Source organism: Saccopteryx bilineata, chromosome 6 (assembly GCF_036850765.1).
Source record: "Saccopteryx bilineata isolate mSacBil1 chromosome 6, mSacBil1_pri_phased_curated, whole genome shotgun sequence".
In the NCBI taxonomy this organism is placed as follows: domain Eukaryota; kingdom Metazoa; phylum Chordata; class Mammalia; order Chiroptera; family Emballonuridae; genus Saccopteryx; species Saccopteryx bilineata.
Window position 1 is genome coordinate 120,521,494 of NC_089495.1, and position 144,179 is coordinate 120,665,672.

At 45.4% G+C, this 144,179-nt stretch overlaps 2 protein-coding genes, 4 non-coding genes and 2 pseudogenes across 6 annotated transcripts; 3 read left to right on the top strand and 5 right to left on the bottom strand.

The window, feature by feature from the left end:
- Positions 1-616: 616 nt before the first annotated feature.
- On the bottom strand, positions 617-51,049 carry LOC136308987 (centriole and centriolar satellite protein OFD1-like). The gene is given in 23 exon segments (XM_066236959.1): positions 617-866; positions 1,149-1,216; positions 1,776-1,925; positions 3,217-3,383; positions 8,800-8,889; positions 10,356-10,456; positions 12,745-12,871; positions 13,398-13,946; positions 16,856-16,967; positions 17,511-17,641; positions 18,645-18,834; positions 19,798-19,889; positions 22,879-22,952; positions 24,883-25,002; positions 27,122-27,228; positions 30,663-30,836; positions 31,344-31,395; positions 31,397-31,478; positions 32,841-32,948; positions 36,279-36,309; positions 36,397-36,465; positions 45,788-45,988; positions 50,668-51,049. Coding segments are annotated over 23 exon segments (2,931 nt in total). The 5' UTR covers positions 50,761-51,049; the 3' UTR covers positions 617-823.
- LOC136309814 (small nucleolar RNA SNORA8) lies at positions 38,296-38,436 on the bottom strand. The gene has a single exon (XR_010726452.1). It is a non-coding gene; the product is annotated as a small nucleolar RNA SNORA8 (small nucleolar RNA).
- Positions 51,050-66,351: 15,302 nt separating the features above from the next.
- On the top strand, positions 66,352-68,447 carry LOC136308652 (cytochrome c oxidase subunit 7C, mitochondrial-like). The gene is made up of 2 exons (XM_066236225.1): positions 66,352-66,381; positions 68,280-68,447. Exons 1-2 carry the CDS (start codon positions 66,352-66,354, stop codon positions 68,445-68,447), a joined length of 198 nt encoding a protein of 65 aa, XP_066092322.1.
- A 26,456-nt stretch (positions 68,448-94,903) lies between these two features.
- LOC136308469 (uncharacterized protein C2orf72-like) lies at positions 94,904-105,997 on the bottom strand (annotated as a pseudogene).
- Positions 103,241-103,347, top strand: LOC136309722 (U6 spliceosomal RNA). The gene has a single exon (XR_010726374.1). It is a non-coding gene; the product is annotated as a U6 spliceosomal RNA (small nuclear RNA).
- An 8,124-nt stretch (positions 105,998-114,121) lies between the features above and the next one.
- LOC136308428 (uncharacterized protein C2orf72-like) lies at positions 114,122-121,301 on the bottom strand (annotated as a pseudogene).
- On the top strand, positions 118,545-118,651 carry LOC136309724 (U6 spliceosomal RNA). The gene has a single exon (XR_010726375.1). It is a non-coding gene; the product is annotated as a U6 spliceosomal RNA (small nuclear RNA).
- A 10,881-nt stretch (positions 121,302-132,182) lies between the features above and the next one.
- LOC136309638 (U1 spliceosomal RNA) lies at positions 132,183-132,342 on the bottom strand. Its single transcript, XR_010726331.1, has one exon. It is a non-coding gene; the product is annotated as a U1 spliceosomal RNA (small nuclear RNA).
- Between the last annotated feature and the right edge of the window lie 11,837 nt (positions 132,343-144,179).

Consider the following 144,179-nt stretch of genomic DNA (forward strand, 5'->3'; position numbering starts at 1 on the left):
TTTCTACAGACCCAGTACACAGGTCACTGGAGAAAGAATACAAGAAAAACAGCTACATTACAAAGCCTTCAACACTAGAAAAAAAGTAAAACACTTCAGTTTCTCTTCTCCCCTTACCCCCTAAAACACCACCATACAGGCTACATCTACCTGTGGTCCCACATCAGCTTCTAGAATAATTGTCGGGAGGGCACAAATGACACTGGCCAGGACAGTCTTGGGGTAATTAGGAAGGGGAGGGGGGAGTCCTCAGAAGAAACTGATCATGGGCAGGATCTCGGGACTCTGTTCTTCCGCACTTCTCCGATGTGCTTGTCCTCGTCTCACAAGCGCTCCAGTGTGGCAGCCCTTTGTGTCTCTCGGCTCTCCCTGTTGGCTTCCACTTTGTGGGTCAGTTTCTCTTCCGCCATTTCACTGCAGTTGTCCTCTACTGCTTTCTGAAGCACCTCTTTCTTGTGCTTTTCTTTCTCAGCGAGCTGCTTCAAGACCTCTCAGCTTCATGGGACTTGCATCTTTCTTCTGAAGCTTCTAACTTCTCTGAATGTCCTCCAGGGAAACCTCTTTCTTCTTCGGAGGGCAAAGGGGGAAATCTGGGACAAATTCTTTTGAGCGAGGACTGAAAATCAGCTCAAAAGTCTGGCCTGAGGCACACTTCTCCAGGTCTCTCACCTGGATATCAGAAGCCAGGCCGAACACCAGACAAGAGCCTGGCAGTACATTCTACGCAGTTCGGAAGGAAAGCCTTGCTCCACCCAAGCAGCTGGTCACACTTCACAGGCCTTCCATTGTGTTATACGAGGAAGAAGCAGGGCAGCACACGTGCTTACCAAGCGTCATCTGGTTCTTCACGAGAAAAGCCACTGAAACTAAATTAGGGAAAGACAAACATTTAAAAATTTTGTTAAATTCTTTTCCAGTTTATTTGGGGACCTTTATAACGTTCTCATTCCTTCCCTGTGGGGTGTCTGCCCTCACTTAACAGTTTTTATCAGTAGCAACACCACAACTTAACAATGCAACAGATCTGTTTTGGAGTCAGTAATTTTGATTAATTCAATAATGTCTTACTCCAACTTCTGAAAGTTTCCCTTGGCCAACAAACCCAGCAATATAATAGTGTGCATAAAAACACAATGTATCGTTTATACCTTTCGTCCTCGTCACTAGATGGCAGTGTGTCCACTTCTGAATCTTCTCTGACAAGGTTTGTTGAGCTCTGGTACAGAATTACCTCTGTACCAGAGCTGGTAATTCTGGTACAGAATTCTGGGAAAAGAATTATTTTCAAATCAGATATGTATTAATTTTATTAAGCACTTTGCTTTCTCTAAGAACCTTTGAAATATACATATCATTTGAGTCCAAGAGAAGAGGTGCTATTTAAACATGAAATGTAGCAAGCCAATCAACTACTAGCACGTGTTCTCAATACCCACAGTATTTCAGACTTCTATAATGTATTAGTGTCTTAGCACCAATGCACTCATTGTCACAATTTTCATTATATTTCATTCCTGTTCTGAAAATAATGAGACATCTCAACCTTTATAAACTTCAACAAATAAAAATCTGTTCAATTTTTTACCCAAGAAAATGTGAAAAAAAAAATTGTCAAGGGTGTAATGTATTTCAAATTCGAGGCTCCACTTGAAGTCTGGATTTCCTCTGCATTAACCTTTCTGTCTCCAGTGGAGAAGGCAGACTCGCGTCCCAAGGCGCTGTAACAAACCACAGAAGCCCCCGTGGCCCCAGACCGCCATCCACAGCGTCCGCACCTGATCTGTCTTCTGCTCTCGGCCCTCCTGGATGATTTTCATGTACTTCTCCAAAGGACTTTCACCACAAACAGATTCATCTTTTATTTCTTGAACACTCATTTCTAATTTCTTCTCCAGTTTAATCTTCAATGACTCTTCACTCATCTGCTGTGAAACACATGGTCACCAAACAGGAAACAGACAAATACAGTTTAAAAGCGCACAGTAATATAACTTTAATCCTTTAAGTGAAATCTGCATGCCAGAAAATTATTTCCTTTTCTTTTTCACTGAAGTCATGCTACCATCAAAGGGGGACATATACGTGTCATCTCAATGTGTAAAGGGATTAATTTGTGTCCTGTGCATTACACAAAATCAACCAGGAGCCGAAGGAACATTCATATGGAAGACTAATTTATGTAAGATTCAGCAGGCACGTGCAGTGGCCAGCGTCATCCATTTGTCTGGGACAGAATCAGGACATAGACGGCCAAAGAGAATCAGGCAGGTGGGGGCAATGAAGCCTGAGGAAGCCACCATGCACTGGCAGTCACCTCCCGGGGCTCTTCTGGTCCCAGCTGGCTGACGTGTGAACCCTATTTACTAAGGGGGGCCTATAGCGAAGCACAGTCCACCTCCTTAACGGGTGTGTTTTCAGGACCCGGTGGAAATGCGCGTACAGGCTTGCAGAAGCTCACCTCTGCCGAGTCCTGGGGGGGGTGTGCGCAGCCCCTCGCAGCGTGCTTAAGCAAAGGAGAGGCTCAGGAAGCCTACGGCAGGCATTTAAGTTACCTGCTGCTCGGATACTAGGACACTCAAGGGACTCACCTCCCTGAGAGTACGGTACTTACTGAGGGTGGACCATGCAGAGGTTAGCATAAGAAATTCAGTTACACCTACAATGATTACCCTCTCTTGATCCCGCTCTGACTCTGAGACACACTAGAGACTCACCTCCCTGAGAGTAAGGTACTTACTGAGGGTGGACCATGCAGAGCCTAGCATTGGGAATTCACTACATCTACAATGATTACCCTCTCTTTTTTTTTTTCGTATTTTTATGAAGCTGGAAACGGGGAGACAGTCAGACAGACTCCCGCCTGCGCTCGACCGGGATCCACCCGGTATGCCCACCAGGGGGCGACGCTCTGCCCACCAGGAGGCGATGCTCTGCCCACCAGGGGGCGATGCTCTGCCCAACCGGGGCGTCGCTCTGTTTCTACCAGAGCCACTCCAGCGCCTGAGGCAGAGGTCATGGAGCCATCCTCAGCGCCCGGGCCAACTTTGCTCCAATGGAGCCCTGTCTGCAGAGGGGAAGAAAGCGACAGGGAGGAAGGAGAGGGGGAAGGGTGGCACACACGCTTCTCCTGTGTGTCTTGGCCGGGAATCGAACCCAGGACTTCTGCACGCCAGGCCGACGCTCTAACACTGAGCCTACCGTCGAGGGCCTGATTACCCTCTCTTGATCCCACTTTTCTAGTTCTCTCTGTTCCCTTTTTAGAGGTTCTTGTTCACTCTGCCTTCTTTCTTCTCTCCGTTTTTCTATTTCTGGCAGCCTCCACATTTTTTCTTCTTCACTCTTGTCATCGTCAGTCTCTTCTCTGATTCGCTTATGATCTACACCTGAAGAGGCAGAAAATAAAGAGCAGCTTCCAGCATCAGTTTTTCAAACACAGGCAGTGCTGGTTCCCAGGGGCCCTGAGGGGATGCAGAGAGATGCTCGTGCTTAGCCGGCTGTGGCCTGCTGGTCCATGTTCACGGTCCCCCAGCCGCCAGCACCCCTCATAGCATGCAACCCCTTTACTCCACTGAGATGCACACAGGTCACCCTCCCCATGGACACCTTCAATGGTCCTCCCCTCCGCAGCACACTTTCTCCTCTTCTTCACCGCCTGCTCCCTCCTTCATCCTTCCCAAGCCCTGCATTTCTACCTCTACAGTTGGTTGGTTATAACCCCTCCACGACCTTAGGGTTCTGACCAAACCGTCAGTCCCTATTTACTGCCGCAGCCCTTTTAGAACTCTTCTGGTGACCCCCACAAAGGCGCCTGAGCCTCTGCTGCCCAGAATGGTATAAAACCAGCCCATACGCCAACGGCCCCCAGCCAGCTCGCCATCATTCCTCACTTCCTCCAGGCTGGTCCCTTCCTGGGCTCAGCTACAGCCTCTGTCCTGATTACGCCCACGTCTTTTCCTGGAGTCCTGATCTCTCTCCTAGCCTCACCGCATGTTTCTGATGGGTTTCCTGCCAGCGACACATGGAAGCCCTAGAACACCAGCTTCATACCTGAAGTTATCACTCCTGTGCCTTTACTTGTGCTCTTTCTACACTACGGTCACTAGGCCACCTGGGCGTACAGGTGCTAACGCCGCCTCCTGCTGCAATCTGACTCCGTATCAGCGTTTACCTGGAAGGCTGAAATAACCTAGTCCATGTTGTCCCTGACAGCACGGTCCCTGCATTCCAGCAACCGAGCCTCACCACAGCGCTCCCCTCCTCCTCTCCGAGACCTGCATCGGGGGCTGCTGCCTCTGCTCTGCACAGTCCACACCCACGGCACTCTAGAAGCTGACATCTGCCTTCTTCTTTCTGGAGTATCTTACTTACCTGGAGTATCACTTCCTTTTGCATCTGGACTACCGGTGGACGCCCTGCTGCCTGAGCACAGCTGGACTAGCGGCAGGCTGCCTGCTCCCTGAACACAGCTGGACTAGAGGCAGACGCCCTGCTCCCTGAGCACACCTGGACTAGAGGCAGATGCCCTGCTCCCTGAGCACACCTGGACTAGAGGCAGATGCCCTGCTCCCTGAGCACAGCTGGACTAGCGGCAGGCTGCCTGCTCCCTGAACACAGCTGGACTAGAGGCAGACACCCTGCTCCCTGAGCACAGCTGGACTAGCGGCAGACACCCTGCTCCCTGAGCACAGCTGGACTAGAGACAGACACCCTGCTCCCTGAGCACAGCTGGACTAGCGGCAGACACCCTGCTCCCTAATCACACCTGGACTAGAGGCAGACACCCTGCTCCCTGAGCACAGCTGGACTAGAGGCAGACACCCTGCTCCCTGAGCACAGCTGGACTAGAGGCAGACACCCTGCTCCCTGAGCACAGCTGGACTAGAGGCAGACACCCTGCTCCCTGAGCACAGCTGGACTAGAGGCAGACACCCTGCTCCCTGAGCACAGCTGGACTAGAGGCAGACGCCCTGTTCCCTGAGCACAGCTGGACTAGAGGCAGATGCCCTGCTCCCTGAGCACACCTGGACTAGAGTAGAGGCAGATGCCCTGCTCCCTGAGCACAGCTGGACTAGAGGCAGACACCCTGCTCCCTGAGCACAGCTGGACTAGAGGCAGACACCCTGCTCCCTGAGCACAGCTGGACTAGAGGCAGACACCCTGCTCCCTGAGCACAGCTGGACTAGAGGCAGACACCCTGCTCCCTGAGCACAGCTGGACTAGAGGCAGACGCCCTGTTCCCTGAGCACAGCTGGACTAGAGGCAGATGCCCTGCTCCCTGAGCACACCTGGACTAGAGTAGAGGCAGATGCCCTGCTCCCTGAGCACACCTGGACTAGAGTAGAGGCAGATGCCCTGCTCCCTGATCACACCTGGACTAGAGGCAGACGCCCTGCTCCCTGAGCACAGCTGGACTAGAGGCAGACACCCTGCTCCCTGAGCACAGCTGGACTAGAGGCAGACGCCCTGTTCCCTGATCACAGCTGGACTAGAGGCAGACGCCCTGCTCCCTGAGCACAGCTGGACTAGAGGCAGACTGCCTGCTCCCTGATCACAGCTGGACTAGAGGCAGACACCCTGCTCCCTTATCACACCTGGACTAGCGGCAGGCTTCCTGCTCCCTGAGCACAGCTGGACTAGCGGCAGACACCCTGCTCCCTGATCACAGCTGGACTAGCGGTGGACGCCCTGCTGCCTGAACACAGCTGGACTAGAGGCAGACAACCTGCTGCCCAAGCACAGCTGAACTAGCAGCAGATGACCTGCTCCCTGAGCACAGCTGGACTAGCGGCAGATGACCTGCTCCCTGAGCACAGCTGGACTAGAGGCAGATGCCCTGCTCCCTGAACACAGCTGGACTAGTGGCAGGCTCCCTGCTCCCTGATCACAGCTGGACTAGCGGCAGACTGCCTGCTCCCTGAGTACAGCTGGACTAGAGGCAGGCAGCCTGCTCCCTGAGCACAGCTGGACTAGTGGCAGACGCCCTGCTCCCTGAGCACAGCTGGACTAGAGGCAGATGCCCTGCTGCTCGAGCACAGCTGGACTTCCCCTGCTTGGGCCTCTACTTTCACTCTCTCACTGGCCGGACACACCCCCTTCTCCCACCTCTCCCACAAAACCCTACTTCACACACCTCGTCTTGACCATGCCTTTGATGGCATCCTTTTCTCTTGTTTGATTTAATGCAGCGGTTCCCAACCTGTAGGTCGTGACCCCGGCGGGGGTCGAACGACCAAAACACAGGGGTCACCTAAAGCAATGAGAATACATTCCGAATCATAACTGTAGCAAAATTACAGTTATGAAGTAGCCACCAAAATTGTTTTTTGGTTTGGCGTCACCGCAACATGAGGAACTGTATTGCGGGGTCACAGCATTAGAAAGGTTGAGAACCACTGATTTAATGTCATGTTTTGTACAGTAACATGCTGTGCAGGCTCGTAGCCGAGGAGCAATGGGCTACCACACGGCCTGGGTGTGCAGCAGGCTGCACCGTCTAGGTTTATGTAAGTGCCTCTATGACGGTCACACTTTGACGAGTCGCCGAAGCACACACTTCTCTGAATGCATCCCTGCTGTCAGGCGGCACATGCCTGCACTTCGTAGCTGCACAGCGACATACAGAAGCCTCTTGGATGTAAGAGCAAAGAAAAGCAGTGTTTCTCCTGGGCACCTCAAATACCAAGTTTCGGCCTCTCCCATCTCCCTTTGTTCCCAGACAAGGAGGGGAAATGACGACTATAAGAGAGTATTTCAATGATCAAAGTGTGACCACTTACTTAATAAATTTAAAAGCCATTATAATTCCCATTACATCTCAGTGGTAGAAGACCTGTCTAAGTCTGTTTCCCTTATTCTGTTACATTATTTTTATTCCCTATTCACCCAGGTCTGTGCCACACAGCTGCCAGCACACCACTTCTGGGTGGCCAGCAGCCCTACTCGGTACCTATCCCATCAGAGACCCTCGATGACTGCTGCTGACTCTCGGAATTGCCCACAGAAGCCCCGTGAAGCCAGGACTTGGGCTGGCTCCCTGCTGTATGCCCGGCTCCCAGCACAGCGCCAGCACAGCAAAGGTTCCTCAGCACGTCTCACGGAACGAGTGCTGTCCACGAGGATTTACTCTAAATCAGCAACTACAACCCGTTCAAAGTCTCCTGCTTCTTTCAGTAATTCCTCATATTCCTGAGCATGCTGACTTAAACCAAGAAACTACTTACAAGAGGCTTTGCCTACGCGGGATTTGGGGGATGACAGAGCTGCCCAAACACTGGGAAAACAACAGCTTGACTTGAGCAATTTCTAGTTCGAGGCTTAAACTCTGTTTCAAGGAGCGAAGGACCTGGTGGGAACGAGGCTCTTGTCTCCCCTACAGCTTTCCTCCCGGCCCAGCCCCACTGGTGAGGACAGTGGGTAATATGGAGCAGAGACGAGGAAAGAGGAAGTGGGTCAGACCAGTCTGATGGCCAGTTTCCCTCCAGTCTCACCAGCTTTGCAATAATGGAAACGCAAAGCTGTTTCTGTCCTCATTTCTAAGAAAGACGTAATGAAGCAAAGGGACAGAAACAGATACCGCCCTGCCCAGTGGCTCAGTGGGCGGGAGCATCGTCCGGCACACCAAGGGTTCAAGTTTCATCTTGTGGCAGGGCACATTCAAGAACCAACCAACGGGCCCTGGCCGGTTGGCTCAGCGGTAGAGCATCGGCCTGGCGTGCAGAAGTCCCGGGTTCGATTCCCAGCCAGGGCACACAGGAGAAGCGCCCATCTGCTTCTCCACCCCTCCCCCTCTCCTTCCTCTCTGTCTCTCTCTTCCCCTCCCGCAGCTGAGGTTCCATTGGAGCAAAGATGGCCCGGGCGCTGGGGATGGCTCCTTGGCCTCTGCCCCAGGTGCTAGAGTGGCTCTGGTCGCAATAGAGCGACACCCCGGAGGGGCAGAGCGTCGCCCCCTGGTGGGTGTGCCGGGTGGATCCCGGTCGGGCGCATGCGGGAGTCTGTCTCTCCCGGTTTCTAGCTTCAGAAAAATACAAAAAAAATAATAATAATAAAAATAAATAAAAATAAAGAACCAACCAACAAGTGCATAAATAAGTGCAATAACAAATCAATGTTTCTCTCTCTTCCTCTATAAAAAAAGCAATAAAAATTTTAAAAAATATATAAACTACAATCACATTGTAGATGTACAGTGTATACGGGTACTTACCATTGTTTGAATTTTACACTATGACTTCCCAAGATAGAACTGTTTTTGCAGAAGTTCTTTTTTTCTTTTTTTTTATTTATTCATTTTAGAAAGGAGAGGGAGAGACAGAGAGAGAGAGAGAGAGAGAGAGAGAGAGGAGAGATAGAGAGAGAGAGAAGGGGGGGAGGAGCTGGAAGCATCAACTCCCATATGTGCCTTGACTAGGCAAGCCCAGGGTTTTGAACCGGCGACCTCAGCATTTCCAGGTCGACGCTTTATCCACTGCACCACCACAGGTCAGGCTTTGCAGAAGTTCTTAAGCAAAAAAGTAACTGCTCTGTTAGACTGTGGACAAGTAAAGAAAAAAATATTAAAAGTCACTGGCCCAAGAAGACTAAATGAGAAGACTTTCTTCACAGTTTTCTCCTCGGCACTGTCTTTACATATTCAAGTCGGGAGTTACTTCAGAAATGTCATTAGCACTGGTAATACCCCAATCCTGATGCTCGAATCATTTACGCTTACAGAAGGTCCTCCAACACACATGAAATAATGTAATACAGGGCGGAGCCATGATCAGTGTGCACTCATGCCACCTGTTAGTTAAGGAAACTTACTTGGGGAGGGAGCAGCAGCACCCAGGCGAGGCGAGTTGCCAGCAGGATGGAGGCCATCCACATAGAACTGCTTTGGCATGTCCCCTGAATCTACATGAGGTACAGACAAGTGTCCCATGAGTCCTGAACAGCAGCAGCAAGAGAATGCGGTGCAGCGTGGGGGTAACTCATCACAGAGCACAGAAGTGCCAGCCTGAGCAACCAGGCCAGGCCTTGCCTTATGAACTCATTCTAAGGCATTTTCAGCAGAACCAGTTGCCAATGTTCTCACTTCTCAAAGTGTTCATCAATTTTGAAGAATTAGATTTGTTTCCAAATCAGATTCATGACGCAACAGGAAAGTGACAGAAGAATTCACCTGGCTTGCTGATAATCACTTGAACTCCATTTAAATAGCAATGAGTTAACAAAGTTGTTCAAGTCAGTTGCAAAGAATTTAAAAATTTTACTAAGCCCTGACATTTAACTGTTACAAATATACTTTGCAACTTGGCAATGAAGCCGAAAGGCAGAACGACACGTTATACACAAGTATAAAGACTTCCCATGCTGGAAGGAACCTGAGCGGACTGCTTTACATCCCCTTTCACACTTAAGCAGCCGGCGCCCAGGGAACAGTCTAAGGCAGACTGGTGGCCAGAGCCGGCCACCAGTCTGACAGTGAAGCTAACATATCCACCTTCAAGCTTTCACTGAGAATGGGCTTTCTAAACCCAAGGCTCTCGACAGAATCTGCACAATTTTCTTTTTTTTTTTTTTTTTTTTTTTTTTTTTCTGAAGCTGGAAACAGGGAGAGACAGTCAGACAGACTCCCGCATGCACCATGCACCCGACCGGGATCCACCCGGCACACCCACCAGGGGCGATGCTCTGCCCACCAGGGGGCGATGCTTTGCCCCTCCGGGGCGTCACTCTGCCGCGACCAGAGCCACTCTAGCGCCTGGGGCAAAGGCCAAGGAGCCATCCCCAGCACCCGGGCCATCTTTGCTCCAATGGAGCCTTGGCTGCGGGAGGGGAAGAGAGAGACAGAGAGGAAAGCGCGGCGGAGGGGTGGAGAAGCAAATGGGCGCTTCTCCTGTGTGCCCTGGCCAGGAATCGAACCCGGGTCCTCCGCACGCTAGGCCGACGCTCTACCGCTGAGCCAACCAGCCAGGGCCCAGAATCTGCACAATTTAAAGAAAATAACTTAGCATCTTAGCATCTTCATATTCCATAAAAATAGGGGGAAAAGTTTAAAAATCTTATTTTAAATAAAACATATTTTAAATCTTAGGCCATCCCAAACTTGGTAAATTAACGGTTCACTTGTGGGTTTAACTCCAACTTAGAAATTATTGGTTATCCTAAAATTTTTTTAAAATGGAACTCAAATGTACCCCTGAAAATCTTTGTGATATAAAAACAAGGCAATATATCTATATTTATGGTTTTATCACAAAATATAAATGTCCTAATTTGTAATTGATTTTTATAACAATCGATATTTCTCATCAAAGCGAAGTTTTCTACATTTTCAACTTATAAAAACCAGTACAGGTACTTACATTTGAACTTACATCCAAAAGATGATCCAAACTCCTCATTATTCTTAAAAGATAGCTTATGTGGACTTGGAACTTCATTTCTGTCCTGAAGTTCAGTTTCTCTCTGATAAAGACTGGGTGGGAAGAATAAAGTTCATGAGTGTAAAGCTGTAATAACACAAAAACCAAGAGCACACAACGATGAAAAGCATCTTGTGACTTGAGAAAAACCCTTTAGAAAATGAACTGTGCTCACTGAGAATAAGGGCCACAGAGCACTGGGCACTCTCTGTGCACCGGGCAGCATTCTAAGCAATTAAGCCATTAGCTCAGTGCCTCCTCAGAACCACCGTACACTGTGAGGCAGGGTGCTACCACTGTTAACACAGAATAATATTACACTCTCAGTGCTGTTTATTTTACCAAGAACCATAAACATTTTTGAAAAACGCAAATTCTGGACACAGTGAGTACAAGTCAGAAATAATGCATGCAATACTACAAGCCCATGTGGATCAAGGTGCCCTAACTCACCGTGTGCTGTCCCATCTCTCCTCTTGGCTTTATCACAAGAGTGAGCAACATAAAAATATACATGGACACTGCATTGCATGCACTAGGACCGTGGTAGGCACATGTGGCAGCTTCCACTCTGTACAGCAAGACTGAATGCAAACAGAAGTCCAACGTAGAGCCCAGAGCTAAGAATTCATCGTCTCCTACCTTAAGGATCAGGCACAGGAAGGAATACCACCTGTGACTTGAATCCCAGCCTGGGAGGCCCACCGCCAAGCTTCTAAGTCCATCTACTCCACCCTGCTGCAGCAGTCAGACCCTGCAACCCACTACCGCTTCGGAATCTCTTTCAATAGACCAATTCGAGTTTTGTTTGCTGAAATATTTTTATTTTATTTATTTGTTTGTTTATTTTTGACAGAGAGAGTCAGAGAGAGAGAGAGGGACAGATAGGGACAGACAGGAAGGGAGAGAGATGAGCAGCATCAATTCTTTGTTGCGGCACCTTATTCACTGATTGCTTTCTTTTTTTTTTTTCTGAAGCTGGAAACGGGGAGAGACAGTCAGACAGACTCCCGCATGCACCTGACCGGGATCCACCCGGCGCGCCCACCAGGGGTGATGCTCTGCCCACCAGGGGGCGATGCTCTGCCCCTCCGGGATGTCGCTCTGCCGCGACCAGAGCCACTCTAGCGCCTGGGGCAGAGGCCAAGGAGCCATCCCCAGCGCTCAGGCCATCTTTGCTCCAATGGAGCCTTGGCTGCGGGAGGGGAAGAGAGAGACAGAGAGGAGGGAGGGGGGTGGGGGGTGGAGAAGCAAATGGGCGCTTCTCCTATGTGCCCTGGCCGGGAATCAAACCTGGGTCCCCCGCACGCCAGGCCGACGCTCTACCACTGAGCCAACCAGCCAGGGCTGATTGCTTTCTTATATGTGCCTTGACCGCAGGGCTCCAGCAGAGCGAGTGACCCCTGCTCAAGCCAGCGACCTATGGGCTCAAGCCAGCGACCATGGGGTCATGTCTATGACCCTGCACACAAGCTGGTGAGCCTGCGCTCAAGCCAGCGACCTTGGCATTTTGAAGCTGGTTCCTCTGCATCCCGGTCTGATGCTCTATCCACTGTGCCAATGCTTGGTCAGGCTGCCAAAACATTATTAAAATACCTTTCTAAAGATGTGTGAAACTCTGGCCGGTTAGCTCAGTGGTAGAGCGTCGGCCTGGCGTGCGGGGGACCTGGGTTCGATTCCCGGCCAGGGCACATAGGAGAAGCGCCCATCTGCTTCTCCACCCCCTCCTCCTTCCTCTCTGTCCCTCTCTTCCCCTCCTGCAGCCAAGGCTCCATTGGAGCAAAGATGGCCCGGGCGCTGGGGATGGCTCCTTGGCCTCTGCCCCAGGCACTAGAGTGGCTCTGGTCGCGGCAGAACGACGCCCCGGATGGGCAGGGCAGAGCATCGCCCCTGGTGGGCGTGCCGGGTGGATCCCAGTCAGGCGCATGCGGGAGTCTGTCTGACTGTCTCTCCCCGTTTCCAGCTTCAGAAAAATACAAACAAAAAAAAGAAGTGTGAAACTATTTCAAGTTTAAAAATAAACTCAATTTCCTTTCACAGATTTTGAATACTGCTTATCTTTATTCACTGTGTCTCTTCATGGCACTATGACGATGCTTATTGATACCATAGTGCGTATTCTATACATCAGGTTTAGTAAACAAGGAAAAATCGCTTATGTGCTAAAGGGAATTTTTTCCCCAGGTAATTCTCAAAGATCACACGGCACCTTACAATCTGACTGAAAATTCTATGCAGCCTTGTGGTCTTGAGTATCACCTTAAAAAACTAAACACATCAAGGCTAAGACCTTATGCAGTGAACCAGACTTGACTGAGGCCAACCAGAACACAGGACTTACCCAGCCTTCTGCTCCAGAGGGCTGCGGAGCGAAGGGTTGGAAAGGCCCTGTCTAGACACAGCAGGTGAAGGCTGGAGCATCCTCTCAGGGCCAGGACTGGGGGCAGCAACGTGGGATCGGCCCAGACCTAAGGGGAAGAAGAAATCAGGGCAAGAATAGTACACATTACATGGAGAAAAAAAGTAACGAGGTTTCTAAGGAATTCTATTATTAATAGTTTGAAAAGAAATTCTATTATCCTTGCAAACAGCTGAGTAGGATGTATCAATGACACACAGCATTAACAATTCAAGCACCTAAATGAAACTGCAGTGATTACAATAAAATGTGTAAAACTAATCAGCAGGAAAGGAAAAGCCACCGACTGCCACCCTCTGAGCACCTCTGCATGCCAAGAGAGTGCTGGAACTTGCCACTCTGTCCACTGCCTCCCCCACCAGCCCTGGGCCATAGGGGAGACAGAGCCGCTGCTGGTAAGCAGGCCACCACAGGTGCAGGGAGGACACACTGCTCAGGCTAGAGACTTCCCGGGCTGAGCTGAGCACGTGCTCTCCGCCGCTTCCTTCCGTCCAGGGCTCGCTTTCATTCAGCTAAGGGTCCACCGAGACCACCCAAGTCCAGAGCATCCCGCAATCCTTTGTGCTGAAGCTTACCTTCCGGATGCATCGCAGCATCAAGGCTCCGTGTAGCTTTCTCAAGGGGCGTGGAGATTAGGCGCCTGCCCAGGCCTCTGTGCAGCTGGCAGGCCGCGCTGCCCGCCCATGTGCTCCTCTCCAGAGGCCGCCTGGGCGCAGCTCTTGCCTCTGCAGATATAAATCTTTCCGAGGAGCCTGAAGAGATGCTCTTGCGGGTCCCCTGCCCGTGCGGGGGCGGGGGGCTGCTGGATGGTAGTGGGCTTCTGGCAGAGGGGCACTGACTAACTCTTTGACAGTAGTCCTGAAAAACTTTCTCTAAGGTTTCGGCCTCCTGCTCGAGCACCTTCATTTTCGCCTTGGTGTTGGCTACAAACTCAAGTTCGGAGTCGGGGGAGCTACTATCTGTGCTGGTGTTTGGGTAACTAGTGATCTTTGGTGTAACTGCGTGAGCCATCAGCTTTTCCTGTTTGAGAGGATTTCCTGTTATTTCACTGCTGGCAGACAAGAATTCACTGGCAGAAAGACGGAGAGGCTGCTTCAGATTGCAGGACACTTCATTCTCAAGAGCTGTGGGTTACAGAGATAATGTCACACATGAGCAGAGAGTAAAATTCAAATATGCTTGAGAGTTTTTTTGAAAAATGAAAGATTATAATACGAACAAACATGCACATTAAACAATTTCTGAAGTCGTGGTAATGCTAGCAATTACTAGCATTTACTGAGAGTTTTTATATACCAGCTGCAGCTTCATAGGCCTTTTTTTTTTAAGTGAGAGGAAGAAAGGCAGAGAGACAGACTCCCACATGAGTCCCAACAGGGATCCACCTGGCAAGCACCCTACTGGGCGTTGCTCTACCCATCTGGGGCTGCTGCTCCGTTGCTCAGCAACTGAGCTATTTTAGTACCTGAGGCGAGGCCAAGGCGAGGCCATGGAGTCATCCACAGCACCCGAGGCCAACTTTGCTTAAACCATTTGAGCCATAGCTGGAGGAGGGGAAGTGAGAGAGAGAGACAGGAGGAAGGAAGGGGTGGAGAAGCAGATGGGAGCTTCTCCTGTGTGCCCTGACTGGGAATCAAACCCAGGACTTCCACACGCTGGGCCAACCGGCCAGGGCTAGCCTTCTTTTTTAATATATGATATTATTTCACAATCCATAATACACATTCTTATAATCCAAAAAGCTCTTGAGAACTGAAAATTTATTCATAATTTATTTGCTCACATAGCCTAACTGTACCTAAACCCATTTGTTTGATAAATTTTACCCAAACTGATGCAAACTCATTCATAATCTTTATTTATTCTACCCAGCATGGATATTCATACATTTGACTGCAAACATGTTTCATTTGAGGATGCTTCCCCTTCCCTAGAAATCCCAGAGCTGAGACAAAATCACTGTAGGGTCCAAGTTTCAGATAAGGGAATGAGGATCTGCAGTCACAACGCTGTGGGCTAAGAACTCACTCCTCTCTTCTTACAGACAGGAGGCTGAGGCCGGGTCACACAGGTAGCAAGGTGTACAGACACTGGGACTTCCGAGCACAAAGCCAGTATATGTGGCCACTACTTTCCCGCAGTGCCTCCAGGACAATGCGTGTGTTTGAAAGGACTCCATCCTCAAACTGTTTTTCATGATTCGAGATCACTAATTTCAGCTGTGGACAGTTTGGCAAACGGAATTGTTGAGAGAAAATAAGGAATAGGAAAGCACAGAAATGAGCAAAGAAATATGATGAAAATAAGAGACTGGCATCAAAGGAATCACAGCAGGAGAGATACCCCTGGTCTCTCCCCTTAAAGCTACAGCAACTTGGAAAGCTGTACTTCCACAAAGAGTCCCAGCTGAATGCACAAACACACCCGAGACCTGTGCATTGAGAGACCTGAAGGTGGGCAAGTGGGAGCAAACTGGGGAAGCAGGGACAGAAATGCTCAGCTGAGCCACAGTCACAGCCCTCCAACTGGGAACGCACAGCAGGACTCGGCCCGAAGAGGGAACATTCGGGCTGTGGCTGACACGACCTTCAGCTGCGAGGAGCAAAGAAGTCTGTGGGCATTCCTGCAGCAGTGGTCAGGACGAGCTGCAGCTGAGTCCTAAGACCTCACCAAGGACACAGCACAGAGGTGTGACCTAGCTGTCTGGCTGTCGGCATTCAAGACAGAGAAAGCCATGGAGACTAGCTGCCCCCTAACCTCCCAAAGCTCACCTCCCTTTGCCCGGGAGGCAAGGCTGTGGAGCACATTGTCTGCAAACCTGAGAATGGGTGCTATAGAATCACTTTTTCCCTGAGCAAAGGGCCCATTCTGTAAATGGTCCCAGGATCACGGCACAGCGGGGAATCTGTGGAGGTCTGAGGTCTCCATTACTGGGAGGGCAAAGAAACTTAAGATGGCAGCCAGGTTGCCAGGTTGCCCTAGCCCACCCTCCCCCACGCATTGCAGATATACTGATGGCAGCATCTGGCTGCAGCAGAAAGCGCTGGGGTTTCATGGATTTGGAGCCCCAAGCCCAGCCCATTCTCTTGTGGGGTGGTCCCCTGGGACTAGGGCAAGAGGATCACAGGGGAGGTAACCACTACCCTTGGAGATCTGAAAAGCTAGAAAAGGGAAAGAGCTAAAACATCTTGTGAGTCAGTGCCACCTACTAGAACAGAAAGATTTCTTTGTGTCAAACATACTAAGAGAAGCGCCACTCATACAGATTCCTAGGCCCGTGATGGCGAACCTTTTTATAAAAACCGCCCAATTTTGCAGTGCTGGTCAACCTGGTCCCTCCCGCCCACTAGTGGGCGTTTCATGCTTCATGAGTTAGTGGAGCAACCAAACGGCGCTGTGATTGGCCCACCGTGAAAGCTGGAACCATTCTGAGCATCTGATGTCGCAGGCACTCAACTCAGGCCCATCTCATTCCATATTCTTCACCAGGGCGTGGTAGGTCTCGTGCCCCATTATCAACGAGGACACTGAGGTCCGAGGAAGTTCAGTGTGCCCAAGGTCCATCAACTAACATCCAATTCAGGGTGCAAAAGCAAATATATATATAATCTATCTGATTCATGATGATATGACACAAGCCCCCGGCTTGCCCCATATGTTTACTCATCTCTCAAGGCATAGGTAAAAGCACTGGAGAGCCAGACTGATCTTACTACTGGGGTGACAAATATAAAAAAGTTCTTAGGCCCATGATGAATTTAGGGACTGGTGTCACCACTACACCGCTCCTATTTCGGGTGAGGTTCTCCCAAGCCATGGGGCACCTGCAGAAGCAAGTTACATTAGCTGATGACCCAGCTGGCTGGTATTCCTGAAATGAATAGGAAGTTTTATTTCTAAGATGACATATTTCTATGGCTTTCCCCCTACGAGGAGAATTACTAAAAACTCAATGAGAAACGATCATGGCATTTCCACATACTTCAGAAGTTTTACACACACGTACACATTTATAGGTTAAAATGCCACTAACCTGTCTGAGTTTCTTTCAGTTGCAATTTTAAATCAGCCACCTGAGTAGTTAACCTCTTTACAGAGGCATCATAATCTAGGATCTGGGCCTTCAGCTTTGCAGACGGCTCAATCTGAAAAGAGTCAGAGAGGGAAAAGAGGTCAGTGTGAAAGAAATCCCCGTTCACTTCCAAAGGCCCAATTCTCTCTCATCAGCCTTCTTCTCTTTCTTCTGTTTTGCCATTTCTGAGCAGCTTCGTGCTTGCAATCCACAGGTCCCTAGAAAACAACAGAACACACAAGTTTCCCACCTCCCTTTTCACTCATCTCAAAACACAGCAACTGAGGGCATGAGGCAGACACCAGAAAGAGGGCGCCACTATTTCTTTCTCAGTCACAGGGAGACTCAAGACAGAGACTACAAGCGGGCACTGCGACACCAAACACCATTCTGTGTTTACGCACACTTGCTTTCCTCTGCAATTCATTATTAGAGTGACTGTAAAGCCGCATAATCCCTCAAGAAGTTTCTCAGATGACCACTGCCCCTTAGCATGTCCGGGGAGTAACTTCTGATGTTAAAAATCAGTCTGATTGACGCCAGTGTGACATATGCCAAGTTTCACGTGGACAGAGTGGACTGGCCGAACACCAGGCCAAGGGAAGAGAGTACTCACCTCACTTTGCGGCTGTTTGTTCAGAGTTTCCTTGTGGGTTTTGAACTCCTTGTGCCATAAATCAAATGTAGTTACTGCTTTCTTTAATTCTTTCTGAAAATCTGCCATCTCAGGAGATGGCTCAGCTATACCTGAGAAGGTAAAAAGGCCTGGTGATTATCAACCGTTAAGTTTTCTCATTTCACTTAGCAAAAGCAGCTCAAGAGATTTTAAATTCTTTTCTTTGTTTACACGTAATTAATATTATTTTAATTCTATTAAATGAACTTAAGAGCAATCTTGACTCACAAATTTCAGAATAAAAGAATTTAATGCACGCAAATACAAACTTTGCTACTCTTCCTGGTCCTCCTCCAAGTCAAACAATTCTTTCAGACCCTTGAATTAATTTGAAAGGCCAACCCCTTCCTCTCCATGCACAGAGGTATAGAAGGGGCCCTCCACCAAAATCTGATGACGACTGCCCTGAGGTCAAATTCGATTTATCATCTGTCAGCAGCACTCGGGGTCCAGGCAGACAGCAGATGGAGTTCTGCCACTGCAGTCCCTGGAGGACCCTCCAATAAAGGGCGACTCCATAGGGCAGCCACAAGGGGCGGTGTGGTTCCCTGGGCCAGGGATGGGGCCGTGCAGTTATCACTCCCTGGGCCTAGATGGACAGGGAGGTAAGAACTTCTGGAACTGCAGAGAATGAGCCGGCACAGCTGCTGGGGAGCACAGCGCCTGGGAGAGACCATCCCGCAATCACTGAAATGTCGCCTGGCTGAGAGGAGAGGCCAGCCCAGAGCCACCGTACACTGCGTGGGGAGGGTGGGCGACAGGGTAACAACGACCTCCCCCTCACTCTCCTCCTCCTGCCCTTCCACCAGTGCACGGCTGTCCCCACCGGCCAAACGCGAGCAGCAGAGGGCGAGGGAAGACCAGTACCATCCAGAGAGGCAGATTTGTAGTTTAAAAATATTTCTTAATGACACTACTAATTATGCAATAGAAAGCAACAATGAAGTAACTTCAAAGTGAGATTCTTATTTTATAATTTTCCCAAATGAAGATTCCCTTGGAGGTACAGAGCACAGTGTCGTATTACTAGGCTACAGAGTTACAAAAACATGCAAACCAGGAAAAAGCACATACGGTTTAAGAGACGCAAGTTTTCATTTCTACTCTCTTCCAGTTGTTGTTTAAGTAACTTATTTTGTGCCTGCAGCTCTACGTTCTCTTCCTTTAGAAGTGAGTAGTCACTCGTCTCTTTCATCTTTTCCTTCAGCAGGTGGTTTTGCTTTGTTACTGCCGCAGACTGGGCTTTGACAGACTCGAGCTCAAGCTGGAATTAGAGAGAAACCTTGTGCTTGGACAGCAACCTGACAGTACATCTCACAGAAAGGCTGGCAGGCCGCTTTGAGCTGGGAGTCACAGTTTAACTGAGGTCGCCGGACAGAAGTCTGGCTCTCTGTAAAAATAAGACCCTGACTACAACAAAGGAAGTCATCTTAGCCCTACAGTTGGGGCAGCTGCTGTTCATCCAACTTCACATTTAGGTAGAACCCCGTCCTACAGAGCAATGTTCCGATTAAGATTACCACCCCCTTTTCCAGATGCAGCGAAGGTCCCAATAGCAGTTACAGACTGTAGCAATGTTTTTAAATATATGTGAGAGCTTTCCGTTTCTTAGTATATTTCATGTTTGCATAGAAAAGCCTACAATTTTATCTAATAAATGTCATTACAGCTGTAAAAATAAACTTTATATACAGAATATATTTAAGTACCTAAGATTATATGACTAAACAGAAATGAAGTTAACAGTGGCACATGAATGAGATGCATTTCGCATCTCGTTTTGTTTTTCTCAGCAGCATCCCGATGTAATGAAAGGAATTGGACCTATTGCTGATGGGAAAGAGAGGAGGCCGAGGCAGAAACTAAGATGCACTGGCCCCTGCTACGGACCAGGCACGTGAATCAGCTCACTGACGTCCCCTAACATCATGGAATGTTGGCAACGCCCAGTGTTGAAGGATCTCGCCTGAGGCACACAGGCAGTAAGGAGAGAGACTGGAGTCAAGCAGGACCCCAAGCCCCAAAGGATGTCCGCTCCATGCTTCCCTGGGAGACTAAGATAGAAATGAACAACTACTGAGTCAACTTAAGTTGGACCATCACCTTCTTAGTCATATAATAGTCGAAACACACCGAAAAGATAACTTAAGGTAAATTATGTATGACTGAACCTAAAATTCATATTGCTTAACATCAATTTAAAAAAAATAACAGGCTTCACAATTACCTCAAGTTCTTTCACACAATTTGCAGAGTGTTTGAGTTCCTCCATTTTTGAATTAAGAGATGTGAGCTCCTCTTGCAAAAGTCTAGTTTTTTCTGAAAGAGAGAGCCAACCAATTAAACATATTTTCCTACTGAATACAAAACTCATTTAAGAATCCATGGCCAATATTTAAGACCTAATGAGCATTGTTTCATAATCTAAACTAGGAGATGTCAGAGTTAAATATGACAGTTTAAAAACCAGTGGGGCAAAGAAGGAATAAGTCCCGTTACCCAACAAGTGCTGGGAAGTTACTTCTAAGAGTCACCTCTGTGCTGAACTTCCCTGTGCTACACACACCAGCCACACTCACAGCATGTGTTCAGACCCCTCATGCCGACAGATCAGAACTTCCTCAGAGACAAAGACTTGTCTTAGGATATTATAGTCACTGTTTTGTCATTTTCACTTCAGCTAATACAAGTCTATGTAGCTATATCCTCAAAAAATAATTTCTACCTGACCTGTGCTGGCACAGTGGACAAAGTGACGACCTGGAATACTGAGGTCACCAGTCTGAAACCCTGGGATTGCCCAGTCAAGGCACCTATGAGAAGCAACTGCAAGTTGATGTTTCCTCCTCCTCCTCGCCCGTTCTCTAAAATCAATAAATCAAATTCTAAAATATAGTAATTTGATGACAACATGATGGTACCAATTCGAAAAGAAATCTTAGTCATCACAGGAAAGTCACAAAGGAGCAGCCACACACTGGGTGACCTTACAGGTCAACATCAAGTAACCAGCCCTAGTTTACTCCAAGAATTCCCTTGAAATTTCCACCTAAAGTTCAACTTCTTGTCACAATAAAGTTCCTAGAACTATACTGAAATGTAATCTACCTGGAGACTGAAAAATTATCCAGTCCTGGGTTAACATACACAACAGTTTAGGGGGTTATATGTCAAGTGAAAATATCTTGAAGCATAAAAATATATTAGCCCTGACCAGGTAGCTCACTTGGTTAGAGTGTTGTCCCAATATGTCACGATTACAGATTCAGTCCCCAGTCAGGCAACACACAAGAATCAAACACTGGATGCACAAGTAAGTGGGACAACAAACTGATATTTCTCTTTCCCACCCCAGCCCTCCGTCCGCCCCTCTCCCTTCCACTCATTCTAAAATCAATCTAGGCCCTGGCCGGTTGGCTCAGCGGTAGAGTGTCGGCCCAGTGTGTGGAAGTCCTGGGTTTATTTCCCGGTCAGGGCACACAGGAGAAGCGCCCATCTGCTTCTCCACCTCTCCCCCTCTCTTTCCTGTCTCTATCTCTCTCTTCCTCTCCTGCAGCCAAGGCTCCACTGGAGCAAAGTTGGCCCAGGCGCTGAGACCAGCTCCATGGCCTCCACCTCAGGTGCTAGAATGGCTCTGGGTGCAACGAAGCAACACCCCAGATGGGCAGAGCATCGCCCCCTGGTGGGCATGCTGGGTGGATCCCAGGTGGGCACATGCGGGAGTGAGTCTGGCTGCTTCCCCACTTCTAACTTCGGGAAAGTACAAAATATAAATAAATAAACAAACAAATAAAAATCCATCTAAAATTATTTTAATACAGATACACATAAAAAGTAAAAGAGCCTGGCCAGGTGGTGGCGCAGTGAATAAAGCGTCGGACTGGGATGCAGAGGATCCAGGTTCAAGACCCCGAGGTCGCCAGCTTGAGCGCAGGCTCATCTGGTTTGAGCAAAGCTCACTAGCTTGGACCCAAGGTCTCTGGCTCAGCAAGGGATTACTCGGTCTGCTGTAACCCAACTACTGGTCAAGGCATGTATGAGAAAGCAATCAATGAACAACTAAGGTGTCTCAACGAAAAACTGATGATTGATGCTTCATCTCTCTCCATCCCTGACTCTGTCCCTATCTATCCCTCTCTCTGTCTCTGTTAAAAAAAAAAAAAAAGTAAAAGAAATAAGAAATTGTAACAGGAGAAAGGGAAGTTAAAATAAAGTTTTCCATAATAAAAAAAATGAACTCTCATGGTTAAAACCACACTGAGATATCACCTCACACCTGTCAGATGGGCTACCATCAATAAGTCAACAAACAGCAAGTGTTGGCGAGGCTGTGGGGAAAGGGAACCCTCACACACTGTTGGTGGGACTATAAATTAGTGCATCCACTACAGAAAACAGTATGGAGGTGCCTCAAAATATTAAAACTAGAGCTGCCATATGATCCAGCAAGTCTACTTCTCAGGGTATCTCTGAAAAACACTACTTCAAAAAGATATACGTGTGTACCGCTGTGTTCACTGCAGCATTACAGTAACAGCCAAGATATGGAAGCAGCCAGTTTCTCGTCACAAGAAACTTCCTAGAACTATTAACAGATAAGTGGGTAAAGAAGACGTGGTGCATATATACACAACAGAATATTATTTATAACAATATAAAGGAATGACATCTTGCCATTGGCGACAACATGGATGGACCTAAAGGGTGTTATGGTAAGTGAAATAAATCAGAGAAAGATAACTACTATATAATTAACTTATACAATGTAACTTATATGTGGAATCTAAATAAGAAAAACCAAATAAATTTTAAAAAAATCAAAAACAGACCCACAGATACAGATAAGCTGATGGTTGCCAAAGGGGAGGGAGGGGGGTAGATGGGGAAAAAAATACTGAATATACTACTTACTCTCAGTTTAATATATATTTCTTTTCTTATTAAAAAAAAAACCCCAAACATGTAAAGTTGGATAAAATCCTGCCAGTAAGTCACTGACCTTTGTTAATATACAAAAGGTTAAAATACATGAAGGTTTGCCAAAGCACAGTGAAAGGCAATGATTATTTTTTATATCTTGTAAAATTAAAAGGTGTAATTTTATAGTAGCAATGAAGTATAAGCTTTTATATGTACTGCTCACAAAAGTTCGGGGATATTTCAAAATGAATATGAAGCGATAAACTATCCCCTAATTTTTGTGAGCAGTGTATATATAACACACACAACAAACATATAACATAACCAATGTAGCAAGCTAATAACCTATATCAGAAATGAAAAGTACAGCCCCCTCCCCAAGAATCACCTTTATTCTTCCTTTCATCTTCAACCAGTCTGTTCATTCTGGCGATATAGTCATTCTTTAGCTCAAGTTGATACCTGAAAATCAGAATGGCTAAAAGTGAGATTTTTCTCCCTTTCCTGGAGAGATCATAGTCTATCAGTGTGTGAGCTTATCTATGGCACTGAACATGGCCATGCATAATGTCAAGGTCTCTCAGTATACAGCCAGAGATTCAAATTCTGAGTATATAAAGTCCAGTAACAGCCTGATGCGATCCCGTAAACCAGGTCCCCAAAACTCATGTTATTGTGAGGTTACTGAGAACAATAATTGCACATTGGTCTGGACTGACGCAAAAAAGTAAGTTAAATTTACACCGTATGCAACTGACTCTAAATACCAAAAGTAAGAAGTCAGTCGCTTCCAGCCCTGGCCAGTAAGCTCAGTTGGTTAGAGTGCTGTTCCAATACGCCAAGGTTTCAGGTTCAATCCGCGGTCAGGGCACATACAGGAATAAACCACTGAATGCATAAAGAAGTGGAACAACACATTGATGCACATCTCTCTCTCCCTCCCTTCCTATCCCTCTAAAATTAATTTTTAAAAATACATAATTTTAGAAGCATTTGAGGTCTTGCACCCTGGTTTATATATGTTATCAGTTTGGCTCAAATAAACTCTTATACATTTGTTTTGTAAAAAGAAGTCAGTCACTTCCAACCCACCTCCTTGTCTCCCCTCCACTCCTACCAGAAGAACTCTGCCTTGGGTGCTGAGCACAGTATTGAGAGCCAACTGCCAACACTTTTATACCTGTGCTAGCAATACCAAAAGACACATTTTCAAGCAGTTTTACTTATCTCGACCAACCGTGACTAGCAGACTTTTTGGTTCAGAGAAAGTAGAAAGGAAGAGAAGCACTCCTGTGGTGTGGTGAGTACCTTCCGACAACAACACTTGCCAAAGTCTTAGAGGAGACCCAACGCAGACAAATAATACCAAAACAGTTCACAATCTCCATGGCGGTGTCAAGTTAACAAACACGTATTCCGTTTTTCCTAAGAGTTTAACAACTACAGATACTTTAGTGTTTGCTACTATATTTGAGAAGCTGACCTCAAATATGTAGAGAGATCACCCATCATTTAAAAATTGACACATGGAAAGGTACTCTATTTTTTATTAAAATTCTTTTAAAGAATAACCTTAAGAAACCTCTGCAAGTGCTATGCAATGGAATTATCAATAACAAATTATGGGCAAGGCAGCAGAAAGAGGTCAATGATTATGAAATACTAGAGCAGCTCACATGAGTCATCTCTTCACCAGGAATTCATTTACTCACGAATACTAACTGAACATTTATTATGTGCCAGGCATTACACTGAGCATTAGAGGAAAAGGTTACCAAATGGGCTTAATGTCTCTGCGCTAAGATAGTAGTCACAATAACTCAGACTATAGGAAAGCCACAGTAACCACAGTTATCCTTATTTTCTTTTCTCAGTATCACTTTTTTTGCTTCATATACTTAATTTCAGTTTGTTTCTTTCGATCCTGTCTTTGCAGAATCTTGAAGGACTACAAGGCATATGCTCACTGACAAATACTAAACCACTAGATAGAATAACTTATAAAGTGTCATATACCCCCATCCTAGTGGCAGTACAAGTGGGGTAGAGGAAAACAGACATAAAAGTGATCATAATTCAAACTTCACAGCTCATCAGCAGTGCAAGTCACAAGGTGCCCTAAAAACTACAGCAAATCGCAGGCCCTTGATACATGTTAGAGAAGATATGAGTGAGAGCAAGCAGAGAATATTATTGTCTGTATGTATTGTTTTCAAACTATCTGAACTCAAATACTCATGGGAAAGCCTTGATTTGACCGTCAATGAAAACAGGTATTTTCTTAAACATTAACTTTTTCACCATAAAATGTTCGTCTTATTTACTTCATTACTGTTGCCATGTTTCCATCAACTTAATTCAAACATATTATTTTTTTAAAAATGCCAATTACTTCAGAATTTCACTCTTGAGCCTCGGGTCATAGGCCTCCTCCATATTCTTTATATTCAGCTCCCGTCTCCTAAGTGCATCCGTCATGCTTTTATTTTTTTCTTCTTGTAGCTTCTGGGCCCTGAAATTAGCAAAAATATAAAGAGCAAATAAAAAACTATAATACCTGAAATAAAGATAATAGGGGAAAAAATAACATGTGATTTTAGCTCCACAGACTAAAACTGTTCTGTGACTGTCACCACTGGGAAGTAAACAGAAAGAGCCAGAAGTCTTCCATCTATTCTATGAACTGACCGAGTTACGATGGTTCTCACACAGCAGATGGAACTATATACAGTGGCACCAGGCTGGAGGGAGTGTGAAAGCGTCAAGACCAAAATGCTGCCCTGGCCGGTTGGCTCAGCGGTAGAGTGTCGGCCTAGCGTGCGGAGGACCCGGGTTCGATTCCCGGCCAGGGCACATAGGAGAAGCGCCCATTTGCTTCTCCACCCCTCCGCCACGCTTTCCTCTCTGTCTCTCTCTTCCCCTCCCGCAGCCAAGGCTCCATTGGAGCAAAGATGGCCCGGGCGCTGGGGTTGGCTCTGTGGCCTCTGCCTCAGGCGCTAGAGTGGCTCTGGTCGCAACATGGCGACCCCCAGGATGGGCAGAGCATCGCCCCCTGGTAGGCAGAGCGTCGCCCCTGGTGGGCGTGCCAGGTGGATCCCGGTCGGGCGCATGCGGGAGTCTGTCTGACTGTCTCTCCCTGTTTCCAGCTTCAGAAAAAAAGAAGAAAAAAAAAAGACCAAAATGCGTTTTCACAGGAGACGGTTCACACTTAAAAATGGTCACAGGTGAGAAGTGGCCATAATCAAGGCAGAGGAGAAAGAATGATGTTAGGTCACAAAGCTACAAACCAAACTTAAGTTACTTTAGTGCTCGTTTCTTCTATAAGACTGTTTCTGTGAGAGTTAATTGATTAGCCCATAGGTATTAAAGGTAGAAGATTGGTTTTGGCATTTAATAATCTAGAGATTGAATATGGAAAAGAGTGCTGAAAGAGACAGCAAATGACACATGATCAATCACAACTTCCAAATACTGAAGAATGGAATGGTCTTCATAGTGAGACCTTAAATGAAGCACAAATCAATTCCAGAGCCAGGTAATCAGGTTCACGGGTACTTAGATCAAGCCCTGAGAAGTGCCAGGGAACTCTGACTATGCCAAGCAAAGGATAAAAGCGCAGTGTGTTAGCTCCCTCTGCTGACTAATCTGTAAAGCAAAGGAGCAGTGAAACAGTGGTTTTCAACTGCCGGTCCGCCAGAAATTTCCTGCCGGTCCACAAGAGTTAACCACCCTGATGCTGAATGAAGACTACAGAGGCTATAATCACTGGGTCTATAAGCTTCTTACAATATTAGGGTGGTTAACTGTTTTTGCAGATTGGCGGTTGAAAAACCTGCAGTATACTACATGTATTACCCTATATGCTTAGCAGGGAGGAACAGTTAGGGGAAGTGGAGGTAAAGTGATAATATAATCATAAGCTATCTCCACCCAAACTTCGTTAGTTTACCATTTCAGTACTGCCAAAAAGAGAGTAAGGTTGGCAGAGAGGGAAAATCAAATGATTCAAGCCTATACAAATGAGAGAATGACATTAGTGAAGATGAAGACAAATCCTTTAATGAAATACAAGTATCTGTGAGTGTCAGTAGCAGAATCTAATAGGAAAGAAAGCTTATTCCATAAATTCAAGAGTGATGAGCTTGCTATTTATCTCAGGTACGATTTGAAGAATGAAATATCTGTGATCACACAGAAAAAGTACACACATCTATCACAGGACAGTTTCACCCAGCACAAGTCAAGTGAGAGCCGTCGAATTTCCTCTGATAGGAGACAGGTAAACGTCTCTGAAATTCAGTACCATGGGCACATGCAACCATTAGATCTGAATGACTGAACATAAATGTGCAATAGGATTCTTTAAAGAATTATTAGACTCTTCAAATTATTTGTCGGGTTTCATTGTAGTCTGATGATGGTATCACATTCTGCTTTTCATCCTAACATCTAATATTTCAAAAGCGAGATGCTAGTCTTTGTTTCTCTTAAGTTGTGCCTTTTAAAGCCAGGTGATAGCACCTTTATAACCAAGAACTCTACTTGGCAATTAGCATTAGAACACTTAGACATGTTTAGCTCTTTTTAATCTCATAGATTCTGAATATCCAAAATGAGAACATATTACTTACAATTCAAAAGCTTCAGTTCTTTGCTTCAGCTCCACTTCTCTGCCTCTTAGCAAATCTATATCTTTTAACAGAAGCTGCCTTTGAGCGTAAATTTCCTTTGTTTCCATCTGTACAGGAAAGCATTCATTTTAGGCAAGCAAGCTAAAAAAACAGATGTGAACTAAAAGAGTGCTTCCTAAATTCCAAAAAAAACAATCGATGTACGGACATTTAGAGTAACCATTTTACTTTCAAGAGGTTCCACTTCAAGGTATGCTTTCTGCCTGTATGGGCTGCACAAAAATTGCCTCTTTCCCCAATGACTGTTAAGTTACATTACCCTGTAGTCCTAACAGGGTAAGTTCTGATAAGTTCTACAGTGAAAACACAAAACAACAACAAAATGTACATTCAGCAATAAAACTTAAACAAAACCAAATCCCCAAGGTTCAGTTGTCTGAAAGTTTCAATCCAAGGGTCATTACGACTCAGCATTAGCAAGCTCCTATGAAGCCCTGAATAAACAGGCCATGCTTCCATTTGTGTGTGCACTGTGAGATTTACCGATTATGTCAAAAAATACACTGGGAGCTGGATACAAAGACGGAGAGATGCTGTCCCATCTTTTAAAAACTTCGCTTTAAGCCCTGGCCAGTTGGCTCAGCGGTAGAGCGTCGGCCTAGCGTGTGGAGGACCCGGGTTCGATTCCCGGCCCGGGCACACAGCAGAAGCGCCCATTTGCTTCTCCACCCCTCCACCGCACCTTCCTCTCTGTCTCTCTCTTCCCCTCCCGCAGCCAAGGCTCCATTGGAGCAAAGATGGCCCGGGCGCTGGGGTTGGCTCTGTGGCCTCTGCCTCAGGCGCTAGAGTGGCTCTGGTCGCAACATGGCGACGCCCAGGATGGGCAGAGCATCGCCCCCTGGTGGGCAGAGCGTCGCCCCTGGTGGGCAGAGCGTCACCCCTGGTGGGCGTGCCGGTGGATCCCGGTCGGGCGCATGCGGGAGTCTGTCTGACTATCTCTCCCTGTTTCCAGCTTCAGAAAAAATGCAAAAAACAAACAAAAAAAACACTTCACTTTACTAGAGGAGAGAAACAATCCTGCCACAACGTGATGATTTCAAAACCAGAATTCACGGTCCACGGCAAGAATGACGCCTAAATGAGGCCATCAGTGGGAGGCAGGGAAGGCATCAGTAGGAGGTGACACTCAAGCTGGAGTTCAAAGGACAGGGCAGTTTTCTTCGGGAGAGAAGGGGAAGGACATTCCAGGTGATGGAGAGAAGGCATGGTACTTTATGAGGACAACAGCCTTCTCCAGAACCTTCTAAGAATCCATTAACTAAATGGGGACTCAGGGCTGTTTACTAAGTGGTTGATTTGATCCAGTCAGTCACCCATTGTGAAGATGAAAGTGATGGTCTGAATACAATCCAATCATCTCAAAGACCTGCGCTTCCATCTTCCTCCTCCTCCTCCTCCTCCTCTTCATCATCATCGCTAAAATGATTATCATCATCATCATAGCTAAAATGATCGTCACCATCATCATCGCTAAAATGATCATCACCATCATAGTTAAAATGATCATCATCATCATCATCATAGCTAAAATCAGGGGTCCCCAAACTTTTTACACAGAGGGCCAGTTCACTGTCCCTCAGACTGCTGGAAGGCCGGACTATAAAAAAAACTATGAACAAATCCCTTTGCACACTGCACATATCTTATTTTAAAGTAAAAAAACAAAACAGGAACAAATACAATATTTAAAATAAAGAACAGGTAAATTTAAATCAACAAACTGATCAGTATTTCAATGGGAACTATGGCCCTGCTTTTGGCTAATGAGATGGTCAATGTCCAGTTCCGTATTTGTCACTGCTAACCGTAACAAGTGATATGACACGCTTCCGGAGCCGTGACACGTGCATCCCACGTCACCAGAAGTAGTACTGTACATGAGCAACGCCATATACAGTACTCCAGGAGCACAGGATGCATCCAGTGCTCCTCTCACTGATCACCAATGAAAGAGGTGCCTCTTCCGGAAGTGCAGTGGGGGCCGGATAAATGGCATCAGGGAGCCACATGTGGCCCGTGGGCCATAGTTTGGGGACCCCTGGCTAAAATGATGATGATCATCATCATAGCTAAAATGATTATCATCCTCACAGCTAAGATCATCATCATAGCTAAAATGATGACATCATCATCATAGCTAAAATCATCATCATAGCTAAAATGATCATCATCATCATAGCTAAGATAATCATCATCATCATAGCTAAGATAATCATCATCACATCATCATCATCATCATAGCTAAAATGATCATCATCATCATAGCTAAAATGATCATCATCATAATACCTAAGATCATCATCATCATCATCATCATAGCTAAGATGAGCCCAATTCCCAGAAATGCTCTATAAAATCACAGAAGGGGTGCAATTACCATTAATAACCAGGTCTCACTGAGAAGCCCCAAGCAAGGGTTGATGCCAGGAGGAAGGCTCTGACTTCTGCCGTCTCCTGGTACCGTTGTTCTGGCTATACACAGGAAACTATGCCCCAAACCCAGTCTGGTCTGACACACCCTTGGGACAGGAACCTGTTTTTCCGAAAGGAGTGGATCCAATCCCTCCTGCCAACACGCACTTCCCGCCACTCCTCACCCTCTCCAGCTCCTGTCCAGTCACTTTCCCAGGTGACAAGCTCCAGTGGACACCTGGATGGTACTTGCAGTGCTGGACTCCTCTACTCCAGGGACCTTCACCTTTGCTCTAATGGACACACACTGTTTTTGGTGTCCAAATTCATCTGACACCTCAGCCTACAACTCTATCCTCTCGGTCTCCCCTTATTCTTCCACCCGCCAGTCTCCCCAGACCTACTCTGTGTCTGCGAGACTGCCCCGGAGCGCACCCTCCTCCCTAGATGAGTAGCCACCCACCCTGTCCTCCGGGTCCCCTCACCATCATGCCGAACCTGAGTCTTCAACTAAACAGGCTGCCTTTCTCAACTCACATCAATTCAGCTAGCTCTGTAAGGCTACATTCTCCAAATACCCCTACCTTCGGACCTCGCTGACCTTCCAAGCCCTCCCGAGAGCTACAACAGAACAGTCACCCACAGAACTTGGTTTGGTCTACTTCACCTCCAAGCTGCTCGTCACAGCAGGGCCCCCAAAACAGTTCAGCTGCCCTGTCTGCTTCTGAGCTGCTCTTCCCTGCCCCCGGGCAGCAACTTCCTAGCCCTGGTCCTCTCCTCAAGCGTGCTGCCTAACCTCACATTGGCCACTCACTCAGAGCGACTTCCACTCCTGACGCAGCCATTCCTACCCATTTCCCCTTCTGGCAAACCTGAGGAAGGAAATCTGCTAGGTTTTTCGAGGCTGAGTCTTGCTCGTGTGCTCTTGCCAACAGTTCCTTACTCCTCTAGGACCTGGCACCATCAACTGTTCCAGCAACAAAGTGGCCCTGCCTCACTTCGGCACTGTGAGCCAATCTCCTAACAGCAGCAGGAAAGAGCCACCCAGTCAGTGACTTTAAAATATTACCTCCCGGTGCCTTTGAATTCTCTCAAGGGACATCTTTTCCCGAGAAAGGAGGGCTTCAGATTTTGCTTGACAAGTTCTTTCCACGTCGTTCCGGAACTGTGCTAATTCCTTCTCAGACTTTCTCTTCTCTTCCATTTTAATTTTTTCTATTTCACTCTCTTTAAAATGCTTCAACTGCCAAGTGATCACAAATAATTGTAAATGCCAATAACGATACTAAAAAATAGTAACAAGTTCTCCATTGTTTAGGTTTAACATTCGTGTTTAACATTTAGTTTAACTATTCTAAATAGTTAAATTCATCTTTAGTTTTGTCTCATTCACTGTACCTGCAGGATTCATTCAAAAGGCAAAAAGAAATGTCATCAAGTGGAAAGGAAAACAACACGCACATAAAGGCAGTATCACGTTCATTAATAGATTCTAGATATTTTCCTATATACCTAAGATTAAGAATGAAAGACATGCAAAATGTCATTTTTGTTAACAGTATCATTTAAATGTATTTTTAATTCATTTTAGAGAGTAGAGAGAGAGAGAGAGAGAGAAGGGGGAGGAGCAGGAGGCATCAACTCCCATATGTGCCTTGACCAGGCAAGCCCAGGGTTTCAAAGCAGCAACCTCAGTGTTCCAGGTCGACGCTTTATCCACTGGCGGACCAGAGGTCAGGCCTAAACTTACCTTTTCATGCATTTCTGCCTGAAGCTGCTGTTTTATTTCTCTCTTATATTCTTAGCTTCATTTCTAAAGATGCTAACTTTGGATGAGGAGGATAAGCACCTGCAAACTGATCATCAATGACCTGCAGCTTCTTGGCTATTAAAAAGGAAACAAAATAAAGAGGGAATGAGGATAGAGGAATGTTGTCAGTGAACAAGAGGCCAGAGGCCTGTTCAAAAGCAAAGAGCATATTTACAATAGAAGAGTGTGCACAAATGTCTGCAGTTTACTGTAAAGTAATTTTTAAAAATTAAGATAAATGGACAGATAAGTGATAGAGGATATCTAGGTGTATAAGTGTTCACTGTAAAACTTTCAATTGTTTTGAATGTTTGAGAATTTTCATCATAAAATGTCAGGGAAAGAGAAATCAAAGTTTAAATCAGAAAACACCGGCATCTCTTTCCAGTCTTGAACCGCCAAAGCAGAGAGTTCTTTTATTGGTCTTTAGTGAAAGTTGAGTCATGTGTTCAAAACACTGACCTTCAAATAAATTAAAGACCTTGAGTTTCAAGTCTTCCATTTGACAAAGGACACGGCTGCCCAGAGTGTAAGCGACTCCCAGAGGGCTAAGCAACTACATAAAGGCATAACTGGGACTAAAGGCAGGGCTGCTGACTGTCTCATTCCAGTGCCCTCTGCAGCGACCCGCGGCCCTCGAGCCGAACGTGCGCAGGAACCAACCACATAGCTGAGTGCACACCCAGACCGGGAGTAGCAGCCCAGTCGTGTAAACACCAATGCCACTGAAGAGTATGTACAGGAGAAAACGGCTGACAGAAGTTGAGTAAGGTAACTGAACTTTTACTGTCTTACAAGTTAAAGGCACTGTGCTCCTTAAGAGTAAGGAAAGGCCAGAAATGGATTCATCACAGCCCGTGAGCCGGCTGTTTCCCTTCTCTCCGGAGCACACAAACAACCACAGGGCAGAGTGGCACTGCAGAAAGGCCGCACGGAGGCACAGGCTCTGGGTCAGCCCACAGAACCTGGATGCAGAACCAGGGCCTCCCGGACTGGGGGTTCCCAAGGGGTTTCCTTCCTCGGGCTACCTCTACCTTCTCTACTATAAAATGAAGCCACGGGCCACTGATGTCTCTAGAATATTCTCTAGCATGCAAATAGTATAGGATCTCCCCACGCTAGTAGCTATGAAATAAAGTAAAATCAGATACAGGAAGAGCCTCCCGGTGAAAGGTTCAACCCAACCAACAAGAATGTGGGCCTTTGCATCCCCACGGATTTTAGACAGTGTCGCCCTGGTGGTCGTGGAGGGAGGGGCAGCACTGGAGAGCAGGGCTGGTTCCTTCCAGCAGTGACAGCAGAGGAAACGGGCATGCTGTCTGCGGCTGACATCCCTCCCGGACTAGGGACACACGTGTAACACGGTAAAGCAGGTCATCTCCTCCACTCAGAAGGCAAGCAGCAAGACTTAAATTTATGAAAGACGCCTACAATTACCAAGAGAGTCTTTGCTAGGAAACGTCAGACTTGTCTGGGTGTCCACGTCACAAGTTTCTTTATCACGATGATATTCTGCTACTTCTCTTAGAAACTCCAGGAGAAAACCTAAAAAACACAATGTATACAGTTTTGTCTCACAACTTTCTTTCATTCAAACATTGCTCACTGTTTATAAAGTTTGGTTTTATAACATTATCCTTTCTTACACTACGTATCTTTTAAGAATAATTTCTGAGGGAAATCCTTTCTAAGCATGACACAAAAATCTAGAAGTGGTAAATAGAAATATTTAACAACATAAAATTAAGAACTTGTATATGGTATAAAATAAAGTCAAAAGACAAATGATACACGGGAAAAGAAATCTGCTACAAAATGGACACAGTATTAATTTTCATATCAAAGAACTCTTACAAATCAGTAAGAAAATAAAAAAGTGCATAAAAAGAGTTTATAAGAAAAATTTAATGTTCAATAACAAACAATAATAAATAGACGCAAATACATACTACAACAGAGAAATCCGATTTTCCTAATACGATTGCAAAGATGAAAACTCTGATCATACTTTAAGTGTCGACAAGGGAGTGGGAAAATCAGCAGGCTCCGTCAGCAGGAGAAAAATTGATCAGTTACGTGCATTCAAAATACCCCGGTGGAGCACAGACATGGAAGATAAGACTGAAGTCCCTGTCCCGGAACAGACAGCAGTTTGGTGCAAAATATCTCCCGACATGCTTTCTGACCGTCTCAGTCTCTTCATTGGAAGCCACCAATTTTTAAAATCTCTGCATTTTCACAGTGGCTATTTTACTGCTAGCAAAGAGTTCTATCCAAACTTTGCCATTAGGATGTCTGACATGTCTGCTCCTCCTAGTTTTTCTGAGTTTCAGAAGTTTTACTAGGATGCTAGGTGAAGCCGGGAGAAGCTGTTAGCCAGCTAGCTGTCTTTCTGAACCAGAAATATTTAAAAAGAGAGTATGTAAAAGCAAAAAGCTATTTTTAAAGATAACTATAAATACCGATAATAAGTGGACTATTTCTTATTATCCCTTTAAAGCCTTAATTTCTTTCTGAAACAATAGTTAAGCTACAGACACCTGCTATATACCTTAGACTTCTGCTGTTCAATATGATAACTGCTATTCACATGTAGGCGTTTGAATTTAAATTATAATTTCAGTTCTTCAGTCACACCAGCCATCTTTCAAATGCTCAACAGCGACATGTGGCTAGTGGCTACCATATCAGACAGCAGAGACACAGTCATTCCCAGCATCACAGACAAGTACACCGGATGGCACTGGCTTAGAATAAGTCTCTATCTAGCATCACTTACCGTACTGAAGTCCCACAGGCATGCCCTGCTTGGCAGGCAATCTAGATGTCCCGTGATCCTCTTTCCTTATCTCTGCTAACATTACTCCCAAGAGACCAGGCAACTAAGTCACACACTAATGGTTGGCAGGGAGTAGATACTCCAACGTTTGTTGAATGGTAAGTTCTGAATAAATGTCCTGGCGGGGGCAGTAGCAATGACAACGGACAAGATCCAGGCATGCACAATGTTCAAGTAGTACTACATAATGTTGCAGACTGTTGTAAAAGACTTCAAGAATAATTATGCCTCACAGGCAATTTCCCAGCTTATGCGCACACTACAAAGTCCATTGTCAGCCTAGCCCATGCTTTCCCTGTCACAGCAGTAGTGGAGGAACAAAACTCAGTTTCGTCCTTTCTATAGAGGGAAAACCCAGCTCTTCCCTGCTAGGTCTCTCTTCCCTGCAAGTCTCCTTTCCTTTTACAGAGAACACGACATATAGCACAGCACTCTGTCACGTCCGGTCACCAAATGTGTGGGGCTTTTCCACACACCAAACGACTCTGTGTGACCCCTCTGGGTACCTACAATTTAACTCAATTCCGATATGGTCTGTACGGAGGTAGAATCAGATGCCACCGGTGATGGGCTCAGACCCACGCAGGCAAAAGTGAACTTAGCTCTACCACTTTATTTAAGAATATGCTGAAGGAGTCAGGTGAACATCCAGATAGAAACGACACGTACGGTGAAATGGTGTACGGAAGGGCACGGAGCCCCTACGCCCCGGTGAAATGGTGTACGGAAGGGCACGGAGCCCCTACGCCCCGGTGAAATGGTGTACGGAAGGGCACGGAGCCTCTACGCCCCGGTGAAATGGTGTACGGAAGGGCACGGAGCCTCTACGCCCCGGTGAAATGGTGTACGGAAGGGCACGGAGCCTCTACGCCCCGGTGAAATGGTGTACGGAAGGGCACGGAGCCTCTACGCCCCGGTGAAATGGTATACAGAAGGGCACGGAGCCCCTACGCCCCGGTGAAATGGTGTACGGAAGGGCACGGAGCCCCTACGCCCCGGGGAAATGGTGTACAGAAGGGCACGGAGCCTCTACGCCCCAGTGAAATGCTGTATGGAAGGGCACACAGCCTCTACGCCCGGTGAAATGGTGTATGGAAAGGCACACAGCCTCTACGCCCCGGTGAAATGGTGTATGGAAGGGCATGGAGCCTCTACACTCCAGCTGGACACACTGCTTGCCCAGCACTGCCAGCTGTCCAACTCAGGGGCTCTGCAAACCCCAGCTTTGGGGATTTTATAGAGACTTCATCACTTAGGTCTAATCAATCATGGACTCCACTGTTAGTCCTTCTCCCTTCTCAAGGGAATGCGGATGTGGAGTGAAAAGTCCAAGTTTCTAATCCTGGCTTGGTCTTTCCAGTGACCAGCCCTCACCCAGGAGACATCCAGGACCATCTGGGAGCCCACCCAGATTGCTCCATTAGAACAGAAGACACTCCTATCACCGAGGAAGTCACAAGGGTTTTAGGAACTCAGTGCCAGAAACTGGAGGCAAAGACTGATACTGTCTCATAGCAGCTATGAAGTCTACAAAGGCGATTATCAAGGCCAAAATTAATTTGTCAGGCCAATATAAATACTTCAGACTAAAGACCTATAACATATCACTGAACAGATATTTAATTCTTTAAGCAAGTATCAATACAATACTCTGGAAACCAGTATCTAGGATCTAAAGATACTTAGCCTAAGTTAGTTGTTTTTTGTGTGTGATTTCAACCTTGTAGAAACTTTCAATCCATTTGTGGGGCTACTAATACTGTCTGCAAATTTCTTGAGTATATAAAGCCCTTAAAAATTGACGTTTGAAGGAAATGATCTACAGTTGTAAAAACAACAGATGAATTGTTCTGTTTATTTAAAAGGCCAGGTATTGTCAGTAAAAAAAAAGTAAATCGTAATTCAAACTAGATTCCCTGTTCTTCTCCCTAAAAATTAGTTTCATACTTTTATAGGAAAAATACACACCGCTTGCCCAGCACTGCCAGCGGTGTGTAAAAATGTTACCATATCTCTACAAAGATAGAGACTCCTACCTGTTTGGTTTTCTTTATCAAATCCTGAAATCTGTTAAAAGAAAATATTTTATTTTTATTTGACTATTCAGGTATAATTAACAAACCAAAGCAGGTTATAAAAACTCAGTAATCCTACCAGTGACTTGTAGAGACTGGAGTCAGGTTTGACTTTAATGTGTTGTAATAGATCCTGCATCATAAATACCTTAAGGAAAAAAAAGATTAATTAAGTAGACATTACATCAGTGTTTAAAGGAGGAATTAGGATGTTTCTAAATATAAGACTAAGAATTATCTTCACATTAAATAAAAATAAAATTATAACTGTGCTAATAAAAAATTGAAGCTCTTCCTTATACTATTAAATAAATTAAAATAAATATATTGAGGTCAAATACATAAAATATTTTTCTTGATCATGTAATTAACCTCCAAATACTTCACAATGAAGATGATATGCCTAACAGAAATGACAGAAATGGTTTAATGCCTTAGGGATGACCAGCACTCCAATATCAAATGAACCAATGAAAACATGAGTCAATTCCAGAGTCTTTCTATTGCAATTAATTATTTTAAAGGACTATTGCTTCAAAATGTAAATAAAGTAAATTCTTACTGTCTTTACAAATATGAATGATTAAAGTATATGGAAAATAGCTATTCTCTTTTTTTCTTTATTTCTTTATTTATTTATTAATTTTACTAGGGTGACATCAATAAATCAGGGTACATATGTTCAAAGAAAACATGTCCAGGTTATCTTGTCAATCAATTATGTTGCATACCCATCACCCAAAGTCAGATTGTCCTCCGTCACCTTCTATCTAGTTTTCTTTGTGCCCCTCCCCCTCTCCCTTTTCCGCCCCCCCCCCCCGCCCCGTAACCACCACACTCTTATCAATGTCTCTTAAGTCTCGTTTTTATGTCCCATCTATGTATGGAATCATGCAGTTCTTGGTTTTTTCTAATTTACTTATTTCACTTCGTATAATGTTATCAAGATTCCACCATTTTCTTGTAAATGATCCGATGTCATCATTTCTTATGGCTGAGTAGTATTCCATAGAGTATATGTGCCACATCTTCTTTATCCAGTCTTCTATTGAAGGGCTTTTTGGTTGTTTCCATGTTTTGGACACTGTGAACAATGCTGCAATGAACATGGGGCTGCATGTGTCTATATGTATCAATGTTTCTGAGTTTTGGGGGTATATACCCAGTAGAGGGATTGCTGGGTCATAAGGTAGTTCTATTTTCAGTTTCTTGAGGAACCACCATACTTTCTTCCATAATGGTTGTACTACTTTACATTCCCACCAACAGTGAATGAAGGTTCCTTTTTCTCCACAGCCTCTCCAACATTTGCTATTACCTGTCTTGTTAATAATAGCTAATCTAACAGGTGTGAGGTGGTATCTCATTGCAGTTTTGATTTGCATTTCTCTAATAACTAATGAAGATGAGCATCTTTTCATATATCTGTTGGCCATTTGAATTTCTTCCTGAGAGAAGTGTCTGTTCATGTCCTCTTCCCATTTTTTTATTGGATTGTTTGTTTGTTGATGAGTTTTATGAGTTCTTTGTATATTTTGGATATTAGGCCCTTATCTGAGCTGTTGTTTGAAAATATCATTTTCCATTTAGTTGGCTGTCTGTTTATTTTGTTGTCAGTTTCTCTTGCTGAGCAAAAACTTCTTAGTCTGATGTAGTCCCATTCATTTATTTTTGCCTTCACTTCCCTTGCCTTTGGAGTCAAATTCATAAAATACTCTTTAAAATCAAGGTCCATGAGTTTTGAACCTATGTCTTCTTCTATGTATTTTATTGTTTCAGGCCTTGTATTTAGGTCTTTGATCCATTATGAATTAATTTTAGTATAAGCGGACAAACTGTAGTCAAGTTTCATTCTTTTGCATGTGGCTTTCCAGTTTTCCCAGCACCATTTGTTGAAGAGGCTTTCTTTTCTCCATTGTGCGTTGTTGCCCCTTTATCAAAAATTATTTGACCATATATATGTGGTGTGTTTTTTTAATACTGTATCAATAGAAATACCAGGTTTAGCATGCACCAAGAAAACCAACGATGCCAGATACTGAATTTCTATTGCACTGTGCTTTGAACACCCAGCAGGAATATATATGTGGTTTTATTTCTGGATTTTCTATTCTGTTCCATTGATCTGAATGTCTATTTTTCTGCTAATACCATGCTGTTTTGATTGCCGTGGCTCTATAATATAGTTTGAAGTCAGGTATTGTAATGCCCCCAGCTTCATTCTTTTTCTTTAGGATTGCTTTGGCTATTCTGGGTTTTTTATAGTTCCATATAAATCTGATAATTTTTTGTTCCATTTCTTTAAAAAATGTCATTGGAATTTTGATGGGAATTACATTAAATTTGTATATTGCTTTGGGTAATATGGCCATCTTGATTGTATTTATTCTTCCTATACAAGAACAAAGAATATTCTTCCATCTCATTGTATCTTTTTTTATTTCCCTTAACAATGCTTTGTAGTTTTCATTATATAAGTCCTTTACATTCTTTGTTATGTTTATTCCTAGGTATATTATTTTTTTTGTTGCAATCGTGAAGGGGATTATTCTTTTGAGTTCGTTCTCAAATGTTTCATTGTTGGCATATAGAAAGGCTATTGACTTCTTTTTTTTTTTTTTTTTTAAAGACTTTATTCAATTTTCAGAGAGGAGAGAGAGGGAACGAAGGAGAGAGAGAGAGAAGGGGGAGGAGCAGGAAGCATCAACTCCCATATGTGCCTTGACCAGGTAAGCCTGGGGTTTCAAACCGGCGACCTCAGTGTTCCAAATCTATGCTTTATCCCACTGTGCCACCACAGGTCAGACGGCTATTGACTTCTGTATGTTAATTTTGTATCCTGCGACCTTACTATATTGGCTTATTGTTTCTAGTAGTCTTTTTGTAGATTCTTTGGGGTTTTCGATGTATAGGATCATATCATCTGCAAAAAGTGATACCTTTACTTCTTTTCCGATATGGATGCCTTTTATTTCTTTGTCTTGCCTGAGTGCTCTGGCTAGAACCTCTAGCACCACATTAAATAAGAGTGGAGAGAGTGGACAACCCTGTCTTGTTCCTGTTTTAAGGGGGAAAGCCTTCAGTTTTGTGCCATTTAATATGATGTTAGCTGATGGTTTATCATATATGGCCTTTATCATATTGAGATATTTTTCTTCTATACCCATTTTGTTGAGAGTCTTAAACATAAAATTGTGTTGTATTTTATCGAATGCCTTTTCGGCATCTATTGATAAGATCACGTGTTTTTTGTTCTTTGTTTTGTTGATATGGTGTATTATGTTAATCATTTTATGTATGTTGAATCATCCTTGAGATTCTGGAATGAATCCCACTTGATCATGATGTATTATTTTTTTAATATGTTGTTGTATTCGATTTGCTAGTTTTTGTTTAGCATTTTAGCATCTGTATTCATTAGAGATATTGGTCTGTAGTTTTCTTTTTTTGTGCTGTCCTAGTCCGGTTTCGGTATGAGGGTTATGTTGGCCTCATAAAATCTGTTTGGAAGTATTGCTTCTTCTTCAATTTTTTGGAAGACTTTGAGTAGAACAGGAACCAAGTCTTCTTTGAATGTTTGATAGAATTTGCTAGTATAACCATCTGGGCCTGGACTTTTATTTTTGGGGAGGTTTTTAATAGTTTTTTCTATTTCTTGCCTACTAATTGGTCTGTTTAGGCTTCCTGCTTCTTCTTGATTCAGTATAGGAAGGTTGTATTGTTCTAGGAATTTATCCATTTCTTCTAGGTTGTTGAATTTAGTGGCATAAAGTTTTTCATAGTATTCTACAATAATTCTTTGTATATCTATGATGTCCATGGTGATTTCTCCTCTTTCATTTTGGATTTTGTTTATATGAGTTCTTTCTCTTTTTTCCTTGGTAAGTCTTGCCAGGGGTTTGTCAATTTTGTTGATCTTTTCAAAGAACCAGCTCCTTGTTCTATTAATATGTTCTACAGTTTTTCTGTTCTTTATTTCATTTATTTCTGCTCTGATTTTTATTATCTCCTTTCTTCGGCTAGTTTTGGGTTGTCTTTGTTCTTCTTTTTCCAGTTCCTTAAGGTGGGAAGTTAAGTGGTTCACTTGGGCTCTCTCTTGTTTGTTCATATAGGCCTGAAGTGATATGAACTTCCCTCTTATCACTGCTTTTGCTGCACCCCATAGATTCTGATATGTCGTATTGTCATTTTCATTTGTCTGTATATATCTTTTGATCTCTGCACTTATTTCTTCTTTGACCCATTCATTTTTTAAAAGTATGTTGTTAGTTTCCACATTTTTGTGGGGGGTTTTTTCCTCTTTTTTGCAGTTGAATTCTAGTTTCAAGGATTTATGATCAAAAAATATGCTTGGTACAACTTTTCTGAATTTGCTGATGTTGTTTTTGTGGCCCAGCATATGGTCAATTCTTGAGAATGATCCATGTACACTTGAGAAAAATGTATACTCTGTCACTTTGGGATGCAATGTCCTGTAGATGTCTATCATATCCAGGTGATCTAGTGTTTTGTTTAAGGCCAATATATCTTTATTGATTCTCTGTTGGATGACCGATTTAGGGCTGTTGGCGGTGTATTGAGGTCTCCAAGTAAGATTGTATTTCTGTCAGTTTTTGTTTTAAGGTAAGTAGCTTTCTTATATATTTTGGTGCTCCTTGGTTTGGTGCATATATATTAAGAATTGTTATGTCTTCTTGATTCAGCGTCCCCTTAATCACTATGAAATGACCATTTTTGTCTTTGAGTACTTTTGCTGTCTTATAGTCAGCATAATCAGATATGAGTATTGCTATGCCTGCTTTTTTTTGGATGTTATTTGCTTGGAGTATTGTTTTCTGGCCTTTCACTTTGAATTTGTTTTTATCGTTGTTGCTTAGATGAGTTTCTTGTAGGCAGCATACAGTTGAATTTTCTTTTTTAATCCATTCTGCTACTCTGTGCCTTTTTATTGGTGAGTTTAATCCATTTACATTTAGTGTAATTATTGACACTTGTGAGTTCCCTATTGCCATTTTATACATTGCTTTCTGTTTTGTGTCTTGTTTGATTCTTCTCTTTCTTTTTTCTATCTTTTGTTTTTGTTTGGTTGTATTCCATACATCTTTCCTCTTTTGCTACCTTTTTTAAATCATGTGCTTCTGTGGTGGTTTTTTCAATGGTAGTTACCATTAAGTAATGAAAAGGGTTCCTACCCTGTTCATTGTAATGCACTATCTTGTGAGTACTTTTGCACTCCATCGTCCTTTGCTACTGTTAATCTCCGCCCTCCCCCTCCCCCCTTTTTTTGTTGTCACAGTTTAAATTTGGTATTACTGTGTTCTTGGTGCAGCTTTTACTTGACGTTTTGTTTTGTTTTGTTCTTTGTATCTGGTTGGAAAACCCCCTTTAGTAATTCCTGGAGTGGGGGTTTTCTGATGATAAATTCCCTCATCTTTTCTGTATCTGTGAATGTTTTTATTTCTCCTTCATATTTGAAGGATAGCTTTGATGGGTATAGTACTCATGGCTGAAAGTTCCTCTCTTTCAGGACTTTAAAGATTGTGGTCCACTCTCTTCTAGCTTGTAGAGTTTCTGTTGAGAAATCTGATGATAATCCAATGGGCCTTTCTTTATATGTTGTATTCTTTTCCCTGGCTGCCTTGAGAACTTTTTCTTTGTTGTTGGTTTGTGCCAATTTCATTATGATGTCCCTTGGAGTAGGTTTGTTGGGGTTAAGAAAACTTGGAGTTATGTTTGCTTCTTGAATTTGAGGTTTTAGTTCTTCCCACAGGCTTGGGAAGTTCTCATCTAGTATTTGTTTGAATATGTTCTCCATTCTATTTTCTCTCTCTTCTCCCTCTGATATACCTATTATTCTTATGTTATTCTTTTTGATGGAGTCAGACAATTCCTGTAGGGCTTTTTCATTTTTTTAAATTTTTGAGTCTCTCTCTTCTTCTCTCTGTTGTGCCTCGAGTTGCTTGTCTTCTATTTCACTAATCCTACCTTCTATCTAGCCTGTTCTATTAGCTAAGCTTGTTACCTCGTTTTTCAGCTTGTGAATTGGGTTTTTCATCTGTTTAATTTGTTTTTATAGTTTCAATTTCCTTGGTAATATACTCTTTGTGTTCACTGAGTTGTTTTCTGAGCTCCCTAAATTGCATTTCTGTGTTTTCTTGTATATCTCTGAGTATTTTTAGGATTTCTATTTTAAATTCTCTGTCATTTAGCTCCAAGGTTTCCAACACATTAAATTTTTTCTCCATAGATTTTTCCTCATCTATCTGTGATACCTCTCTGTCTTTTGTATCCATGATATTCGATTTCCCTTTCTTTAATGGCATCTGAGGGTAGTTTTGTTGATAGTATTAATGAGAATTAATGAAGAAAAGTTAAAAAAAATAAAAATAAAAAAATTTATTATCCCTCCCCTTTTTTTCCTCTCCCCTCCTCTCCCCTCCTTCTTGAGAAAATCTTGTGGTGAACTGTGAATTATATTGTGCTAAATAAAACAAAAACTACTTGTAATGGAGGGCCTGAGTTGGGGAGAAGTGATAAAGGGGCAAAAAAGGGGGTATGGACCCACAAAATGCAAAAAAGGAAAAAATTTGGGTCAAGAATAAAATGATTTGCTTTTAGGTGATGGTTGACTAAGAGATATGATGAGAGGAATAAGAGGGAAACAGAAAAAAGGGGAAAAAATTAAAAAATTACTATTGTATTTAGTGGAGCAAGAACTAGATAAAATGGAGAGCCAGGGTTGGGAGCACTGCTAGTGAGTTAAAAAAGCGAAGTAAAAAACCCCAAAGCGCCACAAATAAAAATTTGAGTCCCAGATAAAATAATTTTTTCGTGATTTGAGGATTGAATGAGAAGAAAAGTAAAGGAGAAAAGAAGAAACTAATATAGAGGAAGAAAAAAAAAGAAAGAGGAAAACACAAAAAGAAGAAAAAAGAATTAAAAGGAGAGAGAGAGAGAGAGAGAGAGAGTGTTAAGGGTTTTGGAGTACAACCCTAATAGAGAGAAAGGAAGAAGAAAGAAAAGATAATGGGAGATGTAATACTTATGGGTAGTGTATTTCAAGGAAAGGAGAGAGTAAAACCAGCAGAGAATTAAACAACCAAATTGAAAGAGGAAGAAAATAATCAAGACAAGAAGATAAGAGAAACAAACGAACAAATATAATAAAATGGGATAGGTTATAAAGTCTGTGGATTATTCTTGATTTTGAGAGGTAAATTTCTTGCTTTTTCTTTTCTCTCCCTCTTCCTGGTCGGTGACTCCGTACCCCGGGTACTGCCCCTGTGGTACGCTTAGGTAGAGGTTTGCAGTTGATAAGTCTCTATGGCGATGTCATATATTGGGCTTCAGTCTCGTTGGCAGTTGAGGCTCATTAGCATTTGCAGGCTCCGACAATGAGAGTCCGTTTTCCCGGAGCCTCTCTCCTAGTCTTTCCTTCCTCAATTAGTAGCCTAATGATCCAGCTATGGGGTTGCTGCTGCCTCTGCCTTCGCGTTTAGTGTGGAACTTCTGGAGACTCCAAGGATAGATTTTTCTGTCTCTGGTTGAAGATATTGTTGAATTTTTGGGGAGATTTATCGGTATCACTCCTTACGGCGCCATTTTTCTGATGTCACTCCCTGAGTAGCTATTCTTAACATACATTTCCAGTACAGTACATATCATTTACTATATCTATCGTGAGAACAATGAGATGATTTATTTTCTTTTGGTTTTCCTTTAAAGAAAATATTCTGCATGGTTATTTTTTTTTTCAGTGAGAAAAAGGAAGGCAGAGAGACAGACTCCCACGTGTGCCCCCACAAAATCCACCCGGCAAACCCTCTAGGGGTAATGCTCTGCCCATCTGGGGCAGCTGCTCCATTTCTCAGCAACAGAGGCTTTTTTTTTTTTTTTTTTTTTTTTTTTTTTAGCGCCTGAGGCAGAGGCCGTGGAGCCATCCTCAGTGTCCGGGGCCAACTTGCTCCAATGGAGCCATGGCTGCCGGAGGTAAAGAGGGGGATAGAGATAGAGATAAGAGATAGAGATAGATAGACAGAGAGAGAGAAAGAAATAAAGAAGTGGGGAAGGTAGAGAAGAAGACAGTCACTTCTGCATGCCCTGACCCGGAATCCAACCTAGGACATCCATATGCCAGGCCCACACTCTACACTGAGCAACTGGCCAGGGCCATGCATGGCATTTTTTAGTAGTAAAAACTTTGAAGTGTGTGAACTAGATTAATTACTGCTCTAATAATAATATAATTGACTGTTACGCATGCAATAAGCAAAATTATGAAATATAATTAGAACCTGAGAGACTGATGGACCAAAAAAGAATTCCTCTAATGTTAATATGTAGTTTGGTCATTAATGAATAAATACAGTATATTTAGGTTTTACATTTTTTAAGTATTAACACTGTTCATGTTTTCTTAAAACTTCTGAATATGAAACTTTAGACAATTCTGGATAAGACAGAGTAAAAACACGGATAACACAAGGAGTGCACCCTAACGTTGATTTCAGATGAAACTGATGCCACCGTGAAGGCTCATTAATTGTGAAAATGTTGACAAGGGGGTCTGCACACGTGTTGAGGCAGGGAGCATGCAGGAACTCTCCCTTTCTGCTCAGTTTCGCTGTGAACCTAAACTGCTCCAAAAACTTAAGTCTATTTTTAGAAATACGGAGAAAGTTTGCTGTATCTGCCTTTAAAATAATGTGTGACTAATATGTTCAATGGCAATGGTGGAGGAATACAGTTCAAATAACTAGAAAAGTGATAAAACATGTTTTAATATTTAAGTAGACCAGAGATTTTTAAAAAAATAATGTATACCTCACAAAGAAGAGCAGTATCTACAGCAGGGGTCTCAAACTCGCGGCCCACCCACCAATTTTGTGCGGCCGCAAACTGGCCCGCAGATTAATCCACGAAGTTTGATTAGTCTGCGGGCCGCACAAAATTGGTGGGCGGGCCGCACAGCCGCGAGTTTGAGACCCCTGATCTACAGACAGAGCCTGTGGCATTGTTAAAAGACCACATTTTAGAGATCTAGAAATCCTGTGGCCTCTAGCAATCACCCCTGTCTCTCCAGACTCTGATTTCTCACCTGGGCCACACACACACCTGCAGAGTGACTAGCCCAGGGCTGAGCTCACAACAGAAATTCAACATAAATGGCAGTTCTGTATCTTAGTCGACTACAGGGATCATAACATCAACTCGAGATCTGAAACACTGCACGATTCTACACATCCCAATTTAACAAAAGACTAATAATCGAGATGCCAAGGAATTGATAAAATATCAAAATGAGTACTGCTTTGCTTCATTAAATAACAATTCCATGATGTAGCTTTAAAGATGACTGAGAAACGGACCAGGCCCGCCAAGTAGCACTCAGCTATTATGAAGAACTTTACAGTCATCTGAGGAGAAAGGCTGTTAGTAGAAAACTCAGAATAAGGAAGGAAAAACTTTACCTTGTCCTCTGCTAAGCCACTTTCGGAAAAGAACACCGAGAGTGAGTACTCATAGCCACATCTCTGTAAGTGGTCTGCCACAAGACAGTTAGAAGCCCCTATCAAGAGGGCATTGCCTTGCACTGCCATGGACTGGGGCTGCACTTTTCCGCTCAGGGCAGAGTGTATCAGTTCTTGAATGAGCTGCTTCCTCAGCTGTGCCTAGGTCACAAACAAAAACAGAAAAGAAACAGGAGGGAGCAAACCTTCAGCGGGTTGTTGCACTGCAGAGACACAGATGGCCACATGAATTAGAACTCTCCACTTTATTTCCCGCTTCTAGCTCCATGGTCAGAAGTCAGGAACTTCCTTGCCGCATACTCTGTCTCACCCTGTGAGACAAGCAGCCCATGGGTTCTGGGAAAAGAAGCCCGCTTTCAACAGCTTCCAAGTGACCAGCTAGGATAGCCAGAACACATGCAATCTCTAATTTGTCTTCTCTATGAGTCTGTTTCAGCAGCTCTTGATCAGGATATCAATAGAAATTAAAATTCTGCAGCTTCACCACCTCTGTGGATTGTTGGAGGATATGAAACAATACTGGGTGAAACCAGGTTATTGGGCATAGTTGTGAATATAAAATTGGGTTCCCTGAAAGGAAATAACAGTAAACCCAGAATGACAGTAAACGAGACTAACTAGAAGAGAAATCAGTAAACCCAAAGAAGAACCTTCCATTATATATTATATATAATATATATACATATTATATATATTATATATATACACTATTTACATCTAAAGACACTGTGAAATACAGTAATTTTCTCACATTTTATAAGTAAGAAAATTTAGGTTCAAGGTGGGCAATTTTTTAAAGCTAATAACTAGTATTTTAAGAAAATCTCCAGCCTGATCAGGCAGCGGCACAGTGGATGGAGCATTGGCCTTTGATGCTGAGGACTTAGGTTCAAAACCCCAAGGTTGCTGGCTTGAGCGTAGGATCATAGACATGACCCCATGGTCACTGGCTTGAGCCCATGGTCGCTGGCTCGATCAAGGGGTCACTGGCTCGCCTGTAGGACCCCAGTGAAGGCACATATGAGAAAGTAATCAGTGAAAAACTAAAGTGCCGCAACGAAGAATTGATGCTTCTCATCTGTCTCCTTTCCTATCTGCCTGTCCCTATCTGTCCCTCTCCCTGTCTTCAAAAAAAAAAAAAAAAAAGAATAAGAATGCCTGACCAGGCAGTGGCACAGTGGATACAGCGTCAGACTGGGATGCGGAGGACCCATGTTTGAGACCCCAAGGTCACCAGCTTGAGCGTGGGCTCATCTGGTTTGAACAAAGCTTACCAGCTTGGACCCAAGGTCGCTGGCTCGAGCAAGGGGTTACTCGGTCTGCTGTAGCCCCCCCCCCCCCCCCGTCAAGGCACATAAGAGAAAGCAATCAATGAACAACTAAGGTGTCGCAACGAAAAACAAATGATTGATGCTTCTCAACTCTCTCTGTTCCTGTCTGTCCCTATCTATCCCTCTCTCTGACTCTGTCTCTGTAAAAAAATAAAAATAAAATAAAAAATAAATAGATAAATAAATTTCTAAATTCATTGAACTACTGGGTATTTTTTCTAATCTATTTTGCAATTTTGCATATAATCTGAAAATATATAATTGGGCTGAGCTTAAGAGTACGTTGCCATATCCATGGGGTTCAACACTGAATAATATAGAATAGATTCATATTAACAGAATACAAGCAAGAAACAAAGGGAGTTACTAGACCTCTGTCTTCCAGCCTTCAGCTAGAGCGAAGAACAGTGTGTAACTACCAGTATAGAACAGGACTTATACATTAACAATCTTATAATACGAAAGACATTGACACTGAGAAGAATATGCATGCTCTGCCTCATCTAATCCAGTTCAGTAACAGAAATAATAAAATGAGAGAACTACAGCATTCTCCACCAATAAAATTTAGAGGTAGTTTAATGCTTTGAGTAGTGAGTTTTTTTCATGCTCGCTGGATGGTCAGGAGGCACAAGGACGTACATGAATGTTTGTACTACTCAAAGGGTTAATTAGATTTGTAACATGCTAAAGAAGTAATTTATTTAGATCCACCTTAATCGATAAAAGTGATTCCAGGTGTCATACAGACAAGTACTGAAATAGGATAGAATTTAATTGAATGCTCTAAGTAGGTTGAAAGGAAAATAAGAGTAGAAAAAAATGAAATGACATTAAAAACTCCCATCTTGACAAATACAAAAAGCATGCCATCTTAAAGCAGCCAATGTAAAGAGGGAAACCCACTCAGAATTAACTTTCCAATGACAAAAATACATACAATTAATGTGGGGGAGGAGAAGTGGGAGAAGGGACTTGGGATCCTCAGCACATCTCCCCCAGAAATGGACAGACTGAGTAGACTCCAATATGAAAAAGATTTGATAAATGTTCCAACTTTGTACTTAACCATAAATAAAAATTCTTATCAAACATCCAAATAGAATTAGGCAACTAAAAATTCAATCAATTTTAAAAATTAGAACTCACCCAGACCACAGCCCTTGAACTGAAAGTAAAAACTAACTGAGAAAATAAAAACTAGCTCAGAGAGTGAAATTCTGCCCTGCCATTGACAAAGCTGGATTTCAGCAACACCACCAGCTGCAAACAGGACAGTTTCTCCCAAGGATACACTGCAGCTGTGGTGAACAAGGGTAACAAAATCCCCATACCGGAGCCCAACAGGGATAGTGCAAACAGGGTAAGTCAATATCAACTGTGACTACAGACAGCATGTGAAACGCGATCAGAACTAACCCAGAAAAACAGAAAAATAAAAAGAAAACCCGCCATGCTCAGGAATGCAAGGACCATTGCACATTGGAAAGCTTACTAATGCATTATACACTACAATTAATTCCAGGTGGAATCAAGTGTTAACTACAAAATCTGAAGCCTTTTAAAAAACTTAAAAGTGAATATTCATGCTCTTAGTAGAGAAAAATGTACTGAGACTAACTAGCCAAAAAAAATCAATAGATTTAACGATATAAAAATACAACACCGCCTGACCAGGTGGTGGCGCAGTGGATAGAGCGTCGGACTGGGATGCAGAAGGACCCAGGTTCGAGACCCCGAGGTCACCAGCTTGAGCGCAGACTCATCTGGTTTGAGCAAACAGCTCACCAGCTTGGACTCAAGGTTGCTGGCTCCAGTTGCTGGCTCCAGCAGGGGGTTACTCGGTCTGCTGAAGGCCCACGGTCAAGGCACATGTGAGAAAGCAATCAATGAACAACTAAGAAGTCGCAACGCACAACGAGAAACTGATGATTGATGCTTCTCATCTCTCTCCGTTCCTGTCTGTCTGTCCCTGTCTATCTCTGCCTCTGAAAAAATAAATAAATAAAAAGATTTCCTTCTTTAAAAAAATACAACACCAATATTTTTTAGAGCCAAATTAAAATTGAACACTGAGATAAAGTATTGCCATAAAAATGGAAAAAGGATTGTTTCTATTCAGTTTTTATATATTAATAAGAAAACATTAACAGCCCCCCCAAAATAAGCAAGAGACATGAACTACCAATTCTTGCAAAACATGTAAATGGCCAGAAAATACGTGCAACCTCATTAATAATCAAAGGAATAAATACTAAAATAAGAGATTTTCGATCTTAGATTGGTTTTTACAACATCGTGACAGTACTATTGGAGTGAGACAAGCATTGTCAAACTGCCGGTGGAATAGATACTATTACAATCTTTCTAGAACCAGAGGTGAAGAGCCTTTAAAAGAAATGCTCATGCCCTTTGATCCCATTGTCCAGGATAAAGTCATTCAGGCACATGAAACCACTTAATCTATTCTAGGGAAAAATGAGAAATGTAACTGAAGGAGGTCAAAACCTGAATATAACCTATTCAACATTCTAAGTGTAAAATATACTTCTAAAATATAGACATATATATCAATAATAATGAAAACATATTTGAACTAATCCTATTCCTTGCTGTTAATTTATATATAAAGTATACTAATACATATTTGCTGCCCCAATTATGTGGTGATTGCCACATAAATTGCACACACATACAAAAAAGAGCCTGGTGCCACTGAAAAGGAGGATTTCAAGAAACTTTGAAGGACACAGGAAAATGCTCACCATGTAATAGTAACTAGAAAGAATACACACCCCATTATGCCAATTAATGATTGTATCACAACCGACTTCTCCTTCCTGTTTTTCTGTATTTTTCATATGAGTCTGAAGTGGGGGTTTTTTTTGAGTTACAAAAACAATGGGGGAGGGAGAAGAAAAAATACAAGCTCATTTTTCCTTAATTTCCAATTTAAGTGTAAAATACACTTCTGAAATGTATATAATGGGAACACGATTGAGGTAATCCTACTCCTTGCTGTTAATTCATTCTAATAAGTATATGCTGCCCCAAGTAAAATATACATACATACCTTTCAAAATGTTTTAAAGAAAGTTCTCATTCCCTAAACTATTCTACAGTAAGCAATACACTTAATACTTTACATGTGTCAATGTCGTTCAGGCAAACTATTACAAAACCACTTATTAGTTCAGGAACCTATAAACCAGCTTCACAAAACAGCTTAACCTTATTAAAATGTGTTCATTTCATAAAGTTACTCCTCCCATCTTAATGTCACTTCAATAAACCTAACTTTAAAACCGTTGAGACTCTTGTTCCAGGATAACTAGCTATACAAAACATGAAAATGTCGGTCACTAACATAATCTGTGTCTCGTACGTACTACTTTCAAAACCCAAGACCTGGATGGATGTAAACGTGTACTTATTGCTACAGGTTACACTTTGTAAAAGTCATATAACAGACATGCCTAAAACTGATACCTTGAGCGTGTCCAGAATACCGCGGTCCTTAAACGTCTGGTACAACCTTTTCCGTAGTTCATCCTGAATTAACATGTCACATTTGGGGTACATGTTGGACTGGAAGAGAAGGTTTCGGGTCAGCAGGCAGGCAGAGGGAATGGGTACTGCGGAAACAAGCCAGCGACTGGGCTCGGGGGAAGCCGCGCCCTAACGAAAGCAAACAGAATTCTCTTGCCGTTTCTGAGGAGAGCGCGTGGGACCACCTGGCTCTGCCCTCAGGCGTTGGCTGCCCAGCAGCCAGCCCCGCCCACCTGGAGGCGGGGATCAGCAGGGACCCCGCCCACCTGGTGGCGGGGACCAGCAGGGACCCCGCCCTCAGAGCCCAACTCAGACCACAGAGCCGAGAGAAACGAAGAGGTAGGAGACCTATCCCTCCGCGGTCCACTCTTAGCTAGGAAGTCCGGCCGAGGCACGCACTTCCTTCTTCCGGGTTCTCTCTTTTTTTTTTTTTTTTTTTTGTATTTTTCTGAAGCTAGAAACGGGGAGAGACAGTCAGACAGACTCCCGCATGCGCCCGACCGGGATCCACCGGGCACCCCCACCAGGGGCGATGCTCTGACCACCAGGGGGCGTCGCTTTGTTGCGACCAGAGCCACTCTAGCGCCTGGGGCAGAGGTCAAGGAGCCATCCCCAGCGCCCCGGCCATCTTTGCTCCAATGGAGCCTCGCTGCGGGAGGGGAAGAGAGAGACAGAGAGGAAGGAGAGAGGGAGGGGTGGAGAAGCAGATGGGCACTTCTCCTGTGTGCCCTGCCTGGGAATCGAACCCGGGACTTCAGCACGCCAGGCCGATGCTCTACCACTGAGCCAACCGGCCAGGGCCTAATGCTATCTTTTGATCTGGTCATCTAAGATCAGCATTACTTTCAAATCTTAGAGAAGTATTCAGAATTAAAGGCACAAGAACCACAGAAACCTAAAAGGAATTCTGATAGCCAGTGAAAAAACAAAGGTGACTTTAATTTGGGATAAGAACATTTAATGTTAAAATTCCTTAATTGGAAAATGACATCCTGATTAAGTTATTAGAAAGTATACCATCTGAATTGCGTAGGGAAGTACAACACATCCATTTTTTTATATCTGTGTTCCAAGAATAAAGCATAATGAGATTATGTGTGGTTTCACTTTAAAAGACAGCCAACCACAAAGGGTGGGGGAACAAATGATGTTCCAACCATTTGATGATGCACTGAACAGTTACTAAAAGCATGTAGTAAAACTCCATGCAGCTGCATGGAGACACTTCCTGGAGCGCTTTCTAGGTGCTAAGCACAGTTCCAGGTGCTTTACGTCCTTACTTTTCTCCATAACAAAAAGCTAAAAGCATATAAAGAATAACCTCATTTTTGCAGAATAACCAAATGTTATGGTTAGATGAGTACAAAAGTTTCAGGAAGAATCAACACCAAAAGATCAATAAAAGTTCCAAATGTTATTAGCATAAATGAATGACTTCTGGATTTCTAAATCTTTTACATCAAATGCTTATTAATACTGTCATAAAAAAAAAAGGAAAAGAAAGAAAAAGAGGATTTAAAATAGCTACTGGAAAGAGGAAAGATCTGTTGCTCAGAGGTTTTTCCACATATTATTGCCAATTCCTTCCCTACTCATTCCTCAGGGAGGGGAAGAAGTGTCACGTGAGAGAGCACCTTGAGCCAGCAAATTAGCTAAGCTTGTAAGGTCAGAACATAAGAAGCTGTACGAAAAGTTGATGAGTAATAATAAAACTGGATAACAGAAACTTAGTGTCTTGTCTTCTCTTTGTGTTACTGATACCAGAATCTATTATATTAGATATACTGTTAGACAAAGAAAGGTAGTAGAAAAATTTTAAGTCTATCTGAAATCTGTACTAGGTTCTTGGGAATATCCCTTTAAAATGGCATGAGAAAAATCATGTTCTTCTGTTTCAGAGCATCAGTTCTATGATTTTGTGTAAGTAACCAAATAATTCAATTCTCTATTGTAGAAAAGCTGAAATGTTTTACATCTAAACATATATTTCTTAGTTTCCAAAGAAACTGATGTAAAATTTTTCAAAATAAAGACATTAAAAGCAAACCTTCAGTGTGCTCGTACTTTGTATTTGGTGTTGTAACCTTGTTTCCATGGAAACTTAATACCAAATGCTGAAACCGAGGTGTCTTATATCACTTTATTGAATCCCCCCAAAAAATTTAAAACAAATTGAAATGAAATTTCAACTCTCATGTTAACATAAAAAGGTAAATTCTGTACTCATGAATACTCATGAACTCTATTTTTCAACTCTTCTGACTTGACACTCCTTTTCATAGTCCTGTGTTTTGATCCTCATTACCTTACCTGCCCTCTTTTCACCTTCTCCAAAAGTCCCCTCTGTCCAGGGCATTCTTGGCTTCAATTTCAAGTCACCAGACCAGATTGTTAAAATATATCAATTCATTTACCTGGTAAATTCATTCTATTTCATGACTTCTACTTTTATTTTTATTCATCGAAACAAATTTAGAAATATAGGGTGGAGAGGTAAATGTTGCTTCTGAGTATGTACAATAATTTTTAGTGGAAATAATCAAGACTGGAATAAGTTAAGATAGGCCTACTTCATGGAGAAACTATAAAATACAGTGTGTCCATAAAGTCATGGTACACTTTTGACCGGTCACAGGAAAGCAACAAAAGACGATAGAAATGTGAAATCTGCACCAAATAAAAGGAAAGCCCTCCCAGTTTCTGTAGGATGATGTGGCAGCATGTGCACACGCGCAGATGATGATGTAACATCGTGTATACAGCGGAGCAGCCCAAGGCCATGCCAGTCGAGATGTAGACGGTACAGAGGAAAGTTCAATGTGTTCTGTAGCTCACTAAATTCGAATCCGTGACCAAAGTGCAACGTGAATATCAGCGCATTTATAACGAAACGCCACCACATAGGAATAACATTACTCGGTGGGATAAGCAGTTGAAGGAAACCGGCAGTTTGGTGGAGAAACCCCGTTTTGGTAGGCCATCAGTCAGTGATGAGTCTGTAGAGGCTATATGGGATAGCTACCTAAGGAGCCCTAAAAAACCTGTGCATGAGCCCACATCGAACTGCACTAAATAGGTATGAAACTGGGAGAGGTTTTTTTTTTTTATTTGGTGCAGATTTCACATTTCTATTGTCTTTTGTTGCTCTCCTGTGACCGGTCAAAAGTGCACCATGACTTTACGAACACACTGTATAAGCTACATTCTCAAGAGGTTATTTTTAAAGCACCAGAAGAACTGAATTTGGCATATCTATCACCTCTTGTCAGCCTCTTGACACAGCCCAGCAGCTGTGTCACACAATCCTTCCAGATCTTGAATTCTCCGTTTCTCCACCAGCAATGTAGGGCAAGTATACATGGGCCTTCTTCATAGTTAGAAGGGTGAAATGAGACATACATGAAAATGTGTTGTAATCTTAAAAGAATATATAAAGGTCCTATTCTGGTCTCTCATTCAGCACTACCCATCCACCAACTAGTTTGTAAAATCACCAAGGATTACCTTACAACACCAAGCAGACAGTTTCCACAAGTACTTATTTACTTTGTGTTTAAAAGTACAATTAATTCACATAATTTGTTCCCTTATTTCCACAATATTGAATATTCTGAAAAAGGAGTAGTACTTCCCACTTACAAAGCCAAGACAACCGTTTGGGTGAATCCACAGGCTTAAATATTCAAACTTTTAAGGAAATTAAGAGCTCAACTCAAATTTAATAAGACATTTCATAGAAATAAGGAAATAAACTCTTGTCATTTAAATGAAACAAATGGGTCAATGGGCCTTGACCATCTTTATGATACATTGTTTTCTACTTCAAAGAACAGTCTTCATTAGCCAAGCTGCTGCCCAGAATTATTTTAAATCAAACATTTCCTCTTCTCTGACCCTCTCCTGCTCCCCCCCACCCCAGCTCTTTGGTCTTTAGAACATTTTCTCAACATTCTGAAAGTTGAACAGGATTCTACCCGCAGGAGGGGAGAACAGGAAGCAGCAGCCATGGAGACAAACATTCTTGTGCAGGATCTGACATCTTAACTTCCAAACTTTTATATTACAAAGTAAAGTCTAAATGTAAGTTTTCCCCTCTCTACTGAAACTTGTGAGCAACAGTCTCATGAGTCTCCACGTCTCCTTTAGAAGAGGCAGGCAATGTGACAGTGAAGTCCATTAAGTCACTGAAGACTGTTGCACTCGCCGGGTAAAACAAATACTGGAGACATTTGGAGAGTTTCAGACAAAGTTTTATGGCCAAGAGAAAAAGAAAACAAAGCAAAACAAAACAAACCTGCGCAGGGGTGAACTCAAGTGGTAGTCACAAGAGCCACACCGAGCACCTACAGTCTAGGGGTTCTTATAGCATAGCAAGCAAGCAGTTCATACAGAAGCAAATTTGGCATTTAGCAATTGGCTCCCCCAAATTAAATTCTAGTCACGTGCCTTAGTAACCAGTCATACAGTTGAAAGCCCCAGCTGGAAATATCCCTATCTATCCCCTAGGATGTGGTTACATTTACTGTCTTAGGAGTTCTTGTGACTTCCTTATCTCAAGGACTCCTTAGCTCCTAACCATCCTGGGAGTCTAACGACTTCTCTATCTCAAGGACTCTTCAGCTCCTAGCCATCCTGGGAGTCTGGGCTCACCTGTTTACTGGACTAGTTCCTTTGAAGTTATTTCTAAAGCCTATTAATATATTTTATAGCTTTTATTCGAATGTCACATTTCCTCCTCTTCTTTGTCCTAGTTAAATCCTTAACTATAACGGAGATTCTTCGGCTGCATTCCGTGCCGCTCGATCAGCAAAGTGGTTTCCTTTTACTATAGGGGAATCCCCCTTTTAATGTCCTTTGCAATGTATTATTGCCACCTTTTTAGGCAACCAAATGGCTTCTAATAGAGCTAAAATCTCATCCTTATTTTTAATTTCTTTTCCTGTAGTAGTCAGTAACCCACGCTCCCGGTAGATGGCGCCATGTACATGGGCCGTGGCAAAGGCATATCTACTGTCTGTATAGATGTTGGCACTTTTCCCTTCAGCAATTCTAAGGGCCTGTGTGAGTCCGATAAGCTCAGCCCGTTGTGCAGATGTGCCTTTAGGCAGTGCCTTTTTCCATAACACAGTGTCTTGAGTGGTCACCGCAGTTCCAGCATACCTTTGCCCATCCCGAACATAGCTACTTCCATCTGTAAACAGAGTTAAATCTGCCTTCTCATAGGCCTGATCCCGTAGATCTGGTTTGGCTCCTGTAATGGTATCTAATATTTGTCTACAGTCATGGATCACCGATGGGTCTGGCAACGGGAGCAATGTAGCAGGATTCAAGGCCGTTGTTTTCAAAAATTGTATTGCGGGGGGGTTCAGCAACTGTGCCTGGTACTGTGTTAGTCGGGCATTCGAGATCCACCTATCTGGTGGAGCCCGTAGCACTTGTTCTAAATAGTGCTCTCCAATGACCTGAATGTCTTGACCTAGAGTCAGTTTACTGGCCTCCTTTACAAGGATGGAGGTAGCAGCAAGTGCTCTCAAACAATTTGGCCAGCCTGATGACACAGGATCTAGTCTTCTCGACAGATAGGCTATTGGTCTTTTCCAAGGTCCCAGTTCTTGACAGAGGACCCCTAGAGCAATGCCCTTCTTCTCAGTCACAAATAGTTGAAAAGACTTAGACAAGTCTGGCAGGGTTAATGCCGGGGCTGCAACTAGGGCCTCCTTAAGTTTTTGAAAAGACTCTCGTGCCGCCTCTGTCCATACAAATTGTTCCTCTTTTCCCCGTGTTAACTCATGCAAAGGTTTGGCCAGCTCTGCAAATCCTAGTATCCAAAGTCTGCAATATCCCACGGCACCTAAAAATTCTCGTACTTGCCTCTTACTTACAGGCTCAGGAATCTGTAGTATAGTCTGAATTCTTTGGCTAGACAAGCTACGTTGTCCTCCCCTCAAGTCATACCCCAAGTAACTCACGGTTTGGGTGACAATTTGGGCCTTCTTAGCAGATACTCGATAGCCCATCCGTTGCAGTTCTTGGAGTAGTTCCAATGTAGCTTCTTGGCAACTCTCCTGGTTTGGGGCTGCAATAAGGAGATCGTCCACATACTGCAGCAGCACAATTGAAGAGTGGCCGGCTCGAAACTCCTGTAAGTCTTTGCACAAAGCCTCATTAAATATGGTTGGTGAATTCTTAAAACCCTGAGGGAGCCTGGTCCAAGTGTATTGGCCTGAAAGTCCATTCTCAGGATCATTCCACTCAAAGGCAAACATTTCCTGACTTTGCTTTGCTAATGGAATGCAAAAGAAGGCATCTTTCAAATCTAATGCTGAATAGAAAACATGCGTTGGTGGCAATGAACTTAATAGGGTATAGGGGTTTGGCACAGTAGGATGTATGGTCTCTACCCGAGCATTCACTTCACGCAGGTCCTGCACTGGGCGATAGTCCTGAGTTCCAGGTTTTTGTACTGGCAGTAGAGGAGTGTTCCAGGCAGATTGGCATTCCCGGAGAATCCCGGCTTCTAATAAGCGCCTCAAGTGCTGTGCCTCAAGTGCTATACCCTGTTTAGCCCGAGCAGGTACAGGATACTGTCTGATGCATACTGGGCTGGCATCACTCCGCAACAGCACTACTACAGGCGGCTGATGTACTGCCAATCCCGGAGGATTATTCTCTGCCCAGACTCCAGGAACCTGCTGCTTTACTTCCTCGGGGATGCCCGTAAACCCGCTCTTACCTTCCGGGAGGGAGGCAATCAGGTATTCTTCTGATATTGGCACAGTCACTAATACCTTGCCTTCTGCATTCTCCTCCTGGTTGAAGGTTATTGTTGCTTGAAATTTTTGCAACAAATCTCGTCCCAACAGCGGGTAAGGGCAGTCTGGAATAATCAGGAATGAATGAGTAATAGTCTCTCGCGCCAGGTCTGTAATCCGAGCAGTGGCTCGAGGATATGAGACAGCTTTGCCAGTGACCCCTATTACCTTTGTGGATTCCTTTTGTAATGTCCCAAGTGGTCTCTTTAGGACGGAATAAGTGGCCCCCGTGTCAACTAGGAAGGTAGTTGGTTTCCCCTCAATTGACAGTGTGACCATAGGCTCCTGGGGGCCAACAGAAATGGAGCCTTGGCCCCGTCAATCTAATTGGAGCAAGACTTGTGAGCTTTGTTCCTGATTTACGGCCTGTAGCTTAGGGCAATCCTTCTTCCAATGACCTTTCTCTTTGCAATAAGCACACTGGTCTTTATCTAGTTGCTTCTGCGGGAAAGTTCCCTTCTTTCCCTTAAAGGGCTGCTGTTTCCCTTTTGGTCCTTTTGATTGCTGTGCCAAGAGTAGTTTTACAGCTGCTCTCCCTAACTCAGGGTCATCACGATTGACATAGACTCTCTGTGCTATTTCTAATAATTCACTCCTATTCTTTCCCTCAAATCCTTCTATTTTCTGGAGCTTCTTTCTAATGTCTGGGGCTGCCTGAGTGACGAAGGTTATGTTTATTAGCCTGCGATTTTCCTCTGCCTCAGGATCAATAGGGGTATAAACCCGGTAGGCCTCCATTAGCCGCTCTAAATATGCAGCAGGGGACTCATCCTTCCCCTGAGTTACCTCACCTACCTTACTAAAGTTGGTTGGTTTCTTAGCAGCTGCCCTTATTCCCCTTAATAGAGCCTGGCGATATTGGGTAAGCGATTCCCTATCCCTGACATTGTTTGGATCCCAACTGGGGGGGCTCCTGGGGAGCGTCCTCTCTAGTTCCCTTTCAGTGCCCCCCTCTTCCCTAAATACTTTTTCAGCTTCTTGGCTGATGCGGATTCTTTCTTCCGTTGTGAACAGGGTGTGCAAAAGCTGCTGACAATCATCCCAAGTTGGTTGATGGGTCCTGAAAACAGTCTCAAGCAAAGAAATTAACCCCTGAGGTTTCTCTGAAAACGACGGGGTCTGATGTTTCCAATTATAAAGGTCACTAGTAGAAAAAGGAATATAAATCATTCGGGACGGTGCATGTGGTCCTTTATCTAGTGGGGGCAGTACCTCCCTAAGAGGTAACATTGGGGCACCTCCATCAAAGGAAGGTTGAGCATAAGGGGTCCCCCCCCGGGTGTGGGGAGGACTCTGGACATTCTTGGGCACAGTTGAATCTGGCTTCCTGGGCTTCTGATAAGGAGGAGGATAATTTACAGGGTCTACTATATCCTCAGTAACATCAGAAAGGACCGGATACGATTTGGGAGGCTCTCTTTTAGGTGCAAGTGGAGCGGAGGGAGGGCGAGGCTTAATGTCAGCTGCGCTCACACAAATAGCTCTCTTAACCTTTTGATTTGCTTTTATGCACCTCTTAATGTACCCAGGTTTGTCTGTAGCTATATCTATCCAAACATCTATATACACATATTGGTCTGGGTGAGGCACCTGATATATAATGGCTCTTACTGCAAAAACTATGGGCAGATCAAAGGTTCCTTCAGATGGCCATCCAACCTTAAGAGATGGCCACTCCACTTGGCTTAAGGTCCGGAGAGTTTCTCGATCGGGTGGAGGTCCCTCATAACCCTGAGCTCTCTTCTGAAAATCAGAGAAGTTACTTAAAATGCAATCAAGAGGGGATTTAAGAGTAGATTCTTGCTGTCCCATCTCGCGGTGCTTGTTCTTCTCAGCCAGGTATGCTTCTAGTCCTACAAAGACAACACACAGGATTCCCTACCCTATAAGCAGGGTGATCCAGATGGATGAGCGTTGATCACACTGTACTGGCAAACAAATTAACACTAAACACAACAGTGCAGCAAATCCCAGGAGGGCAATACACAAAATTTCCTACACAGTCATTCAGGCTAAACAAACAACCAGACAGCAGCGCGGCGCGGCGCGAGTGAGCTCACTACTTCAAAACGATCGATCGATTTCAGACAGAAACAGAAACCTCAGCCGGCAGCGTCCTGCCCTTTGGCCCGAGTGTCTGGGCGGGTCTCTGACAGCATCCTGTCTGCCACCACAGACTGCAAATGCTCCGGAGCCAGACAGATTACAGAAACAAGGGAATTCCACAACAAAATACTCACCAGCTCGAGCTGTTCCGCCTGTCCCCAGCCAAAAATCCTGGACGAGCCCCCATAAAATGTTGCACTCGCCGGGTAAAACAAACACTGGAGATGTTTGGAGAGTTTCAGACAAAGTTTTATGGCCAAGAGAAAAAGAAAACAAAGCAAAACAAAACAAACCTGTGCAGGGGTGAACTCAAGTGGTAGTCACAAGAGCCACACCGAGCGCCTACAGTCTAGGGGTTCTTATAGCATAGCAAGCAAGCAGTTCATACAGAAGCAAATTTGGCATTTAGCAATTGGCTCCCCCAAATTAAATTCTAGTCACGTGCCTTAGTAACCAGTCATACAGTTGAAAGCCCCAGCTGGAAATATCCCTATCTATCCCCTAGGATGTGGTTACATTTACTGTCTTAGGAGTTCTTGTGACTTCCTTATCTCAAGGACTCCTTAGCTCCTAACCATCCTGGGAGTCTAACGACTTCTCTATCTCAAGGACTCTTCAGCTCCTAGCCATCCTGGGAGTCTGGGCTCACCTGTTTACTGGACTAGTTCCTTTGAAGTTATTTCTAAAGCCTATTAATATATTTTATAGCTTTTATTCGAATGTCACAAAGACAAGACGTATTTGGGTCCCAGGGGGGATTTTAAAACAATCAGGACTCCGTAGTAGGTTCTCCTTTGGACAAAACTGAACTATTCTCTTCAGCGCTGACAGTAACATTTCACATTGTTCAGTTATTTTAACTTCCCTCTCCCACCATTTTCTTTCCTTCTGTGCTCAAATTATAGTTGGAAGGAATAAAGCAGCTTCCATCCCACTGAAAACTGCCTACTTCAGAACGTTATATAGGCTCTCCTATACCGGTCGCTAGTTTGAACTTAAATAACAAACACTAAAACATTTGTGTCTGAATTGTCCCGAATATCAGTAGTGAGGAGCCACTGAGCCATTTCACCTGCAGATGTTGTAAAGTACCAAAAGGCTACAGAATTAATATTAATATTTTAGGAGGCTTTGAGAACATTTTATTAATTTGGGTTAAGGTGTGCAGAGAAATTGTGAGAATAGTCTCTGTACTGTGTGATTAGCATAACCAGGATGGCTCTTGCCATTGTATTGTAAATGAAAAGGGAAGGAAAGCATAGATTCCCTGACATTCCACCACACCTGTGGGGAAAGGAGTGAATGGCTAGCCAGATGCAGGAAGAGAAAAGCCAAAATAAACCTTTTCTTATAACTATGAGCCATTTGCGGGCATTTGTCCCCACGGAAACTACCTCTTATGTAAATGCAGGTGGTTAATACGTCTGACTCTGGACAGAGAGAAGGCGGATGAACACTAGAAAATATAGGAAGGCCCTTTAATATGTAAAGAGATATCTTTCTACCATTGTGTTGGCTTGTAAATTTTGTTTTCTCCAAAATGATGTATGGTTTGCGAATTGAACATGGTCCTATCATGTTAAAGGACATATGACTATAACCAATAGCGGTAAGGGGCTCCTAATTGCAATTTTTGATTCTGTACTTCCCACTTACAAAATTATAAAAACTAAGTAGAACAAAGGGCCAGCGCACTCTCCCTCAGATTTCTGTCGGAGTTCCCGCCGCTTGGCCAAGCTAGACAATAAAGCTTTAATGTGTAAACGACAGACCTTGCTCCTGTCTTCCATATTTCGGGTCCCTCCGAATTTGGATTAACAGCAGCATTACAGGTGGGAGGCAAGGGTACCACCAGGCCCTTGCCGGGTTCTTTCTCTTCAGCACCATCTGGATAGGAACAGATGGGGAGATCAGATGAATACTCTGAAGTGGGGTATTAAAGTTTAAATTAAGAGAGGAAAGAATCTTTATAAAGTCCCACTGGACCTTAAAGAGAACCCCAGACAGTCAGGGTAGAGGACTGGAGGGTCTCAGGCTGGGCTGAGAAATGGGAACAGGGGAGAGAATGGGACATTTGGTAGAGAAGAGAGAAAGAAAGTGGCTGTTCAGGACCAGGAAAGAATAAGGGGTGGATGTAAAGTATTTTTCCCCACGGAGAAGGAAGGAAAGGGCCGGAGCCATGAACTGTGGAATAATAAAAGGCTTTATTGAGTACAGCGCGCATCCCACCTGACAAGGATCCTCAGTCCTGGGGACAGAAGCTAGGCAAGTCGTTAGGGGTGACCCGCGTGAGAGGTATTTAAAGGGTCCCTAGGGTGGTCGAGTTAATATGACCTGGTGAAATCTCACTGGCTGACAGAGGTGTGGCTCTTTTCCAAAGGTCTCCTGGGAAGTTTCTTTTGGTGCGCTTGGTTGTGGGCGGTCCTAGCCAAAATTCCCAGGCCTGACCTTTCCCCATTATCCACCGACCTTACAGTGGGGATGACAGGCAGAGCTGCCCCAGCCTGGGACAGCCTGCTCCCAGCAGGAAGGAGCCCAGGGGGTGCGCCCTCCCCAGGGACCACGGGGCCTGGAAGCCAGAGGTACGCCTGAGAGCGCCCGCGGCCACCGTCTTCTTACCGTTGGGGGTAGCAGGTTCTGGGACAGCGGGCTCTGGGGTAGAGAGAGGGCTTAGATGTTACTGCCACCACCTCATAGATGTCACACTCAGCATCTGAAGCTGCATGCTGCCCCTCCCCCTTGGGGCTGCTTTGAGGCTTCCGGCAGCAGGACAAGGCTTTACCCGTGAGAGTTAAGTCTTAAACTCACTGCCCTGTCCCAGCCTTCGCTCGCCCTGGGGGCTACGATGTGGAGCCGGGGACCAGGATGACACTGTCCGCTGTTTGCCCTGCAGCAGAGCCGCCGGGCAGGCCACAGCTGTCGCCACAGCTGTTCTGCTACTGGGAGATGGCTAGACTACTAGTATTTAAAAGGGGTGGGGCCTGACCAGGCACTGGCGCAGTGGATAGAGCGTCGGACTGGGATGCCAAGGACCCAGGTTCGAGACCCCGAGGTCGCCAGCTTGAGCGCAGGCTCACCTGGTTTGAGCAAAAAGCTCACCAGCTTGGACCCAAGGTCGCTGGCTCGAGCAAGGGGTTACTCAGTCTGCTGAAGGCCCGCAGTCAAGGCACATATGAGAAAGCAATCGATGAACAACTAAGGTGTCGCAACGAAAAACTGATAATTGATGCTTCTCATCTCTCCGTTCCTGTCTGTCCCTGTCTACCCTCTCTCCGACTCGCTCTCTGTCTCTGTAAATAAATAAATAAATAAATAAATAAATAAATAAATAAATAAATGAAACATTTAAAAGGGGTGGGGACTAGACAAACAAACCTACACTGGCCCAGCGCAGCGGAAGCTCCTCCTCCTTCGCAGCTGCGTCTAAAGTGAAGGCAGTCGTCCTAGATGGCACCAGCCGGTCACTTGGTTATGAGGGACCAATCATGCCCAGAGTTCTCTCCACGCGGCCCGCCTCACAGTGAAGGTACGTGGTCACAATAGCCCGCCCCGCCCCTCAGCGGCTCCGCACCTACCGCAGGTGTTCCGGCCTCAGGTTTCCAATTTTCCCGTGGCTGGGAGCTTTCTGGTCCAGCGGAAGGCGACCTGGACCTTTGTTAGTAAGTCCTCTGTTCATTGGTTCTATAGAAAGTCCCCGTTAGTGAAGAACAAGTTGGTTAGCAACTTGGTTTCACCAACAGCTGACTAATTTGATGTGTTATTGCTCAGGGAGTGCACTCAGTTACACCCTAATTTGTTGACCATTTTTTGTAATTAACTGCTTCTATTCTCTGTCTTCCAAAAGTGTTATTTTTCACCTGCAACCTGTCATAGCAACTCCTAGGGCCCTGGTCCAACTCTCAAATGATCTGTGACTGTGTGTCTTGAATGTGACTCAGTGCATGTCATCCTTTCACTTCCTCATCAGTAAAATAGGGACCTAATGAGTCACCAAATTTGCTTTTCTTTCCTGTTTCTCCCCTTCCACGGCAAGAGTCCCCAGATTTTGCTCTTTTGGCCAAAGCAATCGTGCTTAAAGCACGATTTTCCCATAAAAAGAAAAACTTGAGAGTCACAAAGTGGGGCACCACATTCCTGTTTGATGAAATGATAATGACAGTTAACATTTGGCAAGCACTTACTATGCACCCAACCCCTTCCCAAGCGGAGTATTTATTTAATGATCCAAAACAATCCTCATTTCACAGAAGAAATTGAGACAAAAGTAAACTAATGCTTCAAAGGTCATGTGATTGTTTAGGGGTGGGTCTGGGACAGTGTATATCCCCAAGGCACTACATCGTGTTTATCAGAAAATAAAGGTAGAATACACTGTGGGAGAAACTGAAGTTGTATCAAAAAAATTTTTTTTTCAAAAATTTTTTAAAGGAAAATATTTTTTTGTAGATTTTTATGTTTTCCTTTCATTCAACATTAATCTCCTAAATGCCAGTATGTGGGGACACTCCTGCCTTAATGAGCTCCAACAGATGAGAAAACAAAGTTTAGAACAGTGGTTCTCAAACTTTTTGAAGTTGGGGCGCATTTAAAATCCTACAAATAATTGTAGCACACTATATACAAATTTCTGAAAAATATGTTATAATAATTAAGTTGAATATTAAAGAAAAATAGTGCATCCATAAAGTCATGGTGCACTTTTGACCAGTCACAGGGAAGCAACAAAAGACGATAGAAATGTGAAATCTGCACCAAATAAAAGGAAAACCCTCCCAGTTTCTGTAGGATGATGTGGCAGCATATGCACATGCGCAGACGATGATGTAACACCATGTATACAGTGGAGCAGCCCACGGCCATGCCAGTCAAGATGTGGACGGCACAGAGGAAAGTTCAGTGTGTTCTGTGGCTCGCTAAATTAAAATCTGTGACCAAAGTGCAACGTGAATATCGGCGCGTTTATAACGAAACGCCACCACATAGGAATAACATTATTTGGTGGGATAAGCAGCTGAAGGAAACCGGCAGTTTGGTGGAGATACCCCGTTCTGGTAGGCCACCAGTCAGTGACGAGTCTGTAGAGGCTATATGGGATAGCTACCTAAGGAGCCCTAAAAAATCTGTGCGTGAGCCTACATCGAACTATACTGAATAGGTATGAAACTGGGAGAGTTTTTTTTATTTGGTGCCGATTTCACATTTCTATTGTCTTTTATTGCTTTCCTGTGACCGGTCAAAAGTGCACCATGACTTTATGGACACACTGTATATAAAGTCCAAGTGTGCTTTTATAGTAATTAAACAAAATAAATACAAAATTTTTATTCTGACATTAAAAAACATTTTTGTTACATTTTTTATACTTTTTAGAATTTGTAAAAGAGGGATTAAAAAATCAAAAAATTTATTTTATATATATATAGATACATTCTTAGTAAGATTTAATAAATTCAGCAGGTCCCAGCATGAATCTGTAAAGTTTTTTCTTTCTTGTGTTTATGAGAAACATGACCCTGATGTGTCCTAGAGATTTCTTCAATGTTTGGGCATATATTTGAAAGGCAAACTCTCATTTCCTCATCAATACATTGAAGAATTCCTCTCTTTTTACTCTTAATTGCGTTGAGTGCAGAAAACCCCCACCATACATATCATCTTAACTTTATACCAAACAAAGAATAGAAGAAACTTGTCTCCAGTCTTTGGGGGAACATGGGGGGTAGTGTAAACAATCCAGCACCACAGCTTAACAGCCTTTTGCAACCTAATCAGGCAAGTGAGGTGGGGGGTTGGGCAGACTGTCAGCTTACAGCCAATTCCCCACACCTCTATCTCCCAAAAATCTAAACTCCAAAAATCCTGTTGGTTTGTTGGTTTTTTGGTCCCCAACAGGCACATATTTCTCTGGATTACCATAGGGCACACCTGGAAATCTTCTAGGGTGCACCAGTGTGGCCTGGCGCACACTTTGAGAACCACTGGTTTAGAGAGTTTATTTGTTTGAGATCACACTGTTGGAAAGTGCTTATATCTGGGACTCAAACATAGATCTATCTGACTCCCAAGTAGATGCTGGGGTAAAGAGTTTGAATTTTATCCTGGAAACAAGGACCAATAGAATGACATGAAGTTAATGAGTCACTATCAGATGGCTTGTAGTGAGGTCACTCTGGACAATGAGGCAGATGGAAGGAAACAGCAAGATCAATTGAAACACTCTGTGTTCATCTAGGGGAGTAATGAGGGTTCAAACTAAAAGTTGTGGTAGTGACTGAAATGAAGGGAAAGGATTTGAGCTCATTGGGGAGTAGAGAAGAAGTACCTGGTGACTAGCTAGGCATGGAGAATGAAGAGGGGAGGCAAGATGGCTGCCAGGGTTCTGGTCTGGGGCACTGGGTGGATAGCAGTGACTTTCTCCTGGACAGAGAATGCAGAGAGAGGAACACATATGTGGAGGAAGATCAGTTTTGGCTCTAAGTGGAACATGGAAACAGAGCTCTTGGGTTGAAAGTTGGATATCCATCTCTTTTGGCTAAGTTTATTTTTTTAAATGATATCCTAACTTACATTTTTGAAAATAGAAGACATTAAATCAAATTTTAAAAAGTAATTAGGAATTTCGGTCCTTGCAAGGAAGGGAACAAGGTTGTGCAAAAAAGGAGTTGGTATGATATCGCCATTTTTTTGCAAGGTTTCCAACAGCACAATGTTGGGACAGAGCATTCGGAGGTTCACTGTGGACAAGGCCCACCAGGGGTGAGGACAACGAAGACGCAGAGACCCGACTCCGGGGACCAGGTTCAGTGACGCAGATCCGCTTTATTCAGGAAGTAAGCTAGCTTATATACACAGGTTCAGTCTATGGGGTGTTACAGCATGTTCTTCAAAGCCAATGGCTGAAAAGATCAGGGAGCTGCGTGGTTGGCACTGAGTCACTTCCTTATAGCGGGCGAGCTCCCTCCTGGGTGTGCCTAGGAGGGTTTCAGGTGCTGGAGTGTTCTCACAGCACTGCATCAGCCACAGCTGCTAGGAATGCACTCTGCGCTCTACCTGCATTTTCCCCTTCTCTTTTAATTAGGGCCAATTGGACTTGATGAATGACAGCTTGCTGTTGTTGTCTCTACGGGCAGGATAATTCCAGGGTGGGGAAAAGCAGCCCAGACGTGGGGGTCCACCTGCATCTGGGAGTTAGTGGTTACTATAGCACACATAAGGAGGAACAGAGTACCAGGGCCTGGGGGCCCGCCAGGGGCCACTCTCTGGGCCAGCCCCGCCAAAGCCTCCACATCCCCCCAGGTGATGGGGCATGCACGCTGGCCACGAGGTCTTCTTCTGGAGCACGGAGGACCTCCTCCCCTCAGGCATAGTCGGTGTGGAGGAGCCCAGGGCTGTGGCTTTGGACAGGTGAAGGCTGAACCACTTAGTGGGTGCCCAAGAAACCCTGTCAAGCAGGTTGGGAGGTTCCTGGGATCCAAATTGGCTGAAAAATACAAGCATAACCTCTCCCTTGCGTTAGAAGAGGGTGTGGTCCCTGCCACTGTGCTGTGGCTGGGTCCTTCCAGCGTCATTTCAGAGAGAAGGGAGAGGGAGAGAGAGAGCGAGAGATACAGAAAAATAGACAAGACAGACAAAGGAGGGGCGAAAAGAAAAAAGACACATAGGGTGTATAGGCTGGCCCATGAGTCTACAGTGGGAACAAGGGTTAGGTTTATAATCTGAGGAATTGGGGCGGGGCTTTGATCCCCAACAGGGACTGTAGAAGTGGTGGCTTCTGCTTTTTCAGGCAGCAGAGCTGATGGGGAAGTTAGCAATTCGGTTGGTTTTGTTTCTGCGCAGCCGCAATTTTGTCAAACTCGGAGGCTAAACTACTTTCCTCCTCAGTGGAGGGGGGTTAATAGGAAGGTAGGGGCTCCCCAGAGAGAGGTGTAGCCTGTAATATCTTTGGCACTGGCGGAGGGTCCCCAGCAGGAGCACTGGTCAGGCAGGCATGTATCGCTAACAGGGCAGGAATGAGGCCGAGAGAGAAGGTTTGTCCTTCATGTACTTCGGCTGAACAGACGCGCCGGAAAGCTCGGGCCCAAGTATCCGGGTCCCAAAGAGGCGTGCCCCCGAGCCAAGGGTTGAAACCTGAGAGGATTTCCCAGTAAGTACAAAGATCCTTTTCACTAACTTTAACTTGCCTACTGTGCAATTGGGCATGGAGGGTTCGAGTTTGTGGGGCTCAGGAGTAAGGGAGAAGGTTTCCCATTGCAGAGGGTCACTCACCCGTCCCTTGGATGCTGGTTAGGTCCCTGCCTGGGTGCCAGAATATGGACAAGGCCCACCGGGGGGTGAGGATGATGGAAACACAGAGACCCGACTCCGGGGACCAGGTTTAGTGACGCAGTTCTGCTTTATTCAGGAAGTAAGCTAGCTTATATACACAGGTTCAGCCTATAGGGTGTTACAGCGTGTTCCTCAAAGCCAATGGCTGAAAAGGTCAGGGAGTTGCCTGGTTAGCACCGAGTCACTTCCTTATAGTGGGCGAGCTCCCTCCTGGGTGTGCATAGGAGGGTTTCAGGTGCTGGAGTGTTCTCACAGCATTGCATCAGCCACAGCTGCTAGGAATGCGCTCTGCGCTCTACCTACATACAGTTCACAACCTCTGTAGTCCGTAGGAGCCACTATGAGGAGGGCCCAGGGAAGAATTTGCCATTTTCAGTGGAAAATAAGTGGCAGTTACTAGCCACGATGACACTGTTCTTTGGGTCTGGATTTGCTGCACCTTTCTTCATAGTAAGACACCAAATGCTTAAAAAATAAGGATGTTTTTGTTAATTCGTGAAACAGGTAAGAAGAGCATCATTTTAAGAGGCGCAGTCTCTTTGAAAAATGGATTAAACTGTTGAACTAAAAAAAAGTAATTAGGGAAATTTTTTAAATTGACATGCTAAGAATATCACTTTTTGTGTGTGTGATTATTTTCATGGAGCAACTTGGAACCTATGATTTTAGTAAATGAAGCATCCTATGTAAAATAAAGCTGTTAAATGAAATCTTTAAAAATTATATTGTCATTAGACTACATAGAAAGTGTACAGAAGTAATTTCTTTGGGAAGATATGTATGATAAGAAAGAAAAAAGGGGACTTGGGGAATAGGGAGATTTAAGTGGCATTTAAGTGAAGCCTGCAAGTGGAAGTTAAGGAACCTGAGTGTTATCAAAAATGGCTGATCAGGCCCTGGCCGGTTGGCTCAGCGGTAGAGCGTCAGCCTGGCGTGCAGGAGTCCCGGGTTCAATTCCCGGCCAGGGCACACAGGAGAGGTACCCATCTGCTTCTTCACCCCTCCCCCTCTCCTTCCTCTCTGTCTCTCTTCCCCTCCTGCAGCCAAGGCTCTATTGGAGCAAAGATGGCCCGGGCACTGGGGATGGCTCTGTGGCCTCTGCCTCAGGCGCTAGAATGGCTCTGGACGCAACAGAGCAATGCCCCAGAGGGGCAAAGCATCGCCCCCTGGTGAGTGTGCCGGGTGGATCCTGGTCAGGTGCATGCGGGAGTCTGTCTGACTGCCTCCTCGTTTCCAGCTTCAGAAAAATGAAAAAAAAACACAAAAAAAACAACCAAACAAAAAAAAAATGGCTGATCAGTTTCTCTCCATAAGGGTGGGAATCTCTTCTGCCTACTCTAGTTTTTGGCCTGTAGGCACTTCATACATAATCCCCTCAACAGCATCAAATGTCAGGAGGACAGGGAAGCTACAAGTGCCACTGGCTCTGTGAACTGGGTGACTGGTGATGTGAGCCTGCAGGACAGCAGGCAGTGAGTGAAGGAGTGACTAGGAAGTGAGAAAGTAAAGACAGGAACTGAGGGCTTCTCTTTCCAAACATTTGGCTGAGAAGACAGATAGGAAAGTATTCGATGTGATAACAATGAGATACACTGTTAGGATTTTTTATTTTGAGAAGGAAAAAAATGTAGGTATGTTTGTATGTTTAAAAGTAAGAGCCAGTGGAGGAAAAAAAAAAAACAGTTTGGAAGTTAGAGGAAAAGGGAGAATAAACTAAGCAAAGCCCCCAAGTAGGTAGAAGTGGGCACACTCCAGAGCAGGGAGAGATCAGCTCTGGGCTGACAGAAAACCAAGAAGGGAGAAAGGACCCGTGTGGCTATGGAGACATTCCAGGCTGAGGTGAGATTCAGGAAGAGCTCTCTGATGACCTCTATTTTTCTCTATTTCAGTAGGAGTTCTTCTGTTTGGAAAGCTACTGTGGGAAAGAGAAAGTAATGTGTAGCGAAGTCTATACCTAACAAAAACCAACTTATATCTCCCCTCAAAAGTGGGTAAATTTTGTGCAAAAACCAAGGTATGTCACAAAAGTAGAAGAAGATGAGGCTAATTATTTCCTCCAAATAGGTAAAATAAATAGCAACAACTTTTAGAAAAGAGTAAAGAAAAAAATTATGAAGAAAATGACATGGTCTAACCCAGGCATGGCCAGCAGTTTTTGTCCCCGGGCCAGATTAGAAAGAAAACTTTTTTCACGAGCTGGATGAAATATTAAAATTTTAAAATGTTAAATACAAGAACGATTCATTTAAGTAAACAAAATTTTATCGTGTAATTTGTTTATAAATAAATATAAGTGAGTGAAAATTTTTAATATACATTATTTTAATAAATATATTTTAATAAAAATATAATTATATACCATATAAATATCCAAACTGTATCACAATCAATCGAAACAATATTTAACTAATAGAATGAGCTTGAAGGGGTTATATCGCAAATAGAACAATTATTTTGTTTTACAAACAGCCTGGACACGTTTTCAGTTATGAACTGCAGCTACTGTCTGTGCTACAATGCCGCTTGATTCAGCACACTTGACCACAAAAATAACGAATTGTTTGACCCTGGGTGCACACTGGCAAACTCCACGTAAAAGAATGTGGGTTTCATATCGCCCCTAAATGTCAAACAGTTCATATCGAGTACAGACAAGTACAAAAGTTGTAAATCTTTATAACAGAATTTTTTTAAAAAATAAAGAAGTATCGCGAATCCATTCGACCAATTATTGGAAGTTAACCCTAGATTAGTCACACGCGGAATTCTTTTCCACATATCACTATCTTCTTAAATATCTCGATTTCCAATAATCAAAGACGCTTCCACTTCTGAGTAGCTGAGATTTAAAGTAGCGGAGAATATTAAAAATTTAATCACGGGCCACATAAACTCATTACGCGGGCCGTACATTGGCCATGCCTGGTCTAAGCACTATATATGCTGTACACTTGAGACTTATGCAAAATAATATTGAATGTAAACTGTAATTGAAAAGTAAAATTTAAAAAATTAAATGATATGTAATTGGAAAAAGTATGAACATTTACAAACCCTTAAATACATAAGGTGGCAAAAAAGAAAAGAAAAGGACCATAGAGAGTTCCCCTTTATTAAAAAGATAGTGGAAGGAAGAAGTCACCTTAAAAATAAGAAAAGAGAAATTATCAATATTTAATTTAATAGTTTAAAAGATATAAGTAAAATTTGATGCCAAGAATAGGCAATATATTGAAATGTGGGAAACCATGGGGGAATGGAAAGGATTTGATGAAGTTGGGCACATGCAGGAGCAGATCAATGTTCCTGTCTCTCTCTCTCCCCCATCCTCTCTCTCTAAAATCAATACAATAAACATTTTTTAAAAATCTGGACATATAGAGGGACACCAGGGATGTGTGCACAGAGAAAAGACCATGTAAGGACTAGAGAGAAGGTGACCATTTGCAAGCCAGGCAGGGAGGCCTCAGAAGAAATCCAATCTACCTTTACCTTGATCTTGCACTTCTAGCCTCCAGAACTGTAAAAAGAAATTTTTTTCATTGCTTAGGCCACCCAGTCTGTGGTATTTTGTTATGGTAGCCCTAGCAAACTAATACAGGTATGATGAAGTAAATGCCTTGGCTTAAGTTATTCTTAAGAGTTCATAGTTTAATGTTATAAAGTTCAACGTGTAACATTCATAGTACCTACTCTAATTTTCTCCTTGACTCTCTCATTGGTTACATCTTCCCTCCTAAAATGCAAATGCTTTACTTTTTTTCCTTTTACCTCTTAATTTTATATTTCACAATATTTTCCTCATCCCTTTTAGACTGTTCTGAGACTTGATTTCAAAGTTTTATTCCTTTTAGCACAGGAGCTCAAAAAGAAAAGCTCTGGAAAAAAAAGAAACATTTAATGAGCACTAGACCCATTCTGTGCTATCAATGACCCCAGGTGTCAAGAGATACCAGAAGAATGAGATGTGGATTCTTTTCTCACCTGCTCACAATCTCAGAACTAGTGGGGTACACAGACCCAGACCCATGAATGAGTCAGTGGTGTGCTATTTTCCTTAAATGTTAGAATCTTTCTTATTCTCCCCTACCCAGACTGGGTAGAGAAGAATAGAAAGAGAGTGCAGACTTGAGTCTTCACAGATCTTAGTCTCTTCTGACCTGAACAGTCTCTTTAGGGTACTGTTATTTGAGATAAATAATCAAAATTTCAGACCTCCTCTACCCACCACCAGGTGGCATCTAGGAAGAGGAAGATTTATTGTTAAATAAATAAAGCTTCAACTTCAGGTTTCCTCACGTTCATGAGTCACTTCTGAAGACATGTATCTAATTTTTGTATTTTTAATCTGATATCTTATAAAGGAGGAATCTCTAAACTGTATAGAGCGTCGTGGGACATGGATCATCCCTGCATTTGGGTGACATGAGATAGGTGAGAGGGACACATATCTGTGTATGAAGGTCTGTGACTACTTTTCTGGACACTCAGTCTCTTTAGAATGCCTCCTCTCTGCCTGAAGCCAAGTTGCTAAGTGGGCATCTGCTGCCGAGGCCTGAGTTGAGGATCCTGTATCTCTTCTCTTAGCTCCATCAAAGACCAAGAAATCCCTCATAACTGACTTGGCTAATACTTTTGTCATTCATATTATGGCTTCAGAACCAGCTACCCTCTGCCTCTTTTATTTGTCAACTCAGCATCCACTATAACAGGCTGTTTGGGTCCTCAACTTAAACACTTCTAGTTCTAAGTGACAAGAAACTTAAGTTAGCTTTGCCTATTACCATGATAACAGGAATCTAAGAAAGGAAAAAAAAATTTTTTTGTCTAGTGCCATTTCTAATGTTTAAAACCAGAGTATTGCTAGGGACTGAAAAAGTCTGATCTAGAAATCTAAAAACTAAACACCAAATCTTTAATTGGCATTCCTGCTATATATGTCCTCTTCTTACTCTCCGTCCCCACTCCTGAGAAGGTAGATGAGTATCTCTGGTCAACTATGGGGTAGATTGCACACACAAATAAGCTAGATATAAATACACGGTAATATACTTCAAAATATATTAACCTTAATGCATAAATAATTTCAAATAACATACTATTTTAGGGATATAGGAGCATGGAAGATGGAGCAATAACACTGCCTATGAATGTGAGGAGTCCCACTGGACACGGATACTACAAATGTAGGCAGAAGAAATGCTAGATATTTAACACGACTCCCCTTACAGTTTGAATGAGCTCTGTCTTTCCATTTCTTGACCACCTGCCATTGAAACATTGCAGAGGGACACAGACACTATGATGACAAATGTTTTTTCTATATCTCCTATCAACTATTTATGGGAAATTTCACCTGCTCATTATTTTAATATTAAAAGACTTCAGCCACGCAGACTAAAAGTTCACAGTGTCTATAACTTGACATTATGCTAATAGTAACTGGAAGAATAAATTATTGGTTTCACCCTTTTTTTGTCCAACAGATTTATACTTGACTTATATGAAGATTCTCAAAATGAGGTCATCAACCAGAAATATCAGTATCACTTGAAACATGTTAGAAATGGAAATTAGCATTATACACTCGGTGGGTAAGGGCCAGCAACATGTTCACCATGTCATCCCAAGGATCTGGATGCATGATCAAGTTTGAAAATGACTGCCTTAGATTCTAAATTCAGTAAGTCATGAAATGCTTATTTGCTATTATTTTTCAAAGGTATATATTACAGGGTTATGTATATTGTAGAAACTTAGTAAATTATTTTCTTTAAAAAAAGCAAATAATATCAAAATTTATCCAGCTACCTACCTACCCATCTACTTATTTTTCTACCTAAATAAGCCATAATTACATTTTTAAATTAGCACATTCATGTTCTTACCTTAAAAGTGAAGAACTGAAGAATATTGCGTGTAAAGTTGATTCCTCCTTTGATGATGATTCATCGGGAGAGCAATTCCTTCCGGCATTTCCCCACTCCGGTGGCAGAGCACAGCGGAGACGCTCTCAGTGCGCCTGGAGGAGGCATGTGCTCTGGCCTTTCTCTTGTCTAATGGCACTGACGCCAAGGCATGCATTTTACACACATTGCTATGGGAAAACTATTTTAAAATTTTCTTTAAATCTCAAGAAATTATGTTACAGAAAAAATGCTCAATGATTAAATAAAATTCTATTCCAAATCAAATAAAAAAGTAATTATCAAATTCACTTATTTAGCTACCCTTTGTTAGTAAATTTAGATATTTTAAATGACCCCAGAGATTTCCAGCATCTTGTTTAAAACACATATCATCTAATGTTGCAATTGTCAATTCTGAAAGATTAGATTCTGAATAGAAAATATAAGTGCTTTGGATAAACATTATAGGAGTTAAATCTTGCTGTGTAATTAACTTAACTCAATTTTGTATGCTATAAATTAAAGATAGCATTTCCTATGATAGTTTCCCAGATATATTTCAAACATTCATCACATATGTTTACACAAAGATAAATTTATAGTCATTTTCTTAACATCTGTATTTTAATACTTGGAAGGGCACATCTTGTACATTGGCCTCATGAGGAGGGATTCTCATTTTAAATATTAATCCCAGGGATCTATTGTTCCTATGAATGATCTGTTCTTCCTTTATTTTTTTAAAGAACATGTTTCAATTTTTAATTTATTTATTGATTTTAAATAGAGAGAAACATCTATCTGTGCCTGTACATGCTCTGACCAGGCATCGAACTTGTAACCTTTGTGTATCAGGTCGATGCTAACCAACCAAGCTATATGGACAGGGCTATTTCTCTGTTCTTTATTCAGGACAATGCAATCTCTATTTCCCGACACCTCCTGCACCAAGTTGTGATATATGCTTATTTTTAAATGGAGTAAAAACATCACTACCAATTTTACTGCCTACAGAACATCAATTATCTAATACTATACTATTTGTTTCATAGCGATCAGTCACAAATCTGTCACTAGCTTTGACTGACAAAAAGAGCTCAAGGAACCAATCTAAATGACAGTTCACCAGTTTGCTAGCTAGCAGTTCTGTATCACATATTATAGGAAAAGAACATTGCTTTAGGTAATGGTTTGACTACCACTGCTCAGGCCCTGGCTCTGCCACTTACTCTGTGACTTTATGGAAATAACTTGACCTCTCTTTCCTCAGCTTCTTCATAAGTAATGTACATAATAAAGCTAATATATCCTGAAGTTAGCAATTAAGAAAAAATAATTTCATGAAGAAAATTAATACCATCATAAGCCTTAAAATCACACACTTAACAACAGTGTGGTGAGTGTTGACTATGTGTGGGGAAGATGGAGGAGGGACTAAGGGGAATAATGGTGATGGACAAGGACTTGACTTATGGGGGTGAACAAACAATTCAGTGTACAGAGATGTAGAATCGGGCACCTGAAACCTGTATAATTAATTAGGTTAAGCAGTGTCACCCCAATAAATTCAATTACTTTTAAAAATAAATAAATAAAATACATTGCTCACAACTTTTCAAAATTGACCAAAAAATCAAACCACAATAAAAAAAATTACTAGGAACACCAGTAAGAATAACTACAAAGAAAACTTTTCTAGGTATATCACAGTGAAGCTCCTGAAAACCAAATATAAAGATCAAATCTTAAAAGTGCACCAAAAGATAATATTTTCAAAGCAGTAAAAAATAAAATTTCAGTTGATTTATTAATAGAAACAGTCTAAGACAAAAGAAAATAATATACTTCATGCTGGAAAATAACTGCCAACCTAGAACTCTATTCCAAACAAAACTACAATACAATTACACCAAAAGTAAAAAATATACTTATTTTTAGAAACAAATACAAATTTTGTTAACAAATTACCTTAATTAAATCATCTAAAGATAATTATTTGAAAGGAAAAAAATCACCTTACGCTGAAGACCAAAAATGCAAAAAGAATAAATAACAATAAAATTGATAAATGTTGCTGATTAAAATTATTATCTGAGGTATATTTGTAATTACAATACACAACAATAGCATATGATAGGAAGAGAGAAAATAAAGTTAAAATACCATATATACCTGCCACATTGAAAAAGAAGATTAAATTAATTAGTACAAGAATTTAATGCCTGACCTGTGGTGGCACAGTGGATGAAGCGTCGACCTGGAAATCCTAAGGTCGCCGGTTCAAAACCCTGGGCTTGCCTGGTCAAGGCACATATGGGAGTTGATGCTTACAGCTCCTCCCCCCTTCTCTCTCTCTGTCTCTCCTCTCTCTCTCTCTCTCTCTCTCTCTCTGTTCTCTCTAAAATGAATTTTTTTGAAAAGTTAAAAAAAAAAAAAGAATTTAATAAGTTAAGAATGTATGTTGTATTGTCTAAGGCAGGCATCCCCAAACTACGGCCCCCCGCGGGCCACATGCAGCCGCCTGAGGCCATTTATCCAGCCCCCTGCCGCACTTCCGGAAGGGGCACCTCTTTCATTGGTGGTCAGTGAGAGAAGCACTGTTATGTGGCGGCCTTCCAATGGTCTGAGGGACAGTAAACTGGCCCCCTGTGTAAAAAGTTTGGGGACCCCTGGTAGGGTAATCATTAAAATATTTTAAATGTGTATTTAATTTCTAAGCTAGTAAACAATGAATGAAATAAGAAAACAATGTTGAATCAATTCAGAAGAAGGCAAAGAAAGGAGAAAAAGGAAACAAAGAATAGACAGAAATAGAGCTTTAAAATATTGTAGATTTTATCCAAATTTATATAATTATATTAAATTTATATAAACCATAAACTCAAATTAAAAAACAAAGATTGAGAGAAAAATATGAAACATGCTAAAGATGTGCATAAAAAGAGACATAACATAGGAACCGAAAAGATTTATGTAAAAGATACAAATACTACACAAATGTTAACCAGAAGTGAAGTACCTATGTTAACACAAGACAGCTTAGCATTTCAGGGACAAAGCATTCTAAGTATAAAGATATTCATTAGGCAAAATAAAATTTCAATCCATCACAAAGGTGGTACAATTGTACATTTGAATGCACTTAGTATAGCTCAAAATATATAATGCAAAATTGACTGAATTAGCCCAGCCTGTGGTAGCGCAGTGGATAAAGTGTCAACCTGGAACGCTGAAGTCGCTGGTTCGAAACCTTGGACTTGCCGAGTCTAGGCACAGATGAGAGTTGATGCTTCCTGCTCCTCCCCACTTACTCTTTTCCCCTTTCCTCTCTCTCCTCTCTAAAATGAAAACTAAACTAAAATAAAATTGACTGAATTAAAAAGAAGTAGCCACATATACAAATGTAGGTAGAGACTTGAACAACTTTATTCTAGTAATAATTTAAAAATCAATAAGCATATATATTATTTAATGAGTACAATGATCAAACTGTAAATGTACATACATGAAAACAGATTTCAATAACTAGAACTACACACTTTCAAGTTGAATATTTATAAAAACTATGTAAGCAATAGCCAATAAACAAGTGCAAATAGTTTCAAAGAGGATGGTCTCTGACCTAAATGAAATTATGCTGAACATCAACAGCAAAATCACCAGCTGTAAGCTTCTAAATGACCTTTGTAAAATAAAATTGTTGTAAATAAGAAAAAAATGAGTGGAATGAAAATAATATATTACTTGTAAAAATATGTAATTCAGAAAAGCCAAATGAAGAAAACTATACTTTAAAAATTAAATTTTTTCATTATGAAAATTCATGATTACTAAAAATAAAAATAAAGTTAATTGGTAAAGGGTTTCTATAAAAAGCATACAGTGAGCCTCATACTTAATGATAAAAGTTGAAAGGTTTTCTGCCTATCGTTGAGATTAAGACGTGGTTGTCTACTATTCAATATTTAACTGCAGAACCTAGCCAATGTAACATGGCAGAAAATAGAGAAAAAAGTGATTAGTTATAGATGGTGAAATATGAAAATAATTTTACTGCTAAATCAGAATTAGTAAGTTGCCTTAACATGGCAGTTAGGTAAATATCAGCACATGATAATCTATTATAGCATATAGAAAAAAAAAATTGCAAGAAAAAATTCCATTAATCATAACTTCAAAACATATTAAGTATGCAGAAATAAATCTGCCTAAACATGTGCAAGAACTTGATACCTATAAAGCACCAAAAAGATAAACTTCAAATGAACAAAATAAAGGAATATACAAGTTCTTTTTTTGATCAAAAACATAGTGCAAAGATACCATTTTTTTTCGAAATTTAACATAGAGAAAATTCAGTTGCAATCAAAACAACAGCAAGGTGCCATTTTTAGTCGATATTTATAAGAGATTCTAATATTTACATAAAATGCATGTTATAAATCACTAAGAAAATACTGGAGAACAAACTTTTGAGTACTTGCACTACTAGATATCAAGAACTATAAAGTCACAAAGCCTATGACAATTTATTATTGAGGCAAAAGTATACAAATTAATTGAAGAAATGTACTCCACAGATTCATAACTATATGAATACTTGGCTTATGAAAAAGGAGGCACCGTAGAGTGGAAAGAAAATAGAAAGCGTGAACTTTTCCATCAATGGTACTCAGTCAATAATTTATCCATATTTGAAGAAATAAGAAAAAACAAAATATACCTTAACATTTATCTCTCAATATACACAAAAGTAAATTGCAAGAGGACCAAATCAAACATAAAACACAAAACAACAAAGCTGATAGGAATGCCAAAATAAGTTATCTTTATGTGTCAGGGACAGAAAGATATTTAAAGAGCAGACAAAACCAATAAACATTAAAGTAAATAGTCAAAAATGAGACTATATTAACATTATAGGGAATATATTTGTAATGCATAAAACCAATATCAACCTCACATACAATATTCATACAATAGAATTCCTCAAATAAACTAAAAAAAAAAAAAAGAATCCATTTTTCAATAGGGAAACCATTATAATACAACATTTCCAAATGACCAAGAACATGTAATTTTCCTAATACCAATAACAGTAAAATGTCAATTCAAATAAGGCTTACTACAAAGAGATAGTACTTAAAAGACTGACAATATTTACTATTTCTTACATGTAGATCAAGTGGAAATTTCATGTACTACTTGTGGAAGTACAACCACCTTGGAGAACTGTATATCTCTTAAGGGTGATTATGTTTCTATCTTATGATCCACCAATTTTACTATTACATATATGCCTTTCAGAAATGTTTATCAAAAGGCACAAACGAAAAAATTTATAATAGCATTGATCAGAATAGAAAACTCTGAGAGGCCCTGGCCCGTTGGCTCAGCGGTAGAGCGTCGGCCTGGCGTGCGGGGGACCTGGGTTCGATTCCCGGCCAGGGCACATAGGAGAAGCGCACATTTGCTTCTCCACCTCCCCCCTCCTTCCTCTCTGTCTCTCTCTTCCCCTCCCGCAGTCGAGGCTCCATTGGAGCAAAGGTGGCCCGGGCGCTGGGGATGGCTCCTTGGCCTCTGCCCCAGGCGCTAGAGTGGCTCTGGTCGCGGCAGAGCAACGCCCCGGAGGGGCAGAGCATCGCCCCCTGGTGGGCAGAGTGTCGCCCCTGGTGGGCGTGCCAGGTGGATCCCGGTCGGGCGCATGCGGGAATCTGTCTGTCTCTCCCCATTTCCAGCTTCAGAAAAATTAAAAAAATAAAAAAGAAAAAAAAAGAAAAGTCTGAGAACAAGTGAAATGTCTATTGACAGGAGAATGAATAAATTGTAGAATATTCATACAATGGCCTAGTATATAGCATGAAAAATATATAAACTCCTTAATATAAATACATATATAAATCTCATAAACATAATATTGAGCAAAAAATCCAGACACATTCAAAAATGAAAACTACGCCTAACCTGGCGGTGGTACAGTGGGTAGAGCGTCAGACTAGGATGCCGAGGACCCAGGTTCGAGGCCTGAGGTCGCCAGCCAATTGAGCGTGGGCTCATCTGGCTTAAGCAAAAAGCTCACCAGCTTGGACCCAAAGTCGCTGGCTCGAGCAAGAGGTTACTTGGTATGCTGAAGGCCTGCGGTCAAGGCACATATGAGAAAGTAATCAGCCTGACCAGGCGGTGGCGCAGTGGATAGAGCATTGGACTGGGATGCAAAGGACCCAGGTTCGAGACCCCAAGGTCGCCAGCTTGAGCGCAGGCTCATCTGGTTTGAACAAAAGCCCACCAGCTTGAACCCAAGGTCACTGGCTCCAGCAAGAGGTTACTCGGTCTGCTGAAGGCCCACTGTCAAGGCGCATATGAGAAAGCAATCAATGAACAACGATGTTGCAACACGCAACAAAAAACGAATGATTGATGCTTCTCATCTCTCTCCGTTCCTGTCTGTCTGTCCCTATCTATCCCTCTCTCTGACTCACTGTCTCTGTAAAATATAAATAAGTAAATAAAGTTTAAAAAAAAGAAAGCAATCAATGAACAACTAAGGTGTCGCAACGAAAAACTGGTGATTGATACTTCTCATCTCTCTCTGTTCCTATCTGTCCCTATCTATCCCTCTCTCTGACTCTCTCTGTCCCTGTAAAAAAAAAAAAAAAATTTTAAATTTAAAAAAATAAATGAAAACTGCATGATTATTTTTTTTTTTAGAGAGAGAGGTACAGGCAGGGACAGGCAGACAGGAAGAGAAAGATGAGAAGCATCAGGTTGTTCTTGGGGCACTTTAATTGTTCATTGATTACTTTATGTACCTTGACTGGGGGACTTCATTGATTACTTTCTCATTATGGGCTTTGACTGGGGGACTTCAGCTGGCCAGTGACCCCTTGTTCAAGCCAGTGACCTTGGGCTTCAAGTCAGCAACCTATGTGCTCAAGCCGGTGACCCCAAGCTCAAGTTGGGTGAGCCCGTGTTCAATTCAGTGACCTCAGGGTTTTGAACCCAGATCTACGTTTCAAAATCCCAGATCTACATTCTATCCACTGAGCCACCGCCTGGTCAGGCACGATTATTCTTATATAAATTTCAAACATCAACAAAACTAAACTTTGATGTTAGAATTCAGGTTGCCTCCTTGGAAGGTAGAAGGGGACACAAGAGGGAGGGTATTTGGGGGATATTAGCATGATTCAAGTTTTTGGTCTAAGTGGTGGCTAAAGATGTGCTCACGTATTTATAATTCTGTCTGTATGTTATATGGCAATAAAAGTATTAAAATGAAAACAACTTTAAACTCTGGAGTTTATATATTTTTGCTTGAGTAGTCAAACAAAACAAAGCAAAAGGCAAGAAAGTGATTAGCATAAAAGTAGTTTTGATTCAGTTGTAGATATTTGGTAGTGTTTTCAGCGTCACATGAGCCTTCTTGGGTGCTGGCAAACTGAAGCCTGCACAGGGATTTGCTCTAAGGGTAAATCAAGAGGTTGAACTTAATTGTGAACCTTTTTCTCTATGCCTTTTATATCATGATTAAGAAGTCAAAATGAAACAATTTGGATCTTCAAAGTTCCTTTAGTATATGAAGACTGAAATGAACTAGTTAAGATTAATATTCAGAGGTTTGTTAGAAAAAAAAGGCAACATTTTTAGTCAGTGACTGAATTGCCCATTGGGAGCACAAATTACGCTGTAAACACCACTGAATCTTTTTTTTTTTTTTTAACTATCTACATAATTTGTATTTAAGAGAAAAGCAATTCAGTTACCTACAAGGGAACTCCCATAAGACTGTCAGCTGATTTCTCAACAGAAAGTTTAGAGGCCAAAAAGGAGTGGCAAGAAGTATTAAAAGTGATGAAAAGCAAGGACCTACAACCAAGATTACTCTACCTGCCAAAGCTAGCATTTAGGATCAAAAAACTATAAAGAGCTTCCCAGATGAGAAAAAGCTAAAAAAGTTCATCACCACCAAGCCAGTATTGTATGAAATGTCCAAGAGTCTTCCTTAAGAAGAGAAAGAATTAAAGATCAAAATTATAAACAATAAAATATCAAGAAATACATATCTATCAACATTTGCATCTAGAGACAACAAAATAAATGAACAAGCAGAACAGAAACAGACTCATAGGTACAGAGAACATTTTGATGGTTGCCAGAGGGGAGGGGGTTTGGGTGATGGGATTAAGATGTACAAATTGGTTGTTACAGAACAGTCATGGGATGTAAAGTACAGCACAGGGGAAACAGTAATATTCTGATAACTATGTATGCTGTCAGTTGGGTACAAGACATCAGAATGATCACTTAGTAAATTATATACTATCTGATCACCGAGTTGTACATGTGAAACTAATATAATACTGTATGTCAACTGCATTTGAATAATAATAAAATTATTTTAAAAGAAAATAACTTTATAAGTTCTAACCATATTCCTTCTCCTCTTAAGTATTAAGATATTAAATGAGTTTAAGTTTCTTTTTCAATTATGATATATACCGCATACTTTGGAGACTGAAAATATGCTCAAGGAAAATTTTTAGTGTACTTATATCCAGGTGAAGACACCACCTACCACTTGCCACAATCATCAGTAGGCAGGTATAGTAAAATGGACAAGGTAGTAAAATAAAAATTATAAAATGTTTCATTGTTCTTACAGTAATATGTAGAAGTGAAAAGAACTCATTGAACTCAACTCGAGTGAGTAATTATAACCACTTTCATTTTAACACTTTGTTTTGAACTAAAGATGTGTTTTGTTTTCTGGTGTTTTTTAATTTATTTTTTTGTAACTCTGTTAGACATCACTGGCAGTGTGAATAGGCAGGCTACCTAGAAATGGTGGTGACACTTTGTTTTATTATTAAATTTATCAATGAGCTTGCCAGCAGCTCAAAATCGCAGAGAGAAAAGCATGTTATATATATTTGCTTAAATTTCCTACATCAAGCTGGGAGAAAATCCTTCAAGAAAGAAGTATTGTTAATGAAATAGCATTTAGGTAAGTGCTTAGAAACAATGAGTTTCAAATTTACCTTCCACTGCCAAATAGAAGAGTTGGTAAATATGATTAATAAAATCAGAAGTACATAACACTATTAACATAATCCTAATTAAATTTAATAAGAATAGCTAACATTTATTGAGTGCTTACTAGGTCCTAAGTTCTGTTCTAATATAATTTAAAGGCATTACCTCTTTTAACTATCACAGCAATCCTATAGGATAGGTATTACCATTCTCTCCTTTTTACAAATGAGAAAATGAAGGCATAGAAAGTGTTTTCCTTATTTTTTCATGCTCTCATTATATATGGTAGAACAATTACTCTGATTAATTTGATTTTTGGTACGATTCCATATACTTATACAAAATGAGAGCTTTTAGAATGGAATGTTCAAATCCTGGCTTTGCTATATGTCAGCCGAGTGACCTTAGGAAAGTTTCTTAACTTCTATATGTCTCAAGTTCTCATCAGTAAAATGGAGATAATGACAGTACCTAACTTACAAGGTAGTTATAAGCAATAAATGAATTATTACCCACAAAGAACATATAATACATACATAGGAAAAATCCAATATATATTAGTCATTATTAATAAAATATTATAAAATTATTTTTAAAGAAATAAGAGATAGTATAAAGAAAGTCTAGGAGGACATGGATTATTTGACAGCAATAGTGAAATCAGTGACAGAAATGGTGAGTCATTAAGTTGGAACTATAAGAAGATAAATGGAAGAGTAAAACTGCAGAAAACTATGAGAAAGAAAGGCAACTTCCTATACAGATAAACCAAGCACATTTACTTATCTTTTCTTCCTCTCAAAATATAACTGAAATATCATAAAGATTGGAGAAAGGGAATAAACCTATAACAACACTGAAATTGGGACAAGGACCATTATTATACCAGAAACTTTGAAGAATAGCTATAAGACAGACAATGGATGGAACTGTATTGAAGAATGAATTAAAATGATGGACAGCATAGCAGTAGAATACAGGGGACAAGGAAGTCATTTTCCTAAAGAAACATAAGAAAGGTGACAAGCTTACAGTCAGCTTATACAGGGGAGGAAGTGACCTGTAACATGGTAATCAAGATGATTAATAGAAGAAGTACTATATTTGGAAGAGATACCTGGGAAGGCATGCATCCAGAACACAAAAATAGGGCATTATGAAATAAAAAGACAGGATAAAGGAAAGAAGAGAGGGATGAAGGAGAAAGGGAAAGAAGAAAAAATAAAGAATAACAAAGAGTTCTTAGAAAAAAATCAAATATCAATTTAATTTTTCTATAGAAGACTGAAAGAGGAAGTAAAAAAGATCTACAAATATAAGAAAAAAAAAGAGAAAAAGATGAAAAACAGAAGACATAATTGAGTGATATAAAGGATCAGTCATGTAGGTCCACCATCATTCTAAAAGGAAATTAATAGAAAATAGATAAATAGAAGAAAAGAACAGTTAAAAGATGATTTTTCTAAGTGAAAGGGCCTACTGGATATTCCCATGATGAGAATTTATTTCAATAAATCACAGGTTGGGAGATTAGCAGAGAAATACAAAACATAATTCTGAGAGCATGAACATAGTACTCACAAAATATGACATCAGTCTTGTCAAAATCACTGCATGACTCCAGAAGATGGAGTCATGTAGGAAACAGAGAGGAAGGGGTTCAACTACTGGCAGCAATACATAACCTTGAGAGTCCAAAGATTCCTCATAAACTATTGGCACTGAATAACAATCCTACTTGGACGAAGTTTATCTTTATTCAAAGTTGTCTGGCTGTGGACAGCTTCCTACCCATGGCTTGAGAGGCCCTCATACTCCTATAGAACTGCCTTTAGGCTGTTTCTCATTTATCACAATAGCAAGTACTCAACTCTGTCAGGAAACAACCAGAATGACAACATAACTTAACTAGTGGAAATATAAAATAAAATGCTTCCTAGAAAACCATCCAAAAGTATGAAATTTTATAAAGCTCAAATTATTTGTTTTGTGTGACAGAGACAAAGAGAAGAACAGATAGAAACAGAGAGACGGGAAGGGAGAGAGATAAGAAGCATCAATTTTTCATTTCAGCACCTTAGTTGTTCATTGATTGCTCTCTCATATGTGCCTTGACCGGAGAGCTACAAAAGAGCATGTGACCCCTTGCTCAAGTCAGCAGCCTTGGGCTCAAGCTGGTGAGCCTTGCTCAAACCAGATGAACCTGCGCTCATGCTGGTGACTTCAGGGTTTCAAACGTGGGTCCTCTGCTTCTCAGTCTGACGCTCTATCCACTACTCCACCACCTGGTCAGGCTAAAGCTCATATTATTTAATGCAGTGATCCTACCCTCTGATCTCCCTATTTAATATCCAGAAATGTCTGCTACCATTTATAAACAGATATGTCCAATCTCAGCATTATTTGTATCAAGAAAACAGAGAAAATCATTAACATTAATAATGGCCAATGATGTAAATGGACAAGAATAATATATGAATGCAGTTCCGTTATGAATTTCTTCATGGTTTGGACTCGCGAGGCAAAAGACACACCAGATTATATATACAACATGCAGAGGACTGAAACTCTTAGGCAGATTCAGCTCCAAGAAACAGTGCCTCTGCATATTTATTGAGTTCCAAAAGTCATAGCTCAGCAGTTAAAACTAGAAAGTTACACAAGCCATTTTTCCCATCCGTTTCATCCCCAACCCTACACATCTACTGTTTCTTTTCATGAACAAGGACACAAGAAGAGTCAGAGTCTCAAAGCTTATCAATCACAAAGTACATCTGGTTCTTGCAGGCATCCCTCCAAGAATCCTGTGTACATGCACTTGAGTAACCCAGGCCAGTGTCTCTCCATGGCCAACACACTCCAAGATCTCCTGTCTCCACTTAACCCTTGCTCTGCAGTCAACTGCCGTCTACATTGGTGCAGAGTCGTCGCCTACAGTTACATATTCTACAACAAAACAGCAATCATTATTATGGTAAAAATATAAAAAATTAAAATTAAAATCATAGACTCTATAAAGAACAACCAAAATAAAAATGCTTAATAGCAAAAATTCTGGGAAATATTCAATGTGGAATAAAGAGATAAATGTACAGATCTGATAATAATTAAGCACAGAATTCAAGTTTAAAGAAAAACCAAATAAATAAAAAAATCAGCCTCAAATATAATTTAGAAAACAGAAATGGATAAATTAATCCAAAAACTTATCTTTTATAAGAGACACAAAAATAATACCTATATTCAACAAAAAGTAAAAATTATAAATGAGGAAGGGACTATAAACACAAACAATACTAGTAGTCATAGTAGCCACAAGAATTAAGGAATTTTAAATGCCTAGTAAATGATTTCCATTCAAATAAAATCTTCTGCTGTGCAGAAGCTTTTTGTTTGATATAGTGCCATTCATTTATTTTTGCTTTTACTTCCCTTGCTTTTGGGGTCAAATTATTAAAGTTCTCTGTAAGACTAAGGTCTGTAAGTTTAGTACCTATGGAAACAACCAAAGTGTTCTTCAATAGACTGAATAAAGATGTGTACATATAGGCAATGGAATACTATTAATCCATAAAAAAGATGGAATCTAGCAACATGGATGGATCTTAATACTATCATGGTAAGTGAAATGAATCAGAAAAGGTCAAGAGCCATATGATTTCACTCATGTCTGGCATATTAACCTGAAAGCAACAAATGAACAAACAAACAGAAAAAAACTAACAAAAAATGAATAGACACAGACTCCAGTATGGTGTTTATCAGAGGAAACAGGAATGCGGAGTAGTGAAGGGTAAAAGGGGTCAAATATACGGTGACAGAAGATTTAACATGGGCGGTGGGCATACAGTGCAATATACAGATAATGTATTAATAGAACTGTACACGAGAAACCTATATAATTTTAGTAACCAATGTCACTCCAATAAGTTTAATAAATAAATAAATAACATTGGTAGCATGAAGAATATAAAGCATTGTTGATAATCATGCTTATCACAAAATGACAGTACTCATGTGAATTTGACATCAATTTTCATAAAAGTGATATTCCAGTAAAATATATTTCCTTGGGTTCACAAAAAAGAAATCATGAAAATTTACTCCAAATAGGTAAAATTTTCAGTGGAACAAACACCAAAGCAAAAAAAAACTGAAGTTATAACAGAATAACTTCTCAAAAATTACTTGGAGTCAGATGATTTTGTGATCAAGCTGGTAAATATTCAGGATATTTGCTGCATTCAATTTCTCTCAACATACACAAAAATAAAATATTAGCAAACTTATTCTATTCTTAATTATTCTATGCCCCGGACCAGCGTGGCTAGTAATTCTGGGTCCTGAGGGAGAATGGTGCAGAATTAAGAAAATAGACTCACCGCCTAGCGTGCGGAGGACCCAGGTTCGATTCCTGGCCAGGGCACACAGGAGAAGCGCCCATTTGCTTCTCCACCCCTCCGCCGCGCTTTCCTCTCTGTATCTCTCTTCCCCTCCCGCAGCCAAGGCTCCATTGGAGCAAAGATGGCCCGGGCGCTGGGGATGGCTCTGTGGCCTATGCCTTAGGCGCTTGAGTGGCTCTGGTCGCAACATGGCGACGCCCAGGATGGGCAGAGCATCGCCCCCTGGTGGGCAGAGCATCGCCCCTGGTGGGCGTGCCAGGTGGATCCCGGTCGGGCGCATGCGGGAGTCTGTCTGACTGTCTCTCCCTGTTTCCAAGCTTCAGAAAAATGAAAAAAGAAAAAAAAAAAAAAAGAAAGAAAGAAAATAGACTCACCAAGAAAAGAGGATGGGATAGGGAGGCCTCTTCAATGCTGATGGCAATATCCGAGAGAGACAGCCTCCAGTTTGCTTTATTATATAGCCATATGCAAATAGGAAGTCTTTGATACAAAGTCATACATCTGAGGCAAAAACAGGAATTCTCTTAAGGCATAAACAGGAATCCCCCCACCATGCATAAGCAAAATCAATCAACATTTGAACAAACAAAGAGTAAGAGAGGAAGGGCATGTAAATTGCTTCCAGCAACTTAAGCAAGTGAAGTGTGGGTATCAGATGAGTGCAAATACTCAGCTTCATAGCCAATATGGAGGTGGAGGGGGGAGAACTCAGCCCTTTGCTAAGCCTCTAATTTACAAAGGCTTTTTGCCACTTGCAGTCTACCACAAACACAAGTCAGTGTTTTGTGGTTGAGTTAAAATTTGGTTGATAACACATTTGAGTATAGGTGTGAATTTAAAAAAAAACTAGTATTCTTAAGCTATGGTTTTAAAAAGATATTAAATAGAATTATTAAACACCTTTGAAGAACCTACAGCTAGAACTGAAAGGCAGTTCCCTTGAAACAGATTAAATGTCTGGGAGTGTGAGATTGCAGAGGCGGTTGGCAATCCCTCACATAGATACTCGGCTTCTTCAGACTATAGAGGAATCACAAACGCCCGCAGGTAACGGGAGGGGGTGAAGTGGGCATAGAGGAGGAAAAGGCTAGCGCAGCAGGATGGTAAATTGCAGTTGGCACTTAGGGAGGTGGTGACCGTGACAAAGTGGAGAGTGAACGCCCCGTGTAGACAGCAGTGCCTACTCAGCTCCTGCAGGGTTGCCCTGCAAAAATGCAGGGCTGTTGCTGTAACACCTTATGATTCTTCCAAGAAAAGCCAAAAGTTGGAATTTCATGTGAAGTCTTATGAATGTCCAATGTTAGCAATTTGGGCAAAATGGGTGAAGGTGACCAAATGGTACAAACTTCACAAACTTCCAGTTGTAAGTCCTGAAGATATAACGGACAGCCTAGTGAGTATAGTTAACAAACAATACTGGTATTGCATATTTGAAAGTTGCTTCAAGAGTAAATCTGAAAGGTTCTGACCACAAGAAGAAAAATTGTAACTATGTGCAGTAATGGATGTAACTAAACTTATTGTGGTGATAATTTTGCAATATGTACATATACCAAATCCTTATGTTGTGTACTAAAAGCTAATACAATTTTTAAAATTAAATAAATGTTGACAATTAATTCAAAATGTTTTATAATGGAAAGGTGGTCAGTTTGTCACTTCTGCTCTTCAAAGAGAAGACACTTTCAGTGGGAGGACATTCACATCTCTGGCTTGGAGGCTGTACTTGTAATGGCCGCCACCTTGTGAGAAGCCCCTCTCTCCTTGGGGATGCTCTTCCTCCCACCTGAATGACTGTCCCACCCCTGTAGCTTCTCCCTCTCCATCCCATTCTGTACTCTTCCATCAGAACAAGTCTTTCAAAACTCAGCTCTGACCACTGCCTCTGCTCCTTGAAACCCAGTCCCATCTTGAGCTTCGCTCTTCTGTGTTTCTGTCCACAGCCGTCTCTGCTCACTCCCTGTGCTCCCTGTGAGAGAGTGATGCCTTTGATTGCCATCGACAGGTGGTGGCTCCTGAACTGCACCCTTGCAGCCTTGCCCTCTCTCTGGAGCGCAGGACTCACACATCTACCAGATATCTCTGCTTGGTGCGCTTTAACGACTTCAAAGCTGCGCACACTTGTTTATGCCTTCTGCTCCCCTGCGTGTCTCCTGCCTTGCTTTCAGTGTGATGAAGGAAGGGCATCCATCAGCTACTGAAGCAAAACCCTGGGACAGACCCATGACCTGGTCTGCACCACATCTGGTCTCCCTAATGTCTCTCCATTACTCACCGGTCACTTCTCCCTCTTCTTTCCCAGCTGCCACAGCTTGCAACAGCCTTGACTTCCTGTCTACCCTCTCACGATTCCCTGGTCCATCCTTCAGAGCCAGCCAGAAGCACTACTGGAAACGAGGAAGACAAGGACTCTCTCCTCCAAGGTCCTCCAGGGCTTTCACCCAACTCTGCTCACCCTCTACCTTTATGTCCCTCCCCTCTGCGCTGACATGCCACACTCCCCCCAACCAGAACCATGGTGACTCCCAGACTAGCCATGAGGTTATGTACCTTGTCTCTGACCTTGGTACCTGCTCTTCCTTCTGTCTTCAAGGCTCTCTCCCACTCACCTCTGTCTGATATGCCATCCGATGGCTTTAGGCAACCCCTGTGTTTTGGTCGTTCGACCACCGCCGGGGTCGCGACCCACAGGTTGAGAACCGCTCCCCTACAGCCTTTACCCCACTATAGCTATAGCCATGTCTCTTTGCCCCTGTCTCAACTGAGTCAGGAAGTACTCAAGAGCACAGCCATATCTTATTCATCTCAGTAACTAGCACAGTATCAGGAACATAATAAGTGCTCAATAAATGTTTGTTGGCTGAATGGATGAACACAGGGTCAGTTAGTTATTGACACAAGCTAGAACTCAGATTAATGTCTCGGAAAACCCTGCCCTCTCCAAGACTCTAAAACAACTTCTATTTATTTTCAGAGAGGATTTAGGACATAGTAAAATCACAGAAAGAATTCTTACCCAGGGTTACTTAAAAACAACTACCTCCTTCCAATTTTAGGAGTGACACAAAACGTCTCGGAGCCCAAAGGAGGACCAGCTGTGGACTCACACAGGTATGGGCTTGGCTGGGGCCTCTGTGAAGGTGAAGGGAGGGGACCGTGATCAGGCGCTTTATTTGCCAGTGTGCCCACTTTGGACAGGATTCAGTTCTAAGATTTGCGGGAGCATCACCTGGACCCGCGAGGCGCCCTCTAGTGGTCACAGTGCTCCAAAGAAGGCGAGGAACTCAGGAAGGGATGTGCGACTTGTGACCACCCACCCTCTACACCCCAAACTCCTAGCTTCCTGGCATTTAAATCCTGGGTCTTAGGAGGACTCCGCCCAACTGTCAAGAATCAGGCTTGCTTGCTTTTTGAACTACTGCACGATGAGGTGGAAAGAGCCAATTGGAGCCAGGAGTTCCAAATCAAATCCGTGTTGGGCCACTTAGCAGCGCTGGGTGGGTTCAGCCCTGCCATAGAGGAGGCAGGTCCACCTACTTTGGCAAGGCTGCTGTGAGGGGATGTGCTTTCTTCAAGGTTCTGCCACAGAGCAGTGCTTAATAAACCTCAGATTTGAATCACCGGTACTGGCCACGAGGCTCCCCGAACAGGACAAAGCCCAGGCCTCTTGCACAGGGAACCAGCCCTGCAGCATGGATCTGCTACACTTCGAAGGAGAGACTGCTTTCAGGTGAACATGGCTGTCACCCACCTTCCCCAGAGAGGCTGTGTCCTGGCTCTCAGTCTAGGGTAAGAGGGGTTTGTTTAGATCCCAAGTTTGCGGGCCTCAGCCCATGGCCCCTTTGCAGGTTTGCCTTGGTTTGGGCTTGAAACCTAGGAACTCCTCTTGTGTGGCCAGTCTTGGAGACACATCCTTTGAGAGAAGAAAGACTATGACAAACTATTATAAAAGCGCTGAGACTCAGTAAGGCCATTTTATCTCGTTAAACATGTGCATGTGCACATAGCCTGACAGGTGGTGCTACAATGGGTAGAGCGTAGACCTGGGATGCTGAGGTCCCAGTTTCGAATCTCACGGTCACAGGCTTGAGCGTAGGCTTGCCATCTTGAGTGTGGGATCATCAACATGATCCCAAGTTACTGGCTTGAGCCCAAAGGTCGCTGGCTTGAGCAAGGGGTCACTGACTCAGCTTGAGTCCCCAGGTTAAGGAACGTATAAGAAGCAATCAATGAACAACTAAAAGTGGCTCAGCTATGAGTTGATGCTTCTCATCTCTCTCCCTTTCTCTCAGAAAAACAAAAACAAAAAATAATGTGCATATGCACATGCATATACCCCCTATTCAATACCAAGTTAAATACTATATTTTTAAAAATTACTTTAAAAATATTTTATTTATTGATTTTAGGGGAGAGAAAGAAAGAAGGGGAGGAGCAGGAAGCATCACTCCAAGTTGTTTTGTATTTGCTGTAGTTGCTTCGTAATTACTTCCTGTATGTGTTTTGACCGGACAAGCCCAAGATTACGAACCAGCAACCTCAGCATTCCAGGTCAGCACTTTACCCACTGTGCCACATCAGGCTAAATACTATCTTTTAAAAAATCTTTAAAAATTTTATTTAGAAAAAAAAATAAATTTAATGGGTGACATTGATCAATAAGAGTACATAGGTTTCAGGTAAACATCTGTACAGCATTTGAACTGTTGATTGTGTTGTGTGGTCGTCATCCAAAGACAAATCATTTTTCATTACCACATATGTTTCTCTTTACTCCCTTCCCCCTGGTAACCACTTCACTTTTATCTATGTCCACGAGTCTCATTTTTATATTCCACCTGTATGTGAAATCACATAATTCTTAGCTTTTTCTGATTTACTCATTTCACTTAGTATAATGTTCTCAAGGTCATCCATCCATGTTGTCATAAATAGCAATGTATCATTTCTTAAGGCTGAGTAGTATTCCATTGTATAAATTTACCCCAGCCAATAAAGTTGTGGAGATGTCACAAAGGGCAGGACTGGGGGACTTTCAGGCCAAACTATTTTGGGGGCTCCCCCCATTGAGGAAGCTTTGCTCTGAAAGGGCTCCTGCAAGGAACACCTCAAGAGAGCAAAGGAGAAGACCCATTCTGTATTCGATTAGACAGCAGTGACGTTCTGTTTGGTTTTATTAGATCTAAGAAATGATCAATTCAAATCAGAAGCAGTACAAGTCCCATGTTAGAAATATTAGTACTCAAGAGCCCAGACGTGGCCGGAGGCCTCTCACCAATGGCTCCAGGCTGTGCTGGTGTGCCAGCCCATGCTGAGGACCCCTGACTCAATTCAGCTTATAGCTTAAGAGGAACTGGCTTATTGCCACAGCTGCAAGTGGAAAATTTTTGACAAGCTTGTGTAGGGTCTAAGATCTAATATTGCTGGCACAAGCAGGATGCGGTTTTCATACTTCAACTTTTGTAGAATTAACAGGAAGGCTGTTTATTATCTTTAGAACAATGTGTGCTTCTGCAAGATATCATGCAAACATGCTGAAGCAACTGTAACTCTGTGGTTTTTGTCTTTAAATACTGTTCTCCGCCCGGCCGTGGGGCTGTTCCTTGCTTCCCTGCCTGGAGTGCAAGCAGAGTGTCAGCTGGTCAGCTATTAAAGGCTCTCTTAATTTTAATCAAAATTGGGCTCTGCCTCAGTTTCTCACAAGTTACACCATAACATCTGGAGGCCCCACCAATGTACCCGGGGCCTCTGCTCTCAGACAGGCCTGCCTCAGCTTTCAGGTCCTATTAACAGTCCCTATAAGAGTCCTACCACCAGGGTTCCTCCCTGCACTGAACTCCGCTGTCTGCTAGAAAACAGCAACGAGCCTGTCCCTAGAGGGTGGTGCTTATCTTAGCTGTGTCTCACGGCCGCCACGATGGGCCTGGAAGGATCTTGGATCTTAGTCCCATCCTTATCAGTTAGGAGGCAGGAAATCTGTCAAGAAAAGACCTTCTCTCTTCCACTATTCACAGGAAATACTGAAAGTAATAAAAAAAAAAAGTACAAATCAGCCTTTATACCACAGGCTTGCAAACTCAAATGCCCACCAGGACAAGAACCAGGCAGGGGGCACATAGAGGAAAGTGTGGGAAAGGGTGGGCTGGGGTGGAGAAGGGCTCACGTGTGGGTGGGCTGGAATGACAGCAGAATGGAGATGACAGCACACCCCACCCTCCACCCAGAAAAGAAGCTTTTGTATGTGCATTCCCCCAGGTTTCAAATATTGGCAATGAACTCATAGGTTTTTAAATACAGCAGAGGTTGCTGCCTGGTGACATCTGCCTTAGACAATTTTCTAACTTAAGAAAAGCCCCTCCTCCCACCAAAATAATAAAATCCTAACCAAATCATAACAAAGAAATGAATGGATACATAGAAGAACATAGCAGCTTCAATGATACCAGTCCCCCTTTTTTAAAACAAAATCAACAGTCACTCGTTGAGTTCATTCTTGTACAGGGGAAGTCATCTGGGTCCTTCTGTGGGTGAGCTGACTTTGCATTATTGGAATGACACATGTCATCAACCCACTCCATGTAAGGTGTTATCCTACCTGCCCTCACACCAATAAGGCTTAGCCTTCCTATTGCAGAAAATAAACTGAGGCATAGAGCAGTGAGGGGTCCTCCTTAACATCACAGAGTTTCTCTGACACAGAAGGTTTCCCAGTCCACATGTTGGCACCATCACAGAGAGAGCAGAAATAGCTCAAGGAAGTTATATAGCACCTGGCAGAATGCCGGGCAAACAGTAGGCACAACTGCATGTCCACTGAGTCAATCATGCATGCATGAATTGAGCTACTTCCTGTAGACAGTACTTCCTTCTACGGAAAATCAGGAGCTGTCCTTGCCATTCCAAAGACTGGGCAGGCGAGGAAGGGAGGTAATGCAGAATTTCATCTCTGCGTGAATAGATAGGCTTCCCAGCTTTTAAGGGAACACCATTGATCCTGTCTGACTCATAGGTAGAGAAAAAAGGATTCAGGCATTTGGCACGTCTGGGCTGGGTTGGCTTTGACCATGGGTTAGATCTGAGATTAAGAGCACATCCTATGTCTTGGTATTAATCCATAGCCTAACTTTCCATCTGTTTGTTGCCGTGGACAGTTCCCAGCTTCCTTATTCTCAAAAGACTTGGCACAGAAAGTCAACATCAACATGAGGAAGAAAGAGGCCCTTTCTTCTCACAGGTGTGCAGGGCTAATCCTGTCCTGGGCCCGCAGCACAGGGAGCGTCTTGCCTCCCCACCCCCAACCCCCAGGGGGCAGTGTAGTCCAGCTTGCTCAGGAGCCAAGATCCCAGGAGGGTCACTCTCTGCTCTAAGGGACTCTCCTAGAAGTTGACAGGGAGAAGAGACTGGCTCATCCAGAGTTTCTGGCCTTTTGAGTGGAACAATTGTGCTGTTGGAGATTGTCCTACACAATGTGAGATGCCCACTAAGTGCCAGGGCTGCCACATAGGCAGAATGACCCTCCCAACACACACATAGACACACACACACACACACTTCCAGTGCTGCCTGGAGTGGTAGCCAGGCCCTTGGTTGAGTGACAGGTCCAAGGATCCCCTCTTCCCCCCAATCTGATGACTTCCGGTCCAGAGATCTTTCCAGATGTTCCTGAAATGATGGAGGCTCATGCACACAACCATGGGATGCCACAACACCACAGAGCCTCCAAGTAGCCAGCCATGTCTCCGTGGCACAGAGAAACCAAGGCACAGAGAGAAAGAACAACCTCACTGTGACCAGAGTGACTAAATGTGTGGTGTGGGGCAAATTTCCAGATGATACATTTTCCTAGGTCCAGCTTAGCTTAGTAAGTCCTGCTGCCTCGCTGGTGACTGTCAATGTGCAGCCCCCCTGGAAGGCGGGGCCTTTGCAGCAACCACCATCCCAAGATCAACATGGAGGCCTGGGTCAGCATGCAGAAAGAGCCAGCCCCCAGCCTACAGGTTGAAGCTGGAGCAGCTGGAGGCTCGACCTCATCTGGAGTCTCCAGCGGGCTCAGAGGGCATGTGCACAGCCCCACCGCAGCCTCCCAACCCCTTTCCCAGATCCTCACAGTCTCCTTTGGGAAGTATGGCTGTCAGCACCAGCCCGTCTTCGGGTTCCTGCAAGTTACCTGGAACAGAAGAGAGGGAATCAGCCCATCATCGGGAGACACAGTCCGTTCATGAGAGCGCTAGCAATAACAGGGAGCGAACTGGCCACAGTGGTTATCTATTTTTAAAAAACCACATACAGGCCCTGGCCGGTTGGCTCAGTGGTAGAGCGTCGGCCTGGCGTGCGGGAGTCCTGGGTTCAATTCCCGGCCAGGGCACACAGGAGAAGCGCCCATCTGCTTCTCCACCCCCACCCCCTCCTTCCTCTCTGTCTCTCTCTTCCCCTCCCACAGCCAAGCCTCCATTGGAGCAAAGATGGCCCGGGCGCTGAGGATGGCTCTGTGTCCTCTGCCTCAGGTGCTAGAATGGCTCTGGTTGCAGCAGAGCAACGCCCCAGATGGGCAGAGCGACGCCCCCTGGTGGGCATGCCAGGTGGATCCCGGTCGGGCACATGCGGGAGTCAGTCTGACAGCCTCCCCGTTTCCAACTTAAGAAAAAAAAATACGCACAAAAAAAAACCCCTACACACACAACAAAATACACATCAAAAACCTTGCCCTGGCCGGTTGGCTCAGCGGTAGAGCGTCGGCCTAGCGTGCGGAAGACCCGGGTTTGATTCCTGGCCAGGGCACACAGGAGAAGCGCCCATTTGCTTCTCCACCCCTCCGCCGCGCTTTCCTCTCTGTCTCTCTCTTCCCCTCCCGCAGCCAAGGCTCCATTGGAGCAAAAATGGCCCGGGCGCTGGGGATGGCTCTGTGGCCTCTGCCTCAGGCGCTAGAGTGGCTCTGGTCGCAACATGGCGACGCCCAGGATGGGCAGAGCATCGCCCCCTGGTGGGCAGAGCGTCGCCCCTGGTGGGCGTGCCGGGTGGATCCCGGTCGGGCACATGCGGGAGTCTGTCTGTCTCTCCCTGTTTCCAGCTTCAGAAAAATGAAAAAAAAAAATTAAAAAAAAAAAAAACCTTAAAAATGTACATACCCTTTGACCCAGCAATTCCACTTCTAGGATTTTATCCTAAGGAAGTAATTAGGAATAATTAGCGGAAGTGCTGCAGCCATCTTGCTACCAGACAAAGGATGGAACGACGCAAGGATGACCCCGCAGAGAGAAGGAGCTAGAGTCCCTGAAGGGGTCGCGGGGCCCCTGAATCAACCAGCCCTAGCGCAGAACCCACCCAGACGTTCTCTCAGGTGAGATAATGAACGCCCTTGCTGCTTGCTCTAGTTTGAGTCACAGTTTCTTTACCTGGAACTGAAATCAGTTACATTGTAATTGAATCAAGGTCCAACAAAGACATTGGATAAATGAACTGGCTCGCCCACATAACGGGATTCAAGCATTCAAAATGTCTGCAGTTCCATAGAACGAAACACACACGAAGACAAGCAATACTGGGGAACCCGGAAGAAGATCCGTGGATTGTTTCAGTGTCGATCTCCCTCCCACTTGAGATATCACCCCATAGCTTTGCAAGATGTTACCACTGGGGGAAACTGGGAGAAGTATGTATAGGATCTCTCTGTATGGTTTCTTACAAGTGCATGTGAATCTACAATTATCTCAAAAAAATTAAAAAAAGATAAAAGATGTCGCTGATATAGTTATTGCCGTGGAATACTGCACCGTGATAGTATATTGTTGATGAAGCAGACTCCAAAAATGCATGTATATCACCTGACCAGGCGGTGGCGCAGTGGATAGAGTGTTGGACTGGGATGCCCAGGATGCAGGTTCGAGACCCTGAGGTTGCCAGCTTAGTGAGGGCTCATCTGGTTTGAGCCAAAGCTCACCAGCTTGGACCCAGGGTCACTGGCTCGAGCAAGGGGTTACTCGGTCTGCTGAAGGCCCACGGTCAAGGCACATATGAGAAAGCAATCAATGAACAACTAAGGTGTCGCAATGCGCAACGAAAAACTAATGATTGATGCTTCTCATCTCTCTATTCCTGTCTGTCTGTCCCTGTCTATCCCTCTCTCTGACTCTGTCTCTGTAAAAAAAAAAAAATGCGTGTACAAATGTTTATATGTATGTACATATACTCCCATATTATTATAGCTATTATAAGTGTATATGTATAGTCTATTAATGCAATTTGTTTCTCATACATTCACCATCTATAGGAGATGAAGCAATTTGTAATACACTACAGAGGAAAGTTATCAAAGATTTACATAATACAATTTGGTTCCTCTGATTTTTTTCCTTTAGTTTCCAGATACAACCAAAATGATAAAAGTTAACATTTTCCCAATTAAATATTTTAAATATCTGACACAGGTGATTTATATACTATATTGAGTAAATTTATCAAAATTTAAATAGTACAAGGAGATATAGATAGATGGACAGACTGGTCCACCCTGAATATGGATGTGTATTTACCTTTGAGTGATGGATAGAATTGAATGACTTTTAAATATCTGTGTCCTTTCCTTCATGCTGGGGTCCAGCCCCGGGGGGGATCCAGGGATCCCACAGGAGGAGACGGCGTCGGCGAAATCGAGTGAGAGAGCCGAATTCTTTTCTTTCTCTGTATTCTCTAGTTTGCATTTACTGCCAAGCATCTCTACCAAATGCTAGTACAGCTCCTTTTTTATACACACACACCAAGTTACAATTACATGGTATTAATCATTGCTTCTGTTTCACTATGTTTACATGTTTCCAGATAACAGTTAATTTATATCTATAAACTACAAATCAGGTGGCAAATCAAAGTACAATTAAAAAATAACTTGAATAGCGATAACATCGGTGAAAGCTTTTAAAGGATTAGTACTAACTAATAACTCAACTTTACTGTTGTTGTGAGTCAAGGGGCAGAGAGAGATTAACAGACAAAATTATTAAGGACTAGCAAAATCCACCGCTTGCTTAGGCAAATGGCCTTGAGTTCATGCAGTGTCCTAATTTTTCTCACAAGACTTCAAAAGGCTTGCTTATTAAGAAATTGTCATAACATCAAGAGTAACTTTTGCTTAAAGATATATAGAGTGCACCTGCAAGATAGCTTAGTAGCAACATAATATTAGAAGGCATGAATTGCTATTGCTTCTATGGATTCTTCCATATTCCTCTTTATTATCTGAACGAAAAACCTTGGGAAAGTATATAAATTTCATGAGAATGTCTCACTGAGAAAGCCCAGTAACTGCCTTTAGTCATAAAACAGGTCTCTTAACAAAACATTCTTACTAGCCAGCTGCACTCCTATCCAAGGCCATGCAACAGGCCACTCCACTACACTTTACCTAAGATTCTAATGTCTAGTTAAACTTTATTTATTTACTATATTCATATACTAGCTAAGTTCTAACTATATTCTTTCTAACATGATTAATAAGAAGAAATTCTCCTACAAACTTAACCCTTTATGAGGGATATCATAGCCAGCCTCTTATGTTTATGAGCCCAGTTCAAGGGGCTTCCAGGCTTTTCTGTGAAACTTACACCTTCTGTCTTATTTCCAAAGAAATTATTACAAATCTACAGGGAAAGCACGGTACTATTATCCCTGTGCCACAAATAATAGCACACACCCAGAAAAGGGGGGATATAAGGCCAGATTAATTCAAAAGGTCAAAGGGAGAAGTATCGTTGTGCCTATTCTTTTTGCGGTGACTTTGTCACCCCGCAGCCATTGGTCTTCACTGCAGTGACTTTGTCACCCTGCAGCCATTGGTCTTCTCTGCTGTGACTTTGTCAATCAGCAGTTTTTGATCTTCTTCTGCTGTGACCTTGTCAGCCAGCAGTTGTGGGTCTTCTCCTGCTGTGACCTTGTCAGCCAGCAGTTGTGGGTCTTCTCCTGCTGTGACCTTGTCAGCCAGCAGTCGTTGATCGGCTCCCGACACCTTTACATTTGTTGAGCTTTCAACTGTGACAGGTAGAATTCTAAAATGGCCTCAAAAACCCCCACCCGCGGTGTGCTCACCCTGCACAGCCCTCTCCCGAGTGTGGGTGAGATCTGTGGGCATGATAGGCTAGTCACCCCCTTGATGTGGCACTTTCTATGACAAAGGTGACAAAGCATCACTCCTGCGATTTGGTTTCATTGTAGAAGCCTAGAGAGTCCCCAGCCTATGAGAGGAGGGAACTCGGGGGGCCCCTGGGAGCTGACAGCCAACCAGAAGGCAGGGACCTCAGCCCTACAGTGGCAAGCAAATGCACTCTGCCGCCAACCACGTGAGCTGGAAGGAGGACCCGGGCTCCAACAGGGAATGCAGCCAGCCGACCTTGCGGCAGCTTTCCGAAGCACTGAAGAGACGGCCCAGCCAAGCTGCGCTCAGACTCCTGACCCTCGGAAAGTGTGAGGGAATAAACAGGTGTTGTAAGCTGCAAATAAGTTTGCAGTAAGTTGTTATTCGGCAATAGAAGACTGATAACATCAAATAATGATTTCTTTTAGAAAGGGACACAATAAAAGTTCATTTTACAGCACTGCTCACTGTTTCTGTAACAAAGCTGTACTGTTCAGAACACTTTGGGGGATCATGCATATTCAACAAGTTACAATCTGCTCCCCTGAACACAGTCACGTGTCCCATAACAACGTTTCGGTCAATGACAGGCTGCATATACAACAGTGGTCCCATGAGATAATAATGGAGCTAAGAACTCCCATGGCCTGGTGGCAATGCTGTTGTGAACAAACCCACCGGCTGCCAGTCATATCAAGGTGCGGTGCATAAAAGTATGAACAGTGCCTAAGACTCGATAATGTTAACAGACGACTCTGCTACTGGTTTATGTGTTTTCTATATCGCTTATCGTGATTTTAGAGTGTACGCTTTCTACCTGTACTGTTGCTCTTGATTTGATCCTGTGTCATTTTTACAGCAATGTGCTACACAGGCTCGGAGCACAGGAGCAACAGGCTCTCCCACACAGCCTGGGCGTGCAGCGGGCTAGGCCGTCCAGGTGTGCGTGAGTGCACAACGTGATGCTCGCACAGCGACGGAATCACCTAAGATGCATTTCTCGGAATGTGTCCTCCTGGTTAAGCAGCAGGTGATGGTAAGTCCCATCTGGATCACAGCACACTCAGCCTACCAAGTGCCTTGTGCACCTCGCCATCTCTCCGTTTTCCTTCTCCCTTGCCTTAGAAATGGCTCCTGGGCTGGCAAGCTCCTTCCTCTCCATTCCAACATGTCCCCCTTGGGCCCAGGATGCTCCTTGTCCCTCCTGGGACTACTTAGCCCCCTCCTAGCTGGACCCTGCCTCTGGCGGCTCCCTGCTCCTACAGTCCCGCCACATGTCTGAACACACCCCTGGTCCGTCCCCACACTCTTGCTCAGAAATCACCAGTGGCTCACTGTCTCTGAGACTCGGGTCCGGGATCCCCGTTTGGTCCCAGCTCTCTGCTTCAGCCCCAGCCCTCACCTGTCTCCTTCTGCACCTCACCCCTGGCGCTCTTCACAGGGGTCCCTTTTCTGAGCATGACATCATGCTGTGAAGCCTTTGTTCATGATGCCCCCTCTTTAAATATTCCCATTTCTAAGAAATGCCCCCCTACCTTCACTCAAATGTCATTTGCTCCATGAGACCACGCACCTGGCCCACACCTGCAGAGCAGCTCTGCCCACACTGCCCTCACTAGGCGGGACTCCTGGGGCGAGAGCTCTGTTGGTTGAGCCTGTGTGCTGGCTTCTTGGTGGCGGGGCACCTCATACTGCTCATTCCTACCCTGTACCCATGGCTGTGCTCCACAGATGTCAGTCCTCTCTCTCCCTAATGTCCCTATGTGCATGTGACCACTCCTATAATCCCAAGAACCCGGCCCTCAGATTCCAGGAGGTCAGGAAGGCAACACACTCACCGTGAGCTGGGCGACTGGGGGAGGTGGCATACGGGTCCTTTCCCCAGCTCCAAGGACCCCAGGAGAAGCACATCAACAAGGCTGGGAGGCTGGTCTCTCCCAGACTCCTTCCGCTAGAAGGAACACAAAGTCCCAGAGACAGCAGGTCAGAGGGTGCTTGACTGGCACAGACGTTCTGTTCAGCAAACCAAGAGCTTCAACTGTCAACTGCCCTAGTTCCACTTCAACTGTCAACTGTCCTAGTTTTGTTGACCGAGGATGCACCAACAGAATTTTAGACTCAGGGTAAAACAAAAAAAAGTTTATTACACGCGCGAGCGGGCCCAAGGCAAGGAAATGGCCAAGAGCCCCGAGCCACTTCAGCAGGCAAGTTTTATACCTATTTTCAGGGAGAGGAGTTGTAACAGTTCTCAGGGTAATTGATGGGCAAACATCTGCTTAATTTCATGGAGGGGAGTTGTAACAGTTCTCAGGGTGATTGATGTGACATAACCTATTCCCGGTCCTTGAGGTAAGGAAGGTGTTAGACTCCCAGGATGACTAGGAATAGATGAGTCCTTGAGATAGGAAAGTCGTAAAACTCCCAGGATAATTAGTGCAACCCAATCCTGGAGGATAGATAGGGACTTTTCCAGCTGGGGGCTTTCAACTGTATGACTGGTTACTAAGGCACGTCTGACTAAAATTTAATTTGGGGGAGCCAAGTGCTAAATGCAAAATTCACTTCTGTATGAACCGCTTGCTTGCTACATTATAAAAACCCCTAAATTGTAGGCGCTCGGTGTGACTGCCGCCTGAGCTCACCCCTGCGCAGGTTTTGCTTTTTCTTTGCCATAAAACTTTGTTTAAACTCTCTAAATGTCTCCAGTGTCTATTTTACCCGGCGAGTGCAACAATTGATTGCCTCAGATGCTTGCAGCCTTGCCTTTCCGATAAGCCCCTAATCAAACACCGGATGCCTGCGGCTTCTTCAAGGAGCCTGGGCAAACATCTAGGAGCCGGGTGGGCCAGTTATTGTTTTACAAGCCAAGATAAGTTAAGCAAAAATCAGACGAAAAAGATCAGACGGAATCCACTGTTACACAGACAGAATCCACTGTTACATTTTCAACTGTCTGATTAAAAACAAAAATTCTGATTTGCAAAATGGGGTAAAGTTTTTGTACTTAAAAAAAACCCCCACAAAACAGAATTGCTTCATTTCATCCATTTTGTCCATTTCAATGACAAAAACCATAGGGTGTAGATTTTTCCCAGTCCCTTCTCCTTCGCCTCCATTTAGCAGCTTCATGATTCTACCCTAGACGTGGCTCCCAGGCCATGCTGGGGAAATGACAGTGACAAGAATGACATGAAGCCCTGGCCGGTTGGCTCAGCAGTAGAGTGTTGGCCTGGATTGTGTAAGTCCCAGGTTCGATTCCTGGCCAGGGCATACAAAAGTGCCCATCCGCTTCTCCACCCTTCCCCCTCTCCTTTCTCTCTGTCTCTCTTCCCCTCCGCAGCCCAGGCTCCACTGGAGCAAAGTTAGCCCCATCGCTGAGGATGGCTCTGTGGCCTGAGCGGCAACAACGGAGCAACACCCCAGATAGGCAGATCATCGCCCCCTGGTGGGCATGCTGGGTAGATCCTGGTTGGGCACATGCAGGAGGCTGTCCGACTGCCTCCCCGCTGCTAACTTCGGAAAAGTACAAAAAAAAAAAAATGACATGAAATGAATTACGATTACATAGCACCAAAGAAAATATTCAAGAAGCAGTAATTCCCCCTGATTTTTAGTTCAAACTATTTCTTAATATGAATAGACTTCATCTTTTCTGATAATCACGCACAAAACACTCATAGGCTGATTCTCGTTTCCTTCTTATAGTACCACCTAAGTCACTGGAGAACACCTGAGAACCCCTGCCATCGTAATTAGGTAGCTCCAGCAGTTCTTTGTTTGTTTTCTAAAGACTCTGGGCAGGTGCTCTCTTCGGCAGCACATATACTAAAATTGGAACGATACAGAGAACATTAGCATGGCCCCTGCTCAAGGATGACATGCAAATTTGTGAAGCGTTTCATATTTTAAAAAAAGTAAATAAATAAATAAAGACTCTGGGCAGTAAAACACAGGAAATCCTCATTCATTTTTCTTTACTAGGGGTTTATGCGCTCTTAATATGTCCCCAGTTCTAACAACACTGGATTCTTAGTTTTTTAACACAAAGGCAGCTGGATTGGGCATAAACTGGGTAAAGGGGTATGCCAAGAAGCAGCCAACCTAAAAGTATATGAATATCTACGAGGCAATAAGGAAGGAAATTGGGAGACTTTAAAAAGCTGGACACAATTGCTAGCAAAACCTCAGTAATAGGAATGTCTGGTGATGCCCACCGCAAAATCCCAGAAGAAATGAATAGACAACGAGTTAGAATTACATTCATGACCTTTCATCCATATTATTTAGTGTGTTTTTACAAAAGTAGGAATGAGTTTGAGGTAGCAGAGATTGATTCAGTGTTTACAAAGAGGCAAGGATTCTGTGTGCCAGGCAGGTGCCGGAAAATGGGATTGTGATTCAACTCATAAAGGAATGTGACAGACCATCTGGTAAGAGATTAGAGAGCAGAGGTAAATTATGAAATTTTACTTTTGAATTTGTAAAGGAGCGTGTGTGGGGGGGGGGAGTGTTATGGAAGGCTTCCTGGAGGAGTAAAACACGGTCTGAATGATGAGATGGGGTTGGGCAGGTGAAAGGGAGGAATGAGAGAAAGGGCTTTTCATTCCAGGCAACTGCAGTGTGTGTACAAAAGCTTAGGAGGTCAGAGCAGGCTTGGCTCTGGGGAATTAAAAGCTAGTCCCTGGGAATGGGAAGCTCTAAGAAACTAAGGGCCCAGACAGTTTTCAAGGCACTGGTTCATGAAAGGGGGTGAGGAGTGTCGAAAATATTTTCACATGGGGCCAGGACAGTGAGTGAATAATCTGGCATTAACAATCAGAATGACAATCCACCTCAGGACATTCCCCATGACTTTCAGGGTACAGGTTGTGGAGTTTCATATTTAGCCGGATTCCTCACATATACAGTAGAATATGTGAGGGTTGTGGGAATGGAGGGGTGGTTAGGGCAGGCTCCACAGCCTAGATGGATGGCCTTCACCCAGGCAGGCCAGGCTGGCAGGTAGGTCTGTGACATCAAAGGACCAGGTCTCTTTGCTGGACAACCCCCCTCCCCCTGCAAGTCTGGTATCTCTAGGCTGCTGATTAACATGGCAGTGCCCAGGGAGGCAGAGCACAGCCTCTGTCTTCACCAGGTTTGGCAGAGGCTGGAGGGCAGGCTGGGGGCTTGGAGAAGAGCGGCCGGGCGCAGGGGGAGCAGGGGGTGCAGGAGAACGTCCCCGCAGCGCCTCGCTTGCCGGATCGGCTGTACTTCACGTCGTATTTAATCCGAGGGCTCTGGAAAGCTCCTGGAAAACCTTGTATACGGGATGGGGGAGATTCCGACCCTTTGAGGACGGCAGCAGAAAAAGACCTCCACTTTCCTCCCCACACTTCAGGGGTTGTGCAGCAGTTGCACAACCAGGGTGGGTGGCTAAGAGGGACTAGAAAATTCTGAGCCCTCGGTCAGTCCCTCACATCCTTTCCCCACACCTCCAAGTCCCGCATCTGTTCCTTGCCCTCTTCCTATGACCCAGCGGCTCCCACACACTGAGCCTCCCGCATCTTCGCTTTTCTAGCTGCGCAGCGTCCTAGGTAGCTCCTGGCGCCGCCAACTCCCAACTCCCTCCTTCCGGCCCCAGTTCGGTCCTAATTCCGTCGTGAAACTTGTGAAACCTAAAGCTTTCCCCGCCCCCCCCCCCCTCCAGCTCCCAAATCTTTGAATAGCCCAGAACAAGCCTGTCCCTCCACCGACCTCCCTGCCTTCTGCACGTCTCCTCGGCTTTCCTGAGCCTCTGTCTCCCACGCGTTCAGGATCGTCCCCGGACAGACCCAACCCCTGGCGCGGGGTCTGCTCCGCGGCAGCTGGGAGGCTCAAAGGCCGGCACCATCCCTCGGAGGGCCTTGGTTTACCTCGGCGGACCAAGAGGGGGGCTGGCCTATAGAGTGGCAATGGCCTCCACCGCCGCCCGCCCCTGCACTCCCGGGCCTCGCGCCCCTTCACCTGGTCGCGCGACCCTGGCGGCTTGCAGGGCCCTGCTGGCAGCTATCTGGACGGCCGGGCTGGAGGCGGAGTGGCCGGGCTGTAGACGGCCGCGTGCACAGGGCCCCCTGCCTAGCGGCCGAACACCGCGCGCAGCAGCGCCTCCAGGAGCCGCAGCACCGGCGCCTCCGCGTCCTCGGACACGGCCTCAGCCACCAACACCCTGACGAGCCGGCGCCCGACACCCGTCGGTCGCGCACGTCCCGCAGCATCTCCCGCAGGCGGCGCCGTGGCTCTCCACGGGCAGCGACTCCGCGCGACACAGCGCGAGGACGAGTGGCGAGCGGATAGCGCGCGCCCCCCCGCGCCGACCCCGGCGCCCAGCGCGACCCCGTCGCCTGGCTTGCCTGCCGCCGGCTCCGGCGGGAACAGCGCCCGCGTGAAGTCCCGCAGCAGCGCGCAACTCTGCTCGCGCTCCCACAGCGCGCCCACTAGCAGCACCGGCCCGCGCCCGCCTGCCGCCTCCACCAGCGCCCGGAAGGGGGGCTCCGCCGGGAACGCGGGCCGCGCCACCAGCGCCTCCAGCTCGCGCTCCATGCTCGCTGCCCGCCCTCTGCGGCCTCCGCTGGGAGGACACGCCCCCGAGGGCTGTTCCAGCCCAACCCCCAGCCCGCGGGCTGGCGGGCTGCGCTGCTGCTGGGCAGCGGGCAGAGGGCAGGGGCTTTCTCTCTAGCCCTCCAAGGGTGGCGCCTCCTGCAGTGCATGCAGCAGACCAGGGTGGGGTGGAGGGTGGGGGTCTGAGCCGTGTGTTCGCTCGCCCATTTCTCCATCCATCCATCCAACAAATACTTATTGAGCATCTACTATGTGCGGGGCAGCAAAACGGAGAGGAACACAGAAAATTATCATATGAACAAATATGCCCTCACAAGTTAGATCATATTGAGACCTGGAGCAGATATGTCTGAGGAGTCCATATGGTTTGGGGACAGGAATTCTAGGGCCAGGGCCCGCCCCTAACGGTGCTGCTTTGAGGTGGTGGCAGTGGGCAATAGAGAAGGGGGTAAGGAGGTGAGAAAAAACAGGAACCAGGGGTTTTTTCTATTACTTCTGCCACTTAACTCACCTTTTAGGCCATTAACATTTATTCAGGCCTGACCTGTGGTGGCGCAGTGGATAAAGCGTCGACCTGGAAATGCTGAGGTCGCCGGTTCGAAATCCTGGGCTTGCCTGGTCAGGCACATATGGGAGTTGATGCTTCCAGCTCCTCCCCCCTGTCTCTCTCTCCTCTCTCTCTCTCTCCTCTCTAAAATGAATAAATAAAATTAAAAAAGAAAAAAGAAAAAAATTAAAAAAAAACATTTATTCAAACAAACCCTTGTTACAGGCAGGGCACTACCCTTAGCACTAGGGGTATAAACCAAAGGGTCCTGCTGCAGGTGGAGCAGAACATCTAGGGGGTGGAAGTGGGGCAGTGATGGTGCTCTGATCTCTGTCCGGTGAAGAAAGGGGGCAGAAGGGTGTCAGTGGGCCAAGTCAGAGTAAGAATGCATTTCCTTTAGTGCTGAAGGTCTAGGCCAGCTTTGGCGACAAAGCCTTCTGTGATGATGAAAGTGTTTCACATTATCTGCAGTAGCCACTAGCCACGTGTGGCTGTTGCTGAGCACTTGAAATCTGGCTAGTGCACCAGAGAAATTAAGTTCACCCTTCTATTTCATTTAATTTGAATGTAAATTACCTGCATGTGGTTAGTGACTGCATCACTGGACAGTGACAATCAAGGCTCTTCCCTTCTGTTACCGAGTCGAGACAAAGGCCCTTGAGGTCAAGAACACACTAATACTCAGCTCTCACCTTCACCATATAACCCTCATCCAGCTCTTCTAGTTACCCAGTCTCCTGCTTCCTGGCATTATGCTGAGCCATCTCCTCTTGGAAGTCTGTCCATTCAATAAAACAGACCTCTTTTGAGCACCTACTGTGTACATGTAGTGGGGATTCAAAGATGCACAAGCAGTCTTGCCGTAAGTCTCTTGATCATCCAGCAGGTGTTTTAGCCAATGTTTGGAAGGAAGAGTCCTGTCTTTGCTGGGGTTCTAGTTAATATGACCTCTTGTCTCTGTGGACACACTGCCTGGAGCAGAGATCCAGAGGCTCAGGTGGGTCAAGTCCAAGATTTGAAGTGGGAAGAAGCCCTGGGCTGGATCAGGGTTGGGTTCCAGCACCAGCTTAAGTGATTCAGCCGCCCAGCCTGTATTTGTTGAGTATCACTTCTGTGTTCCAGGCAGCTGGATAGCATAGGGCTGGGGGAGGAACAGAAATCAGATTGGCTTATGATCTCCTAACAGCAATACTGGGTTTAAGAAGATAGTTGAATGATATTTTTAAAGAATCAAAGAGAAGAAACTTTGAACTTGGGTTTTGATTTTTTTTTTTTTTCTTTCCATTTTTCTGAAGCTGGAAACAGGGAGAGACAGTAAGACAGACTCCCACATGCGCCCGACCGGGATCCACCCGGCATGCCCACCAGGGGCGACGCTCTGCCCACCAGGGGGCGATGCTCTGCCCATCCTGGGCGTCGCCATGTTGCGACCAGAGCCACTCTAGCGCCTGAGGCAGAGGCCTCAGAGCCATCCCCAGCGCCCGGGCCATCTTTGCTCCAATGGAGCCTCGGCTGCGGGAGGGGAAGAGACAGAGAGGAAAGCGTGGCGGAGGGGTGGAGAAGCAAATGGGCGCTTCTCCTGTGTGCCCTGGCCGGGAATCGAACCCGGGTCCTCCGCACACTAGGCCAACGCTCTACCGCTGAGCCAACCGGCCAGGGCTGGGTTTTGATTTCCAGCTAAGTTAGAATGAGTAAATTTAGCACATAGAGCCCCTCTTTGAAAACAGAGAAAGCGAAATAACTACTTTACAGGCGTGTTCAACAAGAGCGAGTAGGAAGGACTAAATCACTTGTTTAAGTAACGCTTGTCTAAGGAAATGGTTCAGGGCAGTGCCAGCAAAGCACAGCCTGGCTGACATAAGCTGAGAGGGTGGCAGAGCCACGGGACTCCTATCAAGTGAGTGGAAAGGGAATTGACCCCGTTGAAGTTCCCTCTTTGAAGAAGAGAGGAAGACCCAGCAGCTAACTAGGCAAGGAAGCCTCAGAAGTGCTGTTATTTTTGTGCTTTCTCACAAGGCTTGTCGAAAACCCACACACTCTTTTTGTTCTCTGACTCTAAATTTCCAGGTTAACAATTCCAAACTTTCCAGTGATGGGATCAAGGACAGATCAGAGAGGGGGTGGGAGTCAAACAAAGGTCAGAGTCCAGGGCCAGTGACATTTATCTTTACCGACCTTATTTACAAGTGAAGGCTCGGGTATTAAATTAACAGGAAACGACAAAGAATTTAAATAAAAGTCTGTATGCCAAGAATATTTCTTCCTCCTTTCTGTCCATGCCTTAGAGCATGTCATAAAACAAATAGGCTTTTTCTGATTTCTGCGGTTTCCAACAGAGCTATCAACTGCAACTAGGACTTCTGAAACAATTTGCTTCCTATGTTCACTCAAGCAGATCTCGGTAGAAGTGCTGACTTGACTGACTCTCCCTCTGGGGAGCAGCCCTCGCCTTTCCCACCCCGCCCCCTCCTTGTCCCCCTCCCTCAGGTGCATTACCTTTATCTTTCTCTCTTTCTCCTAAACTCCAAGAGCCCTTCTTTTGCTTCTGTAATTTGTTCCCTTGGGTCGGGCCCAGGAGGTTCATCAGCACGTTGGCACTGGGAGCCCCCAGGTGTCTGAAGGCACGGCACTCTCTCAGGGGCCCAGGAGCAGCCCAGTTGAGAAGCACAGCCCAGACCCCCTGAACAACGCAGGAGTGTCCTGCTGGTCGCACTGGCTCCGTGGTTCTCCCAGGCTGCACAGCTGAGATGTCCCCACATCTGTGTCAGCTTCAGTGAGGGTCCTGCCCTCGGCCCGCCTGAGACCCCCAGTGTGCCTTACCACACCTTCCCACAACCAGGCAGAGCATGGCCCAGCTGGGGCCCACGGACAGCAGCCCTGAGGTGAGCGGGTGGGAAGCCCAGTGCTCCCCAATCTTGCCATCGTCTCCTAACACAGGACAGAGCTTGCAGAGCATCCCGGCTGATGCCAGGGCTGGGCAGATGTCCGAGAGGTGAAGAGGCCATGGATTCTAGGATACTGACCCGGCCCTGGGGCAGGTATTGCAGACGGCCCGGCGGAGACAACTCCCCACCACGTCATTAAGCATTGAGCTGGGGTGCTATCTGCAATCAGCAGACTGAGAACCTCACTCGCTCAGTTCTGACTCATCTCAAGGTTCAATGGAAATTACAACGCCTGGTTTCTAACACCCCTTGTTTCTCAGAAAGACTGTGAAGGAGGCAGCGTCAGATGGCAGTGGAGTCCTCAGGAAACTGGACTCGGGGCACCACCTCTGTGCAGTGAGATCCAATGCCCAGTGCCCACAGCACTGCCAGTGGCGGGTCACTCTGGTGACATGCAGCTCCCACAACAGCCCAGCCGCCTGGATCGGGCCAGACCACGGCCCGTGTGCCCCGCAGCTGGTAGAGTTGGCTGTACACGGCAGTCCCCGGGCCCCTGGGCACAGGCAGCGGCTCTGGGCCGCATGTTCCTAGGAGACAAGCAGGCAGACACAGAATATCGGGGTGGCACGAGCTGTGAGAAATCTACAGCAGTCAGGAAAGGTCAGAGCCACCTCTGCCCAGGTGATGATCGGGAAGAGCAGGGCAGGGAGGGAGCCCTGGGAACCTGGAAGATGAGGATCCAGTCACACCTCTGACATGCACTGGCCCCCAGGGCCCCAACACTGTCCCCAGGTCCCTCTAACTCAAGAGCTCGTCTGCAGTTTATGCTCTTCTTGGCCTTGGCAGTCAGACAAGGTGGCCTTAGGTCACACTGCCTTTCAAGAAGAAGCGAGCAGAGCTCTGCAGCTCCCCACTCTGTCCAGGGACCCAGGAAGCATTTCTTTCCCCTCCTCTTTCCAAAGGAAAACAACCCCAGGGCAGGCTAACCACTCACTGTGCACATCTGAGAACCTGCAACACGTGTTAACATATATTGTATAATGGTACGTGCTAGGTTATATAAACTGTTCACAAAATCGGGGGATATTTTATCACTTCATATTCATTTTGAAATATCCCCTAATTTCTGTGAGCACTATATTTACTATAAAGATGATATTAATGTAATATGCAAACATACACATACACTCTATGATATGCATACATGTTTAGTTGTTGTCTATGTAAACTTCTTTTCATTTAGAGTCAGTTAATTAGTATTGGTGTTCAGCATGGGATAGAAAACGGTAAATTTGTGTTTCCTAAGAACCACCTAGTTGTGTTTTTCTTTTGCAAGATGAAAAGGTGTAAATATTTTTAACACTACTGTACCCTTAAAATTAGTTGAGATAATAAACTTTGTGGCCTAACTAGGTAGTAGCACAGTGGATAGAGCATCGGACTGGGACGTGGAGGACCCAGGTTCAAACCCCAAGGTCGCTGGCTTGAGCAAGGGGTCATTCGCTCTGCTGTGGCCCCCCAGTCAAGGCACATATGAGAAAGCAATCAATGAACAACTAAGGTGCTGCAACGGAGCACTGATGATTGATGCTTCTCATCTCTCCCTTCCTGTCTGTCCCTATCTGTCCTTCCCTCTCTCTGTCTCTGTCATGAAAAAAAAAAAAAACTGTTAGGATTTTCTCACCATGATTAAAAATAACAATAGATTTTAAAGAGCTAGACACACACACACAAACACACACACACACGCCCAATGTGCTGCCAAGCTGTCTGTTCCATGGACTGTCCCCCTTCCTTGCCCCCAGCGTCACAGATACATGCTGAGTGTCATTCCCCACTCAATCTTGCAACCTTGTTCAGAAGACAAGGCCAGGCCCTGGCCGGTTGGCTCAGCGGTAGAGCGTCAGCCTGGCGCGCGGGGGACCCAGGTTCGATTCCAGGCAGGGCACATAGGAGAAGCACCCATTGCTTCTCCACCCCTAACCCCTCCTTCCTCTCTGTCTCTCTCTTCCTCTCCCGCAGCCAAGGCTCCATTGGAGCAAAGATGGCCCAGGCGCTGGGGATGGCTCCTTGGCCTCTGCCCCAGGCGCTAGAGTGGCTCTGGTCGCAGCAGAGCGACGCCCTGGAGGGGCAGAGCATCGCCCCCTGGTGGGCAGAGCGTCACCCCCGGTGGGCGTGCCGGATGGATCCCGGTTGGGCGCATGCGGGAGTCTGTCTGACCGTCTCTCCCTGTTTCCAGCTTCAGAAAAATGAAAAAAAAAAATTAAAAAAAAAAAAAACCTTAAAAATGTACATACCCTTTGACCCAGCAATTCCACTTCTAGGATTTTATCCTAAGGAAGTAATTAGGAATAATTAGCGGAAGTGCTGCAGCCATCTTGCTACCAGACAAAGGATGGAACGACGCAAGGATGACCCCGCAGAGAGAAGGAGCTAGAGTCCCTGAAGGGGTCGCGGGGCCCCTGAATCAACCAGCCCTAGCGCAGAACCCACCCAGACGTTCTCTCAGGTGAGATAATGAACGCCCTTGCTGCTTGCTCTAGTTTGAGTCACAGTTTCTTTACCTGGAACTGAAATCAGTTACATTGTAATTGAATCAAGGTCCAACAAAGACATTGGATAAATGAACTGGCTCGCCCACATAACGGGATTCAAGCATTCAAAATGTCTGCAGTTCCATAGAACGAAACACACACGAAGACAAGCAATACTGGGGAACCCGGAAGAAGATCCGTGGATTGTTTCAGTGTCGATCTCCCTCCCACTTGAGATATCACCCCATAGCTTTGCAAGATGTTACCACTGGGGGAAACTGGGAGAAGTATGTATAGGATCTCTCTGTATGGTTTCTTACAAGTGCATGTGAATCTACAATTATCTCAAAAAAATTAAAAAAAGATAAAAGATGTCGCTGATATAGTTATTGCCGTGGAATACTGCACCGTGATAGTATATTGTTGATGAAGCAGACTCCAAAAATGCATGTATATCACCTGACCAGGCGGTGGCGCAGTGGATAGAGTGTTGGACTGGGATGCCCAGGATGCAGGTTCGAGACCCTGAGGTTGCCAGCTTAGTGAGGGCTCATCTGGTTTGAGCCAAAGCTCACCAGCTTGGACCCAGGGTCACTGGCTCGAGCAAGGGGTTACTCGGTCTGCTGAAGGCCCACGGTCAAGGCACATATGAGAAAGCAATCAATGAACAACTAAGGTGTCGCAATGCGCAACGAAAAACTAATGATTGATGCTTCTCATCTCTCTATTCCTGTCTGTCTGTCCCTGTCTATCCCTCTCTCTGACTCTGTCTCTGTAAAAAAAAAAAAATGCGTGTACAAATGTTTATATGTATGTACATATACTCCCATATTATTATAGCTATTATAAGTGTATATGTATAGTCTATTAATGCAATTTGTTTCTCATACATTCACCATCTATAGGAGATGAAGCAATTTGTAATACACTACAGAGGAAAGTTATCAAAGATTTACATAATACAATTTGGTTCCTCTGATTTTTTTCCTTTAGTTTCCAGATACAACCAAAATGATAAAAGTTAACATTTTCCCAATTAAATATTTTAAATATCTGACACAGGTGATTTATATACTATATTGAGTAAATTTATCAAAATTTAAATAGTACAAGGAGATATAGATAGATGGACAGACTGGTCCACCCTGAATATGGATGTGTATTTACCTTTGAGTGATGGATAGAATTGAATGACTTTTAAATATCTGTGTCCTTTCCTTTATGCCGGGGTCCAACCCCGGGGGGGATCCAGGGGTCCCACAGGAGGAGACGGCGTCGGCGAAATCGAGTGAGAGAGCCGAATTCTTTTTTTTCTCTTTATTCTCTAGTTAGCATTTACTGCCAGGCATCTCTACCAAATGCTAGTACAGCTCCTTTTTTATACACACACACCAAGTTACAATTACATGGTATTAATCATTGCTTCTGTTTCACTATGTTTACATGTTTCCAGATAACAGTTAATTTATATCTATAAACTACAAATCAGGTGGCAAATCATTCAAAGTACAATTAAAAAATAACTTGAATAGCGATAACATCGGTGAAAGCTTTTAAGGGATTAGTACTAACTAATAACTCAGCTTTACTGTTGTTGTGAGTCAAGGGGCAGAGAGAGATTAACAGACAAAATTATTAAGGACTAGCAAAATCCACCGCTTGCTTAGGCAAATGGCCTTGAGTTCATGCAGTGTCCTAATTTTTCTCACAAGACTTCAAAAGGCTTGCTTATTAAGAAATTGTCATAACATCAAGAGTAACTTTTGCTTAAAGATATATAGAGTGCACCTGCAAGATAGCTTAGTAGCAACATAATATTAGAAGGCATGAATTGCTATTGCTTCTATGGATTCTTCCATATTCCTCTTTATTATCTGAACGAAAAACCTTGGGAAAGTATATAAATTTCATGAGAATGTCTCACTGAGAAAGCCCAGTAACTGCCTTTAGTCATAAAACAGGTCTCTTAACAAAACATTCTTACTAGCCAGCTGCACTCCTATCCAAGGCCACGCAACAGGCCACTCCACTACACTTTACCTAAGATTCTAATGTTTAGTTAAACTTTATTTTACTATATTCATATACTAGCTAAGTTCTAACTATATTCTTTCTAACATGATTAATAAGAAGAAATTCTCCTACAAACTTAACCCTTTATGAGGGATATCATAGCCAGCCTCTTATGTTTATGAGCCCAGTTCAAGGGGCTTACAGACTTTTCTGTGGAACTTACACCTTCTGTCTCATTTCCAAAGAAATTACTACGAATCTACAGGGAAAGCACGGTACTATTATCCCTGTGCCACAAATAATAGCACACACCCAGAAAAGGGGGGATATAAGGCCAGATTAATTCAAAAGGTCAAAGGGGGAGGTATCGTTGTGCCTATTCTTTTTGCGGTGACTTTGTCACCCCGCAGCCATTGGTCTTCACTGCAGTGACTTTGTCACCCCGCAGCCATTGGTCTTCTCTGCTGTGACTTTGTCAATCAGCAGTTTTTTATTTTCTTCTGCTGTGACCTTGTCAGCCAGCAGTTGTGGGTCTTCTCCTGCTGTGACCTTGTCAGCCAGCAGTTGTGGGTCTTCTCCTGCTGTGACCCTGTCAGCCAGCAGTCGTTGATCGGCTCCCGACACCTTTACATTTGTTGAGCTTTCAACTGTGACAGGTAGAATTCTAAAATGGCCTCAAAAACCCCCACCCGCGGTGTGCTCACCCTGCACAGCCCTCTCCCGAGTGTGGGTGAGATCTGTGGGCATGATAGGCTAGTCACCCCCTTGATGTGGCACTTTCTATGACAAAGGTGACAAAGCATCACTCCTGCGATTTGGTTTCATTGTAGAAGCCTAGAGAGTCCCCAGCCTATGAGAGGAGGGAACTCGGGGGCCCCTGGGAGCTGACAGCCAACCAGAAGGCAGGGACCTCAGCCCTACAGTGGCAAGCAAATGCACTCTGCCGCCAACCACGTGAGCTGGAAGGAGGACCCGGGCTCCAACAGGGAATGCAGCCAGCCGACCTTGCGGCAGCTTTCCGAAGCACTGAAGAGACGGCCCAGCCAAGCTGCGCTCAGACTCCTGACCCTCGGAAAGTGTGAGGGAATAAACAGGTGTTGTAAGCTGCAAATAAGTTTGCAGTAAGTTGTTATTCGGCAATAGAAGACTGATAACATCAAATAATGATTTCTTTTAGAAAGGGACACAATAAAAGTTCATTTTACAGCACTGCTCACTGTTTCTGTAACAAAGCTGTACTGTTCAGAACACTTTGGGGGATCATGCATATTCAACAAGTTACAATCTGCTCCCCTGAACACAGTCACGTGTCCCATAACAACGTTTCGGTCAATGACAGGCTGCATATACAACAGTGGTCCCATGAGATAATAATGGAGCTAAGAACTCCCATGGCCTGGTGGCAATGCTGTTGTGAACAAACCCACCGGCTGCCAGTCATATCAAGGTGCGGTGCATAAAAGTATGAACAGTGCCTAAGACTCGATAATGTTAACAGACGACTCTGCTACTGGTTTATGTGTTTTCTATATCGCTTATCGTGATTTTAGAGTGTACGCTTTCTACCTGTACTGTTGCTCTTGATTTGATCCTGTGTCATTTTTACAGCAATGTGCTACACAGGCTCGGAGCACAGGAGCAACAGGCTCTCCCACACAGCCTGGGCGTGCAGCGGGCTAGGCCGTCCAGGTGTGCGTGAGTGCACAACGTGATGCTCGCACAGCGACGGAATCACCTAAGATGCATTTCTCGGAATGTGTCCTCCTGGTTAAGCAGCAGGTGATGGTAAGTCCCATCTGGATCACAGCACACTCAGCCTACCAAGTGCCTTGTGCACCTCGCCATCTCTCCGTTTTCCTTCTCCCTTGCCTTAGAAATGGCTCCTGGGCTGGCAAGCTCCTTCCTCTCCATTCCAACATGTCCCCCTTGGGCCCAGGATGCTCCTTGTCCCTCCTGGGACTACTTAGCCCCCTCCTAGCTGGACCCTGCCTCTGGCGGCTCCCTGCTCCTACAGTCCCGCCACATGTCTGAACACACCCCTGGTCCGTCCCCACACTCTTGCTCAGAAATCACCAGTGGCTCACTGTCTCTGAGACTCGGGTCCGGGATCCCCGTTTGGTCCCAGCTCTCTGCTTCAGCCCCAGCCCTCACCTGTCTCCTTCTGCACCTCACCCCTGGCGCTCTTCACAGGGGTCCCTTTTCTGAGCATGACATCATGCTGTGAAGCCTTTGTTCATGATGCCCCCTCTTTAAATATTCCCATTTCTAAGAAATGCCCCCCTACCTTCACTCAAATGTCATTTGCTCCATGAGACCACGCACCTGGCCCACACCTGCAGAGCAGCTCTGCCCACACTGCCCTCACTAGGCGGGACTCCTGGGGCGAGAGCTCTGTTGGTTGAGCCTGTGTGCTGGCTTCTTGGTGGCGGGGCACCTCATACTGCTCATTCCTACCCTGTACCCATGGCTGTGCTCCACAGATGTCAGTCCTCTCTCTCCCTAATGTCCCTATGTGCATGTGACCACTCCTATAATCCCAAGAACCCGGCCCTCAGATTCCAGGAGGTCAGGAAGGCAACACACTCACCGTGAGCTGGGCGACTGGGGGAGGTGGCATACGGGTCCTTTCCCCAGCTCCAAGGACCCCAGGAGAAGCACATCAACAAGGCTGGGAGGCTGGTCTCTCCCAGACTCCTTCCGCTAGAAGGAACACAAAGTCCCAGAGACAGCAGGTCAGAGGGTGCTTGACTGGCACAGACGTTCTGTTCAGCAAACCAAGAGCTTCAACTGTCAACTGCCCTAGTTCCACTTCAACTGTCAACTGTCCTAGTTTTGTTGACCGAGGACGCACCAACAGAATTTTAGACTCAGGGTAAAACAAAAAAAAGTTTATTACACTCGCCAGCGGGCCCAAGGCAAGGAAATGGCCAAGAGCCCCGAGCCACTTCAGCAGGCAAGTTTTATACCTATTTTCAGGGAGAGGAGTTGTAACAGTTCTCAGGGTAATTGATGGGCAAACATCTGCTTAATTTCATGGAGGGGAGTTGTAACAGTTCTCAGGGTGATTGATGTGACATAACCTATTCCCGGTCCTTGAGGTAAGGAAGGTGTTAGACTCCCAGGATGACTAGGAATAGATGAGTCCTTGAGATAGGAAAGTCGTAAAACTCCCAGGATAATTAGTGCAACCCAATCCTGGAGGATAGATAGGGACTTTTCCAGCTGGGGGCTTTCAACTGTATGACTGGTTACTAAGGCACGTCTGACTAAAATTTAATTTGGGGGAGCCAAGTGCTAAATGCAAAATTCACTTCTGTATGAACCGCTTGCTTGCTACATTATAAAAACCCCTAAATTGTAGGCGCTCGGTGTGACTGCCGCCTGAGCTCACCCCTGCGCAGGTTTTGCTTTTTCTTTGCCATAAAACTTTGTTTAAACTCTCTAAATGTCTCCAGTGTCTATTTTACCCGGCGAGTGCAACAATTGATTGCCTCAGATGCTTGCAGCCTTGCCTTTCCGATAAGCCCCTAATCAAACACCGGATGCCTGTGGCTTCTTCAAGGAGCCTGGGCAAACATCTAGGGGCCAGGTGGGCCAGTTATTGTTTTACAAGCCAAGATAAGTTAAGCAAAAATCAGACGAAAAAGATCAGACGGAATCCACTGTTACACAGACAGAATCCACTGTTACATTTTCAACTGTCTGATTAAAAACAAAAATTCTGATTTGCAAAATGGGGTAAAGTTTTTGTACTTAAAAAAAACCCCCACAAAACAGAATTGCTTCATTTCATCCATTTTGTCCATTTCAATGACAAAAACCATAGGGTGTAGATTTTTCCCAGTCCCTTCTCCTTCGCCTCCATTTAGCAGCTTCATGATTCTACCCTAGACGTGGCTCCCAGGCCATGCTGGGGAAATGACAGTGACAAGAATGACATGAAGCCCTGGCCGGTTGGCTCAGCAGTAGAGTGTTGGCCTGGATTGTGTAAGTCCCAGGTTCGATTCCTGGCCAGGGCATACAAAAGTGCCCATCCGCTTCTCCACCCTTCCCCCTCTCCTTTCTCTCTGTCTCTCTTCCCCTCCGCAGCCCAGGCTCCACTGGAGCAAAGTTAGCCCCATCGCTGAGGATGGCTCTGTGGCCTGAGCGGCAACAACGGAGCAACACCCCAGATAGGCAGATCATCGCCCCCTGGTGGGCATGCTGGGTAGATCCTGGTTGGGCACATGCAGGAGGCTGTCCGACTGCCTCCCCGCTGCTAACTTCGGAAAAGTACAAAAAAAAAAAAATGACATGAAATGAATTACGATTACATAGCACCAAAGAAAATATTCAAGAAGCAGTAATTCCCCCTGATTTTTAGTTCAAACTATTTCTTAATATGAATAGACTTCATCTTTTCTGATAATCACGCACAAAACACTCATAGGCTGATTCTCGTTTCCTTCTTATAGTACCACCTAAGTCACTGGAGAACACCTGAGAACCCCTGCCATCGTAATTAGGTAGCTCCAGCAGTTCTTTGTTTGTTTTCTAAAGACTCTGGGCAGGTGCTCTCTTCGGCAGCACATATACTAAAATTGGAACGATACAGAGAACATTAGCATGGCCCCTGCTCAAGGATGACATGCAAATTTGTGAAGCGTTTCATATTTTAAAAAAAGTAAATAAATAAATAAAGACTCTGGGCAGTAAAACACAGGAAATCCTCATTCATTTTTCTTTACTAGGGGTTTATGCGCTCTTAATATGTCCCCAGTTCTAACAACACTGGATTCTTAGTTTTTTAACACAAAGGCAGCTGGATTGGGCATAAACTGGGTAAAGGGGTATGCCAAGAAGCAGCCAACCTAAAAGTATATGAATATCTACGAGGCAATAAGGAAGGAAATTGGGAGACTTTAAAAAGCTGGACACAATTGCTAGCAAAACCTCAGTAATAGGAATGTCTGGTGATGCCCACCGCAAAATCCCAGAAGAAATGAATAGACAACGAGTTAGAATTACATTCATGACCTTTCATCCATATTATTTAGTGTGTTTTTACAAAAGTAGGAATGAGTTTGAGGTAGCAGAGATTGATTCAGTGTTTACAAAGAGGCAAGGATTCTGTGTGCCAGGCAGGTGCCGGAAAATGGGATTGTGATTCAACTCATAAAGGAATGTGACAGACCATCTGGTAAGAGATTAGAGAGCAGAGGTAAATTATGAAATTTTACTTTTGAATTTGTAAAGGAGCGTGTGTGGGGGGGGGGAGTGTTATGGAAGGCTTCCTGGAGGAGTAAAACACGGTCTGAATGATGAGATGGGGTTGGGCAGGTGAAAGGGAGGAATGAGAGAAAGGGCTTTTCATTCCAGGCAACTGCAGTGTGTGTACAAAAGCTTAGGAGGTCAGAGCAGGCTTGGCTCTGGGGAATTAAAAGCTAGTCCCTGGGAATGGGAAGCTCTAAGAAACTAAGGGCCCAGACAGTTTTCAAGGCACTGGTTCATGAAAGGGGGTGAGGAGTGTCGAAAATATTTTCACATGGGGCCAGGACAGTGAGTGAATAATCTGGCATTAACAATCAGAATGACAATCCACCTCAGGACATTCCCCATGACTTTCAGGGTACAGGTTGTGGAGTTTCATATTTAGCCGGATTCCTCACATATACAGTAGAATATGTGAGGGTTGTGGGAATGGAGGGGTGGTTAGGGCAGGCTCCACAGCCTAGATGGATGGCCTTCACCCAGGCAGGCCAGGCTGGCAGGTAGGTCTGTGACATCAAAGGACCAGGTCTCTTTGCTGGACAACCCCCCTCCCCCTGCAAGTCTGGTATCTCTAGGCTGCTGATTAACATGGCAGTGCCCAGGGAGGCAGAGCACAGCCTCTGTCTTCACCAGGTTTGGCAGAGGCTGGAGGGCAGGCTGGGGGCTTGGAGAAGAGCGGCCGGGCGCAGGGGGAGCAGGGGGTGCAGGAGAACGTCCCCGCAGCGCCTCGCTTGCCGGATCGGCTGTACTTCACGTCGTATTTAATCCGAGGGCTCTGGAAAGCTCCTGGAAAACCTTGTATACGGGATGGGGGAGATTCCGACCCTTTGAGGACGGCAGCAGAAAAAGACCTCCACTTTCCTCCCCACACTTCAGGGGTTGTGCAGCAGTTGCACAACCAGGGTGGGTGGCTAAGAGGGACTAGAAAATTCTGAGCCCTCGGTCAGTCCCTCACATCCTTTCCCCACACCTCCAAGTCCCGCATCTGTTCCTTGCCCTCTTCCTATGACCCAGCGGCTCCCACACACTGAGCCTCCCGCATCTTCGCTTTTCTAGCTGCGCAGCGTCCTAGGTAGCTCCTGGCGCCGCCAACTCCCAACTCCCTCCTTCCGGCCCCAGTTCGGTCCTAATTCCGTCGTGAAACTTGTGAAACCTAAAGCTTTCCCCGCCCCCCCCCCCCTCCAGCTCCCAAATCTTTGAATAGCCCAGAACAAGCCTGTCCCTCCACCGACCTCCCTGCCTTCTGCACGTCTCCTCGGCTTTCCTGAGCCTCTGTCTCCCACGCGTTCAGGATCGTCCCCGGACAGACCCAACCCCTGGCGCGGGGTCTGCTCCGCGGCAGCTGGGAGGCTCAAAGGCCGGCACCATCCCTCGGAGGGCCTTGGTTTACCTCGGCGGACCAAGAGGGGGGCTGGCCTATAGAGTGGCAATGGCCTCCACCGCCGCCCGCCCCTGCACTCCCGGGCCTCGCGCCCCTTCACCTGGTCGCGCGACCCTGGCGGCTTGCAGGGCCCTGCTGGCAGCTATCTGGACGGCCGGGCTGGAGGCGGAGTGGCCGGGCTGTAGACGGCCGCGTGCACAGGGCCCCCTGCCTAGCGGCCGAACACCGCGCGCAGCAGCGCCTCCAGGAGCCGCAGCACCGGCGCCTCCGCGTCCTCGGACACGGCCTCAGCCACCAACACCCTGACGAGCCGGCGCCCGACACCCGTCGGTCGCGCACGTCCCGCAGCATCTCCCGCAGGCGGCGCCGTGGCTCTCCACGGGCAGCGACTCCGCGCGACACAGCGCGAGGACGAGTGGCGAGCGGATAGCGCGCGCCCCCCCGCGCCGACCCCGGCGCCCAGCGCGACCCCGTCGCCTGGCTTGCCTGCCGCCGGCTCCGGCGGGAACAGCGCCCGCGTGAAGTCCCGCAGCAGCGCGCAACTCTGCTCGCGCTCCCACAGCGCGCCCACTAGCAGCACCGGCCCGCGCCCGCCTGCCGCCTCCACCAGCGCCCGGAAGGGGGGCTCCGCCGGGAACGCGGGCCGCGCCACCAGCGCCTCCAGCTCGCGCTCCATGCTCGCTGCCCGCCCTCTGCGGCCTCCGCTGGGAGGACACGCCCCCGAGGGCTGTTCCAGCCCAACCCCCAGCCCGCGGGCTGGCGGGCTGCGCTGCTGCTGGGCAGCGGGCAGAGGGCAGGGGCTTTCTCTCTAGCCCTCCAAGGGTGGCGCCTCCTGCAGTGCATGCAGCAGACCAGGGTGGGGTGGAGGGTGGGGGTCTGAGCCGTGTGTTCGCTCGCCCATTTCTCCATCCATCCATCCAACAAATACTTATTGAGCATCTACTATGTGCGGGGCAGCAAAACGGAGAGGAACACAGAAAATTATCATATGAACAAATATGCCCTCACAAGTTAGATCATATTGAGACCTGGAGCAGATATGTCTGAGGAGTCCATATGGTTTGGGGACAGGAATTCTAGGGCCAGGGCCCGCCCCTAACGGTGCTGCTTTGAGGTGGTGGCAGTGGGCAATAGAGAAGGGGGTAAGGAGGTGAGAAAAAACAGGAACCAGGGGTTTTTTCTATTACTTCTGCCACTTAACTCACCTTTTAGGCCATTAACATTTATTCAGGCCTGACCTGTGGTGGCGCAGTGGATAAAGCGTCGACCTGGAAATGCTGAGGTCGCCGGTTCGAAATCCTGGGCTTGCCTGGTCAGGCACATATGGGAGTTGATGCTTCCAGCTCCTCCCCCCTGTCTCTCTCTCCTCTCTCTCTCTCTCCTCTCTAAAATGAATAAATAAAATTAAAAAAGAAAAAAGAAAAAAATTAAAAAAAAACATTTATTCAAACAAACCCTTGTTACAGGCAGGGCACTACCCTTAGCACTAGGGGTATAAACCAAAGGGTCCTGCTGCAGGTGGAGCAGAACATCTAGGGGGTGGAAGTGGGGCAGTGATGGTGCTCTGATCTCTGTCCGGTGAAGAAAGGGGGCAGAAGGGTGTCAGTGGGCCAAGTCAGAGTAAGAATGCATTTCCTTTAGTGCTGAAGGTCTAGGCCAGCTTTGGCGACAAAGCCTTCTGTGATGATGAAAGTGTTTCACATTATCTGCAGTAGCCACTAGCCACGTGTGGCTGTTGCTGAGCACTTGAAATCTGGCTAGTGCACCAGAGAAATTAAGTTCACCCTTCTATTTCATTTAATTTGAATGTAAATTACCTGCATGTGGTTAGTGACTGCATCACTGGACAGTGACAATCAAGGCTCTTCCCTTCTGTTACCGAGTCGAGACAAAGGCCCTTGAGGTCAAGAACACACTAATACTCAGCTCTCACCTTCACCATATAACCCTCATCCAGCTCTTCTAGTTACCCAGTCTCCTGCTTCCTGGCATTATGCTGAGCCATCTCCTCTTGGAAGTCTGTCCATTCAATAAAACAGACCTCTTTTGAGCACCTACTGTGTACATGTAGTGGGGATTCAAAGATGCACAAGCAGTCTTGCCGTAAGTCTCTTGATCATCCAGCAGGTGTTTTAGCCAATGTTTGGAAGGAAGAGTCCTGTCTTTGCTGGGGTTCTAGTTAATATGACCTCTTGTCTCTGTGGACACACTGCCTGGAGCAGAGATCCAGAGGCTCAGGTGGGTCAAGTCCAAGATTTGAAGTGGGAAGAAGCCCTGGGCTGGATCAGGGTTGGGTTCCAGCACCAGCTTAAGTGATTCAGCCGCCCAGCCTGTATTTGTTGAGTATCACTTCTGTGTTCCAGGCAGCTGGATAGCATAGGGCTGGGGGAGGAACAGAAATCAGATTGGCTTATGATCTCCTAACAGCAATACTGGGTTTAAGAAGATAGTTGAATGATATTTTTAAAGAATCAAAGAGAAGAAACTTTGAACTTGGGTTTTGATTTTTTTTTTTTTTCTTTCCATTTTTCTGAAGCTGGAAACAGGGAGAGACAGTAAGACAGACTCCCATATGCGCCCGACCGGGATCCACCCGGCATGCCCACCAGGGGCGACGCTCTGCCCACCAGGGGGCGATGCTCTGCCCATCCTGGGCGTCGCCATGTTGCGACCAGAGCCACTCTAGCGCCTGAGGCAGAGGCCTCAGAGCCATCCCCAGCGCCCGGGCCATCTTTGCTCCAATGGAGCCTCGGCTGCGGGAGGGGAAGAGACAGAGAGGAAAGCGTGGCGGAGGGGTGGAGAAGCAAATGGGCGCTTCTCCTGTGTGCCCTGGCCGGGAATCGAACCCGGGTCCTCCGCACACTAGGCCAACGCTCTACCGCTGAGCCAACCGGCCAGGGCTGGGTTTTGATTTCCAGCTAAGTTAGAATGAGTAAATTTAGCACATAGAGCCCCTCTTTGAAAACAGAGAAAGCGAAATAACTACTTTACAGGCGTGTTCAACAAGAGCGAGTAGGAAGGACTAAATCACTTGTTTAAGTAACGCTTGTCTAAGGAAATGGTTCAGGGCAGTGCCAGCAAAGCACAGCCTGGCTGACATAAGCTGAGAGGGTGGCAGAGCCACGGGACTCCTATCAAGTGAGTGGAAAGGGAATTGACCCCGTTGAAGTTCCCTCTTTGAAGAAGAGAGGAAGACCCAGCAGCTAACTAGGCAAGGAAGCCTCAGAAGTGCTGTTATTTTTGTGCTTTCTCACAAGGCTTGTCGAAAACCCACACACTCTTTTTGTTCTCTGACTCTAAATTTCCAGGTTAACAATTCCAAACTTTCCAGTGATGGGATCAAGGACAGATCAGAGAGGGGGTGGGAGTCAAACAAAGGTCAGAGTCCAGGGCCAGTGACATTTATCTTTACCGACCTTATTTACAAGTGAAGGCTCGGGTATTAAATTAACAGGAAACGACAAAGAATTTAAATAAAAGTCTGTATGCCAAGAATATTTCTTCCTCCTTTCTGTCCATGCCTTAGAGCATGTCATAAAACAAATAGGCTTTTTCTGATTTCTGCGGTTTCCAACAGAGCTATCAACTGCAACTAGGACTTCTGAAACAATTTGCTTCCTATGTTCACTCAAGCAGATCTCGGTAGAAGTGCTGACTTGACTGACTCTCCCTCTGGGGAGCAGCCCTCGCCTTTCCCACCCCGCCCCCTCCTTGTCCCCCTCCCTCAGGTGCATTACCTTTATCTTTCTCTCTTTCTCCTAAACTCCAAGAGCCCTTCTTTTGCTTCTGTAATTTGTTCCCTTGGGTCGGGCCCAGGAGGTTCATCAGCACGTTGGCACTGGGAGCCCCCAGGTGTCTGAAGGCACGGCACTCTCTCAGGGGCCCAGGAGCAGCCCAGTTGAGAAGCACAGCCCAGACCCCCTGAACAACGCAGGAGTGTCCTGCTGGTCGCACTGGCTCCGTGGTTCTCCCAGGCTGCACAGCTGAGATGTCCCCACATCTGTGTCAGCTTCAGTGAGGGTCCTGCCCTCGGCCCGCCTGAGACCCCCAGTGTGCCTTACCACACCTTCCCACAACCAGGCAGAGCATGGCCCAGCTGGGGCCCACGGACAGCAGCCCTGAGGTGAGCGGGTGGGAAGCCCAGTGCTCCCCAATCTTGCCATCGTCTCCTAACACAGGACAGAGCTTGCAGAGCATCCCGGCTGATGCCAGGGCTGGGCAGATGTCCGAGAGGTGAAGAGGCCATGGATTCTAGGATACTGACCCGGCCCTGGGGCAGGTATTGCAGACGGCCCGGCGGAGACAACTCCCCACCACGTCATTAAGCATTGAGCTGGGGTGCTATCTGCAATCAGCAGACTGAGAACCTCACTCGCTCAGTTCTGACTCATCTCAAGGTTCAATGGAAATTACAACGCCTGGTTTCTAACACCCCTTGTTTCTCAGAAAGACTGTGAAGGAGGCAGCGTCAGATGGCAGTGGAGTCCTCAGGAAACTGGACTCGGGGCACCACCTCTGTGCAGTGAGATCCAATGCCCAGTGCCCACAGCACTGCCAGTGGCGGGTCACTCTGGTGACATGCAGCTCCCACAACAGCCCAGCCGCCTGGATCGGGCCAGACCACGGCCCGTGTGCCCCGCAGCTGGTAGAGTTGGCTGTACACGGCAGTCCCCGGGCCCCTGGGCACAGGCAGCGGCTCTGGGCCGCATGTTCCTAGGAGACAAGCAGGCAGACACAGAATATCGGGGTGGCACGAGCTGTGAGAAATCTACAGCAGTCAGGAAAGGTCAGAGCCACCTCTGCCCAGGTGATGATCGGGAAGAGCAGGGCAGGGAGGGAGCCCTGGGAACCTGGAAGATGAGGATCCAGTCACACCTCTGACATGCACTGGCCCCCAGGGCCCCAACACTGTCCCCAGGTCCCTCTAACTCAAGAGCTCGTCTGCAGTTTATGCTCTTCTTGGCCTTGGCAGTCAGACAAGGTGGCCTTAGGTCACACTGCCTTTCAAGAAGAAGCGAGCAGAGCTCTGCAGCTCCCCACTCTGTCCAGGGACCCAGGAAGCATTTCTTTCCCCTCCTCTTTCCAAAGGAAAACAACCCCAGGGCAGGCTAACCACTCACTGTGCACATCTGAGAACCTGCAACACGTGTTAACATATATTGTATAATGGTACGTGCTAGGTTATATAAACTGTTCACAAAATCGGGGGATATTTTATCACTTCATATTCATTTTGAAATATCCCCTAATTTCTGTGAGCACTATATTTACTATAAAGATGATATTAATGTAATATGCAAACATACACATACACTCTATGATATGCATACATGTTTAGTTGTTGTCTATGTAAACTTCTTTTCATTTAGAGTCAGTTAATTAGTATTGGTGTTCAGCATGGGATAGAAAACGGTAAATTTGTGTTTCCTAAGAACCACCTAGTTGTGTTTTTCTTTTGCAAGATGAAAAGGTGTAAATATTTTTAACACTACTGTACCCTTAAAATTAGTTGAGATAATAAACTTTGTGGCCTAACTAGGTAGTAGCACAGTGGATAGAGCATCGGACTGGGACGTGGAGGACCCAGGTTCAAACCCCAAGGTCGCTGGCTTGAGCAAGGGGTCATTCGCTCTGCTGTGGCCCCCCAGTCAAGGCACATATGAGAAAGCAATCAATGAACAACTAAGGTGCTGCAACGGAGCACTGATGATTGATGCTTCTCATCTCTCCCTTCCTGTCTGTCCCTATCTGTCCTTCCCTCTCTCTGTCTCTGTCATGAAAAAAAAAAAAAACTGTTAGGATTTTCTCACCATGATTAAAAATAACAATAGATTTTAAAGAGCTAGACACACACACACAAACACACACACACACGCCCAATGTGCTGCCAAGCTGTCTGTTCCATGGACTGTCCCCCTTCCTTGCCCCCAGCGTCACAGATACATGCTGAGTGTCATTCCCCACTCAATCTTGCAACCTTGTTCAGAAGACAAGGCCAGGCCCTGGCCGGTTGGCTCAGCGGTAGAGCGTCAGCCTGGCGCGCGGGGGACCCAGGTTCGATTCCAGGCAGGGCACATAGGAGAAGCACCCATTGCTTCTCCACCCCTAACCCCTCCTTCCTCTCTGTCTCTCTCTTCCTCTCCCGCAGCCAAGGCTCCATTGGAGCAAAGATGGCCCAGGCGCTGGGGATGGCTCCTTGGCCTCTGCCCCAGGCGCTAGAGTGGCTCTGGTCGCAGCAGAGCGACGCCCTGGAGGGGCAGAGCATCGCCCCCTGGTGGGCAGAGCGTCACCCCCGGTGGGCGTGCCGGATGGATCCCGGTTGGGCGCATGCGGGAGTCTGTCTGACCGTCTCTCCCTGTTACCAGCTTCAGAAAAAGAAAGAAAAAGAAAAAAAAAGACAAGCCATGTGTCACGGTCCTGCCACAACAAGTATATACCGGGATCCCAAACAGGAAAAGGTATGGAATTGACATAAATGATAGACAGGGACTTAAAGATATATATATATACATATATATATATACAGATGGGTTCAGGAGGACGCCACCGCGAACAGTCTCTACTGTTCGTCAGCCATAATGCCATGCTCCCTAAAGCACATCCGCCTTTATTCATGGAAAAAAACATGGTCCATTAGCAATTCAGTTAAGTTTCCAAGGCAACTCAGACAACCCACACCATACCATTCAAATCCAACTTTACACTAATAAGAAATGAGCTTCCAGCCTCTTCCAGACAACATGGGTGAGACAAATGAGAATCAGGTGTAGCTCTTTGTTAACTAGGCAGGTGAGGTGGGGGTTGGGCCCAGCACCTCTGTCCAGATTGCAAAAATACTGTTTGTTTATTTGGTCCTCAACAGATCCCCCTTTTTATTTATTTATTTATTTTTAAACTTCAATTCATGTGCTGTGATTTATACTCATCTGAATTACTATGTTATGATTTGGAGGCAGACTGGAAAAATATAAAATAAACAATAAAATTCAAATAACCAATTCTAACAGATACTATAATAAGTGTCCTAATACAATGATGTGTAAGCAAAGTCTTAACTAATACAACAGGATCTATAATAATATTACTACAGTCTTAAATGTCCTTAACATGTTAATATAATTTCAGCCTGACCAGGCGTTGGCGTAGTGGATAGAGCGTCGGACTAGGATGCGAAAGGACCCAGGTTTGAGACCCCGAGATCACCAGTTTGAGCGTGGGCTCATCTGGCTTGAGCAAAAAGCTCACCAGCTTAGACCCAAGGTCACTGGCTTGAGCAAGGGGTTACTCAGTCTACTGAAGGCCTGTGGTCAAGGCACATATGAGAAAGCAATCAATGAACAACTAAGGTGTCGTAACAAAAAACTGATGGTTGATGCTTCTCATCTCTCCCTATTTCTGTCTGCCCCTATTATCCCTCTCTCTGACTCTCTCTCTGTCCCTGTAAAAAAAAATATATATATATATATACTTTATATATATATTTTTTTTTTCCACCAAGTCCATGTTCACATCATCACCACTTCATATTATTTGTAAATGTACCCCAACCCCACTTCAGTCTGAGAACTATCCCAAGGAGCAGGAGTCACACACATTCAGGAAAAGTCCACAAGGCACTGGAGTTGTGGTCACATTTTCACACTTTGCAGCTCGAGTCCAAGTTCCAATGACCACTGCTTCTAAGCTGGTAATGATTCAGATAGACTGGTAAAGCCATCTGCAGCACGTATAGAGATGGAGCTTCCGTTTTCTTTAAACTGGAGAGATGAACCTGGAGTGCCTTTCTCTGGTGCTCTGCAACTGTGGCGTGGTGAAGAGAACCTTGGGATAAACTATGCTGGGTGGCAAAGATAAATTTGTCTAAACTAGGAGCAGGTACTAGCCAAAAATAGGCATGGGGAATTAAGGCAGAAGGAATAAAGGAAACACTACATATTAAACAAAGCATCAGAAAATAAGGACTATCAACACCCACAACAGAGATCTTCAAGGGATGAATAAAGATCCAAATATTCAGGCAAGGCATAGTAACTGGCCCTCGTGTCCACAAGAAACAAGATCAGTTTACCTGCTACTTGGAAGAAATACCCTAGCCTCATCCACAATGACATGCAATGGGGTCAACAGCCCTGGGCACCTTTAGCCTTCAGTGGCAAGTCCCAGAAGGCTGGGCAAGGTTAGGTCACAGGTGACTGGAGCAAGGCTGGAAGAGACTGAACCCCCCCTTCAAGGAGTGAGGAGGCAGCTTACCTTCCGGTGTCCCTTTTTTCCCACAGCAAAGGTATGTCCCTGGTAGGGACAGAGAAGCCTGGCAGGCTTTAGCTCAGGGGTCTCAAACTTGCGGCCCGCCGAACAATTTTGTGCGGCCTGCAGACTAATCCACGAAGTTCAAAATATTTTGGATAAAATTAAGTAAGCCTAGGGGCCTACTTGTATTTTTTCATTTCTCTAGCATCCTAGCTAGATATTAGCTTAGTTAACAGCAGTTGTGATGCAAACTACAGTTTCTGGTCGTTTTGTGACACTGAGTAAACTGCATGTACGATTGTGCTTGTTGTACTGATTTTTTTTTGTTTTCAACTGCAGTGAGAAAAGTGTTGCGTAACAGTTGCCTTTTGTAGACCTAGTGCGGCCCGCCGAACGGCTGTGATCTTGCTCTGCAGCCCACATGCTGAGTTGAGTTTGAGACCCCTGCTTTAGCTCAATGACCTTCCTTTCCACTCTTGAAGCAAGGCCCTGATGGAGTCCTATGAGGCCCCTTTGGGTGCTGAAGCCATTAAGGGCGTATGCCAAGAGCTGGTATTTTTCCTTATCTCTTTTGAGCTTTGACTGACTTTTCTGTTCCTCTGGGTCATTATAAACCTTAAAAGTCATGCTCAGAAGATGCTGAGAAGTTTTAAGGTCCTCATCTGCCTATATAAACTTTTTCTGTATATCTGGAACTATTTAGAAAAAGACAAAACAGCGTTATTAGCTGGATCAAATAAAAGAGGGTAGAAGTTTGCAAAAGAAGGAAGTTTGGCGTCTCCTGTACATCAGCATTCAAAAGAAAATTTTTTTAAGTAAATAGATTTGCAGGAGTTCCAGGATATGACTCCCTCCCTTTTTTTATATTATTTACAATTGACTTTTAAGTATTTATTGAGTATACTTTATAATACCTTGACTTCAAAAATTGTAAGAAATACTTTTTATGTTAACTTCTAACAAAATATAGTAAATGCATTTTCAAGTAACATTCCCATATTTATCAAAACATTTCTACCCCATTAATTAACAGGCAATTTAAATAGTAAAAAAAAATTACACCTTTGTTGAGCAAATCCACCCTGCTTCAAGCTTGCAGCTGCAGCAGCTTTAGCTTGCTGCAGTTTGGCCAAATTAGGAAGTCTTTAGGACCTACATTTCATTTTATTTAAATTTTAATGAGCATGATTTACTTGTTCTAATTAAATTTTTTTAATTTGTAGGGATGATATTTTAATTTTACAATATTGGAGCTGGCATTTCCAATTTTTTTGCATGCAAGAAATTAATTCAGGCCTTGAAAACAGACACATTAGACATTAAACAGAGACTTCACATACAATTACACAAATCAAGAGTGAAACCCAGGATTTTAGAGATTAGAATGTGGCCTGCTTGATCTTACGTAGGGTTATCTTAATAGGAACGTGGTAAGGATATATACTAAACAGAAATCTCTCTTGAAAAATCTCAAGTCGGCTGTATGAGATTTTTGTTTAGGCATATCCAAACAGGCTTCCCCTTTGCCCTCTTTCCAGGTATGGAACAGGAAAGAAATAAAATGATCTAAAACATTAAAGAAAATTATATAATAATAAAAAGCTGTAAATTTAAAGAGCATCTGAGTGTTCTAATCATTCTCAAATTCTAATAGCTGCTGCAACCGGCAGCCTAAATCCTTCCATTTCAATCCCTCACTGAATGGCAGGTTGTTTACCTGGGAGGGGAATGCTTCTCAGCTCCTCTCCTGGGGCTGGGCCTCCCAGGCAGAGCTGCGCCCACTCGCCTGTAGGAGGATCAGCCTGCCATAACACCGCTGCTCCTCTGGGCCTGCCCTGTCCATTGTGGCCGGGAGTCGCCAACAGACTCCACAGCGGCTTGCGCTTCCAAGAGGGGACTATGGCGGCTCGTACTGGCAGCCTGGCAAGGCGGCAGTAGCCCCTGTGGCTTCTCTGAATCCTTTGCCCTTCAGCATTATATCTAGACTTATACTCATTCACCCAGTGTTTCCCTCTCCCACAATGTGGGCAGAGGTCCAGAGCCTTAAGGGCTGGCCGTCCTTGAGGGAGAGGCCAAGACTGATATCCGGGGGAGTAGGGCAGTTTCTAGCAAAATGCCCCGAACCCCCACATTGGATATAATATTCATGGGCAAAAAGTACTTCCCTTGACTTTCCTTCGTTTGCTTGTTCTGCCTTTTATCAGAGTCTCGTCCTGGAAATCTCGCCTTAAGGGCTATGGAAAAAGCAAGACCTTGCATATATGAAGGCCCAACATCGGCGCATATTCTGATATAGTCCTCTATATCTCCCTTCTTGCGGTGAGGCCCAAGTGCAGCCTGACAAGCAGAATTAGCATTTTCATATGCTAACTGCTTTATTAGAATCTTTCCCACATTTTTATCCTCTACTATTCTTTCAACTGCTTGAATTAGCCATGAAACAAATTCTTGATATTGCTATCAGGACCTTGCCTAATTTTTTTAAATTCTTCCATTTTGGTCCCTAAAGTAGGCAGGCATTTTTTATGCCTTTGTGGCTATCTGATTAATTATATTACAAATAGTTAGTTGATACTCTAATTGATTTGCTGTATAGGCATATTGTCCTTCTCCAGTTAACATATCTACAGTAAAAACAACCTCCTCTTGCTGATTTTTCTCATCCTGCTCCATGGCCTTTTCATAAAAGTCTGATTTCCACAGCAAATAATCACCCTCGGAGAGACAGGCACTAGCAATCGCCTTCCAGTCATTTGGGGGAAGAGCCTTTGCACTAATAGTATCTAATAAACTGAGTGTAAAAGGGGCAGTAGGCCCATACTGAGCACAAGCAAGTTCAAGCTCTTTCAGAGTTCTAAAAGGTACAGGTTCATGTTCTCGCACTAGTCTCCCTATATCATCCTGTCTTTCTACAACAGGAAAACAGGTAAAGCCATTTATTGTTTCCCCTATATTTCGAGCTTGGTCTATAGATTGTTGGAGTGGGGATTTTCCAGATTTTGAGCTACAGACTGTGGAATTAGCCCGATAAGGGTACGGAGGATCAGAGGGTTGAATGTAGGAAGGAGCCGAGGGCAGCGGAGGTCCCGCAGTTAAGGCAGCCACAGCCGGGAAATTTTTATTCCTTGAGTCATGCTTAGACTCCAAGTTGTTCCCACATTCACATCCCTCCTTTACCAGCTCACCCTGATACTCTTCAGAAGACGATTCATCTCATATGTAAACATTTCTACAAAAGGGTCCCTTATTTTTTATTCTAGCACTCCCATATTTATTTTTCTCTCGAATTATTTTTTTTCTTTTAAATTTTTAATTGCACGAATGCAGTCCCCCACTACCACAAATTATGCAGTCGAGTTTCCCACATTTGGGGAAATCACGGGGGTCAGCACACCTGGAGTGCAATGGATAAGCCTCACCCTGGGAAAACCACCTTCGTGATCATGGTATCTCCCCTGCCAGGTAAGTATTCGAATTATTTTTTATTATACTTTCTCTCTCATACTCTACTTAAAAGCTTAACTCTCTACAAGCTTTATACTTACTTCGTGTGCACACTTCTGGGTGGTTCCATCACCTCTCCTCTTTTCCTCTTTCCCTTTTTTGATGACCACACGTATGGGCGCCAATTATCGCAGTCCAGCCACAACAAGTATATACCGGGATCCCAAACAGGAAAAAGTATGGAATTGACATAAATGATAGACAGGGACTTAAAGACACACACACACACACACACACACATACATACACACAGGTGGGTTCGGGAGAACGCCACAGCAAACAGTCTCTACTGTTCGTCAGCCATAATGCCATGCTCCCTAAAGCACATCCGCCTTTATTCATGGAAAAAAATATGGTCCATTAGCAATTCAGTTAAGTTTCCAAGGCAACTCAAAGACAACCCACACTATACCATTCAAATCCAACTTTACACTAATAAGAAATGAGCTTCCAGCCTCTTCCAGACAACATGGGTGAGACAAATGAGAATCAGGTGTAGCTCTTTGTTAACTAGGCAGGTGAGGTGGGGGTTGGGCCCAGCACCTCTGTCCAGATTGCAAAAATACCCTGTTTATTTATTTGGTCCCCAACAGCCATGCATCAGCACAAACTCCCCAATGTGCAGAAGCCAGTGACACTACTCTGGGTCCTGGCTCTACAGCGTCTCCAGCAAACACACACCCATGCGGCGCTAACCAGACAAAACAACAGGAAGTGACCACAGCTCCCACCCCATCACACACATCAGGGTGGTAAGTATGTATGTGGTCCCAGAGCCGTCACCTGCTCACGTGACCAGCATGCACTGTGACAAAGGAAACACTCTAGGAACAGGAGCCAGGGCCTGCCCTCCTGTCCTCACTGGCCTTCCTCCAGCACCACAGGAAAAGGTGCACTGGGTAGACAGGCAGGCGGCAGGAGGAGGCCAATGGCTCCACGCTCCGCTCCAGCAGACTCTAAAAGTGCAATTTACAATTCAGCCATCTCCTCCCCTTTTGACTTGTCACTACAGCACGAACATGCCTGTTACCCCAACGACACCTCCATGTGAAACATACTCTTAAGTTCTGGGGACTCAAACCCACTTTTCAAATTTGGAGGAGAAAGGGCAAGAAGTGAACAAAAGTACATTTTATTCACACGCAAACAAGATATTCACATGCAAACAAGATAATGAAAGCAGATCTCACTTCCGCACCCCATGCTGGTGTATGTGTGTAACTCGTCCTGGAGTAGTTTCAGAATTACTGTTTGGGTTGCACAGGTGTGTAGCAGAACCAAACCCAGCGCGGTGTGGCTTACTGTAACACCAGGGGAAATGCTGGCACTCTGCACGCAGGGACCAGAGGATTTCTCAGCCTGCACAATAATGACAGCAAAATCGCTGTGGGGTGAGGACCCCTGAAGTAGCCTCCAGCATGTGTGAGTCTCTCCAAAAGGGCCTGTTGTTAAGCCCGCAGCCCAATTCCATGTGACACACACTTCCCGGGGTGCACAGGCCCTTAAAGCAGCCAGAGTAACTAACACAAACCTCACATGGCCCCACAGGGCGACAGGCTCTACTTTCACCCGGAGTCCCCTGGACCTCTTCAGGGCCACCAAGGGAGGCCCAGAATCACTCCAATACTAGCTGGTGTCCCAGGCTAGGTGGGGTACGCACCCACGTAACAGATTAAAATTAGGCACCCTAATTACTAAACTGTCACTGTAAAAGCCGGGAACACCATTTTTAAAAATGAACAGGAGAATTAATGGGTTTTTCGATCTGCTTGCGTTTGTGATATGCAGCCTGCCTTTTATTATCAAAGCAGCCATAAAAGAAATGCTGTTGCCACATATACAAATTAAATCATTAGTACTTTTCCCAATTTCAGTAACTGGTTATTTGTATTGATCGTCTATTCTCTTGATTTAGTTCCTTTAACATGAATGATATTGGAAATGCTTTAATAAAAAACACTGTCAGGGGAGACAAGAGAAATAATTCTATCTACCCTCTGATCCCATAACTGCAGGAGGCCCTCAGGGAGGACTCGGCTGGTCACCCAGGGGCTGGTTACGCAGCCAGCTCTAGCTCACCCCTGACAGGACTGGGCTAGGAGAAGCTGGCCAGCCCCAGGCAGGAGTTTTCTGGAACAGCCCATGTTATCTGCTACATAGTACATGCGTGTTATGTGTGTGTGTTCTAATATGATGGCCTTTTACAAAACTCCCTCCAGCCAGTCCTCCAGATCCGAGGAGGACACACCCACTTCCTGTGGCCCCAGACCCGCAGCGCAGGTGGAGTGCCCTCGCTACCCCGTGACCAGGAGCTCTCTGGGGAAGGGCACTGCCGTTCATACTTCAGCTCTGAGGTTTGACCATCTGTGAGCAAACTTCCCGGAAAGGAGGACACAGGCTGGCTGTCGGGAGCCCAAGCTGGGCTTGGAGTCAGACCCCACGGAGTGTGGGCTGGGGCCAGGGGCCAGCACCCACGCCTCCATACCTGGCACCTCAGAAATCACAGAGAAACCCCAAGGGCGCACGGTTCTCAGGAAAGAACAAGGAAAGTTTCTTGCCAGAGCCACACAGTAAAGACAACTGCCTAACAGTGGATGACAACATGCTCCTTTCTGCAATAAGCGCAGTAGCATTGCCACAAGCCAACTCCACAGTGCACACATCAGGCACAGGGCCCTGACGCCCAGCAAAGATGGCCGAGGTGCTAGAAAGATCAGAAAGAAGACAGACCACGACATAGAAATAAGAATGCAAAGTGAGGCTGAGACCACACAAGCCTGCAGGGTACCACGGCCAGTCCTCCTGCAGGAGAGAAGAGGAAACTCCTAGGGACCCCTGAATGGGGTGAGCCACTGGGTGTGCATGGCACCATGACCCAGAGCTCCAGCCCAAGGGCACTGTGAGCCTGGGTGCACAGGGACACAGATGCTCAGCGCCCGCAGGTAGAGGGGTGTCAATGGGAGCCTCTTCCCGATTCTGTCTCCGTAGCTCAGGCACCTTTGCCTTGCTGCCCGGGCTCCTGTGGTGTTGTCACAGGCCCAGGCCCTCCTGCTGTGGGAGGAAACCTCCCAGCGCCTGTGATTAGCACTCAGCTGCAGGGCAGGGAGAAGCCCTGAGCCTCAGCATCCGAGGCCTCCTGACCCGGCCCCATTGGGGACAGAAGGAACATGAGCTCTCGCTCTGCACTCTGAGGCAAGCAGCTGGGGGCTGCTCTGAGCACTGGGCAGGGTGCAAGGCCTGAAGGAACCGGGGCTCTGGCTAGGAAAGCCCAGGGTGAGTGCTGGAGGCAGGGTGGGCTAGGAGAATGAGCGTCACCTGCTCCTGGAGCCTAGACCTTGAGCTGCGAGAAGCTCTGTAACTCCAGGCCATACACACAGCAGCAGGGCCGGGCTTCCATGACGACACAGAGCATGCGCAGCCAGCCCCCGTTTCTGTGGAGTCTGCCCCTGCAGACTTCAGGCGCTGTGATGCAGCAGGGCTCTGAGACCCTGACTGAGGCCTCGTCCACTACTCATTACAAGGCAGGGAGAGAACAGAAGTCAGGAGACACGAGTCGGGACCAGGGACTCCAAGGAGGCTGTGATCACATCGCCATCACAATGGAATCGAAAGGGGGCCGTCCAGCCACCAGAAAGAGTCTTATCTAAGAGGTTCCTGCTGTGGACCTGGAAGACCTTTACTGCCCAGAGCGGAGAGCACAGCAAATGGACCAAGCAGGTCCATGTGGTCAGGCAAAAGGATACGGAAGACACATCTGGAAAAGAGCAGCTGGACCAAGCCCTGCAGACCCCACAGGTGATACAAAAGGACCCAAACTTTATTCTAGACAGCAGGAAGCCATGACCATCTGGGCAGGAGCCATGACCAGGACAGGGTAAAGGCTGACACAGCACCAGTGTAAGGGCGCTGGAGATTAGAGCAGGTCCCCACAGCACACGGTTCAGGGTGACAACTTAGGTGCAGCCCTGATCGCATCGACGGAGGTCAAGACCACTGGCACTGACCAGAACGGTGAGAACAGAGTTAGAGGACTCATCACCACAAGGAAGAGTAAAGACCGAAGATGAGAGAGAGGGGTCACCACTACCGCCAGGTTAGTGTCCTGGCCACAGCAGGAACCCAGTGGCATGGGTCCCAGGCGGCCTCCTCAAGGTCTTGCTGGCTGCAGTGGAAGAAGGGAGCCCTCCAATGGGAGGGCTTGGAAGAGGAGTGCTTCCCAAGGATGCAGAGCCCCCAGGGGCCCAGGGGAGGGTGCGAGGCTCAGGGGCTGGGGGGTTCCACTGACCGACAGGCTGGACCCTCCACAGCAGCTTCCCTGGCTCCGCTGGACAGACCCTGTATGTGCCCCAGAATGTCACACCACAAAACAGAGAACTGGTGCCTTGAGGAAACCGGTCAGCTCACCAGCTTCCACACCAGCTTCTGCACTCAGAAAGAACACGAGTCAGAGTCCAAAAGACGGAGAACCACATCCCAGGGACCTACGGGGAGGCTGGTCTCAACAGTCCTGGCCCCTTTAATGGGTCAGTACTCACACTCCAACTTGTGAAACCACTGTCCTACTTTCCCAAGGAAGCCAAACATGTAAGGATTAAGAAAACGAAGGATCTACGCCTAGAGAAGAGGAACAGGGTGAGAATTGCACTCCGTGGAGGGAGAATTTCATCACCCCAACCACCATCAGATGTACCTCGTTCCAGAAACTCCGCTGTTCCGCATTAAACGATGGGCACGCAGACCGAGCAGCTGATTTCAGCCCAACGGGAAACACAAGAGAGGAGTCAGCTTTCATATTGCCCAGGTGCGGCTGCACGTGTGCCTGCTGTGTGTGCACGTGCTGCTCGTGTGTGCACGCCCTGTGTAACTGCATGTGTGTGCATGTGTTTGCACATGCTGCCCCATGTGGACTTGTACTGTGTAACTGTGTCTGTGTACATGCTGCTGCCCCATGTGGACATGCCCTGTGTAACTGTGTGTGTGTGCACGTGCTGCCCCATGTGTGCATGCACTGTGTAACTGTATGTGCATGTGCTGCCCATGTGTAACTGTGTGTGCCTGTGTGTGCATGTCCTGTATAACTGTGTGTGTGCACATGCCACCCCATGTGGACATGCCCTGTGTAACTATGTGTGTGTGCACATGCTGCCCCTTGTGTGCATGCACTGTGTAGCTGTGTGTGTGCATGTGCTGCCCATGTGTGCATGCACTGTGTAACTGTGTGTGTGCCTGTGTGCATGTGCTGCCCATGTGTGCATGCACTGTGTAACTGTGTGTGCCTGTGTGCATGTGCTGCCCATGTGTGCATGCACTGTGTAACTGTGTGTGTGCCTGTGTGTGCACATGCTGCCCTGTGTGTGCATGTCCTGTGTGTGTGTGCACTGCCACCCCGTGTGTGCTTGCCCTGTGTAACTGTGTGTACCTGTGTGCATGGGCTACCCTGTGTGTACACACCCTGTGTAACTGTGTGTGTGCATGTGCCACCCCATGTGTGCTTGCCCAGTGTAACTGTGTGTGCGCCTGTGTGCATGGGCCGCCCTGTGTGTACACACCCTGTGTAACTATGTGTGCATGTGCCACCCCATGTGTGCTTGCCCAGTGTAACTGTGTGTGCCTGTGTGCATGGGCTGCCCTGTGTGAATATACCCTGTGTAACTGTGTATGTGCCTGTGTGTATGTGCTGCCCATGTGTGCTTGCCCGGTGTAACTGTGTGTGCCTGTGTGTGCACATGCTGCCCTGTGTGTGCACACCCTGTGTAACTGTGTGCATATGTGTGCGTGTGCTGCCTGTGTGGCCACATATTGTATAACTGTGTCCATGCCTGTTGTTGGGGGGGTCGGAGGGGCCCTCCCAGGATTGTGCATCCAGAACTTAACTGGATTGAAGAGGGAGCAGAGGGCACTGGTAACAAGTGGCCAGGATAAGGCCCACACCCTGCCCATAAGCACCAGTAACAGCAAGCAGGAGCAGCCCCAGGGACTGGAGATGGTTAGAAACATCTTCCTGCCCACCCAGGCCAAGAGGCCACCTCCAGCCTTGTCCTGCCACATGGGCTGCTGGTTCTTCACACTATCCAGCTGTGCCCCTGCTCAGCAAGAGCCACAGGGCCAGCTACCACCAACAGCAGCACAAGGCCTAGGAGAGCCTCCCCTCCCACCTCAGTAAAAGGCCCCTACCTCCCTGAGAAGGACATCCTTGAGGGGGGACGAGGTATAGGTATGAGGTTCTCTGTCTCCCCCCCTGATTGGGACACCCTCCACACCTGGGCACATGACAGGATGCACTCCCAGCCCCTTACCATTCCACCTGTCCGACCCAGAAGTGGCTGCTAATAACGGTGCGGAATTAAGGAAACATACTCATCAAGAAAAAATGGAACCGGGAGGACTCTTCAAATGCCGATGGCAATATCCCAGTGCCCCATAGCCCCAGTTTGCTTTATTATATAGCCAAATGCAAATCAAGGAAGTCCTTGATACAAAGTTATACATCCAAGGCTAAAACAGGAACTCTCCCAAGGCATAAACAGGATGCATTAGTGAAATCTACCAACATCTGAAAACAAACAAAGAGTCAGAGGAAGGGCGTGTAAATTGCTTCTAGCAACTTAAGGAAGCAAGTGAAGTGGGTGGAAATACTCAGCATAATAGCCAAATATGGAGATGGAGGGGGGAGAACTTAAGCCTTTTGCTAAGCCAAGAATCTACAATGGCTTTCTGCCATTTACGGCCCACAACACAGAAGTTCATCCTAGAATGAGCCCCGCCCCTCCATTATGGGCACAGACAGCTATATCACGCATGCCCACCTGTGCAGAAGGAAAAAAAGGCAGGGGCTTGGGACCCAGTCCTCCAACATTAAGCCACCTTCTTCAACCTCAGTGTCAGCTTCCTCAATAGTCAGCTGGGAATAAGGGTCTCCAAGGCACAAGGATGTGGAAGGACTAACAGATGGCACTGAATAACAGCACAGAGCCTGGCACTAAAGAAACATGGCAGGATGCAGCTGGCCGAGGGTCTGCCCATCTCCTGAGAACCTAAGGAAAGGCAACAATGTTTCTCCATCCTATGCGGGTCTAGGAGCAGGCCACAGGCCTCTTCATCTCACTCAGTCCTGACAACAACTGTCCCCAGCAGAAATGTTCACACCCACTTTGCAGGTGGAAAGACTGAGGCACAGGGAAGACAGATAATTGACCACTTACACACTGGAGGGTTGTCCACATATCTGATCCCAAAGCACAGCCCTTCCGACGCAGCCCTTGCCTACAGAGAGGCAGACGTGGTGCTGGAGTGGCCAGAATGGCAGGACTTGCCCTCGCCCTTCTCGGGGTGCCCTCAGCATGTGCTCCCCTCTGTACAGGGCAGAAGCCCTTTTTAGAGCATCCTCAGACAACTGCGTTGGTCGTCTCAGGTTCTCTGGGGATACAGCTCTCAGGGCAGCAGGACTGGTCAGTGGGAAGCACCCATAGACATCGAGAGGCCTAGCCTCTCCCACCGCCCATCTCCACCACCCCCACTCCAAGGGCCTCACCAGCCAGTGGCGGAGGGAGAGAGTGGAGGAATCTTCCTGACCAACAGCTGGTTCTAGCCACAGGCCCAACTTGCAGGGTCGCACCCAGGAAGGAGACAGGGAGACCAGAGGGCCCTGGCACCCACAGCCACAAAAGTCTTGGTCAAAGCCTCAGTACCCTCTGCAGATGGGGACCCTCCCTCCCTTCCACCAAAGGCTGCTGCGGCCTTCGACAAGAGGTCCATGTGGCAGCCAGCACAGTGCTGGGTCCGGCAGGCTTACAGGAATGGCCGTGGTGTTGTTGGCACTGCAGAGGGTCCACAGCTCGTGGGAGGGGGCTGCTGCTGGCTCCCTCCTCAGCATCCACCTCCCCCTCCCTGCCCCACCACAGAGATGGCCACATGAGGGGAGCCAGCACCCCAACCATCCCCTGGAAGAGACTGAACCACTCAGCACATTCTGTACCCCACATTCTTGGCCACAGTGACAGTGTGGACAGGTGACCTAAGGCAAAATAAGCAGTATTCAAGACTTTTGTTGGGACAAAGACTCTCTTTCCTGGTGGCATGAACTAGCAGGTGTGCCCTGAGAGCAGCTGGTAGGACCCTCTCAAGTCCAAGAAGCTGACTCTCCCAACATGCTGTGTCTTGATGACTGAGGGTGTTGGATCAAACCACACCTGAGCTTTCTTCACCTGCACTTTTTGAGGAAGCAAGTCAGTGCGTTCCCTGCACGGAACTCTCAGACCCTGCAATGGAGAGATCCCAGCTGATGCAGAGGTGCTAGAAACACCCTCCTGCTCAATGCAAAGCTACTCGCAAAAGTCCCTGCAAGTGTCTTTCCCATAATCCCAGGGGAGGTCACACTCTGGTCTCCAGTTTCTGTGCTCCTCCATCCACCACCGTCCTAGAACACGGCCCCATCGGCCCCATATGCACACCCCAGGGCCACCTGTGGAGGGCCCTGTTCACAGATCACCAGAAGCACCCAGCCTGACCAGTAAGTCCTCTTGCCTGCAGCCCCCCACCAGAACTCACACACTAAGACCATGCGCATTCCCTCAAGCTGCGGCTGCCTTGAGGAGTGGTTTTCCCACGGTGCCACTGGAGGGAGGGGCGCTCTGTCCCTAAGGCTCCCTTGCTGGCGTGTGATAAGGGACAGTAACAAGGGAAGCAAGGGGCAGCCTGCATCCAGGCCGCCAGGCAGTGCAATGGCAGGAAGACCCAGAATGAAGCCTCCATTGCTGTGGTTCATGGGTCACCCTCGGGGCCAAGGACCTCAGCAGCCCTGGCCTAGGGGACAAATCACACCATGGCCAAACCAGGCACAGTGGGACAGCACCACTGTGGACAGTCCTGGGTGCCGGACACACACAGCAGCGCCCTCGCTGCCCACAGCATTCCCCATGCCAGGAACAGACCCCCACAAGCTGAGAAACAGTCTGCTGGACAGACAACAGCCTGCACCCAAAGGAGGTCCTTCGAGGGGCTCTCGTCCGCCAGGACGGCAGCAGACAGACGCAGGCAGAGATGCCCCAAGCCGGCGCAGGGGCTTCCGGACCCCCACTCTCCCCTGCCTATGGCCGCCTGCCTGACACCTGCCTACAGAGAGGGGCAGAGACTGGGAGGACCCATTCCGGCTTCCCCACAGCTCCCAGGGAGACACCCATCTCTCTCATCCTAGACAGGACATTCAACTCACAGAAGCATGGTGACAGCAGCCAGTCAACAGGGTCACAGCAGGGCAGCTGGGATCTCAACCCAGGTCTGATTCAACAGCCATGCCGTGTCCTCAGCACTCAGAGCCATGGAGAGAAAATGTCTGCAGCCATGGTACCCCTCTCGGGCCGACAGGCAAACAGGCACCATGAGGAACGATGAACAGAGCTTGCACCTCTGCACTCTGCCCGGCGCCCGCCCACAACAAAACCTCAACGAGCCTGCCAAGGAGCCAGGGGGAGAGAGAAGAGAAAGAGCATGAAAAAGGAACAGAGCCCACTGCATGCCTCTTCCCCTTCAGCTCTGTCCTTAACTTCATTAAAGAATTCTGAAAATAATAGCTTCCCGAAATGCAGCGCACACTTGGCCAAACACGACGCATTCTGACACAGAAGGACATTCTTCTTCAGGGCACAAGTTGGGACACATTTCACACAGTTGTTAGTTAGTGCCTCCTCTGACCTGAAGGCCCTTCAACATGCCCCTCTGACCTGAAGGCCCCAGCAGGAATTACAACCCAGCCCTTAAACTGGCAAAGAAAGGTTTTCCAAAGAACAGAGACCAAAACCACCTTTTCAGTGCAAAATCTTACATAAATTTTACAGCAGAGAGGGATTTAATCCACAGTAGTGCCTGTGGCCAGTTCTTCATGACTCTTCCAAGGTCCACAAGGGCCAAAGGTCGCACCCAATTGCTTCTACTCTTAGCACTCAGGCCCTGCGCTGGTGGCTTGCAGTCCCTCTACCCCCCACCCCCACCCCCCGTCCCCAGCCCCCAAGGTGGGCTGGGGACCAGGCTCATCAGAACTCTCTAAGCCTTCACCCTGGCAGGGCTCAACCACCAATTCTTGAGGAGACAGCCTCAAGCATCCACCTGGAAGAATCTGTGTCCTCCACTGACTCACTCGGTGGCCATGTCACTACCGGACAACTTACCAGGGCCCTACTTACTTTCTGCTGTGGAACTGCTGCAAAGGCCCTGGACGGGGCCACGCAGGGCTCAGCATCAGTTTTTTACTTCAGATGTACAAAACCAACAGCTGGATTAGAGGCTGCTTCAGGTCCTTTCCAGAATGTTCTCTAGGCTGACTCCCATGGAGCTAGGTCTGGACAGCTAGTCCAAGGTGTCCTGGACCCAGAACGGGGCTCTCAGTAACACCGGCTGAAGGAAGAAGGGAAAGAAACAACCACCTCCCTGCAGTGGTGGCCTCATCCCCTCACAGCGTGAGCCACCCAGAGCCTACACAACAGCACCACGGTCCACACACATGCCACGAGGGCTGGCTGTGCCCCTGGCCACCTGGGGGCTTCCTGGGAGGCTCTGTGCACTCCTGCATCCCGAACCCTGTTCTTTCAGCCAGCTTAGATGGAGAGAGGTCAGGCACACGGCACCTGGCAGGAAACGAAAGGAATAGAAGTTCAGAAATCTCAATGAAATACAAGCAGACCGCATGCAAGGAGCAGCAGAGAAGTCCGCCACAGAGCCCAGCCAACCCGGCCAGCTGCCCATCTCACCCCTCCTCAGCGCTCCGGCCCTGGTGCGCTCAGAGCTGGCCACCGTCGCCACGCTAGCCTCTCCACCCTGCTGTGGCCTACAGCTCCAGGTCTAACTAAAAAGGACCATGCCTATTCCCAGCCCTGCTTCAGCCTCCACAGCACGTGGGCCAGGCCCTCCACCCCTGCAGCACCCAGGCCCGGCCCCACCCAGCCCCACCCGCCCCACCGGTGCACCTGTGCTGTTTCCTCTTCCTCCCGACCCCACCAGCGCCAGGCTCCTCGCGGGCGGGCAGAGGCAGGTCTTCCTGACCGAGGTGGGCCACAGGACTGCAGTGCACCCACCGCCGGTGCCCCGTGAGAGGAGAGGCATTTCTGTGCTCTCCTCCACCCCCACAGTCCCCTCACTTTGTACTTGGGGTTGGCTGCAGGCTGAAGACTTGCAAAATAAGAACTGACCAATCACCAATTCCAGGAAACACTCCACACCGGGAAGGTGTGTCCCAAAACCTCTCTTTGAAGTCTGAAGATTACTACGCCACCGCCAGACAGCAGACAGCGCGGCAGGGCAGGACGACGGGACGGCTCCGCGGGAGGATGCAGGGCCGCCATGGCCGGAGCACTCCCACTTGGCTGGCCGGCTCCAGCTTCCAGGCCCTAAGAACTGACTTATTGTTTCAAGCGCAAACATCAATCCAGCAAAAGCACTTGACTCACAAAGACAGAATACTTCATAAACGAGTCAACGCATACAGCCTAAAACATTCACAGAGCAGGCTCCAAAATATTCACATATGCAACCATATTGAGGTATCGTATTAATAATGATGAGTTTAAATAAGAAACGACCAAATAGTGTCATTAACTCCCGTGTGAAACAAATAGGGAAATGCCGTTAATAAAAGCAGCGGCTGGCCACCTGGAGTGCTGGCGTGCAGGCTGGGGACAAGCCGTGTGCACTCGCCTTGGCCATGTGCACAATGGCCCCATTTGCCACTTGACAGCTGTGTGTGCGAGGCCCTCCCTCCTCTCATTCCTCACTGGATCACGGAACCCACCTCACTTGTATTTACAGCATCAAC

Coding starts and splice junctions, on each gene's coding strand:
- LOC136308652 (XM_066236225.1), top strand. CDS start 66,352: ATGTTGGGACAGAGCATTCGGAGGTTCACT. Junction 66,382..68,279: donor AGAGCATTCGGAGGTTCACT/GTGGACAAGGCC, acceptor ACCTACATACAG/TTCACAACCTCTGTAGTCCG.